General features: G+C 42.0%; 9 protein-coding genes, 1 long non-coding RNA gene and 1 pseudogene across 14 annotated transcripts; 5 read left to right on the top strand and 6 right to left on the bottom strand.

Moving 5' to 3' along the window:
- The first annotated feature begins 1,930 nt into the window (after positions 1–1,930).
- tpp2 (tripeptidyl peptidase 2) lies at positions 1,931–18,434 on the top strand. 2 transcript variants are annotated; one of them, XM_034109545.2, is made up of 29 exons: positions 1,931–2,172; positions 3,548–3,676; positions 3,822–3,917; positions 4,154–4,258; positions 4,391–4,515; positions 4,640–4,803; positions 5,694–5,848; positions 5,936–6,012; positions 6,097–6,224; positions 6,475–6,723; positions 6,834–6,949; positions 7,135–7,306; positions 8,465–8,622; positions 8,707–8,783; positions 8,857–8,963; positions 9,132–9,286; positions 9,468–9,584; positions 9,691–9,791; positions 9,879–9,975; positions 10,067–10,204; positions 10,302–10,546; positions 10,817–10,895; positions 12,832–12,870; positions 13,272–13,423; positions 13,520–13,616; positions 13,744–13,874; positions 14,484–14,787; positions 15,089–15,208; positions 15,343–18,434. In XM_034109545.2, the coding sequence occupies exons 1-29, from the start codon at positions 2,008–2,010 to the stop codon at positions 15,430–15,432; spliced, it is 3,888 nt and encodes a 1,295-aa protein (XP_033965436.1). In that variant the 5' UTR covers positions 1,931–2,007; the 3' UTR covers positions 15,433–18,434. The 2 variants fall into 2 exon arrangements, with proteins under 2 accessions (XP_033965436.1, XP_033965442.1); XM_034109551.2 differs by lacking the exon at positions 12,832–12,870 and having other exon boundaries at positions 1,932–2,172.
- LOC117466837 (protein-lysine methyltransferase METTL21C) lies at positions 18,349–22,858 on the bottom strand. Of its 2 annotated transcripts, none has more exons than XM_034110317.2 (5): positions 22,765–22,858; positions 22,093–22,261; positions 21,854–21,999; positions 21,559–21,676; positions 18,349–21,207 (listed from the first exon to the last, which is right to left on the bottom strand). In XM_034110317.2, exons 2-5 carry the CDS (start codon positions 22,250–22,252, stop codon positions 20,822–20,824), a joined length of 810 nt encoding a protein of 269 aa, XP_033966208.1. In that variant the 5' UTR covers positions 22,253–22,261; positions 22,765–22,858; the 3' UTR covers positions 18,349–20,821. The 2 variants fall into 2 exon arrangements, with proteins under 2 accessions (XP_033966208.1, XP_033966216.1); XM_034110325.2 differs by having other exon boundaries at positions 22,093–22,256; positions 22,765–22,856.
- A 4,323-nt stretch (positions 22,859–27,181) lies between these two features.
- mettl21e (methyltransferase like 21e) lies at positions 27,182–30,007 on the bottom strand. Its single transcript, XM_034077292.2, has 5 exons — positions 29,711–30,007; positions 28,268–28,425; positions 28,056–28,173; positions 27,854–27,951; positions 27,182–27,562 (listed from the first exon to the last, which is right to left on the bottom strand). Exons 1-5 carry the CDS (start codon positions 29,763–29,765, stop codon positions 27,251–27,253), a joined length of 741 nt encoding a protein of 246 aa, XP_033933183.1. The 5' UTR covers positions 29,766–30,007; the 3' UTR covers positions 27,182–27,250.
- Positions 30,008–30,284: 277 nt separating this feature from the next.
- Positions 30,285–40,479, bottom strand: ercc5 (excision repair cross-complementation group 5). Its single transcript, XM_034077279.1, has 15 exons — positions 40,249–40,479; positions 39,330–39,505; positions 39,089–39,204; positions 38,338–38,439; positions 37,665–37,734; positions 36,799–36,942; positions 36,504–36,714; positions 34,778–35,740; positions 34,411–34,691; positions 33,710–33,829; positions 33,003–33,216; positions 32,384–32,528; positions 31,736–31,936; positions 31,292–31,376; positions 30,285–31,002 (listed from the first exon to the last, which is right to left on the bottom strand). Exons 1-15 carry the CDS (start codon positions 40,334–40,336, stop codon positions 30,460–30,462), a joined length of 3,459 nt encoding a protein of 1,152 aa, XP_033933170.1. The 5' UTR covers positions 40,337–40,479; the 3' UTR covers positions 30,285–30,459.
- A 460-nt stretch (positions 40,480–40,939) lies between these two features.
- blzf1 (basic leucine zipper nuclear factor 1) lies at positions 40,940–45,036 on the top strand. Of its 2 annotated transcripts, none has more exons than XM_034109523.1 (7): positions 40,940–41,028; positions 41,355–41,438; positions 41,935–42,389; positions 42,505–42,704; positions 42,865–42,993; positions 43,587–43,833; positions 43,918–45,036. In XM_034109523.1, the coding sequence occupies exons 2-7, from the start codon at positions 41,420–41,422 to the stop codon at positions 44,098–44,100; spliced, it is 1,233 nt and encodes a 410-aa protein (XP_033965414.1). In that variant the 5' UTR covers positions 40,940–41,028; positions 41,355–41,419; the 3' UTR covers positions 44,101–45,036. The 2 variants fall into 2 exon arrangements, with proteins under 2 accessions (XP_033965414.1, XP_033965423.1); XM_034109532.1 differs by having other exon boundaries at positions 40,952–40,991.
- trmt10c (tRNA methyltransferase 10C, mitochondrial RNase P subunit) lies at positions 45,026–47,072 on the bottom strand. Its single transcript, XM_034109511.2, has one exon. The coding sequence runs from the start codon at positions 46,853–46,855 to the stop codon at positions 45,329–45,331; it is 1,527 nt and encodes a 508-aa protein (XP_033965402.1). The 5' UTR covers positions 46,856–47,072; the 3' UTR covers positions 45,026–45,328.
- A 209-nt stretch (positions 47,073–47,281) lies between these two features.
- txnl4b (thioredoxin-like 4B) lies at positions 47,282–49,415 on the top strand. Its single transcript, XM_034106564.2, has 3 exons — positions 47,282–47,488; positions 47,577–47,728; positions 48,365–49,415. Exons 1-3 carry the CDS (start codon positions 47,357–47,359, stop codon positions 48,528–48,530), a joined length of 450 nt encoding a protein of 149 aa, XP_033962455.1. The 5' UTR covers positions 47,282–47,356; the 3' UTR covers positions 48,531–49,415.
- Positions 49,416–51,842: 2,427 nt separating this feature from the next.
- On the top strand, positions 51,843–53,795 carry LOC139435790 (uncharacterized). The gene is made up of 3 exons (XR_011644981.1): positions 51,843–51,966; positions 52,171–52,252; positions 53,531–53,795. It is a non-coding gene; the product is annotated as an uncharacterized lncRNA (long non-coding RNA).
- A 1,304-nt stretch (positions 53,796–55,099) lies between these two features.
- On the top strand, positions 55,100–61,777 carry LOC117466298 (LIM and senescent cell antigen-like-containing domain protein 1). 2 transcript variants are annotated; one of them, XM_034109478.1, is made up of 10 exons: positions 55,100–55,303; positions 56,415–56,571; positions 56,685–56,751; positions 57,386–57,506; positions 57,716–57,865; positions 57,978–58,128; positions 59,414–59,506; positions 59,590–59,638; positions 59,741–59,816; positions 60,007–60,237. In XM_034109478.1, exons 1-10 carry the CDS (start codon positions 55,275–55,277, stop codon positions 60,143–60,145), a joined length of 1,032 nt encoding a protein of 343 aa, XP_033965369.1. In that variant the 5' UTR covers positions 55,100–55,274; the 3' UTR covers positions 60,146–60,237. The 2 variants fall into 2 exon arrangements, with proteins under 2 accessions (XP_033965369.1, XP_033965359.1); XM_034109468.2 differs by lacking the exon at positions 60,007–60,237 and adding an exon at positions 60,927–61,777 and having other exon boundaries at positions 55,101–55,303.
- A 20,077-nt stretch (positions 61,778–81,854) lies between these two features.
- LOC117442438 (NTPase KAP family P-loop domain-containing protein 1-like) lies at positions 81,855–89,088 on the bottom strand (annotated as a pseudogene).
- A 16,865-nt stretch (positions 89,089–105,953) lies between these two features.
- On the bottom strand, positions 105,954–116,476 carry LOC117442426 (NTPase KAP family P-loop domain-containing protein 1-like). The gene is given in 9 exon segments (XM_071202679.1): positions 105,954–106,067; positions 106,069–106,179; positions 106,181–106,246; positions 106,530–106,585; positions 106,588–107,995; positions 108,332–108,660; positions 112,798–112,914; positions 113,491–113,524; positions 116,471–116,476. Coding segments are annotated over 9 exon segments (2,241 nt in total).
- Between the last annotated feature and the right edge of the window lie 5,420 nt (positions 116,477–121,896).

Here is a 121,896-nt window from a genome sequence, read left to right as displayed (position 1 = left end):
GATGCTGACTCTAAGCAGATTATTGAAAGGATGCTCACTGTTGTTTCATTATGCATAAGCTAGCCACAAAAGCAGCGTCTGAGGGCGTTGGCACACTTAAAATAACTGCACACTTACAACAACCATGGCACGCACGCACACGCACGCACGCACGCACGCACGCACGCACGCACGCACACACACACACACACACACACACACACACACACACACACACACACACACACACACACACACACACACACACACACACACACACACACACACACACACACACACACACACACACACACAACCTACTTTGTGTATGGATATATATGAGAGGGATAGAGGGTATCAAGTTGAACAGATGGCGATTGACATGTTCAAAGTTAATCCTGGTTTTCTGGGAACAAAGCAAAAGAAAATCTCCATGAATAGTATATGAATAACACCTTAAGAATGCCTGTGATTTGTGGAAAGGACATCAAACCACTTTAAACAACATAAGCAGAACCTCCTTGTTGGTCAAACTTGTTATTTCTGAGTTGGTTATTCCTTCCTTCATTCTCAACACTGCATCTGTAGAAAATAAACAGATGAAAAGCAGAAATCATGCTTGTAGTGGGGTTACAGAAAAATTAATGAGCAACACATTCAAATATAAATCCTTTCAGCTAAAGCAGGGGTCTTAACAAATATCTAAACACAACATTTTGTTTATCTACCATAGTTTCTGATTAAAAATTGAGAAAAAAAAGATAAGAACATACAACATTTTATGATGGATTTAGTTCAAATTTAGAGTCTGAAGTGACCTGTAGTTTAGACCATGTAAGAAAAGTAGGATGCAAACGCATGTGCTGAAGCCGACCTGAGAAAGAAGGTGAACTGGGAAATTGAGTCCAAGGTTGAGCCCCAGACAAGACATGTACACTGTAAACGTTTCAGACACGATGAAAACATCCTTGTTTATGTTTTCTTCTTTATTACCTAGATAGCTTGGATTTTTTATGAGCAGAGGAGTTTAAGAACCGTCTCTTTTAAACCACTTAAATGCGGGCATTTACTCAACAGAATAAAGAGTGAGACATATTTTATCCTACATCACAATTTCTGCTTGTGATTAGTGCAAGCAGCTTCCCTTCAATTGATGGATGTTTGCATGAAGAGTTGTTTTGATAAATGTGTATGGACCTGAATCTTTAGACATTTATGTACAATAGGTTGTCTCACAATATTGTAAAAAAATCTATGTATTTGCAAGTAGTTAATGTAGCAGCAGCATTGCCAAACGCAGCAATGAATAACATCAGTTTGTCAGCCATTGAGAGCAAAGAGAACAAAGTGTGACTGATCAGTGTTATAGCACCACCTAGTGTTAATGTTATAGCACCACCTAGTGTGTTCCTTATGGGCCACATGGGTAACAGGATGGAGGTGATTATCATAAAAAGACTGGCTTGTAGTTTTATTGAAGTGTTGACATAAACTGGTGAAGCAAGGTATATATTTTCACATAAATAAAGACAAACTTTGTTTAAGCCTTAAGACTTCCCAACTCCAAGGCTAATTCAGAACTAAGGACATGTTTCCATGGTAACTACTAGTGACACATTCTGACCTGGGGCATAAAATAACACAAAAAAGGAAGAAAAAGGAACCCATGACTCATGATATCAATCAGAAAATATTGTGCCTCGCTACATCAAAACAATGTTTTTGTAATCAAATTAAAACAAATGGACTTGCTATAGTGACCTCGGGGCCTCCTTGGACCCAGACAATCTCAGGGTCCAGGCTTTAACTTTTAGATATGGCAGCCTTGACCAAACAGGCATGATCAGCATCATAATTATGATAATATTCAAGTGTAGTTCAATGTTTCAATGTATGGTGGCTTGGTGATTAAAGGTAGAAGATGTGGCTGGCACTGCCCCTTTAAACATCTCTCCTTCCAGTCTCGCTCTCCGGGCGGCTCTCTCTTCCCCATTTCGCTGCTTTGTTTTCATCGTCGCTCCTCTGATCATGGCTGCCCATTCTGCAGAAGAACCGTTCCCCTTCCACGGACTGCTTCCCAAAAAAGAAACTGGTGCCACGTCTTATCTCACCAGGTTCCCCGAGTACGATGGCCGAGGAGTGCTCATCGCTATCCTGGACACCGGCGTGGATCCCGGAGCTCCCGGCATGCAGGTACATCTAACCGGCAGCTGTCTCACGTTAGCTGTTAGCTAGCTGGTGGTAGCTAGCAAAGCTAAAGGCCCACATATTTCACATGATATACACACAATAACTATGAAAACAAACTTCATGTGTGTTATGACAACCAAATCAACACAAAACTATTGATTGCGTATGGTTCCCCTAGCTGTTAAAGTGTGTTTCGGTGCTAAACAAACATACTAACGTTATAATATGCTAGTTGACATACCTGCTAGCATATTAGCTTGGCAGCTAACAGCTGAATATGTCCGCCTCCGTTTTCATTCAACCTCCACACTGATTATTCATAATTTATCCTGTCACCTGGTTAACTACCGTTTGGCTGTTATGATTCGTATCTAAATTAATGTTTATATGTCATTATAAGTTGCAAAAATATAGTATGTTCGTTTAGTTGTCTGTTAGTGAGTCCTAACTACATGTTTACTGCCAAGTCACACTGAAGTTAGCTTAGCAGCTAGCTACACCGTTTGGAACCAGTTAATGAGTCCTTGACAGTTTCCATACAGTTTGGTTTGTTAGAAACCAGCATGTTAGGCACATCATGACACTTAATAAAGGTTAACCGGAAGTTCGGCTGGAAAAATCTTACCGCTAATTTATTACACCTAAAATAATAGTAAACACACTGGTGCACAACAATCCTGTTGGCAGCTATGTGGCAGCACAGAGGCAATTCACACACATTGTTTCGGAATGTCATCAATTACACTCATTTTGGGAGACTATGTTGAAATGAATTAATTCAGGGTAATGCAAAGTAATGTACATTGGAAATACACTTCATAATGTCACTGATAATTATATAACCGAGATCCCAAGAAGGCAATGTCAATAAAGACAACAAAAAACCTACTGTGGAGCAATAGTTAGATATTAAGATACATTTATAATATGGAAAACTGAATTGAAGAAATTAATGATTTATGGCTTTACTGAAATATACATTTCAAGATACTGGATATGCAAATGCCTGTATTTGAAGATGGGCACTATGGCTGTTTATTTTGTTTTCATTTTGTAGTGTTTATTTGTGTTTTATTTTACATCTTAATAAAGTGTATACACTAACTTTGTATTACATTCTATACATTACATTTAATCTAGTTTGCCCTTTTATCCAAAACCACTTGCAATAAGTACAATCTACCAATTACACCAATATTTTTATTTTTAAACCCGTCACTTTGATTCACTGATACTTTAAATGCCAGAATCTGAACTTGACCCCTTCTTAAACACATACGTATAAAGGGGTATGGGCAAAGCATTTTAAGTTTCTTCACTATAAGGAATGGTTTGAGCATTACTCAGTCAAGATAAAAATCATCACTGCTTCTTTTAGGTCACAACTGAAGGGAAGCCAAAGATTGTCGACATCATCGATACAACAGGCAGCGGTGACGTGAATATGACCACGTTGGCAGAACCTAAAGATGGGACAATAACTGGCCTCTCTGGTACAACACTTAAGGTTAGTACAAAGAGTAATAAAATATGTTACATAGGAAATAGTCCCTTTTTTTTAAATGTAACTTTATTTGCCTATATCATAACAACTACATTTTTTGTATTATTCTTGTGTATAGTCTCACTATGTGTCTTTCTATGTCTTCCAGATCCCACCTTCTTGGGTCAATCCATCAGGGAAGTATCGCATTGGAGTTAAAAATGGCTATGAGTTCTTCCCTAAGGCTCTAAAAGAAAGAATACAGGTAGGAACACATGACAATAGTGTTCTACCATGTCTGTCATAGTATTTTTGCAACATTGTGGCTGGGCACATAGCATCTCTCCTTTGCAGTGGTACTACTATATATATATTTTTACTTAGGGTAGTAAAACAAAGTGCATGTTTTCAGAATCCTGTAGATGAAATTAATGGAAATGTATTTGCTTGCCATCCTCTGTAGTTGTTTTATTGCACTTATGTTGTACTTTCGTCTACTAGAAAGAGCGAAAGGAGAAGTTGTGGGACCCACCACACCGAGCAGCACTAGCTGAGGTCTCACGCAAAACCGAAGAGTTTGACCTCGCTCACCCAACACCCTCACAGGTCAGACCTGCACCATGTTGAGTTATTTGTGAATTAGTCTGTGTCAATGCAGTTTCTAGTCACAGTAATTTGGTGTTTCCTAATCTTATTTCTATACTGTATCTTTCCAATGTATCCTTGGTTCCTCACTAGATGGAGAAGTTGCAGAAAGAAGAGCTGCAGAGTCAGTCAGAGCTGCTGGCTTCACTAGAAAAGAAGTACAGTGACCCTGGTCCTGTATATGACTGTGTGCTTTGGCATGACGGATTCACATGGAGGTAAACCCGATCAACATTTTTCCTTTGCATACATTTATTTTTACCATTCCTCTTCACTTCATACTATTCCTTACCAATAGCATATTTTTCCTTCACATTGTCTGTTCCTATTTGTTCTCTTTAGGGCTGTGGTTGACACTTCAGAGAGTGGAGACCTGCCCCAGTGCACAGTGCTGAGCCCCTACAAAGAGTCGCAAGAGTATGCCACGTTGGGAAATGCTGAGATGCTTAATTACTCTGTTAATATTTATGATGAGGGAAACACACTCTGCATCGTCACCAGTGGAGGTGAGATATATCCCAAAGCACGTAGTCCATCTCTTAAAGCAGTGGTTCCCAACCTGGGGGGCGCGTATTATAATTATATAATTATAATACATGATTGTCACTAAAAGCCTTGTCTCTACATTACAATAAAATATAAAAAAGAATTGACTAATTAATTTTAATAAAAATTCAAGTTAGTATTAAAGGCATAAAAAGACAGAAATGTATAATTCTTTCTTTAATAGAAATGTTTCTTCTGCCCGTAAAGTGTCCAAACCAGGCTTGTCTGGATAAGCGCATTTTTAAAACATAGTCATTGTCCATGCCGGTTTCAGTTGGATTATTTGTCACAGTTGCTCCAATCAGATCGGTCTCCTCCATTTTGTAGATTATTTACGACTTTTGAATCCACATAAACACATCGGCAAAATCCGGCTTACTTTGAGCATGTGTTTTAAACAGTTTAATCCCTTTGTGAATTGTTTCCACTTGCGCCGTCCTTTAATTTCTTCATACAGCGGGAATCCAAATGAATTAATCCTGAGTCCAATAACCATCAAAGTCACTCCAATAGTGCTCCTTAATTACGCGTTCATCCTCCTTTAACTAAATACTTCACATTCATCCTGTGTGTGTGTGTGTGTGTGTGTGTGTGTGTGTGTGTGTGTGTGTGTGTGTGTGTGTGTGTGTGTGTGTGTGTGGAGCAACTTCCAACAGGAGTCATTTGGGGGGGCTCTTGGGAAAAAAGGTTGGGAACCACTGTCTTAAAGGATGCCTTCATATCATTCAGTCACAAAAGGATTCTCAGTGTAACAGTCACTCATAGCAGTTTCACCACTTGAGGCTGCATAATCAATTTAATTTTACTCGGTGTATTCTCTAGTCTAACTTGCTTATTTTCTTTTTTAAAGGGGCTCATGGGACACACGTGGCAAGCATCGCAGCAGGTTACTTCCCAGAGGATCCTGAGCGCAACGGCGTGTCCCCCGGAGCCCAAATCCTGGCTATTAAGATTGGAGACACCCGCCTCAGCACAATGGAAACAGGCACTGGACTCATCCGCGCGGTATAATGCCCAGACAAATATAAACAAACTACCCTTTTTTCCCTCTTCTTTCAGCCTTTAATTTTCTCTCTCTCTTCTCACTCAAAGATGATTGAAGTCATCAACTACAAGTGTGACCTGGTTAACTACAGCTACGGGGAAGCCACCCACTGGCCTAATACAGGGTATGTATTGCAGCAGGGGTTGTGATTGTGTGGGTTTGTTTTGTGTGGAACACTTTCACTGATTTGTGTCAATTTCTCTCCCAGGAGGATTTGTGAGGTGATCACAGAGGCTGTGCAGAAGCACAATGTGATATTTGTGTCAAGTGCAGGAAACAACGGTCCGTGCCTTTCCACGGTCGGCTGCCCAGGAGGAACCACCAGCAGTGTCATAGGTACGCAGTCAAACATAGTTTAGCCTGTTTAACTGTGTTCAAAATGGCTTTTTATTATTTACAGTAGAAAAGACACATAAACACAATGGCCATGATTCCTACAGCTAAAATAATTAGCAGTTTGTTTTATCATGGAATTTCCAAAATCCCTTATGGTAAAATAATAATAGAAAAAAGAATATTGCGTAGCCAAATTATTTATGTATTAATGTTATTTACATGTTAATTCCTGCCCCCTTCCTCTCTGTAGGAGTTGGAGCATATGTGACTCCAGACATGATGGTGGCCGAGTATTCCCTGAGAGAGAAGCTGCCTCCCAACCAGTACACCTGGTCATCAAGGGGCCCCAGCACAGACGGGGCCCTGGGGGTCAGCATCAGTGCGCCAGGCGGGGCCATTGCATCTGTACCCAACTGGACACTTCGTGGTACACAGCTGATGAACGGCACTTCCATGTCGTCCCCTAATGCCTGTGGCGGCATCGCACTCATCCTCTCAGGTGCGTCCAGGATCATGGACTCATAATAGACATGGGACTATATTGCATGTATGGAAGATCCACCAACATGTAAACCTGATGCTAATGTGTGTGGTTTTTTGTGATTAAAGGATTAAAACAGAATGGTATCCCTCCCTCTGTTCCTGCGGTGAGGAGGGCGCTGGAGCACACAGCTTTGAAGATCGATGACATCGAGGTGTTTGCACAAGGCCATGGAATAATCCAGGTAACTCTTTTGTGGCTTGTAACAGTCTTAGCTTCATCATCATCATCATCATCATCATCAATCATCATCATCATCATCATCATCATCATCATCATCATCATCATCATCATCATCATCATCATCATCATCATTATTCTGCTGTTTCCTAACATGTTTCTGTGTGCCTTCCTGTAATCTGCTCTCAGGTGGATAAGGCTTTAGACTACCTCACTCAACACGCCTCTTTACCCTCAAGCCAACTAGGCTTCTCAGTAAGTGTGGGATCACAGAGAGGCATCTACCTCAGGGACCCAGCCCATGTTCTCGCACCTTCAGATCACGGAGTAGGAATTGAACCAATCTTCCCAGAAAACACAGGTTTCTGTATATTTGGTTTCACACGCATTACATTTAACACTAGAACCGCCAACGGGTACATTTTACCTGTAGCAGTTTTTTGATTGTATGTAACTTTTTTTCAATAACATATTAAAGTCTCCCAGTCCGTAACTTTTCCTGAAAGTGTGTTATGTAGCACCCTCTGTTGTTAACAATTGTCAATATGAAGTCAGATTGAAAAAATCGCCCAAAAAAAAGCCATTTATACCCATATCCGCCAGCGGGTAATATTTACCTCATAGAAAATGCAGCGTAAACATGATGTGTTGCTATAGCAACGCCTTTTGTCTACTGCGGTTCCTTATCAGAGAGAGAGAGAGATTGAGAGATAGATAGATAGATATATTGATAGAGGGAGGCTTGTGGCGCAGTGGATAGAGCCTTGGTGTTGGGATCAGGGGTCACAGGTTCAAACCCCACTGCAGTCAGCATGTCGTTGTGCCCCTGGGCAAGACACTTCACCCCAAATTGCTCCTGTGGGGATTGCCCACAGTACTGAATGTATGTAAGTCGCTTTGGATAAAAGCGTCTAACAAGTAACATGTAATGTAATAGACAGACAGATAGATAGTTATAGATAGTGTAACATCTTGGAGAATACAAGATCTTGGATGACTGAGCTCACGTTGAGGACGTAATGCATGCAGGTTACGTGCCAGTTGAATAAAGATGGACACTCGGAATGAGAGAAGTAGTCCGCGTCGTCTGTTTATGTAGACAATTATATGTCCATAGAACAAAACATTACAGATGGATCGATAGATAGTTATAGATAGATAGATAGAGAGATTTGTACCTAAACAAAACACAAGTCTAACACCAAGCGTTTAAATCAGCACTCTTAGCGATATTTTATACTTCATGCTATCTGCACAAACTATGTCATATGAAAAGCTGAGAGTCCACAGATTCTATTGGTATAAGTTTCATCCCTGTGCGATCAAAACTCACTGTTCTGTATGATAAATAAAAGAACATTGTACCTTGAAAATCAATAGCGGGTACATTTTATCCGTTGGCGGTTTTAGGTATACAGCGACCTCTGGCGGTTCTAGTGTTAAAGCTTCTTTTGTTGTTCTTTTAATTTAAGTGTTTTTATCTTTTAAACAATCTGTATTCTTCTAATGTCCACCACAGGGAACCCTGAGCGAATCTCCTTGCAGCTACACTTAGCTCTGACATGTGCCGCCCCGTGGGTCCAGTGCCCCACCCATCTAGAGCTGATGAACCAGTGTCGCCATGTGAACGTCCGCGTCGATCCTGTGGGGCTGAGAGAGGGAGTGCACTACACAGAGGTAGGGAGAAGAAAGAGGGAAGAATTTTTTATTTGTACTGTTTCTGTGTGTATTAATGTGAAACTGATCGCTTTCTGTGTTTAGGTGTGTGGGTATGATACATCAGCACCTAGCTGTGGACCTCTTTTCAGAGTCCCAATCACAGTTATAATCCCTGCCAAGTGAGTTCTTTCACCATATTTATTCTCTTACAGGTGTATTTGTGTCTGACAACTTTCTCCCTTGACCTCACAGAGTGACAGATAGTCGTAATCCAGAGGTGTGTTTCACAGACGTGCACTTCAGACCGGGTCAGATCAGACGCCACTTCATCACTGTTCCTCAGGGAGCCTCCTGGGCAGGTCGGTACACCTTGTGCCTTACATTTAATTCAATAACCTTTTATCTTTTAAAATATTAGTACAAGTGACTTGAAGTCACTTTCCATTCATCCTTTTGTCATCCTCCACATTCTCTCTTGTCACTGTTCTGCTGTTTCTCACCTCTCAATCCCCATCCCCCTCCTGCAGAGATCACACTGACCTCTCATTCGGGAGACGTGTCCTCAAAGTTTGTCCTCCATGCGGTGCACCTGGTCAAACAGAAGGCGTACCGAGCTAATGAATTCTACAAGTTCTCTTCACTGTTGGAAAGGGGCTCACTAATTGAAGCTTTCCCTGTGCTGGTACGTATATAAAGTTACAAATGTACTTTCATATATCTGGGGTTTTACACAAAGTCATTTTGTGTGTGTGTGTGTATTGCAGCTAAAAGAAAAGTGCTTTGAATGTAGTGACTTATTATTTGGTAAATGCATACAAAAATCGCAAAACTACTTATTAATTATTTCTGCATCTCCTCTCCAGTCTGGCAGGATAGTAGAGTTTTGTATTGCACGCTGGTGGGCGAGCCTGGGAGACGTCACCGTGGACTACAGCATCTCGTTCCATGGACTCCACACTTCCCCTTCACCCCTGCACATAGTAAGTAGAGAGAGAGAAACAGAATAGAAATACACATCAGCATTGCTCACAAATAACCCTCGCATTGTCAGTTCTCTGTTTGTAACTCTGATTTGTCTCTTCCCAGAATGCCTCGGAGGGAGTAACGAGTTTTGATGTGTCGTCACCTCTGAGGTACGAGGAGGTGTCCCCCACTATCACCCTTAAGTCCTGGGTTCAGCCTCTCAGGTAATGTCAGACTCACTCGTGTAGATGTTGTTGTTCCACATCAGTGCAGTTGTTTCATCCTTCTTCTTGTTGTTGTTGTTGTTATAGGCCCTTAAATTCAAAGATAAAAGCCCTGGGATTGAGGGACGTTCTGCCAAACAACAGACAACTCTATGAGATTGTCCTCACCTATAGCTTTCACCAGGTACTGCCAACACCATCTGCACTTTCTATGAAAGGAAATGTTGATTTTGTTTTTTATGTGTGTAAATAATCTTCTTTTGCTCTGGTCTCAGCCGAAGAGTGGAGAGGTCACCCCCAGCTGTCCCATGCTGTGTGAGCTGCTGTACGAGTCTGAGTTTGACAGTCAGCTCTGGATGCTACATGACCAGAACAAGAGACTACTGGGCTCTGGGGATGCCTACCCACACCAGGTACCATAGACCCATGAAGAGCTAACATTACATGTTTTTTCGTATGTTGCACACAATGAGCTAACACATCTCCCCCCTGTCTCTTTAACTCCTCCAGTATTCTCTGAAGCTGGAAAAGGGGGACTACACCGTGCGTCTGCAGGTCCGCCACGAGCAGTCCAGTGAGCTGGAGCGCCTTAAGGACCTTCCGTTTGTGGTGTCCCACCGTCTGTCCACCACTCTCAGTCTGGATGTCTACGAGTCGCACCGCGCTGCCCTCATGGCCAAGAAGAAGACAAACTCTCTCACCCTCTGCCCGGGCGCCACTCAGCCCTTCTACATCACAGCTCTGCCAGACGACAAGTGAGTCAATTTGACCAGGGACTCGTATTAACATATCCACAGTCATTCTGAGGAACAAGCCGCTTTGACCACAGTAGATCCTTTCAGACTCTACAGCAGATGGAGCAGAGATTAAGATGGTCCTCTGTTAACAGAATACCATTTAATCCATAATCTAAACACAATGAATACATATTTCAGTATTTTCTGTAATATTGTGATCAAATGTATTTAATGTTCCTGACTTTTTTTTTTCTTTCTCCCCTTGCTTCTCTCCTTTTTCTTTTCCAGGGTCCCAAAGGGGACGAGTCCAGGATGCTATCTGTCAGGTTCTCTGGTTGTTCCCAAGAGCGAGTATGGCAAGAAAGCAGTGAGTTGTCTTTTTGTTGTTACCCTCTGTCCTCCAGAGCAGTCATCATCCTCCCTCCAGGGATCTAAAGTCACGGTAGCTTTCAGTCTACACTAGATACTTCACAAACAAACACAGTACATATCTAGGTCAATCCTTTAGCATGAAAATCTCAAATACACTAATTTAATGTGTAATGCCCCAAGTACTGGTTCTGAGGATCGAAAGGAAGATCATTGCTCCAATACTTGTTGCTTTACAATTTGTGTAGGTTTTGTATGGTTTCTGTCATCACCTTTAGAGCTGGTCGGAGTCTGGTGCTCTGGTGCTGCTTGAATTGGTTGATGCATACCATTTTATTTTTTTATTTTCTCTCATTTGCCTTTGTCTGCGCTTCTGCTGTGAGCACCTGTCAGATCGCCACTTGCTGGTTCTGGCTGTTTATTGGCTCATTTGGATTGCAGATTAATAATAACATTCAAAGCTGCTAACCTGATCAAATGACTCCGATGCTTATAGACCTTGTTTTTATCATTTGTAAATGATATAAATATTAGTGAGGAATGATACAAACAAACAGAAGGTCTGTCTAAAATGATCAGTAGTTTCTAATGGAAGTACACATACAGTATGATGCCAGACATTTTTAGTGAAATATTTGTTTGAAGGGAAAAATGGAAAATGTTCTCTGATGTCTGCAGTACAATGGCAAATGTGTTTTCTTCTTGAGCGTATTCTCACTAACTGTACGGGCTGCAGGTGCTCCTCTTTACTGAGCTAAAGTGTTGATGTCGCACATCTCTGAATACTTTAGTTTGGACAGCTTTGATGCTCTTGACTCAGTGGCTCCTATACGCAAAGATCTTCTTGTCAAGCACCTGTTAACAAATTGTGATCAATGTTTCTATATATTGTTTTAATTTGCGTTTTTATTGTTTGAGTGTCTTGAACACATGAATTTTACTTGATGTAAAATATTCACCGTGAACCCACCTCACATTTGACTTTAGTTTTCAGTCCTGAGTGAAGATACAGTGCTTATTGAGCATATGTGAGAAAAACAAGTTGATCAGATTTGTAGATAGAAATCAGAGTGTCAAGTACACCGCTGTTTACTTCTGTAGCATTTAGAAGAGTATGACAGGCATAGGCGGAGTTTGACATTTGCGCTTGGGGGGGGCAAACCTTTTTTACTGACGTCAGTACACAGTCCCAACTATTGCGTGGCGTGCTACGGATACAGTAGCAATAAAGCCAGCGCTCACCGCACTGAGTATGACTTTTCCATATACGAACACAACTCGTCCCGTCATGCACGCCTCATGCCCGCCGTACACACACACTCATATGGAAGGGGCGGTCTCCCCCCCCAACAACAGTGCATTACAACTGTAAAACGTATCATAACTGTGCACATCTTATACTTATTTGATAACTACTATATCCCTTGGTTACTTGAACATGCTACAATATTATTAACCAGTGTCCTACTTAGTGCAGAAGTAGACGCCTTAAAGTCCCAGAAATTGGACGTTTTAAAGATCGCCGCATTACCATTACTGCTAATTATTGTAATACAATAGCTGAATCACTTGTATGCAAAAAAAAAGCGAGGGAACTTGTGTCCTTAACCTCATACGTCACACACACACACGTCACAACATGCGACTGCTCAAAAATGAAATTATTTCAAACAAACATGATATTATTCAGATTTGTATTGTAACAATCATTGTATTACATCTATTAAAATATTGGAACAGTTTTAGATGTAGTAATGCTGTAACATATTTCAGCCACTAGGAGGGGGCAATGCCCCCCCGCAAAATCCACCTATGATGACAGGTGGGTGGATTAGACTCCTGAGGATGAAAGATAAAACATGAAGAAAGAGAGAATCCTTTTTTGGTTTGTTTGTGTTGTTCTTGTCCTTACTGTGTGTTATTCTGACCACCAGGGGCAGGCCTCTGCAAAACGACAAGGGAAGTTTAAAAAGGTACTGGATGAGCTAGAAACACTGTACAACGTCCACTGTTCTCCTACAACAGATGGAGCTTATTGCTTAAAGGGGATTTATTCCATATTAATTAATTATACCAAATCATGTCATCATTGCTGTAGTGAAATATGCACAAGCTAGCCTTAGTGGGTAGTAGTTAACGTTTTCTGGTGGTCGGTAGAGCTTAATATTATATCTTTAAATATGAACATCAATTGATCATGACACTTTTTAAGCTTGTATAACTGGGAATGAAACATACTTTGCTTAGCTGATTTAAAAAGGTGATGGAGTCTCAGAACATTGGCAGGAAGAGTTTACAGTAGTAGAGGAGGTCATTCATTATATTCAATCAGGTATTTTTTCTGACGGAACCATTTGTTTGTGTCTTCGTACAGGATGTCGTTCCGATCGTGTACCACTTAATTCCTGCTCCCAACAAAACAAAGAACGGAGGGAAGGAGAAGGACAAGGAAGCAGACAAAGAGAAGGACGTGAAGGAGGAGTTTGCAGAAGCTATGAGAGACTTGAAGATTCAGTGGATGACAAAGTGTGTACAGTTACTCTTCTACCTTGTTCACACATTGCTCGCTTTTCTTTAAAATTCTCAGTTAACCATCTGTCGTCCTCCCGCTCCTCTGTTCAGGTTGGACACCAGCGCCATCTATGATGAATTGAGGGAAAACTACCTAGATTACCTCCCCCTGCACGTGCAAAGACTGCACCAGCTGGACTCTGAAAAGGTGAGGGCAGGAATATAAGATGAAATGGACGAAGCTTTAACCAGATGAAACCTCCGGAGCATTTCATTCTTTTCTCTTAACACAGCAACTTCCTCTGCTCGCATGTTCTCCTTGTGTTCTGGTTCAGGAGCGCGCCAAACGTCTGAAGGAGGTTGTGTCTGCCGCCGACATCGTCATCTCCCACATCGACCAGACGGCCCTGGCTGTTTACCTCACCTTGAAGACTGACCCTCGGCCTGATGCCGCCACAATCAAGACGTATGTCACACAAAATAAAAATATATAATATAAACTAGGGATGGAAATGAATATTGGAAATGATTCAGGTATTCGATTATGAGTCATGAATATATTTTGCTCTGTAGTCTACGTTAGTTCGGTTAACCAGATTACCGTTTTTTTCTGGGGCCGAATATTAGAAAAATAAATGTGCCTTGAAATTCCCATCCCAAGTACAAACTTCTTTAGAGACTTTTACCAAGGCACACTCAATTAATATAATTGATGCAGCCGAGTAAGAGAATAAGAGAGTTAACCACACAAAAAGAAAATGACCATACCCCATTGAACATAACTCTGAATGCATTGAACATGACTCACTTGCATCTTACCTTGTATACAACATCAACTCAAAGACACAGTAGCAGGAAATGTAGCCGAAGTGGTAAGCATATTCACCAAATGATAAAGTTAGTTTGTATTTGATTTACAATAACTGCACATTACAAAGTGGCAAGATCTTGCTAAGTTGTTTTTGGGGCAAGGTTGCCCACCTCTGCTATTACTCACTGTAGAAAGGTGATCATCCCAGCAAAGCTCACTGAACTGCTGAACCTACTCCTGACCTTTCTCTACCCTCTGTTTCAGGGACATGGAGAAGCAGAAGTCCTCTTTGCTGGACGCTCTGTGCAGGAAGGGCTGCGCTCAGGCCGACCAGCTCCTGCTGCCCCCCCCGCCACAGGAGGGGGCGCCTGCGGTCTCCACGGGAACACCACCACCACCAGCAGCAGCAGCAGCAGCAGCAGTAGAAGAAGAAGAAGAAGAAGAAGAAGAAGAGGGGATAGTGGAACAGGTGGACAGCAGCTCTGATGACACCGTGTACTGCGTGGTGAAAGCGTTGACAGAAACGTTTTGGGAGGTGCAGAAGTGGGCGGAGCTAACTGACTCCAAGGTGAGCCAAATGTTCTTGGAAAATTAAGAAGAGGCCAAAGTCTTTCGAAAGAGGGTTGTTAAGTTGGTTAACTGTTCGAGGTATAAACATTTGATGCAATTATGATAAAAAGAATATTAGCAGATCCATTATTTTTGTATCATTCCCTTACCTGTGACTTGTTTATTCTAATAGCGTTGTGTAATTAGTTATAAGGTAAACACGTTCTACCTAAGTAATGTGCCTTCCCTCTGTTTCTCTCCTGTTGATGTGATTTCAAGCTTATACCATTTGTTTGTCTTTCATCTTTGCCACTCTTCAGGTGTTGATGTTTTCATACAAACACGCTCTTGTGAACAAGATGTACGGCCGAGCTTTAAAATATGCCTCAAAGATGGTGGAGGAGAAGCCCAGCAAAGACAACATGAAGAACTGCATCCAGGTACAAGAGGGCCGCTAATGAGATACTCAATATGTTTGGCTGCACTGTCTCCAAAGATAATAAAAAAACAATGGTGATTTATTGTAATCGGTTAGCTTTGTTCCTCTGTACTGACTTCTCTCTTTGTTTTCCAGCTGATGCGACACCTCCGATGGAGCCACTGCGCCACCTTCAGTGAGAACTGGCTCCCTGTCATGTACCCCGCAGAATACACAGCTTTCTAGGCACAGACGCACATGCATGCACCAGCAGCACAGTCCATTACATGGTAACTTGAATATCATGCCCCTCAGGGTCACATGGTCTATGCATCTGGGTTTTCAAATATAGATGTAGAGGGACACCAAAATGAAGGATAACAGAATGTGAACGGTTAGAGGCTCTCGACACCTTATAAGGCGAGAGGGGATCACGCTCGTCCTGTCTTTAAATGTCTTGTCATCACAGACAAAACAAATCATTCAGTTTATATTTTTTAAATGTTTTAAACCGTTGCCAAGGCTTGATGATACTGTAGCTCGGTGCTTTCTTAGTTAGCTGTTGTCCTTTTTTATTTTGGTGTCAGATACACATTTAGAGGCTTTCACATCCCGCTCGTCGTCAGCTCACCGCACTCCATATCACATAGGTCACCTCATTCACTGCATATCACATAGGTCACCTCGTCCTCTCATCTCAATATTGAAAAAAGGCCAGTGCGGACTCCAGGGACGCACTCAAAGTCTTTTACAGAAGAAAATAAAGAAATGACTATCTACTCACTTTCAAAATGGACAGCAGAAAAACTGGCCGTTATGATACTTAGAAGACAGGAGGACTTGCTGCTGCACGATGTTCGGACATACGAGGTCACACACAGTCTGACCTATCCCTGAAATAAAAGGGAGTCAGAACTTGAACACTTCTTCTTTTGTTTTTTGACTGTTTCAGCCAGGCCTGGTTGATAAAGTTGTCTCGTCTGTCTCTTTAGGCTCTCACTTGAGTACACAACACAATATTAAGGGTGCCTTTCTACATGTACCTTACCCTTTTTTTCAGTTGAGATAAAAACAGTGCAAGGCTGCAGAATCAGTAGCGTCTGCAAACAATAATTTTACCCATCATCCTTTGTTGTCAAATATGTTTTTTAACTCATCTATCTGCAGTATGCCGTGCCCGTGCAGGCCGTCAGTGACTTGTCAGCCAATAGGAAGCCACAAACACTTTCAGGGCATCATATGTGTGTGCCCCCCCACTCCATACTGCAGGTACCTGAGCAGCACATTTGAAAAACTTTATTTACAGACCTCACTCACATCACAAATGCAGTTTAGAGAGAGCAGAAGGATGTCCACATTCAATGTAAAATGTTCACGCAGTATTAGATGTTTTTCTGCAGCATTCACAATGTTGCACTTGTACACAGTGTCATAAAATAATGTACATACACACATAACGTAAACAAATATAAAAATGCAATAGGTATATACAACAAATATTATTCCAATTGATGTATTTTGCATATATGCATGTCTTCTAGGGTGTAAGAAGGAACAATGGTTTATTTAGATGCAGATTTTAGTTTGTTTAAATTAGAAAGGTTTTTAAACATGAATCTGACGATAATCCACTGTTTGTTTGTGTGTGTTTGTGAATGACTTTGTTACTTGTGAGCATATCTTTGTATACATGACATGTTCTCCCTACAGAACTGATGGTAGCCAATAGGAGGAGGTTAAGCATGGATTTGTTTTTTGTTTGTTCTCCGATACCTTATTTACTTAAAAGGACTGTGCCAGTGGTTTTGTATGTTTTATTAGCTTTTAAAAAAATACATGGCTAGCCATTTAACACAGGATCTTTTGTTATGTTTAATGGGTTTTCTCAACCAACTGTTTCTTTTATTTAGGAGACTTTTCAAACTCTCATAGTGAACACCAAGTCTGCATTAAAGGCCCTTAAACAACATTTCTCCATCTATTTACCATGAACAGTGCGGTTTTACATAAAGATAAAACATTTCTGGCAAATTCAGAAATAGTTTATTTACATAAGAGCTTTCTGTTTGTTCACCCTCGCTGGGTTTAGGTTCTACAGGCAATGTCACAGAGACGTATATAATGGGAGAAAAAAATGTATCTGCCAAGTACAAAAGTGCACCTCATACGCTTGCAAATGGTAAGGCTTAAATGAATCTTAGGTGAGGCAAAACTTGCAGAAAAACTCATCTATCAGGTTACTAATGAGGACACACTGCTGTTAGTTTTCACAGTATCTGCTAAAGATGCAATCAACTTTAAATCTTACACATTTGTGACCTTTTTTGCGTGTGGATCTGTACAAACAAAAAGTGATTTTCTGTCAGTCTGTAGTGTTACCAGTTTAACCAAAGAATGACTGCCCCATGTTAAGTTGGTTTGAATACACACAAAGGCAAAAACAATTATACAATAGGAGGAAATTGACGTGCCCCAAACCACCCAGTCTGAGAACCACTCCTCTTCTACATGTAACAACTCAAAATAACATCTGATGACCTCACGTGAAAGATGCATACTGTAAACGCACACATTTGAAAGCCAAGGCCTTTCATTGTCATTGGAGTAAACAATCTCTTCTGAGATGATGTTAACTGTACTAACTATAAACACACAGCAGGTGGCACAGCCCATGTTTCCCCGGGTTAAGGACACCTTGTGTTTCTGTTTTTAGCCGGGGCTCGCAGACACTTTCTGCAGCAGCGTCAGCACCTCAGTGCGCAGGGCTTACAGTCAGTTGGGGTTAACAGCATTTGTGCTTATTGTTTTTACTTTGTTGCACCTTTTGTTTTCTCTTCGTCCTTTTTTTTAACCTTTTTCACATGTTTGGCTAATGCAGATGTTACCTTCAGGACTCTCCTGTCTAAAGTACATTGCCAATAACAGTCTCTCTCAAAAATGGCCTTAACTTTCACCGCAGGACTAAACCGTCCATGACTCTTTATCTTTTGCTTTCACTCTGCTGGTGTCAGGAAAGACTTCTTCTGGATGTTGAGTGTTTATAATTGTAGTCATCAAATGTAGAAAATGCCAATATTCTACAGAATGTTATGAAATAAGGTTGTATGATCTTAGTATAATTGTATACCCCTTCTTCCTTGACTACATCGGAAACACACGAGCTACTGTCACACTATTTTATTGTCACATGGAAAAAAGTCACATACAAGGAACACAACACTGAATAAAAATGATTTGTGCTCTAGTCATCACTTGCATGTAAATTGAGCATAAACGATTTTCAGCAGCGTTTCTGTTGTGTTTTTAGGTGAGCGATATTACTTTTCATTGCATTCTAAATAAGAAACAGCCAGGTGGACCTTTTCTTGAAAGGAACAATTCTGTATTATGTTTAAAATAATAACAATTCACATGCAAACAATTACAGGACATTTAATAATTGATACAACCATGAAGCAAACTCTTTTTTTTAGATTTAACTGATGAATTGTTTTGACTTTAAAATATCCCACAACCCGACACATTCAAATGTGTTTGTTTCAAAGCAATCTAACATTTTAAATATTAAGGATACCGTCACATCAAAAATAGAGTAGTCAATATATTGGAACAACTCACAAACTGGAAAATTACAGAAATCAAGCATTTTTTCTTGGAAATACGTTTTTTTTTTCTCCTCACAGAAACATAATGGAATTGATTTGAATAAACTTTACTCAGACCTTATGTTTATCAGTTTTGACCTTATCAGGTTAAACATGGTGTTCTTAAGGTTGTATGGTATTAGACCGGGATGACGTGTAGTAAAAAGTGCAAGTGTCCTGGGGCCTCATTTATAAAGGGATATATGCTCAAAATATGGCGTACGCCAGTTTCTACGCAATGTTTGCGATTTATAAAATACCAACTTGACGGGAAAATGTACGGTCCTCCACGCAAACTCTAACCCATGCGTACGCACTAAGCACAAACACGAGAGACGAGAAACTGCGACACCGTTGGCAGAAGGAAGAATGGAGAGAGAAATATGTGGAAATAATAGCCTACCCTAAATAAAATGTTACCTCTCATTTATCATATATGAAGAATTCATTTTCAAACATTGATTAAAGCCAATCTTAAAATGATTAAACAAACGCCTGTTTGCGACTCCTCAGTGCACACAAAAACATCCATCCATCCATCTTCTCCCGCTTATCCGTGGTCGGGTCGCGGGGGTAGCATTTCCAGCAGAGAGCCCCAAACTGTCTTTTCACACAAAAATATAACTTGGAGAAATAAATAAATACGGATATGTTATTTAAAACCACCTCGAATATGTTGTGTTAATGTTATGAAATGTTTTCTCATAAATAATGCGGTAAGCAGGAGGACAGAATTACGTCTAAACTGACGCCGTTTTGCATTTCTATAGGTTGTAGATACGAGTATGGTTTTATATACTATCATGTTTAATCGTGTTTTATGCCGTTTGCCAAGACTTGATAAGTCGCTCGTAAAACACAGGAGGTATGGAAGCTAAGAACACCATATGTGGTAAATTGTACAGCTAATATAACACAACACATTAGTTGTATTTCCTTTAACTGGTGGATATAGGGTTGCTGCAGGGGGGCACAGCTGATCGCCAGCTGGAACACAAACCACCAAAAACATAATTCAGATCCAGTCGTCGTGACTCCACTCCGGAGGGATTCCCCGTTCACTTCTATGAAGGCTATGTGTATTGTTTTTGTCATTAACCTTTTTCGGGCCATTTATTTATTTGTTTTGGTGACGATCCGACCTCCATGCTGCTACTCTGGTTCAAACTGCATCCACCAAACAATATGATTTATCTCGACCTCCCCAAAATAACCAAAATCTGACACGGTGTGAGATGTCTTTTTTAGCTGTTCTGTCGTAATTTGCTGCGATCTTCTTCATAAAGTCAGTCAGAATGAGTGAATGAATGGGCGTTTCTTTGACTATTTATAGCCAAATAATATGGGCGTTACGTGAAGCCCGCAAAAGCTGCACCGCATTTCGAGTCGGATGTGATTTATAAAGGGAAACCGGCGTAGGAAGTGCTGTACGCACTTTCCTCGCCGGTGCGCAATGTTTGGTGAATCGGAAAATGTCGGAACATTTCTGTACCTATTTTTTGGATTTCTCCTACGTAAGCAACCTTCCCACGTGAATCCTACGCACGGCGTTATAAATGAGGCCCCTGGTGTTGCAAATTAACACACAGATTATGAGCTAATTGGTCAAAGTGTAAACATGTAAAAACCTCATTTGATCATTAAAACGTATCCAGGTCAATTATAACTCAACAGAACTAATTTAGTTTAATATTAAATGAAGAGATTAAATGTGTAAACCCTGACCTCGGCTTCTGCTACTACTGATCAAAACCGACACTCTTATTTAATGATATTTAATATAAAATAGTAATCATTATTCAAAAGATTAGGAAACACTAAAAGGAAACAAGTGATGCAGGTTGAACATTTAAAGCTGCGCTGTCCAAACAATTTAAGTTGTTTTACTTATTAGCTCAACTATGCTGTGATTCTCGCCCTTCACTTTCCAAAGAATAATGCTAATAATGAAACATTCAAACAGAGGCCTGTAGCGGTCATTGTGAAATCTCTCAATCTCTGCACGTAGCCATGAAGATCTTCATCTCTCCGTCTTCAACCAGAATACTCGTGTTGAACGCTTCCTTAAAGTTCTCAGTGAAAGTCAGATCAGTCACAAACCTCACCTTGTTGGCCCAGATCAAAGTAGTTCCTGGCCTGCAGAAATGCTTCATGGTAACCAGGAGCTCGTCCAGGAAGTCGTGATGGTAGACCACATCAGCTGCCAGCACGTAGTCGTAGTGATGGACAGACGGAGGGTAGGAGCGCTGCAGGTCGTGGCCCCAGGACAGAGCTGCTACCTGCGGCGTGTGGCTGCAGCGGCCCCTGGTGTTCCTCATCACGTTGGCCAGTAGGTAACCTAACACCTCAGGTAGGTCTGTAGCTGTGGCTGTGGCTCCTGAGGATCCAGAAACAATAATCTGTCATCAACATGGCTACAGAAACATATTACACACTGAGAATAACTGGATTTTCAACCTCTATTTTTATTTCCTTTTATCTAATTTTCTATATGTTATTGTACACATTTTATCTAATTATTTTTATTTTAACAATTTATCTTTGTCTTTGTTTTAGTAATTCCCTCTGAAGTAGCAATATGAATCAAGGATTTTTAACTTAGTTTCCACAAGAGTCACTTTAACCTTTTCTACTTACTTTTAAAGCACTTGTATAATATGTATTAAAACTTCCAATGCCTCCAGACATTTTCTTTATTAAAGTTTAACCTTGAATTTGAACCTCTCACCAAGGAATGCAGCTACAATGGACAGGAGGCCAGTTCCTGCTCCGATCTCCAGGACTGTCTTGTCCACTAAATTAAACTGTTGGCGATGGGTGTCCAAGTAGTGACAGAGAGTCAGAGCCTGAGGGAAACATGACTTACAATTCAACATCTTTGAGTTCATTTATTAACAACCTCCGAATAAAAGCAATAGCTTCTCAATAAATAGCATCCCCATAATCCAAAGGTGTATTAGGAACTGTAAGGGTGTAGTGTCTTTCTGCTGGTGAATGCAAGTTTTAAAACAAATGTTTCTCACCCCCGGCCAAACGGTGCCTGCGTAGGAGTCCAAAGCGCCTTCGATGATGATCTTCTGCCCAGCGAAATAGTACACTTCTTTATCTATTCTGATGCAGAAGCACGGAGCCCAGGCTAGTTTATATTGCTCCTTGATGTCTGATTCCTCTGGAGGATATAACAATCAGACACTTAGAACCTCTGTGGTCTCTCTGTACGAGTTTGGAAATTAATGATTTGTATTGCTCATATTCATCTTACCTTTTTGCTCCTCTTTATCTTGGGCACCCCCATCTTCCTGCTGCACTTCTTCCTCCTCCTCTTCCTCTTCCTCCTCCTCCTCTTCCTCCTCCTCCTCTCTTCTCTCTCCGATTAGCATATGATAATTTGCCGAAGAAATTAATGATGGCAAAGTATTCATGATCCTGCTCTTGGAAAAGGACAGATAGATGGTGCTTCATTTAAAGTTGTTGTCCTCAGATTATCCTCAAAATATTTATTTCTGATACTAAATCCTAATATTTAAATTGACAACAAAATATAACAGATTACAGGATTAACAAGATAAATACAGATTAATACATTATATTTGTAATTTTCACTTTTAGTTCAGCATGTCTCCCCTTCATTCTTGTATTGTAATTTAATTGATGTGTTTATACCATTATTTGTTAACTAACACTAGTTGATGTGAACATAAACTTTTTTTTTTAAAAGATAATCTTCTGTCAGACTACATGAGAGAAACGTTTCAAAACATACTTTGCAAAGTCTTGTTATAAAACTTGATAACAAAATATCATACAACAATACCATCAAATGAAATACTGCAGAGTATGTTGAAAAGATACCGTACTCCTCTTCTTACAGGGATTTTGTAAACATAGTCAAAACCTCCCTCTCAAACCCACTACCTGTGACCTTTGACCTTACCTGCTGCTGCTGCTGCTGCTCTTTTTCCCAGTGAAGAATCTCAGGAGAAATCAGATTGCATACGGAGACCTCAGACTTTGAGGTTATAGACTGAGCATCCTGATGCCACACCCATCACCATCAAGGGGACGGGGTATTTTTAGACCCTTGCAGGAGAACTCAACACAAGTAAGAGTGCACTTAGATACAAGCACACACACACACACACACACACACACACACACACACACACACACACACACACACACACACACACACACACACACACACACACACACACACACACACACACACACACACACACACACACACACACACACACACACACACACACACACACACACACACACATACACACACACACACACACACACACACACACACACACACACACACACACACACACACACACAGACTCACAAACAACAAAGATGAGTCCGTGGGGGAGCCAAATAGAGAAGAGCTAGTGACGATGCCTAGTAGCCATTTATCTTCGCCTCCAGTGACACTTATGGACTTCTCTGCTTTTGCTTTCTGGAAATCACGATGGACTGTAACCTCATCCTGGATATCACTTATAACGATATACAATGAAGGAGTGAATTATTGGCTCCTACTAAATGTTTTTTCAGCTGATAATTGTCTCATGTCATGGTAATCCCCCTGGTAATCTACAAATAGTAACGTAGAGAGAACTAGACGGATACATGATTTGTGTTTGACTTGAGAGAATCTTGGCGGAAAGCCCTTGAATTGTGAGTTGAAACACAAACATTTTGAACCCAAAAGCCTCATTTGAAAAGACCTCATGCAAAGTACTACTCAAAGATGACAAACATAGTCTAGAATGTGTCCATGCTGCTCTTTTTTCCTGCAACGTCCTCAATTGCTCTACCCGAAATGGGAGGTAACAGGATCAGGCTGGTATTCAAACCACATGCATTACCCCCCTGCCCCTCTAAGCTAAGAAGGGGGCTCCTGTAATATAAACTCAATTAGCCATCTCTCGGTTACATATTCACAGCCTTTGGCCTTAAAGTATTCCTTCTCAGATATCGGTAAACTAATTCCACTCAGATCCCAAAACTTGAAGTACATCCAGGAGCTCTGGGTGGTTGGATAGTGTTGATGGGGAGTGTACAGTGGTTAGGTCATTGCTCAAATGTGTGTTGATGTGTTGCAGCCTTATTTGGAATAAATATAAGAGTTTTTAAGCCTGATGAGGGGCAGCATCTTTGTTCTGTCCCTGAGTGAAGGGTTGTCCCTTATCTAAAGACTGTTGAAAGAATTATACCTCTTTAAGGGCGCACACAGTCATCAGCTGTTGAGTATTTGTTTGTCTTCTCAGTGATATTGCATTGTGCATCACTGCGCAGCTTACATAGCCTCTCGTGTTCTTCACAAAGCTTTTGTTCATGCAAGCAGTCACACATCCATCACAGGGGGAAAAACACAAGAATGGCTGGACAGAAAATGTTTGAGGACTTGGAATGATGCATTCGATATCAGATTAAATAGGTCATGTTAATAACAGATTACTCTAACATTCACATTCAAAGTGTGTGTGTGACTCACCTTACTTAAGCAGCACATACTGTCAAATATGGATGTGATTCTCAATTTGACCTCTTTAAAACATTTGTATTGTGATATCAATCAATCAACAACTTTATTAATCCCGCAAGGGGCAATTGGTTATGCAGTTTATGTCATGTACACAGGCAGGAACATACAAGAAGAAAACACACAGAAACACCCGGGAGCACAGATGTGGATAATTCCAATTTACACTATAAATAGTTCAAAGCATCACAATAATAAATAAATAATCAAGTTAAAAGCCTTTCAATAATTTCAAAGTTTGAGTGCAGAAGGGATGAATGATTTAGAAAAGCGATTAGTCCTTTGATCAGGTAGAGCATATCTACGCCCTGGTGGCAACAGGCGAAATTCATGTGAAAGAACACGACCTGGAGAGTTCAGAATGCTCTCTGCTTTCGGCAGAATCTGTTGGTTACAGAAGGAGTTTAAGTCTCTCTGTTTCACGCCGATGATCTTGGAGCAGGTTTTAACAATGCTGTTCAGGCTGTTCCTGTCTTTCAGTGTAAGGCTATGGAACCAGCAGATACAAGAAAAACAAATAAGGCTCTCAATGATGCTTGGTAAAAACGACAAAGAATGAAAGGCCTGACAGAGAAAGAGTTCAGTTTGCATTCTCTGTTGACCCCGCTTCACAATACACTCAGTATTCACATCAATTTGAGGTGGTCATCGAAAATGGTGCCCAAGTATTTGTATGATGTGACCATTTCTACCTTGTCATTGTGTATGATGCACTCCTTAGGAACATCCTTGTCACGTCTAACATCAATGATCAATTCCTGGGTTTTAGAGACATTTAAATCCAGAAAAATGTCGTCACACCAGGAAATAAAATTGGCAAGAGCACACTCGTGGCCTGATTCTGAGCCGCTAAGGAGGGACAAGAGGGCGGTATCATCAGAGAATTTAACCAGGTGTTGTCTTGCATGCTCCTGCATTTATCAGTGTACATTATAAAAAGTAGGGCGAAAGAACGCATCCTTGAGGCGAGCCCGTGGAAGTGATGACAGAGTCAGAGAGCCGTCCATTGACAGAGACCTTCTACTCTCTATTAGTTAGAAAGTTTAAAAACCATATACTACCCAAATAACTCCTTATAGGTTTAAACATAAATGTTGCAAACTATTTTGAAATGGTAAGATTTGGTAAGGGCATTTGGTAAATGTTAAATGTTTTTTTGTTCAAGTGTTTGATGGTTTTAACTATGTTACTGTCCCAACTATAACATGGGATTACGCTTCCAGAAAGTGCCTTTAAAATATTTTTGAGTTTCGATGGCATATCATATTTTTAAATTAATATGTCAATACTAGTTACAAACAGTTTCCTATTTAAACAGTAAATCATCACAGAGCAAAATAAGCACTTGTAAATTTGAGGTTGAGTCCACCGTTTAGCTCTGTTTTCTTCCCCACCAAATCCTTTGGGAAATATTTGTCTCTTTAGCCATTAAATTCTCCGCTATGTCGCCTACAGTGTTGACAGCTTTGTGCTGATAACTTTGAACCTAAGATTTGCCCTGCAGTATTTAGGTTCCCAGAGTACAACATTATAGGCTACCCTTCAATACTTTGATTGAAATATATTTTTCAGCTTCAAACAGTGATTAAAACATGCTGAACATGTTAAGTTAAACAGCAACACACCTCCTAACTAAAATGCATAGGGGCATCAGAAATCTACAGGAAAAACAAGAACCATGTTGACCCCTAGTGCTGTGAGGTGACTGAACCAAAACATCATCAACCAAGACCTGAAATGTGAGAGCGTAGCTGCTGGTGGCTGACAACCAGCTTTACAAACGGAATATGATCCTGCAGAGGGGAGCTCAGCCATGTGACAAAAACAAAAAAGCATTTCGAGCTTTGACGTCACTATCCTGATCACCGTGACCAACCCCAAACATTAAATGTATATCCAAACAAAGTTGCCATATTATTAAGAAAAAGTGAAACATTTTTAAATATCCCTTAGTGTTCAGAGGGCACTTAATAATCAGATCAGCAACACATACAACTGTGGCAGATTTAATTTAATGGTAATGTTGGAGTATTATGGCATTGTATTTACATGTTTTAGTAAATAAATACACCAGTAAATCAAATAGCAAAATCTGAAAAACATGGATCATAACTTAATGTTGCAATATTCTGGCATATCAAACTATCCTGAAGATGAGAAGTAGAAGATAATTCTAGACAATTGGACACACACACACACACACACACACACACACACACACACACACACACACACACACACACACACACACACACACACACACACACACACACACACACACACACACACACACACACACACACACACACACACACACACACACACACACACACACACACACACACATACCATGTATACATCACTTCAGGGGACATTACATTGACTTACATGCATTTCCCGGAGACTTATCCTAACCTTAACCATAACCAACACATGCCTAACCCTAACCCTAATCCTAAACCTAACCAAGTCTAGTCTTCACCCTAAAATTAATTATTCCCCTCATGGGGACCTCCAATTTGTCCCCATAAGGGAAGCCAGTCCCCACACGTGACTATGTAAACAGATTTAGGTCCCCACAAGTATAGTAATGCCACACACACACACACACACACACACACACACACACACACACACACACACACACACACACACACACACACACACACACACACACACACACACACACACACACACACACACACACACACACACACACACACACACACACACACACACACACACACACACACACACACACACACACACACACACACACACACACACACACACACACACACACACACACACACACACACACACACACACACACACACACACACACACACACACACACAGTCCATCAGGAAGTGGTCGCTCTCTCGTCCCTCCTCCAGGCTCTGTACAGTTTGATGCTCAGGCTGGGGAGGTTGTACAGCTCCTCCAGATTGAAGCGTTGCCGAAAGCGGTCGACGAAGCGGTTCTCTTTGTCCAGACGAAATCTCATGGCCCACAGGATCTGTGTGTTTTCCTGGCACAGGTAATCAAAGGTATCCATCAGCTCCTCCAGGTAAGGGTGGGAATACACCACGTCGGCTGCCAGGATGTAATCGAAACAATGTGTGGCACGTGGGAAACGCTGCTCCACCTCCTGACCCCAGAAGAGCTCTGTGACCTGGACACAGAGCAGACTTAGGGTTGATTTATATGGTACTTAACAGGTTTATTAAATCCCTTTCTATACTGGAAAAGTGCACTCTTAGGCTGCTTTTCATATTATTCATTTCGGGTTAGCTACACAATTTCAAGGAATGATGAAGTAAATGTTATCGTTGGTCCATTAGCCAAACAGAAAAATCAACAAGTATTTCTGATGGCTCTTTTGAGAACTAAACATTGGCTGGATATTCAAAATATATTGAATATGTCATAAACCGACAATATGATGTCTGAACAGGTAACCTACCAGAGGAATGTACTTGCATCGGCCCTTAGTGTTGCGCATGACATTGTACTGGAGGTTTCCCAAAACATCGGGCAGGTCCGTGGAAGTCACCTTAGCACCTGAACAGACAGAGCAGCTGAGCGTTGAAATAAATAAATACAAAAAGCAGAAGTGGTAAACAATTTTTTAAAAACTAAGTCAATGGAGTGTTTTGTTTCCGTACCCAACAGGCTGGACACGATGGAGACGAGCCCGGTTCCTGCACCGAGTTCAATCACATTTTTATCCATCATGTTGTGTTCATCACGATTGGTCTCCAAGAAATGGCACAACACCATCGCCTGTTGTTGGGAACACATGTTCTTAGTTCACTGGCAGGGCTCAAAGTAAATGACAGCTACAGCAGCTCAATATTTGGGATACATTCGGGCGTACCGAGGGCCAGAGAACTGCTCCATAGAGGTCTGTGGACTCTTTGATACGGATCTCCAGATCAGAGAAGATGTATCCCTCCCAGGGTTCAGGGCCCAGGATGGAGGGGTGGAAACTCCGAGACATTATGGCTTTGGCTAGCTCTGCATCCACAGCAGCATCTGACCAGGCACCCACGGGAGAGAGGTAAGAAACATGTTTACACAGAGTTCACAACTTGTGACGCTGTGAGTGGAAGCAGAATCTAAAAACAGACATTTTGACGTCATAGAGATACGCATGTGTAATAAATCCCACTGGCATCATTTGTAATGAAATGGTGGTGAGTTATTAGTTCCACCTGTGCTTTCCTGCTGCAAGAAGTCTACATTTCTGCTGATAAAAGTGAAAGATTGAAGTGTTTGCAGTTTATTCCCATCTGTTGAGCACCTGTTTCCCTGTCTGGTATGTAACATTTTTCAGATTTCTTGCCAGGTATTAAAGTGGTACTGATCCAACACCTCAACTTATTTGCTACTCAGTTTTTTGTTTGACTATTTCTCACCTGTGAAACTGCATTAGTACTTCTGATATAAGGAGTTCAATTGAATTCCTCGTGGATTAAAACTGTGTGAGACCAAAGACCAACTGACCAAAAATCAGTCGATGATGCCTGAACTTTCTTTATGTGAATACAGTTAGGTACTGCAATAGTTTCGAGTAAAAGTGTTGAAAGTGAGGGCTGTGGATCACCCAGATGAACAGTGTCAGTGTATCAGGAAAGACATTTGAATTTTTTTAATAGACATTTTTTAGGGGATAACACGAAGCCTCCTCCAGAGTGTGATTGTAGTAGGTGTTTCACTTATCTTGTCCTCGACCTGCAACACTTAAAAGTGGCACTGAAATACTCCAGACTTAAATCGAGCAGATGAGTAATCGTGTTGTTTCACTCATATCACATTACAGATTTGATTCTCTGCTCTACAAATGAATCACATGAAGTCCTATAATGCTCTCTTATCCTGTTGTTTGATAATGCCAGTGTGTCAGACTCATGCTATGTGTGTCAGTGATAACAGATACACCGAGCGCACAACTTCAGTTATGTCATACTTTAGCCAAAAGGTCGGGGGAGCACAGAGGAACAATTCAAAGGTCGGAAATGCCCTGGAGCTTAGTTTATCGCTGACTATATAAATATAACTTTCATGTGTTGTTACCAGCAGAGATGCAGATGGTTATATGTAATAGGCTACATATTTCAACACAATCACAGGTCTCACAAGCTCTAAAATTAGATTGATTTTCAGATGATTTAAATTTAACTTGGCATGCAAGTAAAAATAACTTGCCCTGAGATTATGAACTTATTCCACAAAAAGTAAAACCTGTGCCAAACTGCTAGCAGTAACCAAATACACTGACAAATGTTCAGATTTATGTTGTGTTACTCCAAAGTCTCACCTTCTTCTTTGGTCTTTGAGTCCTCCATCCTGGCATTGGACTGTTGAGTGTCCATGCTTAAAGTAGTCCAAGCAGGAGGGAAGGAATGCTCCACACAGAAATTCTTTAACAGCAACTATTGTTTTTGTCTGTAGTCTTGGATTACATCTTTAGGGTTTGGGTAAATATAGATCCAGATAAGTTACACAGAAATACAGTGTTTCCAAACTACTTGTCTCCACCCGGCATTTCTAGCCCTCTGTGGGCATGCTTAGACCTTCTCTGATGCAGCATGACTGACAGACAGAGACAGCTGCTCTGTCCGGCTAATGGACCAGAGTAAGGGACCAAAGGGGTGGGGGACATGTTTAAATATAGACCACAAAAAAACCCAATTTAACAAAAAGTTCAAATATACTTGGTGCACTTATTGAAAAACTTAAGAGTGCCTGAAGGAAATGTAAGCGATGTGAAGACTTGCACCTGTCTCAATCATAAATTGGCACGACAAATGGCTGAATTCTGAGCCAAACTGACATCTACTGTGGAAATACTTCAACTACAGACACCTTTAACTCAAAGATTTAATGCCAGATATTCAAAGTACAACAGTTAACCTATTTTCAGTCACATCAACAGTTTACAAAATACATATTCTTAATACAGAGAAAGCTCAATTCATTACTGTTCATGATTAATTATTTACCTTTATAAATATCACATTTTTTAATGAATGACATATTCCCCATTGCCTTTTTGAAGTTTCCCCCTCACGATTTATTCCCCCTTCTCTTTCCTCTCGTGCTTCCTCTCCCCCTCGTGCTTTTTGCTCCACGGCCTCGTCGGCCGCCATCAAACACAGATCGGGCTGTAACCATAGCAACTTCACCGCCACCATCATCGCTGTCCTCCCCAGAGCTGCTGTTGCTGCTGGCTCTCTGAGGTAAAGTGTTAGTAGGCTGGGGGACGACCTTCACTGGCAGAGACTCCTGTCTACTGCTCCTCACATCCTTCAGAGATGGAGGAGGAGGAGGAGATTCAACAACCTCCTCCGACCCCAGAAACCCTCCTCCGGACACGGACCTCCCCACTTCTCTTTCTCCTCCTCCTACTTTCTTCGGACTCTTGCTTGGTGCCTTCCCTTTCTTAGATTTCGATGGGGATGGCAGGTCCTCCTCACTGTCCTCTCCCTCGTCTCCCCCCTCCCTCTCCTTCCTCTTCATGCAAGTGACAGCTCTGCGGAGCCGCTGGCTGCGGATCGCCTGCTTCTCCTGTTGCTCCAAGCGGAAGAACGAGTCGATCCGCAGCTGAGTCTAAACCAGAACAGTGATAAAGTGTTAATGATGTAGGAACGATTATGTTCCTACATTATGCTTTGCATAAGTGTGCATTGTACTACTTCCTCATTTGCAATTGGATGTTGAAACAATTTTTCTATAACTTTTAGTTGAAGGCTATGAGTAGGATTTGTCGATGGTGGTTTTAAACACAACATTCAAAGCTGTCTCTCTCCTCCACGGCTCAACAAGGGTAACGGTGCTCCCCGAACTCGAACATGTTGATGTTTCTTAAATCTATTTGAGCAAAAGTACTCCTGGTTACCTGCTGGGTGTCCAGCTGCTTTATCACAGGCTGAAGAGTGTCCTCTGTCCTCCGACTGCTCCAGCCAAAACGATTCAGGCAGAATGTAAAGGACTGGTTAGGGAAACTGCATAAATATAATAAATAAGGACACCCGCACCCGCACGCACACACACGCACGCACGCACGCACGCACGCACGCACGCACGCACGCACGCACGCACGCACGCACGCACGCACGCACGCACGCACGCACGCACGCACGCACGCACGCACACACACACACACACACACACACACACACACACACACACACACACACACACACACACACACACACACACACACACACACACACACACACACACACACACACACACACACACACACACACACACACACACACACACACACACACACACACACACACACACACACACACACACACACACAGAGAAAGGATATTCTTTGATCATGTCGAGTTGTGGCCGCCCCCAGCTGAAGAAGCTGTCGGCCTGGTCCACAGCAGGCTGCAGGTAGGCCTGAGCCACCGCAGGGTTTGGAAACCCAGGATGGAGTTTCAAGGTTCTCAATTTCTTCTTCACCTTTGTGTCCCGAGGATCAGAAGACAGACGTTTGTTCTGCTGGGCCACTGACCACCATTCCCTTCAGAAAACAAACAATAACCAGGTGATTCAATCTTTAAACATGCAACATTTTGTTCAAAAACTTGATATTGTTTTAATCATAACACATGTTTTCTGTCATACCATCAGTTAATGGAAATGTTTGAGCCACAGAGCTAATTAAGGAAATAATCAAGATAATATTGTATTTGAAAGATTTTGACCAGGATAGTTACTGTCTAACAAATTCCATATTTACACAGGTAAATATAAAACTACTGGAGCCTCAAACATGTCATAAAGAGATGAATAAATAAGCCTTGACAATACATTTATTTACAGTCACAGTAGATTGAGCTTGGAGGGATTAAGAGTAAAAGAAAAAGATGTCAGGATGATCAAGATGAAGAAATAAAAACAAAGATGAATAAGCAGACTGCACACGCATACCATAAAATACATCAAGATCAAAACCTCTTTAACTGACCTTAACTGTGTGAGTGGCTGCAAGCCCGGCCCTGTGAACTCGTTCAGTAGCTCCATGCCCGTCACATACCCGACCCCCGGCAGACCCTCTGTGTAGTCGCTGCCCAGCAGGTAGGCCAGGTTTATCAGTTTAGTCCTGTCCAGACCTGAGAGGGAGACAGAGAGGGAGACAGAAACTACATTATCATTTGCAACTTAAAATGAAAGAGTTCAAGTCATTGGAACAATGTAAACAGTGTCGAAATCTGTCCACAAATATATAAAAGGTTTTCTGAATGTATTGAGCATCAGTAATCAAATAAAAAAAGGGAATATTGCTCTCATATGATCTTATAGAGTATACATTGAAACTAAGTCCGGCTTGTACTGTGAGCCGTAGGAGTGAGGACTAACCCGGGCGCTATACACTGCTCCTACTACTAGGATGGGGTCAAATGTCACTGTGTGCGCTGTGTGCATATGTGTGAGAATTAAAGAAGGTGTCATCCTCCGATTCTATCCATCTATCTAAGACCAGTTTAACAGTTAACAAAAAAGAGAGGACAAAAGGAAATCTTTTCTTAAACTTGTTAAAACATTGAAGTGCAAACTATTAAAAACATGTGATTGAAAGCACTGACCCAGTTGGTTCTGCAGGTCACTGTATTGGAAGTGTTCAACATATTTGTCCTGGTTGAAGAAGTTCCTGTAGACGTGTCTCCCTCCAAACAGCCACACGTCAGAGTCGTCTGTGATGGTCCCGTTAGTGTGGTCAGCGCGGTCCAGTGCCGCACACTGAGCCTCGGCCTCCATCGGAGCCACCAGGTACGGCACGCCAAATAGCCGCAGCAGCTCCTGGAGCCAGAGTAAAAAGTATTTATCAAGACACAATGTCCAAAACTGTTGTTGGTTCATACTGAAACTTCTGATAACACTGAAACCTTTTGCCAGGATTTAAATGATCTTTTGCACTGCACTCTGACCTACAACCTTTTTATAATGTGCGAGTATCTGTAGTTATCTAAGAAGTACATTGGCTCTTAGCAGCATTATCCAAACAGCCAGTGAGTTTAATAAAGAACTGGCCATTTAGGGTTTTAAATTACATGGGGATTTAAAAAAAGAGAATATGCTGACAGTGTGTGACATCTGAGAGTGAGTTGACAGACACACTAACACATACACTTGCATCAAAGATTGGGAAGTAATATTCTCTGCACAGATAAATGTATCCCACTGTTGGCCTTACGCCTGCTGTAGGCGTCTTCTCTCTATTGTCATATCTCAGGTGTGAGGGTGGAGTGCTTGTGTGGTTAAAATGTGTCTGTAAGTGCTGTCTTTGGTTCACCTGGCTCTCGAGCTGCATCTGCCCGGTGACTGTGTTGGCCATCCTCTCCTGCTGCTGTTTCAGCTCCCTCAGGCTGCTCTGCTCCACCTGCAGGGAGCTCTCCAGAGCCTGCAGCTCTTCCTGCAGCACACACACACACACACACACACACACACACACACACACACACACACACACACACACACACACACACACACACACACACACACACACACACACACACACACACACACACACACACACACACACACACACACACACACACACACACACACACACACACACACACACACACACACACACACACACACACACACACACACACACACACACACACACCTTTAGCTGTGCCTCATACACATATACACATCACATCACTGAATGCTCACCCTAAAGCACAGCTGCCAAATTCAACCACATCACTCAAAAAACAGATGTCTGCTGCCCCATGCCGTTTGCATGAAGAGACACCTCTGCAATACTGCAGATACAGAACGTTTTCTTGCCAGTGATAGGCTTAATCAGCGTTGTATGAATGTGTTTGACATGGCTTGAATGTAAAAGCCCTGGATTACAGCTTCCAGGGAATGGCCAGTCGAAAGAAAATGGGGGAGCGTTATGTAGAGGGGGGATTAATTATGCATTAACTTTAAAATAGGTATTAACATTGAGGTCAAATTCTCGCAGGCAGGAATGCTTACCACATCAAAGTGTTCCCATTCATTGACCGCTGGAGTTGAGCTGGATTCTGTCTCTGTGCCCTCCTCTAACTCTTCCTCTTCCCTCTGTCTTTTCTTCTCTTCTTCTTTCTCTATTTGTAAAGCAGCAGCTGGAACCTCTGTCAAACCTTTCTTGGACTCTTCTCTCTGCTTGGTCCCGGCCTTATTGACCACATCCGGAGGTCTTTTGTCTCCAGTAATCACAAGTGAATCATCTGTTTCCTCCTCTTCAAATTCTTCATCTGAGACCTCGATGAAGCTTTCTGGGAAAACATGAAAAGAGCACTTTTTGTTAATATTTGCCCAATAACACAAAAATGTGGGATCTTAACCCTGACTGTTACTGCACCTTCTGAGTCGCTCTCCTCGCTGCGCTGCAACGTCACATCATATCCATTCCTCTCCTCTAGAGCTTCAATCACCTTATTGCTCTCCTGCTTTAACAGCACAGGATGTCCCGCCTCCCTCTCTGCACTGAGAGCTTTCACACGCAGTGCAGCAGAGGGATTGTTCGATAATGTGATTTGACTGGAAGCAGCAGCACCCTCTGGCTTTGACATCAACCCGTGCTCTGATTCTCTTCCCTCCAGTTCTTCTTGTCCTCTACTGCCAATCTTCATATCCTCTGCCAACTTTCCTTTCTGCGTCTCCCCTTCCGAACTCAGCCCTGTTTTGTGACGTTGTTGCAGTGGTGCAAAGTGAACAGCCTTATTTCTTTCCCCATTTACAGCCTCGGTCTCATCTTCAGAACTACTATCAAGCCAAACGTCTTTCACATGTACACTTTGGCCTGTTGGGTTTCCCTTCAAATCTGATTTTCCTTTTGGCAAAGTGTCTGGTTCTTCCTCTGAGCTGCTGATGACCACGTGAGGCGCAGGAGGAGGAACGTTAAACTGCAGTTTGGTGGCCGTGCTGTTGATGAAAGTCCCGTGTCGAGCAAAGCCACCTTCCTCCTCAGCGAGAGCTTGTTGGATTGCGAGCAGGGTCCGGGGGGACACACCCCCTTCCTTCCTATCCTGGTCCACCTTGTCCTCGTCTGAGCTGTCATCCATTGCACCTTGGATCGCCTTGAGTGTACGAGGTGAGGGGGGGGATGTGTTTCCAAAAGTAGGTTTGGAGACAAAGGGTTTGGACACAGAGGGTTTGGAGTCTTCTGAGGCGTGACCCCACCCCTCTGGCCCCTCCTCTGCTGCAGGACGCCACAGGGGCTCCGGTCTGTCCACCGCTCGTCTCTTAGAGCCCGTCAGGACGCTGCTGGCCCAGGCTGCAGCTGCAGGGCGGCTCTCAGGGGCGGGTTCTATCTTTTTGGAGCCTGTGTGAGCAAAATGTAAGTGTTTTAAACAAGTCTGCATTTTATGGATCACAAGGACCGATCCAGGAAAACATTCCTGCTCACTGCCATAACTCTATATAACAAATCATCTCTGGCTGGCAGATACCTCACTGCTCCATAGCTTCTCTTTGGATAACTGGACTCACTGTACATTTTACATGTATTTATAATGTAATATTTCATTCATACACTCTAAATGTAAATACTATCCTGCTTTATATTGTGTCTAAAGCCCTTCAATAGTGTTTTATTGTCAGAGTTTATAGATTTTTTATCTTCACGGCCTACTGTATATTTTCTACTTTTTAATGCTGCTTTAATTCAATTTTGAGATGTTTAAATTCCAGTATTGTTAATTTCTACTCTTTAATTTCTACTTATGTCTGTTTGTTATGCTGCTGCAACGCAAACATTTCCCAAATTGGGATCAATAAAGTACCTCTTGCCTGATAATCTCTTTCAACAAAGAGAAAACCCACAATTGTTACAAAATGCACTTTACAACACCACTAAATTCGTTTTTTGCAGAGATTTAAATTATGTTTAAGATTAGTAATTAATAACCCTGAACAATTAGTCTGCTTAACTTTATCCTAAAGTGACAATAATACCAATGTGGGCAGTGACTGTTTGAGAAATGAACTGTTTTTGATGCGTTCAAGCAATCTGACAACTGATAGTTGATCAATTTTCTGTAAAATACTGAGAAACTGAGTAAACACACCCTCATAAATGTCCTCACCTTTAATAAGTATGTAGTGGGAATTGTCCTCTGAAACCAGGCGGCGTGACTCCACGCTGTGACTCTGCTGGTCCCCGTCCTGTTGGAAGAGCTGTGTAGCGCTGCCGGCGCTCAGCTGGCACATCTCGCTCTCCACGCCCCGCAGACGCTGGTTCAGATGGTTCCTCTGCAGCAGGCCGGCAAGCTGGTACTGTGAGAAGTCTAATGAGCGCTAAGAGAAAGTGAAGAGGAGTCAGCGTTATTGAACAGGCTATGGGAGAGTGTGTGTGTGTTAGTGAATACGAGTGAACAGTACCTCTGGGGGTTTCTGGTACATGGTCCGACGCCTTTTGGAAAACTCTTTCATTTCTTTGAGTATCTCATGTTTCATTTCAAGCGGCATGCTGGCAAACTCTTCTGAGTTGATGTCCACTGAGTTAGGGTTTTCATATAATTCTCCCTGAAACACAGTAAGCTGATGTCAATTATGATACTGGGCAATAATACAAAGAAAGGCTTTGCGGTCCTGTGTCCTGGATCGCGAGCCCTGGATCTTGAGTCGTGGCTGTGGTCCTGGATCATCGGTCCTGGATGGATATCCTCGTGGATTCATCTTCCTATTATACACACATGCATTTCCAAACATTTGGACTACCTATGTTGCAAATGTATTATCTTTTCAATTTACACACGGCATCTATTGCACGTCTGTCCGTCCTGGGAGAGGGATCCCTCCTCTGTTGCTCTCCCTGAGGTTTCTCCCATTTTCCCCTTTCAATTGTGGGTTTTCTCCGGAAGTTTTTCCTTGTAAGATGTGAGGGTCGAAGGACAGAGGGTGTCATATTGTCATACTGATATTCTGTACACACTGTGAAGACCACTGAGACAAATGTAACATTTGTGATATTGGGCTATATAAATAAACATTGATTGATTGATTGAAAGGCTGAAGGATGAAGTCAACCAACACAAGAACATCTGAATAATGTGATGTTTTTATTTTCCTTGGCAAAACTACTTTTTTGCAACACAGCCACAACCACAAAGCATTGATAACATATAATTAAAACTAAAATACCATCCATATTCGCGAAACAGTAGTAGCATTTTTAAAGTATAAAAAGTGTTGTGGTGGTGGTGGTGATATGGACCGTGATACATTTATGCATGTCATACATTTACCTGATACATATGATATCCCTCATCTGTCTCATCTGTCTCCTCCAACTCTTTCTCCTCCTCCTCCTCTGAACTGCAAGAACAAAACACATTAACATTATTAAAGGTGGGGTAGGTCATTTTGGAGAAACCAGCTCGAGTGCGCTAGAATTTGAAAATACACAACCGGAAAAAATCTGCCACTTCCTTACAGAGCCCCTCCTCCAACACACACGAACGTGACCAATGAGGGCACGAGATAAGTTTGTGCACAGATGGAAGGCTGACAGGCAGGTAGGCCATCCAGATATTTCAGCCGGGCCGGCTAAAATGATTGGTCGTGCTTTTTACAGTACTACGGCTTCCAGAGATACATTTTTGTATGGATGTTTTGTCAAAGCACTTAAGATATTCATTGCTATCGGGATGTTAAGAGCATTCCATGGAATATAACAAAATGTGTATCTCGAGCCGGTTTCTCAAACTTACCTACCCCACCTTTAAGAAATGTATCAGTTTTATATGGGAAATGACTGTACTATCCAAAGTGCGTCTCATGGCTCTCTTATCTAACACACATGAACAACTGCAAACAATGGATGAAAGACGTGAGGAGCGTACTGTAGATATTCTGATTGGATTCTTCACAACTGTATCCAAAAGACCTAGTGAATAGTAACCTTCCGAGGCCTCTGACCTGCTTTTGTCTTTCTCCTCTGCAGCTGGCAGGGCTGGCAGAACGTACATGTCGTCCACTTCATCTCTCCTCACAGTGGAGAGGCTGGGTAGAGGGTCCTTACTGTGAAAGAAAAAAAAGAAGGGTACTTTAAACAAAACCAGTTGAGGTTACAATGACTCTACAAAGAGACTGTGTTCCAACACATACTCCATACGTCTCACATTTCCAGACTTCCCTGCTGATATCTTTGACCACAATTTACCTGGTTACTATGGGAGGATGCAACGGATGCTGTGACAAGTCTACATTGCTTTGTGTCTTGCATATGGTTTACAAGTGTTGCCTGGGGGCTGTTTAGCTCTCTCTTCCTGTAAAGAGTCATTAGCCAACCAGGCTTTATATTGTGGAAAACATATTTGTGTTCCCACACCAGTCCAGACAAATACACAGACTGCCTGCTCCACATGCCATTAAAAACAGTCTGCTTGTACGATCAATGACATTTTAAAAACTCTGAAGTGTATATTTCTGAAAATAGAATAGGGGCAACAGTCTGGAAACATATATTTTGTCTGTACCTTTTTCAATAATTATCCAGATGTGAAAACGACAGTAAAACTAGTTCAATACATTTCCATACTGGGTAGCAACCTTGAAGAGTAGACAATTTATCTTGTCGTTTTTTTTAATAAAGGATTTATTAAGACAGCAGCTAAGTAGAGAACGAGAGAAAACCATCCCTCCACTTGTACAACCACCTCTCCCTTACCTGGCGTCTCCAAGTGCAGCTTTGATAGCTTGTCTCTTCAGGAACGTCTTGAGGAGTTTATCATTCGTCTGTTTGGACTCTCGGGTCAGCTCCTCTTTCCTCTGCCTCCTCAAAGCCTGCAGGAAAGCCACAGCTATGTTAAATGACCAAATATGTTCGGGAATCTCATCCATTTGGGAGAATAATTTTAAATAATGAACAAAGCCTGCTTATGTGGTTCTTCACAGAGCACTGTACGTACCAGAGTCTGTTTCTTCAGCAGCGGTGCGTCCCCATCAAACACAAAGACGGGCCTGATGCGGAAGAAGAGCAGCTTACAGACGCGGTGGAAGAGAGTGAGGAGGTGGGCGTTCTGCACACTGTTACCTTCACGGTCCCTCACCCCTTTCACTGCCTGGTTCAGCCATATACTGATGTCTATGAGGAAGTCTGATTAAGGTAAATGCTACATGATGCACTCGACCACAATCGTAGACAGCAATTCAAATGAGTAAGAACTCGGTTGGTCCAGTATAGAGCTGCACAATTCGCTCTGAACTGTACCAGCAGAGCTTATATGCAAAACCTTGAATGCTGGACATTTGATAAAGTCAGGACGGTTATTCTCCATCTCTCGCTAATTGTCCAAAATGTTATGGTTTGTAACATCAATTTTCATAGAATAGTAATAGACATTGTTGATTTTAAAATCAACAAGAGGGCGTTTTTCAGCTGCTGTTAAATAAATGCTAAATAAAGGGCTAAGTACTGTTATGGTAAGAGGAAATAAATATGGAATGGTTTACCATCACACCTTACAAATGTTGTATAACTCAAGTATACATTTTTACAAATGAGTAAAAACAAAATTGTATCAATCCTTCTATAGGCTTTTTCAGTTGTGCTATTATTTTTAAGCTGTATCAAATGTTTTATTGATTATTTAAATATTGTTTTGTTTTTTTATTTGTAGTTTTTTTCCTTTTTGCTTTGGATTTTTAATTACTTAAAAGTATAATGTGTGTATCTAATGTGGACCCTAGGAGGGGTAGTTCCAAACGGATCCACATGAACAAGATCATAATATACCAACAGCCTTCGTCAGACAGGAATATAAGGGAAAGTTATCAAAACAATGAGAGACAAATATAAATATATTTATGTCAGCCAGGACAGGATACCAACAGCAAGGATCTTTCCCTCCAGAGTCTCAGGGTTGACGGGCTTCCCTGTGCTCTCCAGCAGCTTCCACAGTCCATGCACTCCCATGATAACTGGAGTTCAAATACTGTGAATATCAAGAAACACACGGCATCAGTTTAACTGTGTCTGACTAATTTAAGCATATTCGTATCGACTCCAAAACCAATAAAAAAGAGACGTGCACTACAGGGGCACTTTTCAACATTTTGTTGTAACACTGTTTTTTGTCCGTGGAGCAATCATGGACTCCACATTAAGGTTCCGCGTTATACGTGTCGGTTTACAATCCGCTTTTACATTCAGGGCAGCATACCTTTTCTGATCTGATATCAGTTTCACACAAAGTTGGTTCAATAAGACTTCCGATACAACAACATACAAACTGATTGCAGATCAGTCTTGCGTGATGGGTACGGGACCATGGGTATTTATTTCCTGAGTTTAACTTGTCAGGCTTTTTTGTCAAATTCTGCTGTTTCAATAACTTATCCATGTTGAACATATTGTGAAAATGCAGATTAAAATAACAACTTGGGGTACTCATCTGTGAACAGTTTTGAACAGGTAACCCGTTGAGGCTTTAGTTTGCAAAAAAGGAGGGGTGTCTTGGCAGGAAGTGTGGCCTGGAATACTAATTATAGGGCAAATTTACCCTTCTCACTATTCAGCGGCCTACTGTGTCCGGTGACGGCAAAAATAAACAGCTTTCGGGGTGCCTACGGTAAATTAATCGAGGGCGGTGGACCCATTGTAACTCGGTATGCTATCTATAAATGCTCCCTTATCATCAAATCTTATACCAAATGGAGCTAGTGGAAAGTGTCTGTCTGGGTAGCAAACCGGCAGCTTATCAAAAAGCGGCTACGTTACTGTTTGTTTAACTTCCCGTTAACTGCTTCGTTAGCAAGCACGTTAGCTTACCAGCCAGACAAGCTGCTGTTATCTAACGTTATCAGTGTATCAGCTTTAAATTATACATCCATGTGTTGACTTTGACCTTTAGATAGCGAACTTCTTTGATAACTTTCACAAACACGGAAGGCTACAAAAACCAAATTACACACTCCTTTGTCTATTGTCACAGGACGAGGAGTCACCTGGAGTCATCTGAACTACCAACTTTTGTTCCTGATTAAAACCGCCACCACCATGACTGCTGCTGTGAGAGGTATGTTTGTTTTTTTGTTCAAGTTTTGCATATCATACCCGTGTTGTCGGTTTCAACATACTGAGATTTCGGTTCAGAATTGTATTACTACACTGAACAACTGGGACACACCTCTTGTTTGTATGAGTCTTGTCGTTTTTCTTCTAATGTATATGAATATTGCTATGAAAATGGGGCAGTTTCTTGTCATGTGACCCAATATATGCAGAATTGTTTAACTAAACTGCACAAGAGGGATACACATTTTTTAATAGGACTTTAGTGCTTTTTCACATTTTAGTGGGTACAAAAAAAAAAGTTTCAGCACTCCAACATGCTGCTGGTGAGGGTAGTGGAGGCTATTCCTTAGCGTCTTTTGACACCTAAATGTTAAATTGTGCAATACAAATTGTGTTTTATTAGATTCTCCACACCTGCTTTTAAAGTGGTTTGCTTCTGATGTTATCTTAGTACACAGTCAAGTTTAAGGTGTAAACTCTTTTCTCCTTTATTGCAGGCTCTGCCAGAGGGCCTATTCGAAGCGCTGGCGATGGCATGGAAACTGAAAAAGCGCTAACCACTATCCTCGAGGTTATCACAGATACACTACCACCTGGTCCATCTGCTGTTCCCCTCCTGAAGGCATCTAACCCTAAGCACAGCCCAAAAGCTACCCGTCCTGCTCCCCCTGAGCCTCTCGGAGTGCTCCACCTGGGCAAAGTGAGTCGAGAGGCCTGCACAGAGGTGGAGGCTGTGAGGATCATCGTCCCGCGTGCAGCTATTAGCCGGTGCATCCGAACAAAACCTGCTGAGGGCAAAGGGGAGGCGTGGCAACAGGCTGAAGAGCAGGGCTCTCCCCTGCGGCCTCTTGTGGATGACTGGAGAAAACAGATGGAGAAGCTGCAGAACTCTGAACGACGGCTACTGCAGGACAAGGAAGGCCTCTCCAATCAGCTCCGAGTGCAGACAGAGGTGAGACCCCTCAGGAAGCAGATACAGTTTGGTTTTTCCTTCAGGTGAAAATAAAGGCCTTTTTTCATTCAGTTGTAAGATGAATTTGGTTAACCTTTTTCATTCTGTGTGCTAGGTGAACCGTGAGCTGAAGAAACTGCTGGTTGCATCGGTCGGTGATGACCTACAGTACCACTTTGAGCGTCTGTCGCGGGAGAAGAACCAGCTGATCCTGGAGAACGAGGCTCTGGGGCGATGTCATGCACACACCGCAGAGCAGCTGGAGCGAATGAGCATCCAGTGTGATGTTTGGAGGAGCAAGTTCCTGGCTAGCAGGTATGAATAACAGACCAAATCATTGTGTGACACATTTAAATGGTTGGAAAAAACAACATTTCATCCCTTGTCATCATTTTAACAAATACGATTTAAAAAAAAGATTGTTCTTCACAGCACTACCGTTATCATGGTGAATAAACACTTGTTGTCACTTCAGAGTCATGGCCGATGAGCTGACGAATGCCAGAGCCACTCTGCAGAGACAGAACAGAGAAGCACAAGGAGCCATTCAGGACCTGCTGATGGAGAGAGAAGACTTCTCCAGAAACATGGTGCTCACTCACAGGTAACATACAGTATACCTTTAACCACAAAATAAAGTACATATTTGATAATAATAGTTTGCAATACAGATGGAGATTAGATAAAGACTAATGCTTGAACTCTTTTCAATTCGACGTTGCTCTATTGTGACCTTTAATCCACCCAACAGATAAAGATTAAATAAAGTTCTAGCTCCACTTAAGGATTTTACTTAAAGATTGTAAGCACTTTTTGTTTTAGGTGTCCACTCTTTGGTGCATTTGTGCAAGAGTTGGCTCTACTAGCTGTATATAGACACGCATCGTTTTTGCTTTTTGGACATGGGTATAGTTCTTTTTGATTAGCCATGTACTCTAAAGTAACTTTTAACAAAGCAAGGATCCTGCATGTACAATTGATCTCACTGCATAAGAATGGATGAGCCATAGCATAAACCATTTATAGATAGCCGTTAAACATTACAATAATATTTTACAGATAAGGTTCAAAGTTCACAGCTTAGCCACTGATGGTTTGTACATCAACCTAGGCTGCCGATCAGGCACAACTGAAAACAAAGACCCTTTAAGACTTTGTGCACCTCCTGAAATATTTGTGTTGCTTTCCTGTGGTCAGATCTCTGGAGCAGCTCCTCGTGTCTCTGCAGTGGGGACGTCAGCAGACATACTACCCCAGTGCACAGCCCCTCAGCACAGGAGAGCTGTCAGCAGCCAATCACAAGCTAGCAGACGCCATCAACTCCCACCTGCTAGGCAACACCACCACCACCACCACAACAACCACCACCAGCAGCAGCAGCAGCAGCAGCAGTGCAGCCGCTGAGCAGCTCTGCAGCACTCCGGCTGAGAAGATGGCCGAGAAGGTACAAATTCCACATCCTTCTACAAAAATTACAATGATCTAACATTTTTCCAGCGCTTAAAACATTTTCTGTTTTGTATTGTAGGTGCTGAAGAGTTTAGATCCAATTTCCTGTACAGAAAACAATGCTGACCCCCGGCTTTGTGACACTTCCTCTGGCTTTCTGAGCAATAAGAAGAGCATCGGCAGGTTTCACCCCTACACTCGCTATGAGAATATTACCTTTAACTGCTGCGAGCGTTGCACTGGAGACATTCTGGTGCTGTGAGGACAACAAGACATTCTGGTGCTGTGAGGACAACGAGACATTCTGGTGCTGTAGAGGACAACGAGACATTCTGGTGCTGTAGAGGACATCGGGATACGGCAACACATCCCAATGGGACATGGGATATATTGAGTGACTTTATTCAGCACCAGAGGTTACCTTTCTCTCTATCAGTATCAGTCCTTCTACCCATATCAGCTTTGTTTTTAAACAACCTGCTGTTTTGTTGCTCTCCTCAACTTGAATTTTTTATTTTTTTCCCCAGGGATCATGATGTGAAAGTGATGATGAATGCATTTCAGAGCCATGCATCCTGGTTTAAACTATTGAGTTGTATTTATTGCTGGGATGTGAGGTCAAGAGGAGTCAGTGTTACATGGTGAACAGACGCTGTTAGGGTGTCTGCTTATCCAAACTTGAACATTATACTACTATGTTTTAAATTGTATTTATCCATCATTGTATATAGTCAATGTGCAATAGAGCAAACAAGACATCCTGTTGTGGAAACACCCTTGGGCAAGCTAACAAACCGTAAATGCGCTAATTGAAGTCAAACATTTGTACCTTTTTCAAATGAAAAAAGAATAGGTGATGATGCCTCTTACACGCAGGGGGTGGCCCTAATTTTGCATTATGCCATGCTATTATAAGTGTTGTATAATGCATGTTGCAAAGGCCTTTGAATATATATAAAATCCTTTGGAAGTTATTTGACGGTACTACACTAGACTTATTGTACATACACGCAAGTCCACTTATTTGCAAAGAGTTTAAAAGAGAAAAATAAAATCTTAAGAAATTCCAACAACTTTTTAAAGGTGATTCATTTTGTAATGCATAATTTAAAAACTGATTAAGACGTTTGCTGTTGCTTTGGAATACACTACTATGAAATGAATGATAGTAATAAACTGCACATGCCTTTTTGACATACTTTGGTTTATTTCATTTGTATTGAACAGTTTGCATTGATAGTGTATACTTTACAGTGAAAACAATTCCAGAAAACATTTATACATCTTTTTCATTTTCCATATCAGATCAAAATAAAGACCAAAGATGTTTGCACTTCTTTAAATGTCTTGTTTACATCAGAAATCAGTAAAACATGCATTCTGTAAGAACAAATGACTACCTATTACAACTCTTTAATCACCAATTGTCTATGCTTGACATTTCCTCAGACAGCGCATGTAAATATATCATTATTATCCCAAGTTTGAATTCACTCATCATTCCACCACACCTTTCCTTTGCCATCATTTCTTCTTCCCCCAATGTTGCTTTTAAATGATGTTCGTACACTTGTTGCAGATTGTTGGGAGATCTTTTCTCTGTCACTTGGCACTCCAGCCATTCTGTCTCTACCACTGAATCCAGACTCTTTATGGGTCTTGTAAAGACTTTGGCCCTCATTTTGAAATGTCCTCTCACCAGACCTAAATGGCCTTTCACCATCCTGTCTTGGTCCATAATTTCCCTTTACTCTGTTTTGGGGAATCTCTTGCTGTGTCCGAAGTTTGAAGCCATCAAACTTCCTCTTAGGTACGAACTTCAACGCCTCCTCCCATTTCCCCGTCTCCTTAATTGAGAGCATGATGCGGATCATCTGGTCCAGAGTTAGATTTTTGGCTCCCATCTCCCAGTGAAGGTACTGATCCAGTGGTAGACGAGCTGTGGCCAGATTCAGACGCTTGGCATTGGCCAAAGACACGCCTGACTGGATGGACCGGTCCACCATAGCTCCAATAATGTAGACCTTTGAGTGGTCAAATGTGCGGAGAATATTGGGGGAGTCTGCAGTAAGGTATACGAGTTGTTCACGGGGAAACAGATCAATGTAATGTTTGTCAGAACTGTTGATGAGCATGCGATCCCAGACATCTGCACCATATTGTTTGAGCAGCTCCTTTTGATAGGTCCCGTCTGCCTGTAGGTTGCACAAGTGGAGGTTGTAGGGTTCAGTGGCACGCCGGTTCCAACCTTCAACCTCCATCAGCTGATGCACTGTGTTCTCCAACTCCCGCCTGGCCATCATGGAGTCATAGCTCATGTCAAACACCAGTGGCTGACCGAACCTCATGGCCTGGACGCTCCTCCAGGCCTGGTGCTTGTCTATGGTGCGGTTCCAGAACTTGAGTAAAAATGTGTTTTCAAGCTCAAAATCTTCTTTTGGCAATAGTTCCTCCCTTGTGACTTCCCTCTCTGCCTTCTTCTTCTGTTGCTTCTCCTTACGAAACTTTTTGTGGCCCTCTTTGATGGACAGGTACTTGAGGTACTTCTTCCTGGAGGACTTGGTGGTAAGTTCTGCAAGGGCCTGGACCTCTTCATCCGTCATCTCTTCAGGTACAAGCTTGCCTGCCTGGCGCCACATAACAACGAGATCCCGAGTTTCCTCCAGTGAATTATCCTTTGAATCTACACCTGGTTGTGTCAGATCGTCATTATCATCACATGCTTCCTCTGTATCACTGACTTGTTTTTCTTCTGATGCTTGGGCTCTCATTACAGATTTCCAGCTATCCAGATCTAGTGTCTTTGTGTCCTCGGGAATATCTTCTTTTGTCTGGAGGGCGTCTTTCCTCCCCGGGATCCCAGTATTGAAGGGCCGAGCAGGGATGTGTAGCCGGGGATGAGAGGTGCTGTTGACTGGGAGGAAACGTGTGACTTGCCTCTTAGTCACACACGCTGCCGCAAAATGACTTGCTTTCCAGAGTTCATAAAAACCCTGGTTAGCAAAGAGCCGCAACATCGCGCTCTGTCAAAAGTACCGAAACCAAGAAATACAGACGCTGTGTCTTCACGGAACAAAAACGTGTTTGAAAAGCGGAACCCTGTGATTTCCACTTTCATACAAATGAAAGCCAAATCTGCATCTTGACTCTTTAATATTCCCAAACTTATGTCGCAGCGTTAATGCTTCTCAAACATTAAGAGAAGGTCACGTTGTATAGACGGTGTCACACTATACTGTGTCGTAGTGAAACGCCACCACATGACATGCACGCACGACTTAGCTCGTCTTATCTTTAACGTTGACATAGCTGGGCCAAAACCAGATCTTCCAATTAATACGATTTTTACTTTATTTGAATTATTTAGGAAAGGTTGATATAAATGATAATACAATAACAAATATCTAACGCAATTTCTATGCTATTTCTAGTCGGATTTATTTCCGAGTCGTACAGTAACAATGACGTAATTTCCTCTTTTCGACAGAGCAGGGATAGCTAGCCTTTAAGCCTTGAAAATGAGTTTGTTTTTGCCTAAATTAACTTGCAAAAAAGACATTGATGAAGTTATTAAAGGGGTAGCAGAAAAAGTCGTAGTACTGAGGTTCGGCAGAGATGAGGACTCGATTTGCCTCCATATTGACGAGATTGTAAACAAGATAACTTTATTTTTAAACGGGTGCTATGTGTTGGTGTCATGATTGTTTTTTCTAATTTGTCAATTTCTTACCATCCTAGCTGTCAAAAACTGCCCATGACCTGAGTAACATGGCGTCCATCTACATCGTGGATGTGGATAAAGTGCCTATCTACACAAGATACTTTGACATCAGTTACATCCCCTCCACTGTTTTCTTTTTCAACGGACAGCACATGAAAGTGGATTATGGGTAAGTGAAAGAAGGGAACTATTAGGTTATAATTATCTGAAGACGTACGATTCTTCTTCCAGAAAGTTTCAAGATGGGGCTATAATTCAGGATTTTCATCATCAACTAATATGCTTAATATTTCATAATGAGGGATTGTGTAAAAGTTATACTTTGAGTTTAGCATTCGTGCTCTCAGTTAAACACTGAAACATTAGATGCAGATTAAATACTATAAATATATCTATAGCCTGCATGATTGATTGCCAACCAATTGTATTTACCTTTTACACATGCTCAAATGCATGTATAGTCATTGACACATTTACAAATACAACCATAGAAAAAACATACTGCATACATTTAGGAAAATTCCATAACATCAACAAATATAATCGCCCAACAAATGTACAGAGCCTTATCTTAACTTAATATGTACCGTCATGTTTTAGTTTTGTAAATAAAAGTGCTTGACAGGTCCCGGGAGGCAAAAGTCCATAGCTCAAGCTATGAAACTAAATAAAAGTAGCGAATATTTACTTTGAGAAGCCAGCTTTTGCATATATATATATATATATATATATATATACCTTCGCTACAACAGATGCCATTCATTGTAAATGAAAAGAGTACGTTTGACTTTATGTTCTCTTTCAGCTCCCCAGATCACACCAAGTTTATTGGCAGCTTCAAGACCAAACACGATTTCATGGATCTGATAGAGGTCATTTACAGAGGAGCCATGCGTGGGAAGATGATTGTCCAGAGTCCCATAGATCCTCAAAATATTCCCAAATTTGATCTCCTTTACCATGGAATTTAAAATCAACAGCTCCACCTCGTGGCCTTATCCTCAAACAGATTTCACTGAGTGGCTTCGACCACGTCTGACTGATGTACTGAATGGCTTTAATGTAAAAGTAGCTTTAACATTCAAGCAAATATCTGAAGAAAGTTCGATGATAAAGCGTCTGATGTTCATTTTTATATAGAATTGGATTTCCAAAATACACTGCTGTTTACTCGTTGTCCTTTTGCTGTTTAAATGTTCCTTGTTGAGTTTTTGACTACTGTTTACAATATAAAACTAAATATATATTTTCTTATCGGCCCCAGTTTCCTTGTCTCTCATGCACGCATCGGGGCACACATTCTAGCCAATGGTTTCACAATATTATCCTGATCTACAGGTAACATTGACACTCAAGTGAAGGCACATTGGGAACATAAATAAAGAGACAGCAGGCTTAATACGGATCTAAAATGAATGTTTTACACAATTTTCTAAATGTTTTCTGAGGAAGGAAATGCATTATAGATGTCTGTTAGCCCTCATGAATACTGATTAACACTGTTAACATGAACGTGAACAAGAAAAGTCCACAGGGCCCCTTTAAAAGTACATGGGTCATTCCATAAAACAGGCTTTCTTAAAATGTGTTTATTTATAAAAAGTAAGACATTTTTATCTTTAAAAATATCTTAATATTCCCATAAATGTTGTTGTTTTCTCAGTCTTTAATTCATGTTGTCTATTTCTTATGTTTGATGGAGAAGATGAGCATTTTTATATATGTCCTTGATTTGTTTTAATTTATTGTTGAATCATATTATCTTGATAAAACTTGCTGTAAAACAGCAGAAATTATGCAATAATGTTTTCCAATGTATGTGCTCAGTTTTTAGAATAAACGTCTTCATTATTTAATCTTGCACCCTTAATTTAGAAAATATCTACTTTTTCTTTTAAGAGGATATTGCACTATATATTTGATTGAGTTTAAAGGGATCTTTCTAAGTCTAAATACTGGAAACATTTGAGTGATAAAGGTGAAAGTGATCAGCTGCTTATATTTATCAAGCAGTTTAAGACAAAAATCATTCCTATTCAGGTGCTACACAGTACAAGGATAGTATACAATCCTTAAGTAATATACAGTATTTGGTGTTCAAATCAACAATATATATATAAATATAATTATGTTAGATTTTGAATATCATAACTGGTTTTCTCCTGGTTAAAATGCGGTATCACTGTCTTTTTTAAATGTACTATATTGTTCTAGCTGTTCTATTACTTGCCTTTCCACCTTGGTTATTATATTTACATTACTGATGACTCCTCATTGTGTACATATTTTGTGAATGCGTTAATGACCAACCCTACATTATTGATATTCAAGCATTTGGGCAAAATGTGCCCAGCCCTAGTTGCAACAAAAGCAAATGTCAAAAAAGGGAGAGTATCAAACAGAAACATCAGTACTATACAAGAATGCTGCGATCCTTGTGAAAACAGCCACATATACGTTTGTACCAGCATTCCTCACTTCCCTTCAATGTAGGCATTACCTCCAGAAGATGGCAGTAGTACAACTTTAAGGATATAACATAAGCGGTCAATACAAACAAAAAATACAAATGGACAGGCAATTTACTGAAGCAGAGTTGTGGAGCGGTTTGGCTTTCAGCCATCATTGGTGAGGAATCCGAAATCTGAATTATTTTTGGGAATGTTCATGTTGATGAATTGTGTGTCACACAAGAATATTATATGATTAATAAGTGCTTAATATGATAGGTACTGCAACGTAGTCCCCTTTAAAAAGTGGGTTTTTCATCCAACAACCCTTTGGAGCAAACAAATGAATAATTAGTCTTGATAATATAAAGAATCTGTAAAAATCTGTTAACTTGTAATAAAGAAATCCTTCAAAAACAATAATTATTGATAGCAGCTTCACAAATGTGATTTACTCTGTTTCACATCATGATGCATTTAATTAATTGCATTATTTTGAATATGTTATGTGCTAAGAAATTGATTCATACATAATTCATATTAATTATTAACGGGTAATGATAGTAATTGAAGTGCTACAACCATGAATAATTTCAAATATATATATTCAATATAAGTCACAATTCATCAGCTTACAAGACATGGACTGCAAGCTTGTGAATAATAGGATCAATTGGAGAACATTTATAACATTTAAATAGCACTGCCTTTCAAGAGTTTCTTGAGTGAAATGCCCATTCATCTGGATTTTGTTAATACATAATAATAATAATAATAATAATAATAATGATACATTTATTTAGTATAGCACCTTTCACAGAAATAAAACTGCTTCATAAGAAAGAACAAAAGTTAAAATGAAGACCACAGAAACATGAGTACAATAACAACATGAGGCAGAAATTAAGCTTCACATCAAAACAAAACACAGACCACGAAGAGTCCCGAAAGGAACAAACATAAGAACAAAACACACTTTAACATCTCCTCTGTTTACTCAGGATGAAGGCAGACACTGGGGGTCTCTGCCTCAGGAGGTCCTGCTCCACATCTCCCCCACTGCCTCTGCTGGACGGTGATTACGCTTCTAAAGTAATTCTAACTTTGGGTTTTGTATAGTTTTAATCATTGCCAAAGCAGCTACAGGTAATGTTTTTTTAAGACAACAATCAAATGAAAACGCTGCAATGTGAACCCAGTGACGAACATACAGAAAATGTTACATGATATTGCAGCTTCCCTCAATAGCAATATGCAAATCATTGTTTTGCCTTTTAGCCCACAATTGTAATGTTTGCATTCAATCTTACAATTCCCACTACTTTCATAAAGTTGTTTTCGGCAAAAAAGCTCTAATTCCCTGTTGAACACTTTATGCTCAGCACAAACAGCAGACAGACACAGCTTGTTTCCACAGCTTGACTCTTAAAAAGGAATCAGCAAGGGATAAACACACAAACAACAACTATTTTATTCCACGCACTTATGCTGTGGTGAAGGCCACTTCCCTCAGGCTACATTAATGTAAAAGTCCTATTGTGGTAAATATTGCTTAATATTAATAAAGTATGGCTATGTTAATCATGGTAAATACTTACATTATACAGTTGAGGTTAGATTTGCTGCTGATGTTATAGCTGTTTGAAAATTGAGAAACATTTATATTGGTATAAATATATTCTGATAATATAAACAGTGCTTGTCCTTTGTTAAGTCAGTTTTGAATTTGTAAGTTGGATCCCTTAAATTAGATTTATTTTCATATTTTTCATATTTATTCTTGGTGTTAGTAATGGTGTGCTGGGGCTTGACATCTTTTTTTTTTTTCTGGCGCTGTGGTGCTGCTTTGAGTTAAAGTTGAACTAGCCAGCTCCTATACCTGAAGGCCACAGACGCAGACTTCATCCAACAGAGAATAAAAAAGCATGGCAACCACCTGCAGTATGTCAGCTTCAAGGTATGAACTAATGATGAGGAGGAGATGGGGGGTAAAGTGATACCCCCCAGTGATGCACATTTCCCCTCTGTGGGACTAATAAAGGCATTCTGATTCTGATAAAAAAAGAAAGTGAATTTAAGTGAATTCTTCTGAATGTTCAGTTTGAGTTAAAGACTCTTCGTTTTTTGTTTTCTTTCTTCATGCTGCCCTGTTGGACAGCAGCAGAGAGTCGGCTTGGAACTGTTCTCTGAATATATTGGGGCTCATCTCCACAGCCAGGCCCAGCATCATGTGTCTGCCCAAGGTAAGCCTCAGCCACATTATTATTTAATTTACCATCTTTATTTGCAGGCAAGCTTAGCCACTTTCTTATCTTAACAGTGACCTGCTGACACAATTTATACATTACATTTTGTAAGTTATAATTTTAGTTTGACCAACATTTGCCTTATTATTGTGGCCAAGTGCTCACATGAGCTTCTCTGACCTTACACATCATGTACGATGACATAATGTGTAGAAAAGCATTGATCACACACACACGCACGCACGCACACACACCAGGCCTGGCGCCGCATTGTGTGATCAGCAACCGACCTGATCAAAATGTGACAATAAACTTCAGAAAAGCTAACATAAAATCAAAGTCAAGACATTTACAACACTAAACATTAACATTTCAGGCCTTCATAATGGATAGTAGTTTAAAAGGTGGGGCCAAACCTCATAAAGCCTTTCTTTTTAATCAACCAATAAGTTACCAATGAATGGGTGTTGGGCTATTAGAAACTAAATGAAACCAAACTGACATATGTTATAGGGATATCTACCCTAATTTCTTGGGACGGTCAATCTTGGAAGACAAATAATAAACAAAGTGGTATGGCTTCACATTTGAAGTATGTTTTTAATTCATGTGTCTAAATCTGGAGGTGCTTTGTGGACTTTTGATCACGAGAGCTGATATGAAATAAGTGTTTCTGTTTCATTTATATCCCTTAACATGTATCACATGCAAGTACTGACAAATGGAATAAGTGATAGCTATTAAGGAGACTATGATTAATAATGATTAATAATGAATGACTAGTTATTGTTGGGAATATGATTTATCAAGGACAATTATAGCAGACATTGCATTGGTGCAAAACGTTTTACATCCCTGGAACGGCAAGCACTTTCTCTTGAGATCTTGTTAGTAACAGAAGGCCAAATTTGAGAGGGAATGTTGGAATAAAACACATTTATTAGCAGTCAATGAGTTAATTGGGCAGAAGTGACTGGATGACATAAATGTAGATAGGAGGTGACATGACATTTATATAGAATTATAGGGCAAAACAACAATGAATAAATCCCTCCTAATTCTTATAATAAGACAATAAAGGCACCTAGTCCAAAAGGTACAGGGAGTTAGAACAGCATTGTCCGAATTAATTTTTTCTCAGCCAGGCTGTGTAGATCTGTAGTCTCTTAATTAATGTTTTCTCTATCCCTAAATAAATCTACGCATCTGTACTTTGGCTGATGCATCAGTAAAGATGCTGGGTCATGTTGTGGTCACCTGGCTGTGCTTCAACAGGCTGTGACCCCTGGACAAGGAGATCATCTGCTTTTCCCAACACTGCACACATTGGCTTGGGAGAGAGCAAGGTGTCCTGCAGTCCAATTATGGAGTTTGTCTACGATGAATGGTGAAAGACCAGCACAGCTATCCATCATGGAGGAGGTACTGCTTCCTGATCATCGCTACGGGCTGGATGATATCCACTGGGAGGTGTTGAAGAATTTGGGTTGCGGACATAATGGATGCAAGAACCCCGATGACATAAACAGATTTGTTGGCCTCCACGTGTCTTTATGCCTCCTTTCATCATCACCATGCCTCTATTTGATGTCTTATGTTTCTGAGTCACTGCATCTTATTTAGAAAAATAAAGCAGATTTGATATGGACACAACTCAAGACAGTAACTGTTTTGAAAATATTTGTGTGTGTAATGTGCACTAGCCATGTTTCTCCTTGCCTGGCCCATATTCCTATTTACATTGTAAATATCAAAATCTTATGTAGCCAAAGAAAAGGGATGGAGATTTTTGAGTTGTGCATGTCACATAAAAAGATAGAATCGGAAGATGAAACCCTTAATTGTCACGCATACATGCACACAGCACACACAGTGAATGATAATGATGAGGAGTTTTGTCACTCAGATGAAAAATAACCTATGGGACCAAGAAATGGATGACAACATCCAACTGAGCTGGACGAGTCTTCCAGAAGAAGAAGAAGAAGAAGAAGAAGAAGAAGAAGAAGAAGAAGAAGAAGAAGAAGAAGAAGAAGAAGAAGAAGAAGAAGAAGAAGAAGAAGAAGAAGAAGAAGTAGAATGAGCTTTAATGTTGAATTTCTGTATCATCTTTTATCAGAGAAAAGAAAAAGAAAATAGTGATAATAACAAACGGTACAATTTCAAGTAAAATATTGATCCAATACACATTTGGTCTCTCTCTCTCTCTCTCTCTCTCTCTCTCTAATTGGGGCCCATAGTTCAACATTCCATCTGTGTGTATATTTTGTCTTCAGCTATGCTCAAATTCATGTACATTACCTAAGTTAAATCATCATTATAAGTAAGCCATCCGAAAGCCAAACCGCTACCGCATAATTGTATTACTGCATGGAAACTGTAGGCACAGGAGCCTTAATGAACTACAGCATTAAAACCAATGGTCAGTGGTTTCAGTGATGTAACAAGCAAAGTTGCTTCTGCTTTTACTGGCTTAAAAGAGAAAAACAAAGTTTGGTCTCAGAAAAGCATATTTCTTCAAAATAAATGTTGCTGTCATTATTATTTTTGTATTTGAACATGTTCAATGGGTGAAGTGAATTTGGAAGCACTGCAACAGAGGAAGTGATTTTGGTGGGTGATGGTGTAGCTAGTTATCATTTGTATAAAGTACATATTATGCAAATGATTCAATTTCAGAAATATATGATTCAGAAATGGGTCAATTTGCATAAGAAGTACTTTTACTTCTGGTAGCCTAATTCAAGTATATTTTGATGCAAATACGTTTGTTCTTTTACTTGAGTAACCTTTTGAATGCAGGACTTTTAGTATTCATACACTCTGTACTTCTCCCACCTCTAGACACTCCCCCAGTGTGTGTCCAGAAGCTACAGTTCTCTGCTAGGAGGGGAAGACACGGCTCGACACCATCCTGCTTTCACTTGACAACTTTTAACAACTCAGTGAAAGGAATAGGCACACACAAACACATGTCAGTTTTTGAGCTACCTTCCTAAGACTGTCGTGCTGAGAGGTGATGCTTGGTGTTGCTGGGATGACGGGCAGGTAAGATCTTTCATTAGCTTGGCTAACGTTAGCTTGTAGCAGACCTACACAACCGCTAGCTTTACCTAGCAAACTAGCTGCCAACATAACCATTGGGGTAAAGTTAGCTCACCTCTTTTTAAGCGACAACACATATGTTATTATTAATTTATCATTTCGATTCAGGGTTACAGCTTGAAAGTTGTTTCATTTTTGACATAATGATGCGTTATAGTTTATTAAATAATATTAGGCAAAATAACTGTGGTAGGGTTCCTCCCCTGATTGGAGCTAACTTTAAGATTAGCATGCTAGCTAGCGTTTTAATGTTTTTCAACATGATGGGAATTATTAGCACTCACCGTCCCTGATCAGAAAGGTCTGACTTTTCAGGTCTGAATAATAAGACAATTCGGTCTGACAATTGTTGATTTAAAGTGACTAAAATATAGCAAATTATTACATTGCTATCATCTTATCTTGTTCGTGTTTTTGCCTCTGTTTTTACATTACTATGGTTTTTGTTTTGTTTACTTTAAAGTGTTGTTGTATTCTTGTTTTAACCATGTTAATCCCTATGTTTTCAAAGGTTATGTACAACTACAGTTTATAATTATTATTATTACGTTTTTAATTACTATATTTAGAAATTACAGAAACTAACATTCAATACCTTGGCTCGGGGCTACTGTACTTTAATTTTACAATTTGACTTAAACAGTTTCGGTTATTACCAAACTACTCTGAGAAAGTTGTAAGATGTGGCATAGCATTCAACTGTGAATTGAAAACACAAAATCAGAGTGTTGTTGTTGGTCTATTTATTAGTAATTGTGTGTGTGTGTAGAGGAAAGGCTGCCCATCGTCTGTCAGCTCTGTTTCAGTACCTCTACTCCTTTACCAAATTAGGCTCTGGCGGGACTGTGAGTAGTGAGTTGCCCAACTGATTCACAAATTATTTTCCACTCTCCATGGTGACAGCTGCTGAAACAAGCTCAACAGTTGTAGGAGATATGTGAGAAATGATAAACATTGGTCCGCCTTGCATCCCAGTTATTTGTCAGCCCAACAGTTCACGGGGGACTCTGGGGACGTAATGTATTAATATGTATTTTCTTGTCTCATGCAACAGCATTGCTAATGCCCTGGCCAGTGCGGCCTGTGAGCGCTGTAAGAGCGGCTTTGCTGCCACTGAGAAGATTGTGAATAGTAATGGAGAGCTGTACCACGAGCAGTGCTTTGTGTGTGCCCAGTGTTTTCAGCAGTTCCCTGAAGGACTTTTCTATGAGGTAGTGCACTCAAATAAACATTGTAAATCATTTCACAAATCAACACAATGATAAAACATACTCCTCCTGTGTTTCTCTTGAGTTAAGGGATTTCAGTATTTTTCTTTTCACAGTTTGAAGGAAGAAAATATTGTGAACATGACTTCCAGATGCTCTTTGCGCCTTGCTGTCACCAATGTGGTGAGTGTTATAGGCCCTCATTCATTTAAGGCATGCCCATATTTAGTGTTTGTGGGGGTGTGCGAATCCCACATTTTGTGTAAATAATAAAGTCTATTGTATTCAGATGTAATAGGGCTTTACATGGTACTAGAATACATCTCTTGTGCCTGAAGTGAAGATGTTGTGTATTGTACAGAGTTCCTTGCACCTCTTTCTTTTTTGGTGCACTGCAGTACGGTACATATTTCCATGTTATCATCCCTGACCTTGTTAGAGAGTTCAGATCCCAGCATTCCTCACTGATCTTTAAGTCTAATCATACTTTTATTTAGAACTTCCCACTTGTGTTTAGATTACCCATGATGCATTTTAGTGCTCTGTAAGCTTAATTTAAATACTAGTGGACTGTGTCCAGGGAGAGACAAACATGCTGTAATTAATGTAAATGGTCAATTAAAATGCATTTAAAATCAAAGTGTCACTCTGAGAACCCGATAAAAACACTGCAGAGCATTGTAGAAACTGCAGGACTCCAAAATGGAGCTCATTATGAACTACTGTACACTACCTAGAAAATGTCATTCACTTTCAATAAATGCTGAAAAAGTCAAACTTGGACTCAAATTGCTCTCTCACTTATGGTTTCCCTCAGGGGAGTTCATCATTGGTCGTGTCATTAAGGCCATGAACAATAGTTGGCACCCAGACTGCTTCTGCTGTGACATTTGCCAGGCTGTGCTTGCAGACGTGGGGTTTGTCAAAAATGCTGGCAGGTACGTGTCTTATCTTATTCCATTCTTTATATAACACTGCGGCAGCCTGTGAATCAGGCAGGTTACACACACCTCAACCTGCTGACTCGCAATTTGTATTGAAGTATTGAACTTTTAAGGAGCTGTGGCAGAGTATGTTGAACCGTTATGTTATACTGATTATACTTTCTTGACACACCTAACATTTTGTCCTCCTTCATTTACATCAGGCACCTTTGTCGCCCGTGCCATAACCGCGAGAAAGCTCGGGGCCTGGGCAAGTACATCTGCCAGAAGTGCCACGCCATCATTGAAGAGCAGCCGTTGATCTTTAAGAACGACCCCTATCACCCAGACCACTTCAACTGCAGCAATTGTGGGTCAGTCTTCCCAAGCCAAACTATTATTAAGCGCATAACACGGTACACTCTCCAGTATATATAACCACATAACAATGACCTTTAATGTGTTTTAATATTTGTGTGTACACAGGAAGGAATTGACAGTCGAAGCCAGGGAGCTGAAGGGAGAGCTCTATTGTTTGCCCTGCCACGACAAGATGGGTGTCCCAATCTGTGGTGCCTGTAGGAGACCCATCGAGGGCCGTGTTGTCAACGCTATGGGCAAGCAGTGGCATGTGGAGGTTTGTATAATACACTCAATACGACATAACAATTGTGTGTGTTTCAAAGTAATCAATACCATGTTGTTGTTTGTTGTTTCGATGGGATTACATTAGGAGTTTGCTCATCCTGCTAAAGTAAATTGAATTGCCACCTTAATGTGTCGAACCCAGACAGAGGTACACAATAGGGGCCATTACATCTAATTAAGAATATAACCAAATGAATGCCATTTGGTAGGAAAATGTTTCTTTATTACATAATAAATCTGATTTGTACAGCATTTTAGTAGGATAGCAGTATTTTAAAGTGTCAAAAACAAAGTGACAGTAACAGACTGGAACAAGAAAACCAGTGTTTTTGTACCTATAGTACTACCAAACAAAGTAGGCATTTTCTTTGTGTCACTGCATCTCACAAATAAACAAGGACATTTAATAATCAGACCCGGCAATAAAATAAATCAAGTTTCACTTTAGTTTTTCAAGTAACTCAACTCAAACTCACTAGTCTCTCACTCAGCATCATCAGACAGGTTTTTAGGAATATGAGAATGTCCACATTTCCAGGTATTTATAAGCTGGGATGTTTGGGCATTTACAATATCCCCTGCTCTGGAAATCGTGGTAGATTTTGTCAGTCTCACAACGGTATTGGGACGTTTATTTACCGCGATATTCGGTATATCGTTACATCCCTACCATTTGGTAATGGAAGTGTTTCTGTTAAATTCTTCTGCACATTAAAAGTTTGACTAAATGGAGTATGGTCAGTAAGACTTCTGACTTTGGTTGATAATAGTGACAACATGTAATGCTTGCCCCTTTCTGTGGTTGATACACAGATGTGTATGTAGATGATGTGGTTGATGTTTAGACTTCACTCAGATGAACTTTACATTCGGTAAAATTACCTATGCATAATCAATTAAAAAAAATGACTTTTGTACCAAAATATTGTTAATGAGATAATTATAGGCAGTAGGAGAAATGTGAGCACTTTTTAAAGAGATACGTTCTCCTGAGGCAGGTGTTAATGTGTCGAGGTTGCTGAATGTTATACTGTTCCACAGACTATCATCAGCGAATGGCACTCAATTTAATAATGAATTCGTTTTTGGCAACACTTCAGGATACAATAGTAATATTTCCCAATAGGTCAAGTCTATGACTTACAAAAAAACATATTCATATGAGGCTCATGTATTATTCATGTTGTATAGGCAACTGCTCCTCTAGTCAGTTTCTCCTGCCTTCATTAGAAGTTTCCCCCCTCTCCCTCAGCAACATTTGTTTTTGTTTACAGCATTTTGTGTGTGCCAAGTGTGAGAAGCCTTTCCTCGGTCATCGGCATTATGAGAGGAAGGGGTTGGCTTACTGTGAGACTCATTATAACCAGGTAAGGAACACAAGTGCACTTTGGAGGACATGACGGACATCATAATGTTGTACAGAAACCCACTCTCCTTGTTTGTTATCCAGCTCTTCGGCGATGTGTGCTATCACTGCAACCGTGTGATTGAAGGCGATGGTGAGTACCAATATAGGCAAGCTCACATTTAGAATAAGCGTATTTAGTAATTTACATAAAATGTTTGAGTTGAATGTTCATATTTTCCTTTTTTCTTCTCAGTGGTGTCTGCTCTCAACAAGGCCTGGTGTGTCAGCTGTTTCTCATGCTCCACCTGCAACACAAAACTCACTCTCAAGTAAGTGATGTGGCTCATCAATAGCCTCTTTGTTTACTAACTTATTGTGTATAATACTACCAGATTTTCTCTAACATTTAACCCCTACTCTCGTCTTAACACTACTACAAATCTTCCCCTTTTGGCTCTTCCCCCCCTTTTCTTCCAATTTCTCCTCTAACATGCTTCACTTCACTTCTTGGTTACTCAGAGATAAGTTTGTTGAAATTGACCTAAAGCCGATGTGTAAGCACTGCTATGAGCGCATGCCCGAGGAGCTGAAGCGCCGCCTGGCTCGCCGTGAGCGTGATGCCAAAGAGCGCAAGAAAAGACCGGCTGTCTGTGTGTAGAGTTATGATTCTTTACAACTCACAACTCCGTCCGTTGGTTGGTGCTTTCTCCACCTCTTCCTCTGTTATTCTGTGCTGTTTCTTGCCTGGCTGCATGGCAAGATGTCATGTATGATATGTGGCATGTGTTTTATAAAACACAAGTTTGGCACAATTGAGGCTTAAGAATATATATATATATATATATATATATATATATATGATTTATCTGGTTCATCTTGATTTATCTGGTTAAGATTCTCTTTAAATAGTTTAATATATATAAAACAAAAAAGAAAAAAAAATCAAATTATTATACATTTTCAGAGTCCAAAATTACGTCTTTAAAGATCTTGTTTTCTTCAATTAATGTCCTAAATCCCAACAAATATTCAAAATATCTTCTGCATTTGCTTGCATTTTGGCTATTTGCATGTGTTTTTTAAGTTTCTGTGTGCAGAGCTCTCAGTCGCCGTATTTTTGTCTTATTTACTCGACTTAAGTGTTTGTAAATCTGATTTGTAGATAGACTAATCGCTTAACCGACTAGTTGTTTCAGCCATACTTCCATACTTCCATCAAGTTTCATGTTTTTATTTGAGTGAGATAATGAATTGCTGCACTAAAGTGTTGTTTAGTGTTGCTCCCTAAAAGTGGAGTTTATTTGTGCAATAAATGTAAAGCTGCAGTGATGATAATATTAAGAAAAAGATAACGCAGCTGCGAGGGAAATCAAAAAGGTAAATAAGGGCCAGAGACATATTTAGTGTTCACACGGTGTCTTTCTTTTCTTTCTTCGCAGGAACAAATTTGTTGAGTTTGACATGAAGCCTGTGTGTAAAAAGTGTTATGAGAAGTTCCCTCTGGAGCTGAAGAAAAGGCTGAAGAAGCTCGCCGAGTCGTTGGGACACAAGTAATCTGCTTCGCTCAACAGCCTGCAATGCTACGACTACGCCTGAGATGGTAGAATATCCAGGAGAACTGCTGCATGACAACGCAAGGACCCGGTCTTATAAAGGTACACCAGTATTAATAATCTGGGATCCATTTAAAAAAGAAATATATATCACTGTGGTGTTGTTATAAAGGTGCCTGTTAGCAATCTTTTTTTTACCTTTTGTTTCTTCTATATGCAAATGTTTTTATGTAACATTCCTAAATTGTCCAAATTACTTGTTCTCTTCTTGAACAGACATGTGGTGCTCTAGCTCATTTGACTTAACCATGAGCATGATTACCAACTGCTATGTCTCAAATGATCTTGAATTTGAAAACAAAGTTTTGATTGACATTATAATGATTTACACATGTGCCTTGAATATATGAACTGTGTCTTAAAATGCGAATTACGGTTACATGTGAGTTACCTGCAGTTATTGTGATGCCTTATTATATCAATTTTAATTAGACAAAGTATAATTTGAAAGCCAACTTGTACTAGCCTTTTAACCTTTGATATTTTTTACCTCAGTATGAATAATTACAACACAACCACTGTATTCATTAGGATATTATAACGATGTATCCTCTTATAAAGATGAACAAAGTGTTTCAAGAAAGAGCCTTTCCCCGGAGCTAGGCTCATATACTAAACTTTAAGTGTTAATGAATCCACTGGAAATAAATAAAAAATAAATATGAATTGGTGATGAACTGGTGCCTTTTGTCACTTTTCTATCCACCTGTCTTCTCAGTTTTGACTGGAATAATTGCTCTGTGTTGTTTCACAGCTCCTTAATCCCAATGTTTTGAAACATCAACAGTGAGTGGGAAGAACATATTAGTTCAGACATTAGTAATAATTCAAATATTTTTTAAAGTAGTATACTGTATGTTTTGAACATGTGTGGTAGTGAACTGTTTGTACTGTAAATGCCTCAGTTTGTGAGCCTCATATTCTTTAGCTAAATTATCATTTGCAACTTTCCAAGGGAAATAGTTCAAAGGAATCCAAATGAAATGAACTCGTCAGCTGATTATTTACCATGAGAACACTTTGATGTAAAAATATCATTACTGAGTCAGCACATTGCTTGGGCTGTTTGTGAACAGGCAACAATATTTAGAAAGATTAAGAAAGGCTACTGACAAAATAATTGCTTGGATGAACATTTTTATTTTTGGGACACTTTTTCAAATGCATTTTATTATAAGGACTAAGATTTTATTGAGTTTCATGAAAGGTAAAATTACAGTTCAGTGCCATTTACAGTAATTATATTTATTTTTTCTTAAGGATCATCAAGTATTCGAAACGTATAGCACATTTTAAATCGGTCAAATACCAAATATATTTTGGTAAAATCTATTCGAGATGGGGACTCGAGTCTGCGACTCGGACTCGAGTCGCACACACAGAGACTTCAGACTTGACTTGGACTCGTGACCAAAAGACTTAAGACTCGACTTGGACTCGTGTGTTGGGACTCGTGAACAATCATTGTGTTTTCTATTTTTGGCGTATTAAAGGTGGGGTAGGTCAATTTGAGAGAAACCGGCTCGAGATCGCTAGAATTTGAAAATACACAACCGGAGATAATCTGCTAGAGGCTGCTACTTCCTTATAGAGCCCGCCTCCTCCAACACACACGGACGCGCACATGACCAATGAGGGCACGAGATAAGTTTGGACCCAGATGGCAGGCTGACAGGCAGGTAGGCCATCCAGTTATTTTAGCCGGGCTCATTACGCAGACGTGCGCACCTCTGTTACTACCTCGTAGTAGTAACACAATGGCGACCGGCGGCACACTTGCGGCTGTACCGCTTGTAATTGTAGGTTCAACTACAAAAACTTCGAACAAGACGCCGGCGGCACCAACAAAAGGAGCGCACACTGCAAAGTCTGCAATATCAAAATCAAGGATGCTGGCGCAACAACGTCGAATTTCATCAGGCACTTAAACTCACCCGGAGAGGTCAGTCACATTAACGGAGCGTCCACACTACAGCTCCAAAAATAGCTTGGAGCTGGGCGTGTCTGGAGCTTGGGGATTTTATTCAAGCAACACGGCCAACAACCAATCACATGAATCTCCCGCCCCCGACATACAAAGCAAAAACCCCCGGGGATTTTATGCGAGCAATATATATATATAAACTCCCCAAACAGGCGAAAACCTACCAGTTTCCCCCACTGTCTCTGCCACCTCCCTCCATGCCTGGTTCCTCCGGTTTGTATCCCGGGAGGTGAAGAGGGTCTGGTCATACAAAACCGGGTGATTCGCTACGGCGATAGTTAGTTTCTCCTCCGACTTTTTTTGAAATATAGAAATGAACGGCGGGATATCTCTCCCAGCTTAGACGCGGTTTGATTGGCTAGCGCTTCAGCTGTCAGATTTTGGGAAACGGGATTTGATTGGCTGGCGCTGGCTACTCTGGCGTCCAGGCGACCAGAAGTTGAACAATGTTCAACTTCTGGTCAACTTAGACGCGGTTTGATTGGCTAGCGCTTCAGCTGTCAGATTTTGGGAAACGGGATTTGATTGGCTGGCGCTGGCTACTCCGGCGTCCAGGCGACCAGAAGTTGAACAATGTTCAACTTCTGGTCGCCTGAGACGCCTCGCTCTGCTACCCACAATTCAGTTCGGCGAAAAAGCGCGGCTACGTGACGTCACCCCATTGAAAGTGAATGGGCAGCTTGGAGCGGCTTGGAGCTTTCGACGCTGTAGTGTAGACGGGCCGTAACGGAGCGTCCACACTACAGCTCCAAAAATAGCTTGGAGCTGGGCGTGTCTGGAGCTTGGGGATTTTATTCAAGCAACACGGCCAACAACCAATCACATGAATCTCCCGCCCCCGACATACAAAGCAAAAACCCCCGGGGATTTTATGCGAGCAATATATATATAAACTCCCCAAACAGGCGAAAACCTACCAGTTTCCCCCACTGTCTCTGCCACCTCCCTCCATGCCTGGTTCCTCCGGTTTGTATCCCGGGAGGTGAAGAGGGTCTGGTCATACAAAACCGGGTGATTCGCTACGGCGATAGTTAGTTTCTCCTCCGACTTTTTTTGAAATATAGAAATGAACGGCGGGATATCTCTCCCAGCTTAGACGCGGTTTGATTGGCTAGCGCTTCAGCTGTCAGATTTTGGGAAACGGGATTTGATTGGCTGGCGCTGGCTACTCCGGCGTCCAGGCGACCAGAAGTTGAACAATGTTCAACTTCTGGTCGCCTGAGACGCCTCGCTCTGCTACCCACAATTCAGTTCGGCGAAAAAGCGCGGCTACGTGACGTCACCCCATTGAAAGTGAATGGGCAGCTTGGAGCGGCTTGGAGCTTTCGACGCTGTAGTGTAGACGGGCCGTAACGGAGCGTCCACACTACAGCTCCAAAAATAGCTTGGAGCCCGGCGTGTCTGGAGCTTGGGGATTTTATTCAAGCAACACGGCCAACAACCAATCACATGAATCTCCCGCCCCCGACATACAAAGCAAAAACCCCCGGGGATTTTATGCGAGCAATATATATATAAACTCCCCAAACAGGCGAAAACCTACCAGTTTCCCCCACTGTCTCTGCCACCTCCCTCCATGCCTGGTTCCTCCGGTTTGTATCCCGGGAGGTGAAGAGGGTCTGGTCATACAAAACCGGGTGATTCGCTACGGCGATAGTTAGTTTCTCCTCCGACTTTTTTTGAAATATAGAAATGAACGGCGGGATATCTCTCCCAGCTTAGACGCGGTTTGATTGGCTAGCGCTTCAGCTGTCAGATTTTGGGAAACGGGATTTGATTGGCTGGCGCTGGCTACTCCGGCGTCCAGGCGACCAGAAGTTGAACAATGTTCAACTTCTGGTCGCCTGAGACGCCTCGCTCTGCTACCCACAATTCAGTTCGGCGAAAAAGCGCGGCTACGTGACGTCACCCCATTGAAAGTGAATGGGCAGCTTGGAGCGGCTTGGAGCTTTCGACGCTGTCGACGCTGTAGTGTAGACGGGCCGTAACGGAGCGTCCACACTACAGCTCCAAAAATAGCTTGGAGCTGGGCGTGTCTGGAGCTTGGGGATTTTATTCAAGCAACACGGCCAACAACCAATCACATGAATCTCCCGCCCCCGACATACAAAGCAAAAACCCCCGGGGATTTTATGCGAGCAATATATATATAAACTCCCCAAACAGGCGAAAACCTACCAGTTTCCCCCACTGTCTCTGCCACCTCCCTCCATGCCTGGTTCCTCCGGTTTGTATCCCGGGAGGTGAAGAGGGTCTGGTCATACAAAACCGGGTGATTCGCTACGGCGATAGTTAGTTTCTCCTCCGACTTTTTTTGAAATATAGAAATGAACGGCGGGATATCTCTCCCAGCTTAGACGCGGTTTGATTGGCTAGCGCTTCAGCTGTCAGATTTTGGGAAACGGGATTTGATTGGCTGGCGCTGGCTACTCCGGCGTCCAGGCGACCAGAAGTTGAACAATGTTCAACTTCTGGTCGCCTGAGACGCCTCGCTCTGCTACCCACAATTCAGTTCGGCGAAAAAGCGCGGCTACGTGACGTCACCCCATTGAAAGTGAATGGGCAGCTTGGAGCGGCTTGGAGCTTTCGACGCTGTAGTGTAGACGGGCCGTAACGGAGCGTCCACACTACAGCTCCAAAAATAGCTTGGAGCTGGGCGTGTCTGGAGCTTGGGGATTTTATTCAAGCAACACGGCCAACAACCAATCACATGAATCTCCCGCCCCCGACATACAAAGCAAAAACCCCCGGGGATTTTATGCGAGCAATATATATATAAACTCCCCAAACAGGCGAAAACCTACCAGTTTCCCCCACTGTCTCTGCCACCTCCCTCCATGCCTGGTTCCTCCGGTTTGTATCCCGGGAGGTGAAGAGGGTCTGGTCATACAAAACCGGGTGATTCGCTACGGCGATAGTTAGTTTCTCCTCCGACTTTTTTTGAAATATAGAAATGAACGGCGGGATATCTCTCCCAGCTTAGACGCGGTTTGATTGGCTAGCGCTTCAGCTGTCAGATTTTGGGAAACGGGATTTGATTGGCTGGCGCTGGCTACTCCGGCGTCCAGGCGACCAGAAGTTGAACAATGTTCAACTTCTGGTCGCCTGAGACGCCTCGCTCTGCTACCCACAATTCAGTTCGGCGAAAAAGCGCGGCTACGTGACGTCACCCCATTGAAAGTGAATGGGCAGCTTGGAGCGGCTTGGAGCTTTCGACGCTGTAGTGTAGACGGGCCGTAACGGAGCGTCCACACTACAGCTCCAAAAATAGCTTGGAGCTGGGCGTGTCTGGAGCTTGGGGATTTTATTCAAGCAACACGGCCAACAACCAATCACATGAATCTCCCGCCCCCGACATACAAAGCAAAAACCCCCGGGGATTTTATGCGAGCAATATATATATAAACTCCCCAAACAGGCGAAAACCTACCAGTTTCCCCCACTGTCTCTGCCACCTCCCTCCATGCCTGGTTCCTCCGGTTTGTATCCCGGGAGGTGAAGAGGGTCTGGTCATACAAAACCGGGTGATTCGCTACGGCGATAGTTAGTTTCTCCTCCGACTTTTTTTGAAATATAGAAATGAACGGCGGGATATCTCTCCCAGCTTAGACGCGGTTTGATTGGCTAGCGCTTCAGCTGTCAGATTTTGGGAAACGGGATTTGATTGGCTGGCGCTGGCTACTCCGGCGTCCAGGCGACCAGAAGTTGAACAATGTTCAACTTCTGGTCGCCTGAGACGCCTCGCTCTGCTACCCACAATTCAGTTCGGCGAAAAAGCGCGGCTACGTGACGTCACCCCATTGAAAGTGAATGGGCAGCTTGGAGCGGCTTGGAGCTTTCGACGCTGTCGACGCTGTAGTGTAGACGGGCCGTAACGGAGCGTCCACACTACAGCTCCAAAAATAGCTTGGAGCTGGGCGTGTCTGGAGCTTGGGGATTTTATTCAAGCAACACGGCCAACAACCAATCACATGAATCTCCCGCCCCCGACATACAAAGCAAAAACCCCCGGGGATTTTATGCGAGCAATATATATATAAACTCCCCAAACAGGCGAAAACCTACCAGTTTCCCCCACTGTCTCTGCCACCTCCCTCCATGCCTGGTTCCTCCGGTTTGTATCCCGGGAGGTGAAGAGGGTCTGGTCATACAAAACCGGGTGATTCGCTACGGCGATAGTTAGTTTCTCCTCCGACTTTTTTTGAAATATAGAAATGAACGGCGGGATATCTCTCCCAGCTTAGACGCGGTTTGATTGGCTAGCGCTTCAGCTGTCAGATTTTGGGAAACGGGATTTGATTGGCTGGCGCTGGCTACTCCGGCGTCCAGGCGACCAGAAGTTGAACAATGTTCAACTTCTGGTCGCCTGAGACGCCTCGCTCTGCTACCCACAATTCAGTTCGGCGAAAAAGCGCGGCTACGTGACGTCACCCCATTGAAAGTGAATGGGCAGCTTGGAGCGGCTTGGAGCTTTCGACGCTGTAGTGTAGACGGGCCGTAACGGAGCGTCCACACTACAGCTCCAAAAATAGCTTGGAGCTGGGCGTGTCTGGAGCTTGGGGATTTTATTCAAGCAACACGGCCAACAACCAATCACATGAATCTCCCGCCCCCGACATACAAAGCAAAAACCCCCGGGGATTTTATGCGAGCAATATATATATAAACTCCCCAAACAGGCGAAAACCTACCAGTTTCCCCCACTGTCTCTGCCACCTCCCTCCATGCCTGGTTCCTCCGGTTTGTATCCCGGGAGGTGAAGAGGGTCTGGTCATACAAAACCGGGTGATTCGCTACGGCGATAGTTAGTTTCTCCTCCGACTTTTTTTGAAATATAGAAATGAACGGCGGGATATCTCTCCCAGCTTAGACGCGGTTTGATTGGCTAGCGCTTCAGCTGTCAGATTTTGGGAAACGGGATTTGATTGGCTGGCGCTGGCTACTCCGGCGTCCAGGCGACCAGAAGTTGAACAATGTTCAACTTCTGGTCGCCTGAGACGCCTCGCTCTGCTACCCACAATTCAGTTCGGCGAAAAAGCGCGGCTACGTGACGTCACCCCATTGAAAGTGAATGGGCAGCTTGGAGCGGCTTGGAGCTTTCGACGCTGTAGTGTAGACGGGCCGTAACGGAGCGTCCACACTACAGCTCCAAAAATAGCTTGGAGCCCGGCGTGTCTGGAGCTTGGGGATTTTATTCAAGCAACACGGCCAACAACCAATCACATGAATCTCCCGCCCCCGACATACAAAGCAAAAACCCCCGGGGATTTTATGCGAGCAATATATATATAAACTCCCCAAACAGGCGAAAACCTACCAGTTTCCCCCACTGTCTCTGCCACCTCCCTCCATGCCTGGTTCCTCCGGTTTGTATCCCGGGAGGTGAAGAGGGTCTGGTCATACAAAACCGGGTGATTCGCTACGGCGATAGTTAGTTTCTCCTCCGACTTTTTTTGAAATATAGAAATGAACGGCGGGATATCTCTCCCAGCTTAGACGCGGTTTGATTGGCTAGCGCTTCAGCTGTCAGATTTTGGGAAACGGGATTTGATTGGCTGGCGCTGGCTACTCCGGCGTCCAGGCGACCAGAAGTTGAACAATGTTCAACTTCTGGTCGCCTGAGACGCCTCGCTCTGCTACCCACAATTCAGTTCGGCGAAAAAGCGCGGCTACGTGACGTCACCCCATTGAAAGTGAATGGGCAGCTTGGAGCGGCTTGGAGCTTTCGACGCTGTAGTGTAGACGGGCCGTAACGGAGCGTCCACACTACAGCTCCAAAAATAGCTTGGAGCCCGGCGTGTCTGGAGCTTGGGGATTTTATTCAAGCAACACGGCCAACAACCAATCACATGAATCTCCCGCCCCCGACATACAAAGCAAAAACCCCCGGGGATTTTATGCGAGCAATATATATATAAACTCCCCAAACAGGCGAAAACCTACCAGTTTCCCCCACTGTCTCTGCCACCTCCCTCCATGCCTGGTTCCTCCGGTTTGTATCCCGGGAGGTGAAGAGGGTCTGGTCATACAAAACCGGGTGATTCGCTACGGCGATAGTTAGTTTCTCCTCCGACTTTTTTTGAAATATAGAAATGAACGGCGGGATATCTCTCCCAGCTTAGACGCGGTTTGATTGGCTAGCGCTTCAGCTGTCAGATTTTGGGAAACGGGATTTGATTGGCTGGCGCTGGCTACTCCGGCGTCCAGGCGACCAGAAGTTGAACAATGTTCAACTTCTGGTCGCCTGAGACGCCTCGCTCTGCTACCCACAATTCAGTTCGGCGAAAAAGCGCGGCTACGTGACGTCACCCCATTGAAAGTGAATGGGCAGCTTGGAGCGGCTTGGAGCTTTCGACGCTGTAGTGTAGACGGGCCGTAACGGAGCGTCCACACTACAGCTCCAAAAATAGCTTGGAGCTGGGCGTGTCTGGTGCTTGGGGATTTTATTCAAGCAACACGGCCAACAACCAATCACATGAATCTCCCGCCCCCGACATACAAAGCAAAAACCCCCGGGGATTTTATGCGAGCAATATATATATAAACTCCCCAAACAGGCGAAAACCTACCAGTTTCCCCCACTGTCTCTGCCACCTCCCTCCATGCCTGGTTCCTCCGGTTTGTATCCCGGGAGGTGAAGAGGGTCTGGTCATACAAAACCGGGTGATTCGCTACGGCGATAGTTAGTTTCTCCTCCGACTTTTTTTGAAATATAGAAATGAACGGCGGGATATCTCTCCCAGCTTAGACGCGGTTTGATTGGCTAGCGCTTCAGCTGTCAGATTTTGGGAAACGGGATTTGATTGGCTGGCGCTGGCTACTCCGGCGTCCAGGCGACCAGAAGTTGAACAATGTTCAACTTCTGGTCGCCTGAGACGCCTCGCTCTGCTACCCACAATTCAGTTCGGCGAAAAAGCGCGGCTACGTGACGTCACCCCATTGAAAGTGAATGGGCAGCTTGGAGCGGCTTGGAGCTTTCGACGCTGTAGTGTAGACGGGCCGTAACGGAGCGTCCACACTACAGCTCCAAAAATAGCTTGGAGCTGGGCGTGTCTGGAGCTTGGGGATTTTATTCAAGCAACACGGCCAACAACCAATCACATGAATCTCCCGCCCCCGACATACAAAGCAAAAACCCCCGGGGATTTTATGCGAGCAATATATATATATAAACTCCCCAAACAGGCGAAAACCTACCAGTTTCCCCCACTGTCTCTGCCACCTCCCTCCATGCCTGGTTCCTCCGGTTTGTATCCCGGGAGGTGAAGAGGGTCTGGTCATACAAAACCGGGTGATTCGCTACGGCGATAGTTAGTTTCTCCTCCGACTTTTTTTGAAATATAGAAATGAACGGCGGGATATCTCTCCCAGCTTAGACGCGGTTTGATTGGCTAGCGCTTCAGCTGTCAGATTTTGGGAAACGGGATTTGATTGGCTGGCGCTGGCTACTCTGGCGTCCAGGCGACCAGAAGTTGAACAATGTTCAACTTCTGGTCGCCTGGGTCGCCTGAGACGCCTCGCTCTGCTACCCACAATTCAGTTCGGCGAAAAAGCGCGGCTACGTGACGTCACCCCATTGAAAGTGAATGGGCAGCTTGGAGCAGCTTGGAGCTTTCGACGCTGTCGACGCTGTAGTGTAGACGGGCCGTAACGCATATGGACGGTTAGCAAACATGTTTAGCTCAGCATCAGCTATGTAATGTTAACTGATTTCTGATTCTGAAGTGTTTTGCTTATAAGTTGTTTGCATTTAGCTAAAGTGTGATGTTTTTCCTCATATTGCATTGCAATAGCATGTTTAAAGTGATCATATAACAAACAACTAATCAGTACTGATACTGTATGCTAATAGATATAGGAGTGATAATAACACATTAAATGCTTTGAATTTCTTAGATATAGCTGTGCAGTATTCTTAACAGACTGGATAGCAGCAGACAATAGAAGGCTTATTACAACCAGAAGAGACATGAGACTTTTATTTTTTTTGAGACTTGACTTGGACTCGTGACCAAAGACTTGAGACTTGATCAAGTCTCACCCCACAAAGACTTGAGACTTGACTTGGACTCGAGACTTGACTTGGACTTGCAAAAAAAGACTTGTGAACATCTCTTCTGCCTCTGGAATGCAATCTTTCTGTCTATACATCACAAGGACTTCCACAACATAAACATACAGTTAATTGTCTATGGCATGGGCAGATCATCCTCCTTATAATACACATTAATTGTTTCGAAAAGTACAAACAAAATTAAAAATAGCTCAACACAAATTGGAATGTGTAAAAGCTGAAATCAGGTTGCAATTTTGTGCATGAAGGAGCCTCCTGTTAACCCTCCCAGTTGAATCACCTCTAACTCTATGCTTATCTCCATGTGCATGTCGCATGTTTGTGTGATAGAGGAGCAGAAAGAGAAAAATAGCACTTGTGGGGCATTATATTTTATAATTAAATGGTATTCTTATTTGTACTTATATATTTTTAGTTACAGAAAATGATTTCCAAGTTGAAAAGCAGTAGGTCTCTGTGTGTGTGTTTTCCTCATGTAACATGCTTCACAGCTGATCCTTTGGGCCACCTATTATAGCACCATGACAGAAAAGAAACCTGACTCATAAATCTTTCACAGCAAACGTTCTCCCTTTTTATAAAAAGAAAAGCACAGGTGTTATTTGTGACACAAACACTGGCTCCATGTTACTAAAGTGTCACAGTGTAGCCGTGAGAGTGTGAATGAACTAGCATGTACAATACCAGGACCAAGAAAGAAAAGCAGCTTAATGTGAATCAGCCATCATATGATGTGCTTTTCACAATGTGAGATGTAGCAAAATGAAAAATGTGTCCGTTATAAACACAATTGTACAATCACGTCAACTAACGCAGATTTCTACATGATTGGACCTCTTGGTAACACTACCACTATGATTGTTGGGCTTTCTCTTCCTTAAGTTAACTGACTTTTATGTGATACTTATCTCTCATAGTTGCATGAGATTGAAAACAAATTCCAAGGCAAGTTGATTTATATAGCACCTTTCAGCACACGGCAACCCAAAGTGCTTTACAAAATTAAATAAAAGACATTTAAGAATAAATACAGTGGAAGCATTTCAAAACAGGCATTAAAAAAAGCAAAGATAATAAAATGAACCCAACAGGTATAAAATACATGGATAAAAGCCATACTGCAGTTTGAATTTGAACAACTCATCCAAATGCAGCGTCAAAAAGATACGTTTTTAGTCTGGATTTAAAAGTATAAAGAGCTGACCTGCAGGATTCAGGGAGTTTGTTCCAGATGGTCGGGGCATAAAAACTAAATGCTGCTTCTCCATGTTTAGCTCTGACTCTTCTAACAGAGAGCAGACCCGTCCCAGAAGACCTGAGACTCCTGGATGGTTCATATTTTTGCAGGAGATCGTTAATATAATTTGGTCCTAAACCATTTAGTGCTTTAAAAACCAGCAGCAGTACTTTATAATCAATTATTTGACAGACAGATATAGACAGGGGTGCACATAACCTTTTTGCCCTGGTTCTCAAAGGAGCACCTGGAGATGTTGCTTGGTGCACATCCTTAAAATGAAATAAACCGTAACTTTTGAGGGAGACTTTATTTGCCAGACACACAGCACTGAACACACATGCAGAGGTGAACACAGAACACACATGCAGAGGTGAACACAAGACAACATTAGCACGACAAGCTGTCATCACTACCCTCCTGACTGTCAGACATGGTAGCTGATGATGTAGGCCTACTTCTTTCTCTCTGGTTGAGTCTGCGATTAGCTGCTTGCATCCACAAGTCAACAGCTGGTTTTGGGTCGAAAGTATCTGTTGTCATCTTAGACAAGTGGATGTAATCAAATAAGTATGTGAACATAACCAATAACCTACCATAGCCAATAACAAATTAATGTAACTTATTTTATTTGTGTTGTTCATTCATATCAGATTTTACCGTAACATTTATTTATTTATGCATTTTTTTTTTATCTCCAGTTTTAAAGGATATTTTTGGTTACTGTCCTATGGTATGCATTGGAATAATTTCACACCTGTTTATCCCAATAATTATAAAGGAGTGCCTTGGAAATATGTGTTTACGTAAATTGTGACAAAACCGTTTGAACTTAGACTAAGAGTCCTTTACCTCACTGAGCTGTAGTTATCAGTCTCTCAGTCTGACTGGAGAGGACTCTCCCTCCACATTATTGTAGAAACATCTTCTTCTTACATCCGTTAGAGCAGCTAGCACCAGATTCTAATAACAACAGCGCCGGTACCGGGCGGTGCGCCCTTCTTTCTCTATTTCTTTCTTCTTTCTTTCAGTCTTTATTTCGAACAGATTAAACAAATAACATGTGAAAAACAGAATACCGTATTGTTATAATACAGTATTTATCCACATTCATGGTAATATTTGTACTGTATATTCAACAAAAAAACAAAAAAAGTCTTCATATTAATAATAATAATAAATCATATGTGTCCGAAAGGGAGTAGGAGGAAGCAAATGCTTATTAATTCCCACTCCTTACTTGATCAATGATTTTCCTTTAAATCATTATGCAAGTTATTCCTACATACATTTACATTTATACATACATATACAATCATTTCTCATCTTCAATCACCTTTCTTCATTCTCATATTTTTCCAAAAAAGTGTTTCTGTACATCTTTTTAAACTGAATTATGCTTGTGCTTTGTTTTAACTCCTGCTCCAAACCATTCCATAAAATCACCCCACAGATTGTTAAACTCATACTTCGCAGAGTTGTTCTGACCTTGAGTTGTTTAAAATGTAGTTCTCATTCATAACACTCCGTTCGATGTCTCACTATGGGATGCGCCTCATCGCGGAGCAAACGGAAGCATCAATCTCATTACGCCAATCCTGATTGGCTGGTGATCTTGACGTCAGCGTCAGGGAATCCACCCCTATAAGTAGCTTGTGCTACGTCGCATGCGTCATTCAAACACCTCTTCTAGCTTCAGAGCACATCTCTAATGGTAGCCGGGCTAGCTTAACAGTCCACAGACTGAACCAAAAGCTAATTTCGGTCGACGGGCGTTAGCCGGCTACCCTATTCTGCCTCGCAGAAGAGTATAGTACTAACACACCAGTTAGTATTATAATCAACCTCGCCATTCTTCCTCAGGAATTAAGGTAAGGTTTTGATTGTTCAAGCTAGCAACACACCTGCTGCTAGCTTGTTTCCCCTCACTGCCGACACCACGGTAGCGAGGACGGACTTTTTTCTTTTCTCTTCCACGAAGGAGAAAAGGGATTAAAAGGATATTACCACACCAGGTAATATTCTTTGAGAAAGAAGACGCCACGCAGCGAATAAGATGGACGCCTCTCTCCCTCACACCAGAGGAGTCAGGAACTCGGAGGCTCGGCTCTGCGGCTGCGGGTTGAAAGTGTCAGGCACAGACTCACACCAGATCTGTTCGTCCTGCCTCGGGCTGGAACACGCCCAGGAGGCCATTGACAACCCCGGCTCGTGCGGGCATTGTGCCCGCTTCACTATGAAGAGCCTCCGCCGAAGGTTAGCACAACAAGCTAGCCTGTCGGGACAGGACCCCCTCATGTCCACTGGTTTGCCGGCTGGCAATCAAGACACGGGGGCGTCCGCCGCAGAGATGGAGCCCCTCACTGGGTCGGTCTGGGTCTCATCGACAGCGGCAGAACCGGAATCCCGCGCCATATCAGGCCGAGATCCGGTGGCGGCAAGAGACGCGGGAACGGGGCCCCACGCTTTACCAAACTGGGGCTCCCGGCTGGACCTCACCATGGTTTCACCCGCGGAAGATGTCCTAGAGTTAGACTACATGGAGGACGAAGAGGATACCTCTGAGTTCCTCCTGTCTGACTCGGATGAGCAAGAAGACGACATCTTCATGTCATCGGCTCAGGCTGCAAAGCCGGGAGCGATGGCTGCTCTCCCGGGGCGATAGCACACCAGCTTCGCCCTGTCTAAGCATGGACCTGCAGGCCGTGTGTCAGCGCGCCATGTCCAAGCTAGACATCGCCTGGCCCGAAATGGCCAAGGAGACCTCCAGGTCCCGTTACGAGGGGAAACATTTTCCCCAAATAACGAGGACGAAGAGGCAACTCCTTCCAGTCTTCCCGGAGATGTTGGATGAGGTGTCGGTCTCGTGGAGAGACCGGCCCTTTAGCAACAAGGCCCCAATCCAGGGTGCCTCCTCCCTAGACTGTGACGGCATGGAGAGGCTCGGCCTGCTCCGCATACCGCCCATGGAACCGCTGGTGGCAGCCCACCTCCTACCGAGGATGGGCCCGTCACCAAGCAGGAACCCCACGCTGCCAGCAAAAACGGACCGATCTCTGCTGCGTCTCGTGCGACAAGATGACTGGTTTACATCAGTCGACCTGAAAGATGCGTATTTCCACGTCCCAGTATATTATCCACACAGGAAATATCTGAGGTTCGCATTTCAGGGGATCTGTTACGAATACAGAGTACTTCCCTTCGGCCTGTCTCTCAGTCCAAGAGTGTTTGTACGATGTACGGAAGCCGCGATAGCCCTGTTAAGACAACAGGGTATTCGCCTGGCAACCTACCTGGACGACTGGCTGCTTCTCGCACAGTCGGAACAGGAGGCTATTACACAGACAAGTGTCCTCGTAAAGCACCTGCTCAACCTGGGTTTCATAATAAACACAGAGAAGAGCATGCTGTGCCCAGCACAGACTGTACTCTTCCTGGGTTTACACCTGAACTCGGTGCCCTTTACAGTCCGACTGTCAGCGGAAAGAGTGAAAGCTTTCAGAGCTTGTCTCGCTCAATTCCAGCTGCGCAAACATGTTCTCTTCAGAACATGCCTGCGGTTAATGGGGCTCATGGCGTCAGCCATCCTGGTCGTACGACTAGGACGCTTACACATGAGGGAGTTTCAGCGCTGGGTAGCCGCCTTAAAACTAAACCCCGCGCGTCATGGGGCGCGGAGAGTAATGGTTACTGTGAAATGCGTAACGGCACTGCGCCACTGGCTGCACCCGACTTTTCTAGTACGGGCGTGCCTATGGGTGCTGTCCTTTCACGGAAGGTGGTCACCACGGACGCATGTCTGACAGGTTGGGGAGATATTTATGAAGGCCGTCCGGTGAGGGGTCTCTGGAGCAGAGACCTCCAGCGGGCGCACATAAATTACCTAGAGCTTTTAGCGGTGTTCCTCACCCTAAAACGCTTTCTGCCTTTTCTCAGAGGACACCATGTCCTCGTGAGGACAGACAATACGACTACAATATCGTATATAAACCGCCAAGGGGGTTTGCGTTCTCTCCAGTTACACATGCTGGCACGCAAACTGATCTTATGGAGCGACGGGCGTCTCCTCTCTCTGAGAGCGACGCACGTACCGGGTGTGTTGAACCTCGGGGCTGACTTACTGTCCAGAGGTACACCACTTTATGCAGACTGGACTCTACATCCAAGGATTGTGAGCCAGCTGTGGGCGCGTTATGGTAGAGCCGCGGTGGATCTGTTCGCATCAAAAGAAAATGCTCAATGTCAGCTGTTCTTCCGTTAGGCGTGGACGCACACGTTTGGCCTACGGGCCTTCTGTACGCGTTCCCACCCCTGGCTCTGATTCCCCAAACTCTGGCCAGAGTGAGGGAACAACGCCACACACTTATCCTGATAGCTCCGAACTGGCCCGCTATGTACTGGCTGGCGGAGATTTATCAGCTGCTTTGCGGGCAGCCATGGCAGCTCCCACTACGCAGGGACATACTGTCTCAGGCGGGGGTGGCGATCTTTCACCCACACCCAGAGCGCTTGGTCTTATGGGCCTGGCCCGTGAGTGGTACAACCTGAATACAGTGAGACTCCCTCATAGGGTGATAAACACTATTCAGAGTGCGAGAGATTCCTACACCAGGACTCTCTAATACAGTGCTGTTACTGGTCCTGGCTTCCGCCAAGCGAGCCGGTAATTTTCATGCACTATCTGTACATATTTTTTTTCACACACTCTGTTCACCCCAGGGCAAACGAGAGTGTTGTTGAAGCCCAACCCTGTCCTTATACAAGGTGGTTGGGTCATGTACCCCAATGGACATTGAGGCATTTCCTCCGCCGCTGGGTCCCTCCGGGGAACAGCAGCCGGATTTGCTGTGTCCAGTTCGTGCTTACGCACCTGTATGGACAGATCAGGGGTACTTGTCATAATGACCAACTCCTGGTGTCCTGGGCTAACCCTTATAAGGGCAAGCCTGTTACTAAGCAACGGCTCTCCCACTGTTTTGTGGAAGCAATTGCTTTGGGGCCCATACGAGTCAGAGTTCGCAGGCACCCTCGGGTCCGCGAGCTCTTTCGACTCAGGGTCTGGCTGCATCCTGGGCTTTACCTGTTAAGTTCTGGTTGGTTTGGTGATTTTCGAGATAAGCTCGTCTGGCAATACGGGAGCTACAATTTCCCATAGTGAGACATCGAACGGAGTGTTATGAATGAGAACTATAGGTTACTTACGTAACCCCAGTCTCAGAGTAACATGACGTGAGATGTCTCACCAGACGGCCCTCCTTGCTATGGTGAAGCGAGAAGAGGTGCTTATTTTGAATGACGCATGCGACGTAGCGCAAGCTACTTATAGGGGGTGGATTCCCTGACGCTGACGTCAAGATCACCAGCCAATCAGGATTGGCGTAATGAGATTGATGCTTCTGTTTGCTCCGCGATGAGGCGCATCCCATAGTGAGACATCTCACTTCATGTTACTCTGAGGTCTGGGGTTACGTAAGTAACCTATAGATTTCCTCTCAAATTATACCCACCCTCTCTGTCTATGAACAATGTTTTTAATTTCCTAGGAAGTAGATTATGTCTGGCTCTGTACATGATTTGTGCCGTTTTAAATTTAACCAGATCAATGAACTTCAATATGTGTGACTTCAAAAATAATACATTAGTGTGTTCAAGATATCCAACATTATTGATAACTCTTATAGCCCTTTTTTGTAATGTGCATAATGGCTGTAGGTTGGTTTTGTACGTGTTTCCCCAAATCTCCACACATAAATCATATATGGCAATATTAGTGTGTTGTATAGAGTATACAATGACTTATAGTCCAGAATGTATCTGGCTTTTCCCAATATTGCTTTTACATGAGTGATATGAGATTTCCAGCTGATTTTGTGGTCTAAAACCACACCAAGGAACTTAATTTCATATACTCTTTCTATGTGTATGTTATCTAGTATTAATTGTATTTGTGGATTTGTTTTATGTTTTCCAAATAACATAATCTTTGTTTTGCTTATATTTAATGATAATTTGTTTGTGTCAAACCAATGTTTTACTTTAATCATTTCTGCTGTTATCACTTCCATTAGCTCTTTCAAATTGTCACCGGAACAAAACATATTAGTGTCATCTGCAAATAAAATAAATTTCAATATATTTGATACTCTGCAAATGTCGTTGATGTATATTATGAACAGCTTTGGACCCAACACGGACCCCTGAGGTACTCCATAAATTATGTTCATGCATTCTGATTTATGTTCACCAATTTCAACAAATTGTTGTCTGTTGCTTAAATAATCTCTCATCCAGTTTAATCCCACCCCTCTGATGCCATACCGTTCCAGTTTTATCACTAAAATATTGTGATCTATGGTGTCAAATGCTTTTTGTAAGTCTATAAATATTCCCACTGCTTGTTTTTTATTGTCCAAGCAGTTTAATATTTCCTCACTTAATTCCATTAGTGCCATAGATGTTGATCTATCTTTCCTGAATCCATATTGACTGTCGTGCAAAAGCTGATGTATTTCCATGAAACTGTCGAGTCTTTTTGCTTTTCAAGGATCTTGGAAAACTGAGAGAGCAATGAAACAGGTCTGTAATTTGTGAAATGGTGTTTATCCCCAGTTTTATATAATGGTATAACTTTTGCTATTTTCATTTTATTTGGGAATTTACCAGATTGAAAAGACAAGTTAAAGAGATGAGTCAATGGTTCTGCAATTTCTTCAATAATGTTTTACTATAATCATATCAATATTATTCCAATCGGTAGAGGATTTGCTTTTACATTTTCGCACAGTATCGATGATTTCTTTTTCTTCGACTGGTGTGAGGAAGAAAGAGCTATTGTTTTCATTCCAAAGGTCCGTATCTTCCCCTTTAGTTGTTTCTACGGTTTACATTTTTTCTGCCAGATCTGGCCCCACATTTACAAAGAATTAATTAAAACCATTAACCACATCTTCTGTATTATTAATAACATTATTTGTGTCCACAAAAAACTCAGGGTAACCAGAGCTTTTTGCTCCATTTCTAATGACACAATTTAATACTTTCCATAAACCTTTCATATTATTCTCTAATATTTGATTATAGTATTCTTTTTTTACATATCCTCAGAATATGGGTTCATTTATTCTTATATCTTTTATATTTATTTTCTGCTTCTGAAGTTCTATATTTTATGAATTGTCTATATAGTGTATTTTTCTTTTTGCAGGCATTTTTTAGGCCATTAGTGATCCATGCACTGTGAGTTTGTTTGTGTCTCTCTCTGCATTGTTTCACAGGACAGTTTTTGTCATAAAGTGCTTTAAAGATGTTTAGAAATTCATGATGGGCCTTGTCAATATCGCCTCTCTCATATACTACTCTCCAATTCTGCTTTAGTAAATTATTCTTAAATGCAATTATGTTATCTTCAGTTCTCAATCTTTTGTATTTGAAATGGCTGGCGACTTTCGGTTTCTTAGAACTGCAGTGATAGACAATAAAAACAGGTAAATGATCACTTATGTCACTATATAATAGTCCGCCTACTGTATTGTTTTCCATAATGTTTGTGAATATGTTGTCTATTAATGTAGCAGAATGAGAAGTGATTCTACTAGGTCTGGTAATTTTAGGATACAAACCCATACTGTACAATGTATTGATGAAGTGTTCTGTCATTTTATGCTTATTTGGATTCAACAGGTCAATATTGTAATCCCCACAGATAAACATACTTTTTTGTAATGATTTAGTAAACATGTTTTCTACCCTATCTGTAAATGTGTCAATACAGGTTCCAGGAGCTCTGTATATACAACTCACAATAACATTTTTAGACTTTTCAATATTAATTTTTCCTACTGTAACACATTCCCTCGCTCACTCGCATTTTGGCCGTGAGCTGCGGGCGCCAGATAAGCCAACATCCCCCATTTTCATCACTTACAGCGCCCATTGTACAGGGCAAATGTAACGTGTAACCGGGGTGAAAAGGGTGTTACATTTACTTAATTATGAATATTGTTACATCAAGGCCTGACTTCATATCATGGCTCATATGCAACTCGCAAATATCTTTCTCTCTCTCTTCTCTCTCTCATCTCTCCTCTCTTTTCTCTTTTCTCTTCTCCCTTCCCTCTCTCCCTCTCTCAATGTTGTTACGTAAATGTGCCTTTTTTCAAATGACCCGGTGCTCTTTTTTTGGTGGAGGTGCGCATGCGCACCTGCGCACCAGTTATGTGCAGCCCTGGATATAGATATGTTCTTCAGGTGATAGTATACATAATTAATAACTGTTGTAATGTGACTGATAACATTCTGAGTCCATCACTACACCTAGATTTCTAGCTTTATTTGTTGTTTTGAAGACTAAAACTCTGCGATGACTTTTAATTGTTCCTCCTTTGCTCCAAAAACAATCATCTCAGTTTTCTGTTTGATCAATTGGAGAAAGTTCCTACTCATCCAGTCATTGATGTGCTCAATGCACTTACTCAGTGTTGTAATCGGATAATAGTCTCCTGGTGACATTTTTAAATAAATCTGGGTGTCATCTGTATAGATATGATAACTTAGGTCGTTGTTTTTCATAATTTGAGCCAGTGGTAGCATATAGATATTAAAAAGCAGAGGTCCTAAGATGGAGCCTTGAGGAACCCTGCATGTCATATTTGTCAACGCTGATGTGTAGTTGCCTAGAGAGACAACGTTTTTTCTGTCCTTTAAGTGGGACTCAAACCAATTTAGTTGCCGAAAGTCCCACCCAGTTTCCTAGTCGGTCTAGCAATATGTTGTGGTCAACAGTATAAAATGCAGCGCTGAGATCTAATAATACTAACACTGATATTCTGCCACTGTCTGTGTTTAAATGGATGTCATTGAAGACTTGAACAAGAACAGCCTCAGTGCTGTGGTTTAGTCGAAAGCCTGACTGGAACACATCAACACCGTCATTTAAAATGGTTTTATTTAATATTGTAAGCGCTTTGAGCACCAGGAAAAGCGCTTTACATATGTAATGTATTATTATTATTATTATTATTATTATTATTAAAAGCATGAAAGGACTCTTTTTCAATCATTTTGCCTAAAAATGGGAGGTTTGATATTGGCCTATAATTATTCATTACGGATGTGTCTAGATTATGCTTTTTTAATAGCGGTTTAATTACTGCAGTTTTCAGGGCATGTGGAAATACACCCGAGTGGAGAGACTTGTTTACTATGTGAAGTAGATCTGAGGCCATGCAATGAAAAACATCTTTGAAAAATCCGGTTGGAATAATATCGAGGCTGTAGGAGGAGGATTTCAAATGTTGAATAATGTCCTCCAGGTCTTTATTGTTTATCAGATGGAATTGTGTCATGATGTCTGAATTTATTTTAGGTGGACACAGGGACATAATCAAGTAACACAAGCACTTGTAGCTGAACAAAGTGAATGTACAGTAGGCTAATGACTTTAATTATACTCCTGAACTCTGCACACGTGTTGTTACTGTACAAATTGTTAATAAGTGTTACACATGCACATCATAATTTTATGGACACTGGATATGGTTTGGAGTCTTACATGCTGCCGTTAACCAGATTTGTATTAGACGAGTACTGATTAGGCATGTGGAAGTGAAATCCTGATGGATTGGCCTGAGGATGAGAAGCTGTCGGGGCCATGTTCTTGTACGGTTGTCGGAGACGTGATGGTACACCCAGGAAGTGCAGTCTGAATCTTGTCCATTCTCCAAAGGTCATTTGTAGGAGCTCTTTGAGGTCATCTGTATCACCAAAGAGCAGGGCTGAACCATTGAGGTTATTTCTTCTCACAATATCATTATACTTACTGTGGTAGTCCAGCCTCTCCAACTACAAAAAAGTAGAAAATGTAAGCATTATAAACACAAGAGTAAAATGATTTACTTTCAAATCCTCCCTATGACTACTAAATGTATATAAACTTCCTTTTCTGTTGGATTTGCAATAGTCCAAAAACTGTTATGTTTTTGCTTCAGATATACATAATTTTCTTCTGCTGTATTTCTGATAGAGTAGCTCCATAACACGTTACACTGCACTTTGTTACCACCCGTGACCACATGTGTTTCCAAATCAATCCATACTGAAAGCTTAACATTACAACTTTTTTCTTACTTCTTTACAAACATCTTCTGTATCCATGTTGATGATGGTTGTGATTGGCAGAGGGGCTAGGTTCCTCATCCAGCCAGAATCTTTCAGCCTGGATGTCCCTCTGATGTGAGCCAGCTCCTTCCTGATTGAATGATCCAGGTTTACTGTCGAACCTTCAAAGGTCTTCAAGTCCTTTACGGTGAATTTGAAATCTACTGTGAGAAATCTTTCAAACATTTCAGGATCTCCATCCTGCTCGAGGAGGTCCTCAATCTGTGCACTCATCACATACAGCTCTGCCCTGGATTTTTGGAAGACTTTCCACAAGGTTTTTGAATCGTCAGCCTTGGGAACATTGTCAAGTTCAATATCTGCTCTCTGCTGAGCGTCTTCCACACACTGGAGGATCCAGCTGAGGCGGCAGGGCCACTGATTAGCTAAGACCACCCATGCAGCGATGTATTCTGGTCTAGGAAGCTCTTTCTGCAAGGCCTTCATGATTATCACAGTCACTCGAATGGAGTTGATCACCCTCCTCATAGACGTGGCATCCTCGAACATGTACTTGTTAAGATTCCTCTCGTTGCTGTTCAGGATGCTCCTAACCAACTTCTCTACTTCCTCGTCCTTTACATCCAGTGCTGCTGTATTTTTATCCATCAGTGGATATGACTCTTGCGTTTCAATGGCAAACTCCACTGAGAATACATCTGAGGAAGACTTTTTTTTTAGAGCCCCAGTTCCTTGCTTATATTTGCTCATGCTTAAGTCATCAGGGGATTTTGAATTGCTAGTGAGGCTGTAAAATAAACTGCGCTTTGAGTCATCGCCCAGTGGTGGGACTGTAAAGGCCAGAGTCACAATTCCGTTCAACAATCCATAAGCTCTGTCTTGTTTGCTGAAGCAACCATCTGCAAAGTTCACTTTCTGTACAAGAACATCTGGATCTACAGACAGAATGGAAATATACGGACTTTCCTCATCTGAAAGCAGAATGTTAATGGCATCCAAAACGGAAACAATCTTCTTTGGGAGCAGCGGTCGAGATTGGTGATCTTCAGTACCACTCGGATCCTCCTTCTCTCAAACACCTCCATAAACTGGATGAATTGAGACAGTAACCACATTTCTTTCCTGACGTCGTTCATGAAGCCAAGTTGGCTGCTGACTCGCTCATTGTCCCATTCCCTTCCTAATGTTCAGATCCTGGCTGAAGATGAGGTTCTTAACCATCTGAAAGACAAACCTCAAAGCTCCTGCTGCAGGGAGTCCAATGGAAGCGATGATCAGGCCCTCAAACACTCCCACATGGCTTGTGTTTGTTCCATTCACTGCTCCACCTGGTTTCATCTCAGAATTGGGAAGACCAAAAGTCAATGTGAAAACCAGGACTAAAAGTGGTACCATGAGGATGGACAGGAGGAGAAACCACAGAGGGCAGCAGCAAACCTTTTTGGACCTCCAATGGTTGAGACCATCCTCCACTCTCTAATTTTTTTTAATAAAAACAAACAAGATAGAAAAATCAGACACAGTTAGACATTACTGTAGTGTGTTTAGTCAGGCTAGTGGCATGGCTAGGTGGCTAGTTCTTTCAAGTGAATAGCCTCACACTTTTAAGTTTGCTATAAATTGTTGTGCATTCATTTACATTGCCTATATTAGCACTACCATTAACCTTTAGCTGCATGTCTTAAGCGCTGATTAGCACATGTTAACATGTTAGTTAAAATCCTAAACCGAGAAGGTTAGCATTAAGAACCGCTAGTACAACTGTACCCTCTTTGTGTAATAACCTAGAGAAGTGAAAATAAATTCCCAAACCTTATTCTGGACTTCCATTTCTTCATCATGTTGAGTCACACGATAGAGTACAATCTGTAATTTCCCAAAGCTCATCTGCATGGCCTGAAACAGCCGTATGGCTAGCCCGGCCCACAGCAGGTCACTGCCTGCAAAATGCCAGGCACTAAAATGTACATAATGAATCTGACGTTATGGTGCTGCTGATTGTCCTCTGTCCAAATGGGTCTGTAGAAGAGCATTCTTCCAATGAGAGCTAGAAAACCGCCGATTGATGGTCTCGCTGAGCGAGGCTGGAACCTTCCTTTGTATTCCTGCTCAATCCTTGACGCTTCCTGCTTCATGTACACTGAATAGTCACAAAACATAGATAATATTATTATATAAGATACATTGTTTATGCTTTTTGGATACATATATATATATGGATAAACCTATAATTCAAAGCAGAGTGAAACACTGAGATGTAGGTAAAACACCATGCTGGGTAATGGCTTGGACTTAAACAGGATATAAATAGAACATTATGTGGAATATTATAGCCCTAACTTTGGTACTTAGACTTATTTAGCTTGCACCAACCCTGGCCATGGTGCTAGACCTGAAACCAAAATAATCAGTCTGCAGGAAAACTAATGGTATGCAAAAGATTGTGCTTTTCAATCTGTAATTCCAATGTAGAGCTATTGAAAACCATATTTATTAATCTGTTTTAAAATCCTTTCAAAGCGTTATATTTGTATCAACAATTCCTCCAACTCATACGACCAAATAGGACGATTGTTCAACAGCTTATTACGACCTATAGTCACGTTTTAAGGTTTAGCACCTCTAGTGGTTGTGTAGAAACAACAATTTGCAGCATATGGGCCAACCCAGTCCTCACGGCATTTCGTGTAATAGTCACAAAATAAATGTAATCTATTGATTCGTGTTCACCAACACGATTTTCACCCTTTTTTTCGTGTCACACAGAACGATTTTAAAAGCAATGTATTTCTATTGGTAGTATGTTTCGTGCCTGCACCACGTCTTTTTGTCCGGTCGGGTCTTGGAAGACCGGAAGCTGTGTGGTTCATAGAAACATTTTCTTACTCAATATCAAGCCACGATTATTGATTTTATTTTAAATTGTATAATGTCGGACTTCTTTTGCCGTCCGCAAGGAAAATAAATGGGGCTCAGAGCCTCAGAATACTGAAATCTGTATTCTTGAAATCTTTTTTTTCCTTCTAATTTGTTATTATTTGGTGCAGACACGAAACATACTACCAATAGAAATATATTGCTTCAAAATCGTTCTGTGTCAGAATACTGAAATCTCTGTATTTTTTCAAATATTTTTTTCTTCTAATTTGTTATTATTTACATTGCTTTTAAATCGTTCTGTGTGACTGGGGAAATTGTGTTGGTGAACACGAATCAATAGATTAATTTCGTGATTATAACGTATGGGCTGATGCTCCCGTTGACCGCAAACGCTCCAGAGGGTCGTTATTCACAAATAACCCTCACTGGAAAATCCTAAATTGTAGGATAGTTTGGCCATTAAAATACTTTTTGATTAGATTTCTAGCGAGGAGTGTATATTGTACTCTTAGAATCCACGTCCAGTGGATGTGGAGGATCTATAGTTTGATAGATATTACGAAGATTATCTGAGGTCTCGTCAGGAGAGCGTGTATATACTACGTCTTTCCCCCTATTAATTTCTATTGACGGCAGCGTCCATGTAAAGTTAGCGTCAACCCTCACGGGGTGAAGACAGTATTTCCGGACTCGAAGTTTCATAGTAAAACCGTATTCCCCTCACTGTCAAATGATTTTACAATGATATCTGCAGTACTCATCAGCTAAGAAATATCAATTTATCCTTGTTAATTACACAACATTAATTGGTTTAAATTGTGTGCAATGCTTTTGTGTTTTTCCATAAGTTTTTCCCTTTCAATTCTGAGAGACACATTTCTTTTTTCAGAGGTTTTGATTGGCGAAAATATCTACTACCCATAATCCTCAGCTAAGTTATGATTTAATTATTTCCCCCCCTTTATTATCTACATTTAATGTCCCATAATGACAAGGTAAACATGGGATTTTAGGAATCTTTGCAAATGTATCAAAAATATGAAATATCCCAAATAAGTATTCAACCTTTCGGTATTTCAAATTTAGCAAAGGTGCCCCTCATTTGTCTTGATCATCTGTGAGTTCTTTCCAAACTTTGATTGGAGTCCTCCTGTGGTAAATTCAGTTGAATCAACATGACAATATTGTGTCCAAGCACAGTTATGGGAAAAGCATGGAAAATTGAAATGGACTGTATTGGAAGTTTCCAAGAGCACAGTCTATAAAGACTTTAGCACGGTGACCGTGTTTGCGTCTTCGAGCATAATACTAGGTGACGTCTTAAGCTCTGTTACATTTCTAAGGTGGCCAGCCCAAGTCTTTGTGTGTGAAACACTGGTGTAGAATCATTGATACATTATTTTTAGGATAAAGCTGAAACACAATCTTTTTGAAAAAGTTAAGGGGTGCTAACACTTTCTGAATGCACGTTGTTTTTGATTTTTTGCTGTCTACAGTGTTTCAGAGAATAATGGTATGTGTACTGAACACAAAGATCCCCCAGAGGCCTACGGAGCAGAATTACAATGTCTACTTTCCACTCAGTTAGTTGTGAAGAAATCATTTACTATGAGCCGGCGCTGAGGTGGTGCACTGCCCATTCAATATGCCAAGACGTACCTCAGTGAGTTTTATCACTGCAGGGGCTATGTCAGTGCAAAAATAATAAACATTAGGTTTATGCTGCCATAGCATTTAATTAGCGTGTCCAGTTTTTACAGTTAACATATACCGTTGTTGTTTCAAAAACTTCAGTCATCATTCAGTGTACTTTGTGGGGTCAGTACAAAACAAAAAACGGTCTGTTTGCATGCAAACAGTTGAAGTTGTAGACTTGATGCAACCTATTCGTCCTATAAGATCCTAAAACTTATATTTGTTCTGTTATGTACATTTGTTGAAAACTAATGCACTTCACTACTCTTTGCACTTGGATGCAAACTGCATTTTGTTGTAGCCTACTCTGTGCAATGACATTAAAGTTGAATCTAATCTAATATGAGGTTCCTATAGACTTTAGACATCACCAACTACATTTGTCCAAGGGCCGAAATGTAACCAATAGACACTATCGCGGGGCCAGCGATTTTTATATAGCCCAGAATTTTATAAATAGTATTCAGATTACTTTTGGAATACTTCTTTTTTCCATAACAGATGGGTATGTTTTGGTGCACAGGAGACACTTATTTTACTGTTTTCATGGCTTATCAAGAACTCAAAACACAACATCTTGGAGTGATTCTGACAAGCTCTCTCATCTGCACCCCACATAAAAAACATCACCCGGACTGCATTCTTGTACTGTCTTAAAACCTTTCCTTGGAATATGTTATGAATTGTAAGGTTTCCTTGGGTGCTTTGAAAGGCGCCCCTAAATAGAATGAATTATCATTATTATTTATTATCTGAAACGATGTAATAACTTTTAAAACTGTTCCAGTCACTTGCCCCATGCATTCAGCAGCAGCAGGCCCATTCACTTTGATTTGATCCCGTTATAAATGTCATCATCTCGACAATAAAGAAATGCTACATAAACGTTATCTTGCACATTTTATCCAACCATCTCCGTTTCTAACTTTCAATATATTTAAAAGAGATCTCTCTCTCTCATCTGCGTGCGGGGGCGGGGCCTCACACACACGCTGCATCTCTCTCGCTCACAGACACGCTGCATCGCTGTGCAGTGTGCACACAGTTCTGCCGGTAATGAATATTACATTTTGTGAGGAAACTTTTCCACCAATAATTCCAATAAGTATTCAAAAATGTATTCACTTCAGGTTTACGAAGTAACTGTAATCAGATTACTCGTTTTTCAAATGTAACGCCAGCTGAATACAGTTAGCCTACTTGATTTTTGTATTCTGATTACGTAACGCTGTTATGTTTCCGTTACAACCCAACCCTGCTTCTCGGCTACTGTCCCGCAGCTCCAGCCTCTCTGTTGGACTCTGTCGCAGCGGGGCTACTGCTGTGGTGCGGAGCGCATTAACCAGACTCTTCACAACGAAGGATCACTTCTTCTTCAGGGGAGGGAAGGTTTCGCAGCACGCAGTCTACTGTTCCCGCAGCTGCTGCTCTCTGTTGGACTCCGGTACTGCACCTTACTCACGAGACGTTGTAAACAAAGAAATGGGTGGAGGGGCGAACGCAGTACCACTCCGCCAACGCCACAGTCACCCCCGTCGTGCGGGCCGGATGAGAATGTCTGGCGGGCCGGATGTGGCCCGCGGGCCGCCAGTTGGTGGTCACTGCTTTAGACCACTGCCTGAGTGCTTAAAGTTTTCATTTAAAGATGTTAGCAGTCAAAAGAAACGACATGCTGGTGCACTGAGAGTGTTAACATACCTTCCATTTGTCCGAGGATCATGTTAAGTCGATTCTGACATGAAGAGTAGAGTCCTACAGTGGCAGGTGAATGACACTTTTGTCAGGTCTTCGACAATGCATATGCATATATCATCTGAAAAGAAATTCGGGACACAACATGGATAACTCATTTAATATTTAATTTTACATTGTGAAAAACATTAGTTAATATCTTTAACCACAGTCTTCTAATATCAAAAACTTAACATACAATCAATAGCTCAATAGATATTTCACAGATTTTATCTGAGAAAATGCTCAAAGGACTAATCTTTACTGACATCGTTCTTGGTTAAGAACATTTCTGCTCAATAATGTTGAACTGAAATAGCTTGGAGCTGGGCGTGTCTGGAGCTTGGGGATTTATTCACAACGGCCACAACCAATCACATGAATCTCCCTCCCGCCCCGACATACAAAGCAAAAACCCCCGGGGATTTTATGCGAGCATATATATATAAACTCCCCCCAAACAGGCGAAAACCTACCAGTTTCCCCCACTGTCTCTGCCACCTCCCTCCATGCCTGGTTCCTCCGGTTTGTATCCCGGGAGGTGAAGAGGGTCTGGTCATACAAAACGGGTGATTCGCTACGCGATAGTTAGTTTCTCCTCCGACTTTTTTGAAATATAGAAATGAACGGCGGGATTCCTCCCAGCTTAGACGCGGTTTGATTGGCTAGCGCTTCAGCTGTCAGATTTTGGGAAACGGGATTTGATTGGCTGGCGCTGGCTACTCCGCGTCCAGGCGACCAGAAGTTGAACAATGTTCAACTTCTGGTCGCCTGAGACGCCTCGCTCTGCTACCCACAATTCAGTTCGGCGAAAAAGCGCGGCTACGTGACGTCACCCCTGATTGAAATGGGCAGCTTGGAGCGGCTTGGAGCTTTCGACGCTGTAGTGTAGACGGGCCGTAACGGAGCGTCCACACTACAGCTCCAAAAATAGCTTGGAGCTGGGCGTGTCTGGAGCTTGGGGATTTTATTCAAGCAACACGGCCAACAACCAATCACATGAATCTCCCGCCCCCGACATACAAAGCAAAAACCCCCGGGGATTTTATGCGAGCAATATATATATAAACTCCCCAAACAGGCGAAAACCTACCAGTTTCCCCCCTGCCTCTGCCACCTCCCTCCATGCCTGGTTCCTCCGGTTTGTATCCCGGGAGGTGAAGAGGGTCTGGTCATACAAAACCGGGTGATTCGCTACGGCGATAGTTAGTTTCTCCTCCGACTTTTTTTGAAATATAGAATGAACGGCGGGATATCTCTCCCAGCTTAGACGCGGTTTGATTGGCTAGCGCTTCAGCTGTCAGATTTTGGGAAACGGGATTTGATTGGCTGGCGCTGGCTACTCCGGCGTCCAGGCGACCAGAAGTTGAACAATGTTCAACTTCTGGTCGCCTGAGACGCCTCGCTCTGCTACCCACAATTCAGTTCGGCGAAAAAGCGCGGCTACGTGACGTCACCCCATTGAAAGTGAATGGGCAGCTTGGAGCGGCTTGGAGCTTTCGACGCTGTAGTGTAGACGGGCCGTAACGGAGCGTCCACACTACAGCTCCAAAAATAGCTTGGAGCTGGGCGTGTCTGGAGCTTGGGGATTTTATTCAAGCAACACGGCCAACAACCAATCACATGAATCTCCCGCCCCCGACATACAAAGCAAAAACCCCCGGGGATTTTATGCGAGCAATATATATATAAACTCCCCAAACAGGCGAAAACCTACCAGTTTCCCCCACTGTCTCTGCCACCTCCCTCCATGCCTGGTTCCTCCGGTTTGTATCCCGGGAGGTGAAGAGGGTCTGGTCATACAAAACCGGGTGATTCGCTACGGCGATAGTTAGTTTCTCCTCCGACTTTTTTTGAAATATAGAAATGAACGGCGGGATATCTCTCCCAGCTTAGACGCGGTTTGATTGGCTAGCGCTTCAGCTGTCAGATTTTGGGAAACGGGATTTGATTGGCTGGCGCTGGCTACTCCGGCGTCCAGGCGACCAGAAGTTGAACAATGTTCAACTTCTGGTCGCCTGAGACGCCTCGCTCTGCTACCCTACCCACAATTCAGTTCGGCGAAAAAGCGCGGCTACGTGACGTCACCCCATTGAAAGTGAATGGGCAGCTTGGAGCGGCTTGGAGCTTTCGACGCTGTCGACGCTGTAGTGTAGACGGGCCGTAACGGAGCGTCCACACTACAGCTCCAAAAATAGCTTGGAGCTGGGCGTGTCTGGTGCTTGGGGATTTTATTCAAGCAACACGGCCAACAACCAATCACATGAATCTCCCGCCCCCGACATACAAAGCAAAAACCCCCGGGGATTTTATGCGAGCAATATATATATAACTCCCCAAACAGGCGAAAACCTACCAGTTTCCCCCACTGTCTCTGCCACCTCCCTCCATGCCTGGTTCCTCCGGTTTGTATCCCGGGAGGTGAAGAGGGTCTGGTCATACAAAACCGGGTGATTCGCTACGGCGATAGTTAGTTTCTCCTCCGACTTTTTTTGAAATATAGAAATGAACGGCGGGATATCTCTCCCAGCTTAGACGCGGTTTGATTGGCTAGCGCTTCAGCTGTCAGATTTTGGGAAACGGGATTTGATTGGCTGGCGCTGGCTACTCCGGCGTCCAGGCGACCAGAAGTTGAACAATGTTCAACTTCTGGTCGCCTGAGACGCCTCGCTCTGCTACCCACAATTCAGTTCGGCGAAAAAGCGCGGCTACGTGACGTCACCCCATTGAAAGTGAATGGGCAGCTTGGAGCGGCTTGGAGCTTTCGACGCTGTAGTGTAGACGGGCCGTAACGGAGCGTCCACACTACAGCTCCAAAAATAGCTTGGAGCTGGGCGTGTCTGGAGCTTGGGGATTTTATTCAAGCAACACGGCCAACAACCAATCACATGAATCTCCCGCCCCCGACATACAAAGCAAAAACCCCCGGGGATTTTATGCGAGCAATATTATATAAACTCCCCAAACAGGCGAAAACCTACCAGTTTCCCCCACTGTCTCTGCCACCTCCCTCCATGCCTGGTTCCTCCGGTTTGTATCCCGGGAGGTGAAGAGGGTCTGGTCATACAAAACCGGGTGATTCGCTACGGCGATAGTTAGTTTCTCCTCCGACTTTTTTTGAAATATAGAAATGAACGGCGGGATATCTCTCCCAGCTTAGACGCGGTTTGATTGGCTAGCGCTTCAGCTGTCAGATTTTGGGAAACGGGATTTGATTGGCTGGCGCTGGCTACTCCGGCGTCCAGGCGACCAGAAGTTGAACAATGTTCAACTTCTGGTCGCCTGAGACGCCTCGCTCTGCTACCCACAATTCAGTTCGGCGAAAAAGCGCGGCTACGTGACGTCACCCCATTGAAAGTGAATGGGCAGCTTGGAGCGGCTTGGAGCTTTCGACGCTGTAGTGTAGACGGGCCGTAACGGAGCGTCCACACTACAGCTCCAAAAATAGCTTGGAGCTGTAGTGTCTGGAGCTTGGGGATTTTATTCAAGCAACACGGCCAACAACCAATCACATGAATCTCCCGCCCCCGACATACAAAGCAAAAACCCCCGGGGATTTTATGCGAGCAATATATATATAAACTCCCCAAACAGGCGAAAACCTACCAGTTTCCCCCACTGTCTCTGCCACCTCCCTCCATGCCTGGTTCCTCCGGTTTGTATCCCGGGAGGTGAAGAGGGTCTGGTCATACAAAACCGGGTGATTCGCTACGGCGATAGTTAGTTTCTCCTCCGACTTTTTTTGAAATATAGAAATGAACGGCGGGATATCTCTCCCAGCTTAGACGCGGTTTGATTGGCTAGCGCTTCAGCTGTCAGATTTTGGGAAACGGGATTTGATTGGCTGGCGCTGGCTACTCCGGCGTCCAGGCGACCAGAAGTTGAACAATGTTCAACTTCTGGTCGCCTGAGACGCCTCGCTCTGCTACCCACAATTCAGTTCGGCGAAAAAGCGCGGCTACGTGACGTCACCCCATTGAAAGTGAATGGGCAGCTTGGAGCGGCTTGGAGCTTTCGACGCTGTAGTGTAGACGGGCCGTAACGGAGCGTCCACACTACAGCTCCAAAAATAGCTTGGAGCCCGGCGTGTCTGGAGCTTGGGGATTTTATTCAAGCAACACGGCCAACAACCAATCACATGAATCTCCCGCCCCCGACATACAAAGCAAAAACCCCCGGGGATTTTATGCGAGCAATATATATATAAACTCCCCAAACAGGCGAAAACCTACCAGTTTCCCCCACTGTCTCTGCCACCTCCCTCCATGCCTGGTTCCTCCGGTTTGTATCCCGGGAGGTGAAGAGGGTCTGGTCATACAAAACCGGGTGATTCGCTACGGCGATAGTTAGTTTCTCCTCCGACTTTTTTTGAAATATAGAAATGAACGGCGGGATATCTCTCCCAGCTTAGACGCGGTTTGATTGGCTAGCGCTTCAGCTGTCAGATTTTGGGAAACGGGATTTGATTGGCTGGCGCTGGCTACTCGGCGTCCAGGCGACCAGAAGTTGAACAATGTTCAACTTCTGGTCGCCTGAGACGCCTCGCTCTGCTACCCACAATTCAGTTCGGCGAAAAAGCGCGGCTACGTGACGTCACCCCATTGAAAGTGAATGGGCAGCTTGGAGCGGCTTGGAGCTTTCGACGCTGTAGTGTAGACGGGCCGTAACGGAGCGTCCACACTACAGCTCCAAAAATAGCTTGGAGCTGGGCGTGTCTGGTGCTTGGGGATTTTATTCAAGCAACACGGCCAACAACCAATCACATGAATCTCCCGCCCCCGACATACAAGCAAAAACCCCCGGGGATTTTATGCGAGCAATATATATATAAACTCCCCAAACAGGCGAAAACCTACCAGTTTCCCCCACTGTCTCTGCCACCTCCCTCCATGCCTGGTTCCTCCGGTTTGTATCCCGGGAGGTGAAGAGGGTCTGGTCATACAAAACCGGGTGATTCGCTACGGCGATAGTTAGTTTCTCCTCCGACTTTTTTTGAAATATAGAAATGAACGGCGGGATATCTCTCCCAGCTTAGACGCGGTTTGATTGGCTAGCGCTTCAGCTGTCAGATTTTGGGAAACGGGATTTGATTGGCTGGCGCTGGCTACTCCGGCGTCCAGGCGACCAGAAGTTGAACAATGTTCAACTTCTGGTCGCCTGAGACGCCTCGCTCTGCTACCCACAATTCAGTTCGGCGAAAAAGCGCGGCTACGTGACGTCACCCCATTGAAAGTGAATGGGCAGCTTGGAGCGGCTTGGAGCTTTCGACGCTGTAGTGTAGACGGGCCGTTAGCGTCCAGACACGCCCAGCTCCAAAAATAGCTTGGAGCTGGGCGTGTCTGGAGCTTGGGGATTTTATTCAAGCAACACGGCCAACAACCAATCACATGAATCTCCCGCCCCCGACATACAAAGCAAAAACCCCCGGGGATTTTATGCGAGCAATATATATATATAAACTCCCCAAACAGGCGAAAACCTACCAGTTTCCCCCACTGTCTCTGCCCCCCACCTCCCTCCATGCCTGGTTCCTCCGGTTTGTATCCCGGGAGGTGAAGAGGGTCTGGTCATACAAAACCGGGTGATTCGCTACGGCGATAGTTAGTTTCTCCTCCGACTTTTTTTGAAATATAGAAATGAACGGCGGGATATCTCTCCCAGCTTAGACGCGGTTTGATTGGCTAGCGCTTCAGCTGTCAGATTTTGGGAAACGGGATTTGATTGGCTGGCGCTGGCTACTCTGGCGTCCAGGCGACCAGAAGTTGAACAATGTTCAACTTCTGGTCGCCTGGGTCGCCTGAGACGCCTCGCTCTGCTACCCATAATTCAGTTCGGCGAAAAAGCGCGGCTACGTGACGTCACCCCATTGAAAGTGAATGGGCAGCTTGGAGCAGCTTGGAGCTTTCGACGCTGTCGACGCTGTAGTGTAGACGGGCCGTAACGCATATGGACGGTTAGCAAACATGTTTAGCTCAGCATCAGCTATGTAATGTTAACTGATTTCTGATTCTGAAGTGTTTTGCTTATAAGTTGTTTGCATTTAGCTAAAGTGTGATGTTTTTCCTCATATTGCATTGCAATAGCATGTTTAAAGTGATCATATAACAAACAACTAATCAGTACTGATACTGTATGCTAATAGATATAGGAGTGATAATAACACATTAAATGCTTTGAATTTCTTAGATATAGCTGTGCAGTATTCTTAACAGACTGGATAGCAGCAGACAATAGAAGGCTTATTACAACCAGAAGAGACATGAGACTTTTATTTTTTTTGAGACTTGACTTGGACTCGTGACCAAAGACTTGAGACTTGATCAAGTCTCACCCCACAAAGACTTGAGACTTGACTTGGACTCGAGACTTGACTTGGACTTGCAAAAAAAGACTTGTGAACATCTCTTCTGCCTCTGGAATGCAATCTTTCTGTCTATACATCACAAGGACTTCCACAACATAAACATACAGTTAATTGTCTATGGCATGGGCAGATCATCCTCCTTATAATACACATTAATTGTTTCGAAAAGTACAAACAAAATTAAAAATAGCTCAACACAAATTGGAATGTGTAAAAGCTGAAATCAGGTTGCAATTTTGTGCATGAAGGAGCCTCCTGTTAACCCTCCCAGTTGAATCACCTCTAACTCTATGCTTATCTCCATGTGCATGTCGCATGTTTGTGTGATAGAGGAGCAGAAAGAAAAAATAGCACTTGTGGGGCATTATATTTTATAATTAAATGGTATTCTTATTTGTACTTATATATTTTTAGTTACAGAAAATGATTTCCAAGTTGAAAAGCAGTAGGTCTCTGTGTGTGTGTTTTCCTCATGTAACATGCTTCACAGCTGATCCTTTGGGCCACCTATTATAGCACCATGACAGAAAAGAAACCTGACTCATAAATCTTTCACAGCAAACGTTCTCCCTTTTTATAAAAAGAAAAGCACAGGTGTTATTTGTGACACAAACACTGGCTCCATGTTACTAAAGTGTCACAGTGTAGCCGTGAGAGTGTGAATGAACTAGCATGTACAATACCAGGACCAAGAAAGAAAAGCAGCTTAATGTGAATCAGCCATCATATGATGTGCTTTTCACAATGTGAGATGTAGCAAAATGAAAAATGTGTCCGTTATAAACACAATTGTACAATCACGTCAACTAACGCAGATTTCTACATGATTGGACCTCTTGGTAACACTACCACTATGATTGTTGGGCTTTCTCTTCCTTAAGTTAACTGACTTTTATGTGATACTTATCTCTCATAGTTGCATGAGATTGAAAACAAATTCCAAGGCAAGTTGATTTATATAGCACCTTTCAGCACACGGCAACCCAAAGTGCTTTACAAAATTAAATAAAAGACATTTAAGAATAAATACAGTGGAAGCATTTCAAAACAGGCATTAAAAAAAGCAAAGATAATAAAATGAACCCAACAGGTATAAAATACATGGATAAAAGCCATACTGCAGTTTGAATTTGAACAACTCATCCAAATGCAGCGTCAAAAAGATACGTTTTTAGTCTGGATTTAAAAGTATAAAGAGCTGACCTGCAGGATTCAGGGAGTTTGTTCCAGATGGTCGGGGCATAAAAACTAAATGCTGCTTCTCCATGTTTAGCTCTGACTCTTCTAACAGAGAGCAGACCCGTCCCAGAAGACCTGAGACTCCTGGATGGTTCATATTTTTGCAGGAGATCGTTAATATAATTTGGTCCTAAACCATTTAGTGCTTTAAAAACCAGCAGCAGTACTTTATAATCAATTATTTGACAGACAGATATAGACAGGGGTGCACATAACCTTTTTGCCCTGGTTCTCAAAGGAGCACCTGGAGATGTTGCTTGGTGCACATCCTTAAAATGAAATAAACCGTAACTTTTGAGGGAGACTTTATTTGCCAGACACACAGCACTGAACACACATGCAGAGGTGAACACAGAACACACATGCAGAGGTGAACACAAGACAACATTAGCACGACAAGCTGTCATCACTACCCTCCTGACTGTCAGACATGGTAGCTGATGATGTAGGCCTACTTCTTTCTCTCTGGTTGAGTCTGCGATTAGCTGCTTGCATCCACAAGTCAACAGCTGGTTTTGGGTCGAAAGTATCTGTTGTCATCTTAGACAAGTGGATGTAATCAAATAAGTATGTGAACATAACCAATAACCTACCATAGCCAATAACAAATTAATGTAACTTATTTTATTTGTGTTGTTCATTCATATCAGATTTTACCGTAACATTTATTTATTTATGCATTTTTTTTTTATCTCCAGTTTTAAAGGATATTTTTGGTTACTGTCCTATGGTATGCATTGGAATAATTTCACACCTGTTTATCCCAATAATTATAAAGGAGTGCCTTGGAAATATGTGTTTACGTAAATTGTGACAAAACCGTTTGAACTTAGACTAAGAGTCCTTTACCTCACTGAGCTGTAGTTATCAGTCTCTCAGTCTGACTGGAGAGGACTCTCCCTCCACATTATTGTAGAAACATCTTCTTCTTACATCCGTTAGAGCAGCTAGCACCAGATTCTAATAACAACAGCGCCGGTACCGGGCGGTGCGCCCTTCTTTCTCTATTTCTTTCTTCTTTCTTTCAGTCTTTATTTCGAACAGATTAAACAAATAACATGTGAAAAACAGAATACCGTATTGTTATAATACAGTATTTATCCACATTCATGGTAATATTTGTACTGTATATTCAACAAAAAAACAAAAAAAGTCTTCATATTAATAATAATAATAAATCATATGTGTCCGAAAGGGAGTAGGAGGAAGCAAATGCTTATTAATTCCCACTCCTTACTTGATCAATGATTTTCCTTTAAATCATTATGCAAGTTATTCCTACATACATTTACATTTATACATACATATACAATCATTTCTCATCTTCAATCACCTTTCTTCATTCTCATATTTTTCCAAAAAAGTGTTTCTGTACATCTTTTTAAACTGAATTATGCTTGTGCTTTGTTTTAACTCCTGCTCCAAACCATTCCATAAAATCACCCCACAGATTGTTAAACTCATACTTCGCAGAGTTGTTCTGACCTTGAGTTGTTTAAAATGTAGTTCTCATTCATAACACTCCGTTCGATGTCTCACTATGGGATGCGCCTCATCGCGGAGCAAACGGAAGCATCAATCTCATTACGCCAATCCTGATTGGCTGGTGATCTTGACGTCAGCGTCAGGGAATCCACCCCTATAAGTAGCTTGTGCTACGTCGCATGCGTCATTCAAACACCTCTTCTAGCTTCAGAGCACATCTCTAATGGTAGCCGGGCTAGCTTAACAGTCCACAGACTGAACCAAAAGCTAATTTCGGTCGACGGGCGTTAGCCGGCTACCCTATTCTGCCTCGCAGAAGAGTATAGTACTAACACACCAGTTAGTATTATAATCAACCTCGCCATTCTTCCTCAGGAATTAAGGTAAGGTTTTGATTGTTCAAGCTAGCAACACACCTGCTGCTAGCTTGTTTCCCCTCACTGCCGACACCACGGTAGCGAGGACGGACTTTTTTCTTTTCTCTTCCACGAAGGAGAAAAGGGATTAAAAGGATATTACCACACCAGGTAATATTCTTTGAGAAAGAAGACGCCACGCAGCGAATAAGATGGACGCCTCTCTCCCTCACACCAGAGGAGTCAGGAACTCGGAGGCTCGGCTCTGCGGCTGCGGGTTGAAAGTGTCAGGCACAGACTCACACCAGATCTGTTCGTCCTGCCTCGGGCTGGAACACGCCCAGGAGGCCATTGACAACCCCGGCTCGTGCGGGCATTGTGCCCGCTTCACTATGAAGAGCCTCCGCCGAAGGTTAGCACAACAAGCTAGCCTGTCGGGACAGGACCCCCTCATGTCCATTGGTTTGCCGGCTGGCAATCAAGACACGGGGGCGTCCGCCGCAGAGATGGAGCCCCTCACTGGGTCGGTCTGGGTCTCATCGACAGCGGCAGAACCGGAATCCCGCGCCATATCAGGCCGAGATCCGGTGGCGGCAAGAGACGCGGGAACGGGGCCCCACGCTTTACCAAACTGGGGCTCCCGGCTGGACCTCACCATGGTTTCACCCGCGGAAGATGTCCTAGAGTTAGACTACATGGAGGACGAAGAGGATACCTCTGAGTTCCTCCTGTCTGACTCGGATGAGCAAGAAGACGACATCTTCATGTCATCGGCTCAGGCTGCAAAGCCGGGAGCGATGGCTGCTCTCCCGGGGCGATAGCACACCAGCTTCGCCCTGTCTAAGCATGGACCTGCAGGCCGTGTGTCAGCGCGCCATGTCCAAGCTAGACATCGCCTGGCCCGAAATGGCCAAGGAGACCTCCAGGTCCCGTTACGAGGGGAAACATTTTCCCCAAATAACGAGGACGAAGAGGCAACTCCTTCCAGTCTTCCCGGAGATGTTGGATGAGGTGTCGGTCTCGTGGAGAGACCGGCCCTTTAGCAACAAGGCCCCAATCCAGGGTGCCTCCTCCCTAGACTGTGACGGCATGGAGAGGCTCGGCCTGCTCCGCATACCGCCCATGGAACCGCTGGTGGCAGCCCACCTCCTACCGAGGATGGGCCCGTCACCAAGCAGGAACCCCACGCTGCCAGCAAAAACGGACCGATCTCTGCTGCGTCTCGTGCGACAAGATGACTGGTTTACATCAGTCGACCTGAAAGATGCGTATTTCCACGTCCCAGTATATTATCCACACAGGAAATATCTGAGGTTCGCATTTCAGGGGATCTGTTACGAATACAGAGTACTTCCCTTCGGCCTGTCTCTCAGTCCAAGAGTGTTTGTACGATGTACGGAAGCCGCGATAGCCCTGTTAAGACAACAGGGTATTCGCCTGGCAACCTACCTGGACGACTGGCTGCTTCTCGCACAGTCGGAACAGGAGGCTATTACACAGACAAGTGTCCTCGTAAAGCACCTGCTCAACCTGGGTTTCATAATAAACACAGAGAAGAGCATGCTGTGCCCAGCACAGACTGTACTCTTCCTGGGTTTACACCTGAACTCGGTGCCCTTTACAGTCCGACTGTCAGCGGAAAGAGTGAAAGCTTTCAGAGCTTGTCTCGCTCAATTCCAGCTGCGCAAACATGTTCTCTTCAGAACATGCCTGCGGTTAATGGGGCTCATGGCGTCAGCCATCCTGGTCGTACGACTAGGACGCTTACACATGAGGGAGTTTCAGCGCTGGGTAGCCGCCTTAAAACTAAACCCCGCGCGTCATGGGCGCGGAGAGTAATGGTTACTGTGAAATGCGTAACGGCACTGCGCCACTGGCTGCACCCGACTTTTCTAGTACGGGCGTGCCTATGGGTGCTGTCCTTTCACGGAAGGTGGTCACCACGGACGCATGTCTGACAGGTTGGGGAGATATTTATGAAGGCCGTCCGGTGAGGGGTCTCTGGAGCAGAGACCTCCAGCGGGCGCACATAAATTACCTAGAGCTTTTAGCGGTGTTCCTCACCCTAAAACGCTTTCTGCCTTTTCTCAGAGGACACCATGTCCTCGTGAGGACAGACAATACGACTACAATATCGTATATAAACCGCCAAGGGGGTTTGCGTTCTCTCCAGTTACACATGCTGGCACGCAAACTGATCTTATGGAGCGCGGGCGTCTCCTCTCTCTGAGAGCGACGCACGTACCGGGTGTGTTGAACCTCGGGGCTGACTACTGTCCAGAGGTACACCACTTTATGCAGACTGGACTCTACATCCAAGGATTGTGAGCCAGCTGTGGGCGCGTTATGGTAGAGCCGCGGTGGACTGTTCGCATCAAAAGAAAATGCTCAATGTCAGCTGTTCTTCCGTTAGGCGTGGACGCACACGTTTGGCCTACGGGCCTTCTGTACGCGTTCCCACCCCTGGCTCTGATTCCCCAAACTCTGGCCAGAGTGAGGGAACAACGCCACACACTTATCCTGATAGCTCCGACTGGCCCGCTATGTACTGGCTGGCGGAGATTTATCAGCTGCTTGCGGGCAGCCATGGCAGCTCCCACTACGCAGGGACATACTGTCTCAGGCGGGGGGGCGATCTTTCACCCACACCCAGAGCGCTTGGCCTTATGGGCCTGGCCCGTGAGTGGTACAACCTGAATACAGTGAGACTCCCTCATAGGGTGATAAACACTATTCAGAGTGCGAGAGATTCCTACACCAGGTCTCTCTAATACAGTGCTGTTACTGGTCCTGGCTTCCGCCAAGCGAGCCGTAATTTTCATGCACTATCTGTACATATTTTTTTCACACACTCGTTCACCCCAGGGCAAACGAGAGTGTTGTTGAAGCCCAACCCTGTCCTTATACAAGGTGGTTGGGTCATGTACCCCAATGGACATTGAGGCATTTCCTCCGCCGCTGGGTCCCTCCGGGGAACAGCAGCCGGATTTGCTGTGTCCAGTTCGTGCTTACGCACCTGTATGGACAGATCAGGGGTACTTGTCATAATGACCAACTCCTGGTGTCCTGGGCTAACCCTTATAAGGGCAAGCCTGTTACTAAGCAACGGCTCTCCCACTGTTTTGTGGAAGCAATTGCTTTGGGGCCCATACGAGTCAGAGTTCGCAGGCACCCTCGGGTCCGCGAGCTCTTTCGACTCAGGGTCTGGCTGCATCCTGGGCTTTACCTGTTAAGTTCTGGTTGGTTTGGTGATTTTCGAGATAAGCTCGTCTGGCAATACGGGAGCTACAATTTCCCATAGTGAGACATCGAACGGAGTGTTATGAATGAGAACTATAGGTTACTTACGTAACCCCAGTCTCAGAGTAACATGACGTGAGATGTCTCACCAGACGGCCCTCCTTGCTATGGTGAAGCGAGAAGAGGTGCTTATTTTGAATGACGCATGCGACGTAGCGCAAGCTACTTATAGGGGGTGGATTCCCTGACGCTGACGTCAAGATCACCAGCCAATCAGGATTGGCGTAATGAGATTGATGCTTCTGTTTGCTCCGCGATGAGGCGCATCCCATAGTGAGACATCTCACTTCATGTTACTCTGAGGTCTGGGGTTACGTAAGTAACCTATAGATTTCCTCTCAAATTATACCCACCCTCTCTGTCTATGAACAATGTTTTTAATTTCCTAGGAAGTAGATTATGTCTGGCTCTGTACATGATTTGTGCCGTTTTAAATTTAACCAGATCAATGAACTTCAATATGTGTGACTTCAAAAATAATACATTAGTGTGTTCAAGATATCCAACATTATTGATAACTCTTATAGCCCTTTTTTGTAATGTGCATAATGGCTGTAGGTTGGTTTTGTACGTGTTTCCCCAAATCTCCACACATAAATCATATATGGCAATATTAGTGTGTTGTATAGAGTATACAATGACTTATAGTCCAGAATGTATCTGGCTTTTCCCAATATTGCTTTTACATGAGTGATATGAGATTTCCAGCTGATTTTGTGGTCTAAAACCACACCAAGGAACTTAATTTCATATATACTCTTTCTATGTGTATGTTATCTAGTATTAATTGTATCTAATGTGGATTTGTTTTATGTTTTCCAAATAACATAATCTTAGTTTTGCTTATATTTAATGATAATCTGTTTGTGTCAAACTGTCAAACCAATGTTTCACTTTAATCATTTCTGCTGTTATCACTTCCATTAGCTCTTTCAAATGTTCACCGGAACAAAACATATTAGTGTCATCTGCAAATAAAATACATTTCAATATATTTGATACTCTGCAAATATCATTGATGTATATTATGAACAGCTCAGGCCCCAACACGGACCCCTGAGGTACTCCATAAATTATGTTCATGTTCTGATTTATGTTCACCAATTTCAACAAATTGTTGTCTGTTGCTTAAATAATCTCTCACCAGTTTAATCCCACCCCTCTGATGCCATACCGTTCCAGTTTTATCAGTAAAATATTGTGATCTATGGTGTCAAATGCTTTTTGTAAGTCTATAAATATTCCCACTGCTTGTTTTTTATTGTCCATGCAGTTTATTTCCTCACTTAATTCCATTAGTGCCATAGATGTTGATCTATCTTTCCTGAATCCATATTGACTGTCGTCAAAAGCTGATGTGTTTCCATGAAACTGTCAGTCTTTTTGCTTTTCAAGGATCTTGGAAAACTGAGAGAGCAATGAAACAGGTCTGTAATTTGTGAATGGTGTTTATCCCCAGTTTTATATAACGGTATAACTTTTGCTATTTTCATTTTATTTGGGAATGTACCAGATTGAAAAGACAAGTTAAAGAGATGAGTCTATGGTTCTGCAATTTCTTCAATAATGTTTTTTTACTATAATCATATCAATGTTATTCCAATCCGTCGAGGATTTGCTTTTACATTTTCGCACAGTATCGATGATTTCTTTTTCTTCGACTGGTGTGAGGAAGAAAGAGCTATTGTTTTCATTCCAAAGGTCCGTATCTTCCCCTTTAGTTGTTTCTACTGGTTTAATTTTTTCTGCCAGATCTGGCCCCACATTTACAAAGAATTATTAAAACCATTAACCACATCTTCTGTATTATTAATAACATTATTTGTGTCCACAAAAACCTCAGGGTAACCAGAGCTTTTGCTCCATTTCTAATGACACAATTTAATACCTTTCCATAAACCTTCATATTATTCTCTAATATTTGATTATAGTATTCTTTTTTTACATATCCTCAGAATATGGGTTCATTTATTCTTATATCTTTTAATATTATTTTCCTGCTTCTGAAGTTCTATATTTTATGAATTGTCTATATAGTGTATTTTTCTTTTTGCAGGGCATTTTTTAGGCCATTAGTGATCCATGCACTGTGAGTTTGTTTGTGTCTCTCTCTGCATTGTTTCACAGACAGTTTTTGGTCATAAAGTGCTTTAAGATGTTTAGAAATTCATGATGGGCCTTGTCAATATCGCCTCTCTCATATACTACTCTCCAATTCTGCTTTAGTAATTATTCTTAAATGCAATTATGTTATCTTCAGTTCTCAATCTTTTGTATTTGAATGGCTGGCGACTTTCGGTTTCTTAGAACTGCAGTGATAGACAATAAAAACAGGTAAATGATCAACTTATGTCACTATATAACTAGTCCGCCTACTGTATTGTTTTCCATAATGTTTGTGAATATGTTGTCTATTAATGTAGCAGAAGAGAAGTGATTCTACTAGGTCTGGTAATTTTAGGATACAAACCCATACTGTACAATGTATTGATGAAGTGTTCTGTCATTTTATGCTTATTTGGATTCAACAGGTCAATATTGTAATCCCCACAGATAACATACTTTTTGTAATGATTTAGTAACATGTTTCTACCCTATCTGTAAATGTGTCAATACAGGTTCCAGGAGCTCTGTATATACAACTCACAATAACATTTTAGACTTTTCAATATAATTTTTCCTACTGTAACACATTCCCTCGCTCACTCGCATTTTGGCCGTGAGCTGCGGGCGCCAGATAAGCCAACATCCCCCATTTTCATCACTTACAGCGCCCATTGTACAGGGCAAATGTAACGTGTAACCGGGGTGAAAAGGGTGTTACATTTACTTAATTATGAATATTGTTTACATCAAGGCCTGACTTTCATATCATGGCTCATATGCAACTCGCAAATATCTTTCTCTCTCTCTTCTCTCTCTCATCTCTCCTCTCTTTTCTCTTTTCTCTTCTCCCTTCCCTCTCTCCCTCTCTCAATGTTGTTACGTAAATGTGCCTTTTTTCAAATGACCCGGTGCTCTTTTTTTGGTGGAGGTGCGCATGCGCACCTGCGCATCAGTTATGTGCAGGCCCTGGATATAGATATGTTCTTCAGGTGATAGTATACATAATTAATAACTGTTGTAATGTGACTGATAACATTCTGAGTCCATCAACTACACCTAGATTTCTAGCTTTATTGTTGTTTTGAAGACTAAAAACTCTGCGATGACTTTTAATTGTTCCTCCTTTGCTCCAAAAACAATCATCTCAGTTTTCTGTTTGATCAATTGGAGAAAGTTCCTACTCATCCAGTCATTGATGTGCTCAATGCACTTACTCAGTGTTGTAATCGGATATAGTCTCCTGGTGACATTTTTAAATAAATCTGGGTGTCATCTGCATCGATATGATGATTTATGGTCGTTGTTTTTCACAATTTGAGCCAGTGGTAGCATATAGATATTAAAAAGCAGAGGCCCTAAGATGGAGCCTTGAGGAACCCCACATGTCATATTTGTCAACGCTGATGTGTAGTTGCCTAGAGAGACAACGTTTTTTTCTGTCCTTTAAGTGGGACTCAAACCAATTTAGTTGCCGAAAGTCCCACCCAGTTTCCTAGTCGGTCTAGCAATATGTTGTGGTCAACAGTATAAAATGCAGCGCTGAGATCTAATAATACTAACACTGATATTCTGCACTGTCTGTGTTTAAATGGATGTCATTGAAGACTTGAACAAGAACAGCCTCAGTGCTGTGGTTTAGTCGAAAGCCTGACTGGAACACATCAACACCGTCATTTAAAATGGTTTATTTAATATTGTAAGCGCTTTGAGCACCAGGAAAAGCGCTTTACATATGTAATGTATTATTATTATTATTATTATATTATTATTAAAAGCATGAAAGGACTCTTTTTCAATCATTTTGCCTAAAAATGGGAGGTTTGATATGGCCTATAATTATTCATTACGGATGTGTCTAGATTATGCTTTTTTAATAGCGGTTTAATTACTGCAGTTTTCAGGGCATGTGGAAATACACCCGAGTGGAGAGACTTGTTTACTATGTGAAGTAGATCTGAGGCCATGCAATGAAAAACATCTTTGAAAAATCCGGTTGGAATAATATCGAGGCTGTAGGAGGAGGATTTCAAATGTTGAATAATGTCCTCCAGGTCTTTATTGTTTATCAGATGGAATTGTGTCATGATGTCTGAATTTATTTTAGGTGGACACAGGGACATAATCAAGTAACACAAGCACTTGTAGCTGAACAAAGTGAATGTACAGTAGGCTAATGACTTTAATTATACTCCTGAACTCTGCACACGTGTTGTTACTGTACAAATTGTTAATAAGTGTTACACATGCACATCATAATTTTATGGACACTGGATATGGTTTGGAGTCTTACATGCTGCCGTTAACCAGATTTGTATTAGACGAGTACTGATTAGGCATGTGGAAGTGAAATCCTGATGGATTGGCCTGAGGATGAGAAGCTGTCGGGGCCATGTTCTGTACGGTTGTCGGAGACGTGATGTACACCCAGGAAGTGCAGTCTGAATCTTGTCCATTCTCCAAAGGTCATTTGTAGGAGCTCTTTGAGGTCATCTGTATCACCAAAGAGCAGGGCTTGAACCATTGAGGTTATTTCTTCTCACAATATCATTATACTTACTGTGGTAGTCCAGCCTCTCCAACTACAAAAAAGTAGAAATGTAAGCATTATAAACACAAGAGTAAAATGATTTACTTTCAAATCCTCCCTATGACTACTAAATGTATATAAACTTCCTTTTCTGTTGGATTTGCAATAGTCCAAAACTGTTATGTTTTTGCTTCAGATATACATAATTTTCTTCTGCTGTATTTCTGATAGAGTAGCTCCATAACACGTTACACTGCACTTTGTTACCACCCGTGACCACATGTGTTTCCAAATCAATCCATACTGAAAGCTTAACATTACAACTTTTTTCTTACTTCTTTACAAACATCTTCTGTATCCATGTTGATGATGGTTGTGATTGGCAGAGGGCTAGGTTCCTCATCCAGCCAGAATCTTTCAGCCTGGATGTCCCTCTGATGTGAGCCAGCTCCTTCCTGATTGAATGATCCAGGTTTACTGTCGAACCTTCAAAGGTCTTCAAGTCCTTTACGGTGAATTTGAAATCTACTGTGAGAAATCTTTCAAACATTTCAGGATCTCCATCCTGCTCGAGGAGGTCCTCAATCTGTGCACTCATCACATACAGCTCTGCCCTGGATTTTTGGAAGACTTTCCACAAGGTTTTTGAATCGTCAGCCTTGGGAACATTGTCAAGTTCAATATCTGCTCTCTGCTGAGCGTCTTCCACACACTGGAGGATCCAGCTGAGGCGGCAGGGCCACTGATTAGCTAAGACCACCCATGCAGCGATGTATTCTGGTCTAGGAAGCTCTTTCTGCAAGGCCTTCATGATTATCACAGTCACTCGAATGGAGTTGATCACCCTCCTCATAGACGTGGCATCCTCGAACATGTACTTGTTAAGATTCCTCTCGTTGCTGTTCAGGATGCTCCTAACCAACTTCTCTACTTCCTCGTCCTTTACATCCAGTGCTGCTGTATTTTTATCCATCAGTGGATATGACTCTTGCGTTTCAATGGCAAACTCCACTGAGAATACATCTGAGGAAGACTTTTTTTTTAGAGCCCCAGTTCCTTGCTTATATTTGCTCATGCTTAAGTCATCAGGGGATTTTGAATTGCTAGTGAGGCTGTAAAATAAACTGCGCTTTGAGTCATCGCCCAGTGGTGGGACTGTAAAGGCCAGAGTCACAATTCCGTTCAACAATCCATAAGCTCTGTCTTGTTTGCTGAAGCAACCATCTGCAAAGTTCACTTTCTGTACAAGAACATCTGGATCTACAGACAGAATGGAAATATACGGACTTTCCTCATCTGAAAGCAGAATGTTAATGGCATCCAAAACGGAAACAATCTTCTTTGGGGAGCAGCGGTCGAGATTGGTGATCTTCAGTACCACTCGGATCCTCCTTCTCTCAAACACCTCCATAAACTGGATGAATTGAGACAGTAACCACATTTCTTTCCTGACGTCGTTCATGAAGCCAAGTTGGCTGCTGACTCGCTCATTGTCCATTCCCTTCCTAATGTTCAGATCCTGGCTGAAGATGAGGTTCTTAACCATCTGAAAGACAAACCTCAAAGCTCCTGCTGCAGGGAGTCCAATGGAAGCGATGATCAGGCCCTCAAACACTCCCACATGGCTTGTGTTTGTTCCATTCACTGCTCCACCTGGTTTCATCTCAGAATTGGGAAGACCAAAAGTCAATGTGAAAACCAGGACTAAAAGTGGTACCATGAGGATGGACAGGAGGAGAAACCACAGAGGGCAGCAGCAAACCTTTTTGGACCTCCAATGGTTGAGACCATCCTCCACTCTCTAATTTTTTTTAATAAAAAACAAACAAGATAGAAAAATCAGACACAGTTAGACATTACTGTAGTGTGTTTAGTCAGGCTAGTGGCATGGCTAGGTGGCTAGTTCTTTCAAGTGAATAGCCTCACACTTTTAAGTTTGCTATAAATTGTTGTGCATTCATTTACATTGCCTATATTAGCACTACCATTAACCTTTAGCTGCATGTCTTAAGCGCTGATTAGCACATGTTAACATGTTAGTTAAAATCCTAAACCGAGAAGGTTAGCATTAAGAACCGCTAGTACAACTGTACCCTCTTTGTGTAATAACCTAGAGAAGTGAAAATAAATTCCCAACCTTATTCTGGACTTCCATTTCTTCATCATGTTGAGTCACACGATAGAGTACAATCTGTAATTTCCCAAAGCTCATCTGCATGGCCTGAAACAGCCGTATGGCTAGCCCGGCCCACAGCAGGTCACTGCCTGCAAAATGCCAGGCACTAAAATGTACATAAATGAATCTGACGTTATGGTGCTGCTGATTGTCCTCTGTCCAAATGGGTCTGTAGAAGAGCATTCTTCCAATGAGAGCTAGAAAACCGCCGATTGATGGTCTCGCTGAGCGAGGCTGGAACCTTCCTTTGTATTCCTGCTCAATCCTTGACGCTTCCTGCTTCATGTACACTGAATAGTCACAAAACATAGATAATATTATTATATAAGATACATTGTTTATGCTTTTTGGATACATATATATATATATGGATAAACCTATAATTCAAAGCAGAGTGAAACACTGAGATGTAGGTAAAACACCATGCTGGGTAATGGCTTGGACTTAAACAGGATATAAATAGAACATTATGTGGAATATTATAGCCCTAACTTTGGTACTTAGACTTATTTAGCTTGCACCAACCCTGGCCATGGTGCTAGACCTGAAACCAAAATAATCAGTCTGCAGGAAAACTAATGGTATGCAAAAGATTGTGCTTTTCAATCTGTAATTCCAATGTAGAGCTATTGAAAACCATATTTATTAATCTGTTTTAAATCCTTTCAAAGCGTTATATTTGTATCAACAATTCCTCCAACTCATACGACCAAATAGGACGATTGTTCAACAGCTTATTACGACCTATAGTCACGTTTTAAGGTTTAGCACCTCTAGTGGTTGTGTAAGAAACAACAATTTGCAGCATATGGGCCAACCCAGTCTCACGGCATTTCGTGTAATAGTCACAAAATAAATGTAATCTATTGATTCGTGTTCACCAACACGATTTTCACCTTTTTTTCGTGTCACACAGAACGATTTTAAAAGCAATGTATTTCTATTGGTAGTATGTTTCGTGCCTGCACCACGTCTTTTTGTCCGGTCGGGTCTTGGAAGACCGGAAGCTGTGTGGTTCATAGAAACATTTTCTTACTCAATATCAAGCCACGATTATTGATTTTATTTTAAATTGTATAATGTCGGACTTTCTTTTGCCGTCCGCAAGGAAAATAAATGGGGCTCAGAGCCTCAGAATACTGAAATCTGTATTCTTGAAATCTTTTTTTCCTTCTAATTTGTTATTATTTGGTGCAGACACGAAACATACTACCAATAGAAATATATTGCTTCTAAAATCGTTCTGTGTCAGAATACTGAAATCTGTATTTTTTCAAATATTTTTTTTCTTCTAATTTGTTATTATTTACATTGCTTTTAAAATCGTTCTGTGTGACTGGGGAAATTGTGTTGGTGAACACGAATCAATAGATTAATTTCGTGATTATAACGTATGGGCTGATGCTCCCGTTGACCGCAAACGCTCCAGAGGGTCGTTATTCACAAATAACCCTCACTGGAAAATCCTAAATTGTAGGATAGTTTGGCCATTAAAATACTTTTTGATTAGATTTCTAGCGAGGAGTGTATATTGTACTCTTAGAATCCACGTCCAGTGGATGTGGAGGATCTATAGTTTGATAGATATTACGAAGATTATCTGAGGTCTCGTCAGGAGAGCGTGTATATACTACGTCTTTCCCCCTATTAATTTCTATTGACGGCAGCGTCCATGTAAAGTTAGCGTCAACCCTCACGGGGTGAAGACAGTATTTCCGGACTCGAAGTTTTCATAGTAAAACCGTATTCCCCTCACTGTCAAATGATTTTACAATGATATCTGCAGTACTCATCAGCTAAGAAATATCAATTTATCCTTGTTAATTACACAACATTAATTGGTTTAAATTGTGTGCAATGCTTTTGTGTTTTTCCCATAAGTTTTTCCCTTTCAATTCTGAGAGACACATTTCTTTTTTCAGAGGTTTTGATTGGCGAAAATATCTACTACCCATAATCCTCAGCTAAGTTATGATTTAATTATTTCCCCCCCTTTATTATCTACATTTAATGTCCCATAATGACAAGGTAAACATGGGATTTTAGGAATCTTTGCAAATGTATCAAAAATATGAAATATCCCAAATAAGTATTCAACCTTTCGGTATTTCAAATTTAGCAAAGGTGCCCCTCATTTGTCTTGATCATCTGTGAGTTCTTTCCAAACTTTGATTGGAGTCCTCCTGTGGTAAATTCAGTTGAATCAACATGACAATATTGTGTCCAAGCACAGTTATGGGAAAAGCATGGAAAATTGAAATGGACTGTATTGGAAGTTTCCAAGAGCACAGTCTATAAAGACTTTAGCACGGTGACCGTGTTTGCGTCTTCGAGCATAATACTAGGTGACGTCTTAAGCTCTGTTACATTTCTAAGGTGGCCAGCCCAAGTCTTTGTGTGTGAAACACTGGTGTAGAATCATTGATACATTATTTTTTAGGATAAAGCTGAAACACAATCTTTTTTGAAAAAGTTAAGGGGTGCTAACACTTTCTGAATGCACTGTTGTTTTTGATTTTTTGCTGTCTACAGTGTTTCAGAGAATAATGGTATGTGTACTGAACACAAAGATCCCCCAGAGGCCTACGGAGCAGAATTACAATGTCTACTTTCCACTCAGTTAGTTGTGAAGAAATCATTTAACTATGAGCCGGCGCTGAGGTGGTGCACTGCCCATTCATATGCCAAGACGTACCTCAGTGAGTTTTATCACTGCAGGGGCTATGTCAGTGCAAAAATAATAAACATTAGGTTTATGCTGCCATAGCATTTAATTAGCGTGTCCAGTTTTTACAGTTAACATATACCGTTGTTTCAAAAACTTCAGTCATCATTCAGTGTACTTTGTGGGGTCAGTACAAAACAAAAAACGGTCTGTTTGCATGCAAACAGTTGAAGTTGTAGACTTGATGCCAACCTATTCGTCCTATAAGATCCTAAAACTTATATTTGTTCTGTTATGTACATTTGTTGAAAACTAATGCACTTCACTACTCTTTGCACTTGGATGCAAACTGCATTTTGTTGTAGCCTACTCTGTGCAATGACATTAAAGTTGAATCTAATCTAATATGAGGTTCCTATAGACTTTAGACATCACCAACTACATTTGTCCAAGGGCCGAAATGTAACCAATAGACACTATCGCGGGCCAGCGATTTTTATATAGCCCAGAATTTTATAAATAGTATTCAGATTACTTTTGGAATACTTTCTTTTTCCATAACAGATGGGTATGTTTTGGTGCACAGGAGACACTTATTTTACTGTTTTCATGGCTTATCAAGAACTCAAACACAACATCTTGGAGTGATTCTGACAGCTCTCTCATCTGCACCCCACATAAAAAACATCACCCGGACTGCATTCTTTGTACTGTCTTAAAACCTTTCCTTGGAATATGTTATGAATTGTAAGGTTTCCTTGGGTGCTTTGAAAGGCGCCCCTAAATAGAATGAATTATCATTATTATTTATTATCTGAAACGATGTAATAACTTTTAAAACTGTTTCCAGTCACTTGCCCCATGCATTCAGCAGCAGCAGGCCATTCACTTTGATTTGATCCCGTTATAAATGTCATCATCTCGACAATAAAGAAATGCTACATAAACGTTATCTTGCACATTTTATCCAACCATCTCCGTTTCTAACTTTCAATATATTTTAAAAGAGATCTCTCTCTCTCATCTGCGTGCGGGGGCGGGGCCTCACACACACGCTGCATCTCTCTCGCTCACAGACACGCTGCATCGCTGTGCAGTGTGCACACAGTTCTGCCGGTAATGAATATTACATTTTGTGAGGAAACTTTTCCACCAATAATTCCAATAAGTATTCCAAAAATGTATTCACTTCAGGTTTACGAAAGTAACTGTAATCAGATTACTCGTTTTTCAAATGTAACGCCAGCTGAATACAGTTAGCCTACTTGATTTTTGTATTCTGATTACGTAACGCTGTTATGTTTTCCGTTACAACCCAACCCTGCTTCTCGGCTACTGTCCCGCAGCTCCAGCCTCTCTGTTGGACTCTGTCGCAGCGGGGCTACTGCTGTGGTGCGGAGCGCATTAACCAGACTCTTCACAACGAAGGATCACTTCTTCTTCAGGGGAGGGAAGGTTTCGCAGCACGCAGTCTACTGTCCCGCAGCTGCTGCCTCTCTGTTGGACTCCGGTACTGCACCTTACTCACGAGACGTTGTAAACAAAGAAATGGGTGGAGGGCGAACGCAGTACCACTCCGCCAACGCCACAGTCACCCCCGTCGTGCGGGCCGGATGAGAATGTCTGGCGGGCCGGATGTGGCCCGCGGGCCGCCAGTTGGTGGTCACTGCTTTAGACACTGCCTGAGTGCTTAAAGTTTTCATTTAAAGATGTTAGCAGTCAAAAGAAACGACATGCTGGTGCACTGAGAGTGTTAACATACCTTCCATTTGTCCGAGGATCATGTTAAGTCGATTCTGACATGAAGAGTAGAGTCCTACAGTGGCAGGTGATGACACTTTTGTCAAGGTCTTCGACAATGCATATGCATATATATCATCTGAAAAGAAATTCGGGACACAACATGGATAACTCATTTAATATTTAATTTTACATTGTGAAAAACATTAGTTAATATCTTTAACCACAGTCTTCTAATATCAAAAACTTAACATACAATCAATAGCTCAATAGATATTTCACAGATTTTATCTGAGAAAATGCTCAAAGGACTAATCTTTACTGACATCGTTCTTGGTTAAGAACATTTCTGCTCAATAATGTTGAACTGAACTGAAATTACAGGTATACTCTCTAGTACATAACATGTGTTCATTTAGGAATTTATATGGTGAGCTTATTATAATGAATAATAATGGAGTGTCTAACCAGAAATACATGCTCTGTGCTGTGCATTCTTTGCTAATTGATTAATGACAACAATTAAGAAAAACAAGTCATAAAGAAGGTGTTTCAAGATGAAATACTGCTGGATAAATGATGAAAAAAACACATGAGGGAAAACAGGACCCTGCATTAATGAGCTGCTCATCCCTGGTTTAGATATGTTTGGCGTTCAAACTCATTCATACATTCATTCTTATATTCATGAATTCATAAACTGCAAACAACTCACCTTTTGTTGGATTATACATGATTACTGTGTGGTGCTTGGACGTTCAGCTTTCAGTATAAATCCCCTCAACCTGCGAAGAATGAAAAACATAAGGAACTCAATGCAGAGTGTGGAGTTGTGTGTGTGTTTCTGTGTGTCTGTTGGCGTGTTGGCAAGCCGATTTAGCTTTTATTCATTTCTGGAGGATATCAAAACATATCTCTTACTAGTAAGAATGCGAGTTCTTGATATCAAAAATGCAATTCTTACTAGTAATACTGTTTATTTCTGATATCAAAAATAGAATTTTAACTAGTTAGAATGCAAATTCTTTATATCAGAAATTCAATTGTAACTAGTTGTTATGTATATTTCTGTTATCAGAAATGCGATTTGATTTTTCTCATTCATTTCAATGGGAGTTGGAATTTGAAGTAGTTCAAATGCCAATTTCTGATATCAGTAATTAATTTGTTACTAGTTACAATTACATTTGAACTAGTAAAAATACCAATTTCTGATATCAAGAATTCAATTTCAACTAGTTGAAATGCTAATTGTTGATATCAGAAATACAATTTGAACTAGTTCAAAATCCTTTTTTGATATCAGGAATTCAATTGTTACTAGTTATAATTCAACTTTTATTTATATCTAGTTCAAATTGTATTTCTAATGTCAACAATTGGATTACTGATATCAGAAATTGGCATTGGCACTAGTTCAAATTCCAACTCCCATTGAAATGAATGAGAAAAACGATGCAAATCTCACTAGTTAAAATCACATTTCTGATATCAAGAATACACATTCTAGTTCAAATTCAATTTTTGATATCAGAAATAAACATTATTACTAGTAAGAATTGATTTTTTGATATCCTCCAGAAATGAATAAAAGCTAAATCGGCGTGCCATACTTCTCGCTGTATATAATGCCTGATAAAACAATGGTGCTCTCAGTCATCAGTGAGAGGAGCTCCCGTGCAAAAACCCAGTCATTTTGACAACCCTTGTGTTGTTTAAGCACACAGTTTAACTTCGGGATTGAGTGAGAAAGATCTGTTTGTTCATGTACTTAACACCTCTACAACTACATTGAAAACACCACAAGTGGAGTAAATGTCCTTGAGAGTGCTTAAGCGGCAGAAATAGCCATTTTCAACCCACATGTTATTTTTTCCTTTTGTTCTGAGTGTTGATTGACAGGCATTAAAGTGAGTTGTTTTATGGGTATGATCTCTCCGTGAATGCAGGCTGTTCTTTTTTATGTGCGAAAATGTCAACAGTCTGGCTGAGTCAATGATTACCTTGCATTGCCTAGTCCTTTTCCCTGCTGGCAACATATTTTCTTTCCTTGTTTCTTGTCTGCACATGCCTAATGTACACAGTGGCCCCCAACCCCCTGTACGCGGCCGGTATTTTGGTCTATTAGACTCTTAACAGACCAAAATAAATCTTAAAGATATGTTTAGAGAAAATATAGGCTTTGCTTTGATTTTACGTGTGATATAAATGTTAACAAACAATACAATATTATTGTAAACCATACAACTTTAATTATGTTCTAAGCACCCATTAGATAATAACTGATGTGGCAGAAATGTGTTAATAATTAAACAAGCTTACCTGTTTATGTTCCAAATGTCAGTCCTGATCTTTACTTGGACTCTTAACATATCCAGAAAGAGGAAAGGACCATGCAGCTAAGGTGTGTTGAACCTTAAACCCCCATGACGTGAGTGCTGTAAAACTTTACAACACTGATAACAGAAGGAAAGACAAGGCAACTGGTAACCACAAGCAACGTCTTTTGGACTGATATTTACCAGGAAGTGAGGTCACAATCTTTTTGTCCATTCTCCTTTTCCAATCCGTAACACCATACTCCTGCTGCTCCCAATTGTCTCCCTATTCATATCATCTGAGTGAAGTGGGTAGTTCCTGAAAGCATTACAAGGTACAAAAATTCCCATTTTTTTGATAGCTTCTGGCATTCACTATCCAAGTTTTTACTTCTTGCAAAAATGTAACAAATTGCCATGCCGGAGCCTGTCTGCATGTTTCCTGAACTGAATTCCTAGTTTGAAGCCCCTCAGGTTGGGAATGGCTGGATTCCTCTTCCTGGTCTGAACTGACATGCAAAGTGTTTAAGATGCCCAGAGCAGTATTTGTTATGACACAACTGGTTAGTCAAGCTTTGACGAACAAGCTCGAAGCCTAATTTCCCTTGGCTTGATTTGTTTAGTTTCTTGCATTAGCTTTCTTTTACCATCTGGTGTCGCAGTATACACAAGAGAGGTCCTTCAAAACCAACTACGAATAAACTGTGTATGTAAATAATGTCAAGTTGACTAATTTAATACATAATGTTCCAATGTTATACTTAAAACATTATTTTGTTGAAGGTTGAAATTAAAACAAAAAACATTTCTATTAAAATTGTCATTTATTAAAAAATGGCTCCAAATGTATTTAAACATATAATTATATAATAAGTATTGATTTATACTAACAGAGAGCTTTGTGTGCACAGTTAGAGACGGATACACCATAGAGACAATCATGCATGGGATATTTTAAAGTTGTTAACATACATGCATCAAATGCACATTGGTGTCAATACGTAAACAACCTCACACATAAGCACCAGAGAGCAAAATACTGAGTTTTTAGGTGATATTGATGAAATGAAGTTTAATTAGTGTATGTCTGATTAAGATTTAAAGTGCTCAGCTTGAGGGTGACTAATTCTGCCTTTACTCAGAGTACCTGATTGTTCAACTACTTTAATTAACTTGATTGTCATAGAGAGAGTGGGGGTGTGTGAGTGTGTGGTTGTGAGGTTGTGTGTGAGAGAAAGAGGATCTCAGTTATTACTTGGCCAGGAGTCTTTTGAAAACCAATACTGATTTAATTGGATTGTATTTCCCCTTCTGTGAACCCTCACCACATCTCGATCTTTCACCACATAAACCTTGCAGTTAAGTTAATGAATTCACCTTCATGATTAATCCAAGATAGGTATCAGACAGAGATAAATTGTATTCAGAATTGGACGAACTTGGAGGGATTTTTTGCTCGAGGCAAGGGGAAATTAAACTAATATTTTAGGTTCTGGAAAACGCAAAAAAAAATTCTGTCAGAAGCTAGTTGAAATTGTTTGCACTTAGGGTCACTTGCATTAACTGTGATTCAGGAACAAGTAAAAAAAAAGTGCAATATTTAGAAAATAAAGTGTTGTAATTTAACACACCAACAGAGGGCGCTAAAGTATTGTGCATGAAAGCTGCACAATGACATTTGATCAGCACCCTTCATCACACCTCTCTGCTCTGTTTGGTATGTAGGAGCAGACCCGACAGTGAAGGAGGCATTTACTGAAAATGGGGAGCGGTCAAGAGCTTAAGATGTGCTAGAACTTCTATTGGATGGGCTGATGATCTTTAATCTAAATCAGAAGCTGCAGAGCACACACAGAAACACACAAGCACACACACATGCACACATTCACGTATATATCCAATTGTATTCCTTATCCATTGTTCCTGAAGGCAGACAAGCCTCAGTATTGACACGCCTGACACCGGCTTGCCAGGCCTAATTGGCCTCAAGACCTCTTGTTGGTGTGATCTATTGATCAGTCTCTCTGCAGATTGTGCTAAGTCACAGGGAGAGGACAGAGAAATAGCCAGAGATACAGAGAGTAACACTGCTAAATCTGGGCATGATGTCTTAAGCTTTGCTGCTCCCTCGGCAGACCTGCACAGCAAGCAAGGGTGATGATAGGGTCTTCACCCTGAGGCACAGGGGTCCAGATCCCTGCCACAAGCTGATTCACACACACCAATTGTCTTTTATTGTCACCAAGGGATGATGGCACCAACAAATGGAGGTTTCTGAATGCTGTGACCTCCAAAGATCTATAGACACTGTCTGCTTTAACAATCCCACCAGAGACAGCGAGATGAAAACTCCTGCACACGCGCAAAATCCACTTTTGCTTGATACCTCCGTGGCAGATATTAAGAGAAAAAAAGGCATGAGATTGCCACCGAAGAGCCCTGCGGGGGCAGGGGTGAGTGGAACGGTATGCATGCTGATCTTGTATCTATCAGCACAAACATCCCATACATGATTATTTTTGCCTGCACCTTCAACCTCCTTTCCATTCACATTCAGATCCCAGATCTCATCATCTTATTTTCATCTATTTCCATTTCGTCCTCTTCTCCTCATCCTCATCCCTTCTCAAGCAGTACAGCCATTTCAATGGAAATAGTGTCTTTGCTTATCCGGTTCTTAAATCCTACTTTTGTATTCTATACAGCCTTCCCTCAAATCTCAGAAAAACTCATAAGAGAAACATGTATGTTTATGAGACCTGCCACACAATATGTCCTTCGCTACCTTGTAAAAGGCAATACATTCTCCTTTATGAGGTGCACACATTTCCTATTCTCTTCTGCGTGTGAGGGCTACATTCCCATATGGTATTACATTTATGATGCATGACAAGGCTCACAATTCTCCATCTCCTCTGCAGCATGCTGCGAGTGGAGCTGTCCAAAAGTCATGGCTGTGACAACAGGGATCATTATACATTTTTCTTTCTGTGCGGCTGCCTCTTTGTATTCCTCTCCACGCTCCCATGAAATCTGTCTTTATCCCACGGTGTGAGAGTATAGCTGCCACCAGGTTCACAACGAGCTCCTCTCCGGGTGGTGGTGTTGCAACGAGTGCCCACTCTTGGACCTTTCACCCAACCTTACACGCATGTGTGCACATATTCACTCCAACCCGCTGATCCTGCCTCGTGTTTTATTGTCAACATCAGTCGGTTGACGGGTTGATGGCTGTTGACAGGGGCTGGATTGTTGAGGTGAAGATGATGGAAGCACTTGCAGAGATAGAAAAGCTGAGGTTGAGACCCCTTGGAGGGTGTTATTAGGCTGTTATGAAATCTGATCCCTATCAGACCTTCACTGAAGCACGGGGGGTGTATCAGTATAGCCAGATGCAAGTGTTGAGTCTCTGCCTTCCTCCATAGGTCCCCTCTTAACTCCCACTCTCCTTCCTTCCTTACTCAAACACAAACACACACATTTCTCTAAACCACCTGTATCTGTGTTTTACAGTCAACACAGCCTGCAGTCTTGCTCTGCATGCGAATGATGGAATTGCATATGAGAAAGGACACTAATCTTATTTGTATTTCATGAGCATAATACACCTCAAGGCACGCAGCATACTCTGCATCATGACACCAAAACCTGCTGTTAGCTCGCTTCAAAGCTCTAACAAGATACCTGAGCGCTCACTGATCATTTCTGTATCAGAGAGAATACTGCTGTAAAAAGCATTATGTTTCCGGGTTTGAAACAAACAAATGTAAAAAAAGGTGAACCTGCAACCAGGTACTGTACATGATGCTGAGGAACATGTGCATGACAATTCAGTTTGTAGGGCATATTGTCAAGTGGGGCTGCAACAATTATTTCCTTGTGAATAATCTGCTCAATTTGCTCATTCAAAAATAGTGTCCATATTTATGTTTTTTGTAACTCTATTTGTTCATACCGAATTTTGGATTTTATCGGCCTGTTGTCAGTTCTGTAGGAGTACTTACTTTGTCCAGACTAAAATATCAATGCATTGCGATTACGTTTTTAATACATTTATTTAGCGCCACCATTGGTTTGACATTGTTTGGAGTTAAATGTCTAAATAACAATAGAATAGATTGCATTGAAATATGGTGCTGATATTCATGACCTCTCAGAATAAGCTATAATCTTCAAACTTTGATTATCACTTTTCCTGTAGCGCCATCATCCGATAAAAAAATCTGAATTTTTACAATAATAAGGTTTTTTTATCAAATACCTGCCTACTAATGAGATGTTTTCCTTTTGTTTAGTACCCATACGAGAAGCAACACACTAAACTAAGAGAGTGAACATTGAACGTGCTGAGCATGTAAGCCTTGCCTTTGTGCTCATGTTAGCAAGCCGACATGAGCTCAAACCACCTCTATGACAAAGTACAGCCTTAGAAAGCTGCCAGCATTGCTGTTAGTTATAAGTCTTATTTACATCTATAGAGAAGTTCAGTATGTATAAGTCCAAATGTGATTGCCTCTGATGTAAACAGCGTACATGTGAAGATCTAGCTTCTCAAACAACTTCAAGAGGTGGTGAGAGACACGTTGGACAAGCTACATTGAAAATGCAAAATTCATGCATAAACAGAAAAAACACAACATGTTTTTTTTCTGTATTAGCCAACTTTGCAATACAAATATTTACAGGGATTTCCATGTGTGATTAGTAACTTGTAAATGACCAGCTTGGGCGTAAAGTGTGTTCCTAACAAAGACACTAACACGCAATATTATGGCCTCTGCAATGTTAGAGTAACATATTTGCATTAGGTGTCAGGGTGTAAATTACATCCATTTAAATTTAAAGAAGGAACAAATATAATGATTTCACAAGGTATAATGCAGGGGCAGATTGGCCTTTATGAGCACTGAGACATTTCCATGTGCCTGAAGATCGGTTTGGTCTGGCATGACGTCAACTTATTATCATACAACATGACCAACGATAACACAGCACAGAAATGAGTCTTAGAATCCACTCTTCAGACGCAGTGTCAACAAAGGGGCCAAAGCTAAACACGCACGCACGCACGCACGCACGCACGCACGCACGCACACACACACACACACACACACACACACACACACACACACACACACACACACACACACACACACACACACACACACACACACACACACACACACACACACACACACGCACGTCGCACACATCTTTGTAGAGGAACATTTGCCAATATATGAAATTGCTGTTATTACATTTTCTGTGATTTAAAGCTTTTATAGAGAGTCCTGATTTTTTGAGTTTTATATTACACCTGCAGTTAATTAGCCTGTATCTATAATTTAATGTTGAGAACATTTTTTAATGATTGACATTGTTGTAGCTGATGTTACATTTCAGAGTTTGTTAAGTTTACAAGATCATCATTTCAAGGTTTGGAACGTGTTATTCATTTGCTTTTTCTTAAAAAGTGTCCCTTTTAGATTAACATAGTGGCGACTTTATAACTAATCCAAATTAAAAGTGGTACCGGTCACATTAACACATACGTTCAGCCTATACAAAATAAGTGGTTTGGTGGTTCGCGCTGCACAAACAGGTTCGCCTGTGTTAAACTACCGGATGAAATCTTTGTCTCAGTCCGATACGCATTGCAGCTTTAATATAAGTCGTTACAGAAATAAGATTATTTAAATGAAACCATTCTGGTATCATACACATAATAAGGTGTAAATGAGATTTGAAACGGTAGCAACATGTAGGAGTGGCTCAGGTATGTGTGAAAAACAGGCTTCATCCACTACATTTGTCACACTTCACACATATAAACATGCATATGAATATTTCTCTGTTGCAGAGGTGTCAAGATATAATTACGAGTGCTTTTAAACTGTTGCCTATGTTTCCATTTATTGATATGTCAGGTCTGGGTTCATGGTGACCAGAAATAGCAGCTATTTAAACAACCAGGCTGGAGAAAGACAAACGGTGGACACACAAACGTTAGCGTGAATGTGAATCTGATTGAGGAGACAAGAATCATTTAAAGTGACTCTCAGAGATTATTCTAAACCCCTTCTGTCAGCTGTGGGAGAGCAAACTCTAATCCATTGCCACTGGGTGCTTTATTCCACTATTGTGCAATCACAGATCTTTTTCAGTGTCCTGCTTCACAGCTATAAAAAAGGGAAAAACACATCTCGAACATTTGCCACTTGTTGCTTTGGAAACAGGGCAGGGGGAAACAAAGAGAAGTACAAGGATCTACGAACTGGCAGAGGAAAAAGGCCTTCACTGTTGCAGGGGGGTAGAGATGAAGAGGGAGAGAGGATGGAGATATGATGACTAGGGAGTAGAGAAATGCAGGATGAATGAGTGGAGGACAAGGGAAAGAAAGACGGAAGACCGATAAAGAGACGAGAGGAAACCACTGTTTAGTGAATGGAATACAGAGCAATTTTCTGTTACTTAAAAAGTAATGTATCTATATCGACAGTCTATTAGTCATGTATTCAAGTGTGACCCCCCCACCTGCACACACAACCACACACATACACACGCACTTCCCCTTTAACATCCACAGTGTGTGCGTATGAACATATGTGTATCTGCGTGTTGTTGTGTGTCTGTGTGTTTATGATGAGGCTGTATTGCTTTTTCCTCCAGGGTTGGGATCTGCAGGGAGAGAGATAAGATCAATATGTAGTTAAAGGGTGGGGCTGTGCCTCACAGAGTGAACGCTGTATAATATTGCATTAGCCCCACATATTGTTAAATGGATTGTTCTTAAAATATGATGT

The sequence above is a fragment of the Pseudochaenichthys georgianus genome, chromosome 3 (assembly GCF_902827115.2).
Source record: "Pseudochaenichthys georgianus chromosome 3, fPseGeo1.2, whole genome shotgun sequence".
Taxonomy (NCBI): Eukaryota; Metazoa; Chordata; class Actinopteri; order Perciformes; family Channichthyidae; genus Pseudochaenichthys; species Pseudochaenichthys georgianus.
This window is presented reverse-complemented; position numbering and strand designations above follow the sequence as displayed.

Bases quoted from the DNA above. Each gene is read 5' to 3' on its own strand.
- blzf1 (XM_034109523.1), top strand. The intron at 42,390-42,504 runs GTGAGACCCCTC...TCTGTGTGCTAG, and splicing joins AGCTCCGAGTGCAGACAGAG to GTGAACCGTGAGCTGAAGAA. The intron at 42,705-42,864 runs GTATGAATAACA...TTGTCACTTCAG, and splicing joins AGCAAGTTCCTGGCTAGCAG to AGTCATGGCCGATGAGCTGA.
- LOC117466837 (XM_034110317.2), bottom strand. From the start codon at position 22,252: ATGAATACTTTGCCATCATTAATTTCTTCGGCAAATTATCATATGCTA. The intron at 21,677-21,853 runs GTGAGAAACATT...TGTTTCCCTCAG, and splicing joins CAGGCACCGTTTGGCCGGGG to GCTCTGACTCTCTGTCACTA. The intron at 21,208-21,558 runs GTGAGAGGTTCA...CTGGATCCTCAG, and splicing joins CATTGTAGCTGCATTCCTTG to GAGCCACAGCCACAGCTACA.
- LOC117466298 (XM_034109478.1), top strand. From the start codon at position 55,275: ATGCTTGGTGTTGCTGGGATGACGGGCAG. The intron at 57,866-57,977 runs GTCAGTCTTCCC...GTGTGTACACAG, and splicing joins TTCAACTGCAGCAATTGTGG to GAAGGAATTGACAGTCGAAG. The intron at 59,817-60,006 runs GTAAGTGATGTG...TTGGTTACTCAG, and splicing joins AACACAAAACTCACTCTCAA to AGATAAGTTTGTTGAAATTG.
- tpp2 (XM_034109545.2), top strand. From the start codon at position 2,008: ATGGCTGCCCATTCTGCAGAAGAACCGTTCCCCTTCCACGGACTGCTT. The intron at 9,792-9,878 runs GTAATGTCAGAC...TTGTTGTTATAG, and splicing joins TCCTGGGTTCAGCCTCTCAG to GCCCTTAAATTCAAAGATAA. The intron at 10,547-10,816 runs GTGAGTCAATTT...TTTCTTTTCCAG, and splicing joins ACAGCTCTGCCAGACGACAA to GGTCCCAAAGGGGACGAGTC.
- txnl4b (XM_034106564.2), top strand. From the start codon at position 47,357: ATGAGTTTGTTTTTGCCTAAATTAACTTGCAAAAAAGACATTGATGAA. The intron at 47,489-47,576 runs GTAAACAAGATA...TTACCATCCTAG, and splicing joins GCCTCCATATTGACGAGATT to CTGTCAAAAACTGCCCATGA. The intron at 47,729-48,364 runs GTAAGTGAAAGA...GTTCTCTTTCAG, and splicing joins CACATGAAAGTGGATTATGG to CTCCCCAGATCACACCAAGT.
- trmt10c (XM_034109511.2), bottom strand. From the start codon at position 46,855: ATGTTGCGGCTCTTTGCTAACCAGGGTTTTTATGAACTCTGGAAAGCA.
- ercc5 (XM_034077279.1), bottom strand. From the start codon at position 40,336: ATGGGAGTGCATGGACTGTGGAAGCTGCTGGAGAGCACAGGGAAGCCC. The intron at 34,692-34,777 runs GTGCAGTAACAG...ATGTTTTCCCAG, and splicing joins CGAGGAGAGCGACTCAGAAG to AAAGCTTCATCGAGGTCTCA. The intron at 32,529-33,002 runs GTCAGTGCTTTC...TCTCCCTCTCAG, and splicing joins TGACCTGCAGAACCAACTGG to GTCTGGACAGGACTAAACTG.
- mettl21e (XM_034077292.2), bottom strand. From the start codon at position 29,765: ATGGACACTCAACAGTCCAATGCCAGGATGGAGGACTCAAAGACCAAA. The intron at 28,426-29,710 runs GTGAGACTTTGG...GTGCCTGGTCAG, and splicing joins CTCAAAGACCAAAGAAGAAG to ATGCTGCTGTGGATGCAGAG. The intron at 27,563-27,853 runs GTAGGTTACCTG...CTCTGTGTCCAG, and splicing joins GATGCAAGTACATTCCTCTG to GTCACAGAGCTCTTCTGGGG.